The following is a 106896-nucleotide window of genomic DNA, read 5'->3' on the forward strand; positions in this document are numbered from 1 at the left end:
GGCACTTTTTTATTGCCTTCTTCCAAATAGGACATTGGCATTTAAAAATGAGACGTGCACCGGCGGGAAACACGCCAAAAATCGCATATCGGTCGCTTTTGGCGTAAATATGACCGGTAGTGAGAAGCTGCCACTGATGGTCATTGGCAAGTATGGAAACCCGCGGTGCTTCAAAGGCGCTCGGCTGCCATCCGGTGTTGTTTACAAGCACAACAAAAAAGCCTGGATGACAGCCCAGCTGTTCGAGGAGTACGTGCGCCAGCTGGACCGCCGTTTTGCTGCCAAGAAAAGGAGCATTTTGATAGTGCTTGACAATGCGTCGGCGCATGTCGATGTGGGTAACCTGTCGGCTATTAAGCTGTTGTTTTTGCCGCCCAACACGACAGCGCTCGCCCAGCCCCTCGATCAGGGCATCATCCGCTCTGTCAAACAGATTTACCGCAAAAATCTTTTGCGGCGGATGTTGATCGCCATGGAGAGTGCCAAAACGTACAGTATAGACCTCCTGGGTGCTATACACCTGCTTGCACACTCATGGATGCAGGTGCAGCCTGCAACGATACGGAACTGTTTCGCGCGAGCACAATTCAAGATGCCAGAAGAAGGCAACGACGAGAACATGGAGGATAACGAGGATGGTGAGGACACCGAAGACTGCGAGAGCCTCCTTGTTGAGGTGCTCGAGCGGCAAGGAGAGGGAGTCGACAAGTTCAACTTCGGCACTTTCCGAGATGTGGACGGAGACGTCCTTACATCCCCGGACTTTTCCGACAGCGACATTGTTGCCGCCATCGCACCTCGTCCCGATTCAAGCGAAAGTGAGGAGGAGGGCGATGTCGAAGTGGACGACGGCCCCTCGTTATCCGAAGCTGCGCGTGCTGTGACTGTGATGCGAGCCTTCGCCGAGAAGCGTGGCCTAATGGACCGGCTGGCTCGCGGCCTCACCGACTTCGAAGATGCCGTCGTCGAGGCAAGGCCACCACGGCGGCAAGTGAAGATCACAGATTTTTTTGCTGCCTGTCCATAAATAAAGCTGGCGTGCCGGCGTGTGTGCGCGCGCGTGTTTGTGAGGATTGTGGCCTTCTTTTCTGACCGGTAAGTAGCCGCTAAACTGGCACTGACGGTTAATTCGTACATCGCTTAATGCGTACCAAAACGTCATTCCCGGCCAACTACGGTCTAACGAGGTTTCACTGTACAGGGCGAAGGCTTCTCCCATGATCCACCACTTAATCTGGTCTTGTGCTCTCCGTTGCCGCGTTATACCCACAAAATTTTTAATCTCACCGGCTCACCTAACTTTCTGTCTACCCTTCGTGCATTTGCCTTCTCTGGGTGTCCAGTCAGTTACTCCAAATGACCAGCAGTTATCCTGCCTCCATGCTACGTGTCCAAACCATGTCCATTTTTTTTTCTTGATTTCAACTATGATATCCTCTACCCCGGTTTGTTCGCTGACCCACTCTGCTCTCTTCTTGTCTCCCGAGGTTACACTTATAATTTTCCTTTCCATCGCTCGCTGTGTCGTCCTCAATTTAAGCTGAACCCTCTTTGTAAGCCTCCAGGTTTCTGCTCCGTAGGCAAGTACTGGCAGGATGCAGCTGTTGTATACCTTCCTCTTGAGGGTTTGTGGCAGATTACCATTCATGATTTGAGAATGCTTACTGAATGTGATCCACCCCATCCTTATTCTTCCAGTACATAAAATAAGTGCATTATTTTCATAGCAAGTTACACTTACTAGGTGATTACCGCAGCAAGACGCACTAAAGCAGCAAGAACATGTTATAGAAAAAATGAAGGTAACTTTAACTTATGAAAAGAAATAGCTACCTTATTTACACGATTGTAGGTCAATTAGTTTTCTCTTGGTATTGAAATTGGAAGTTAGGGGGTCGACCTAGAATCAAAAACTGTTTCGGTAGTCAAGTCTTTCTGAAAATAATGGCCGCATATTTTTGTGAAGCTAGCCTTTCTGTACAGCTTTCAAGCAATGCCGTGAAGCCACCTTTCCACTGTAGAATTCAATTTTGTTTTTTTGGAAGAACTTGTAAACAATTTTTTTAATAAAATGTACTCATGCTCTTTATTTTGTCATGCGATTTTAGGGGTGTCAACCTGAATTTGAGTCGATTTACAATCGTGTAAATACGGTATAATAAAACACATACATTTGCACTTTTCCGCCGGGTCAAAAACAGAAATTTGATTCAAGCAATACATAGTCCTTAATTCACTGCATGTAGCAACTATACTTGAATAAAAAAATTGTCTAAAAAATTTTACCATTTTGTAACACAAGTAAGATGCTCACAGAAAGTAACTTGTTCTAGCGCAGCGATTGGCATAGTTCTAAACCATGCACTACGTGCAGCTTCATTACTGTAAAACATGAGGAAGTCTGTAGCACGGACATGCAGCGATTCCTGTTCAGAGTTTCACGCTGCTCCATTTACCATACCGTTGACAACGTCAATGTTTGAGGCACTCACGTAAGGTTTCTCCGACACATGTAGAATCTTGTTAGATAGATTCGCAAACTCGGTGTGCGATATGCGCATTATTTTTTGCTGAGTTTTATTGATGCTGTGTATGCAGTTGTGAGGTGCTTGGGTAGATAGTACTGCCGCCTTGGGAGAATGTTGTGCGCATTCCAGCTGATGGGGGAGGACTGTCGTGTCTTGAACACTCGGAGCTGGAGGCGAAGCTATGCATGGTCTCTCCCGTCACTCCTCACGATGTAACTGAGCAGTAATAAAAGAAATCAAGGTTCAAGAAAGAAGACAAGGTCGAAATTTCGGCGGAGGTCCCAAGTGGTGGTTGGGCAAGTTGAAGAAACAAATGGATCTTTTATGGTAATTGTTTCAACTCCTCAAGGGAAGGTTCATCACCGCAACAACCAAGTGAAAATGCACTTGGACCCTCCAGCACCAAGTTCTGCAGATACAACACCCACCGAGAAAAATTGTGTAGCCAGCACGTCGGGCAACGTAGAGGCTGCAACAGTGCCATCAGCAAAGACATTCAACCCGAACTATCCGCAAGCCCCTATGATACCAATAAACTTTAGGGAGGAGGAGTGCTGTGTATGCAGTTGTGAGGTGCTCGGGTAGATGGCACTGCCGCTTTGGGAGAATGTTGTGCGTGTTCCGGCAGATGGGGGGACTGTCCGTGTCTCGAACACACTGAGCCGGAGATGAAGCTACGCACGGTTTCTCCGTCACTTCTCACAATGTAACTAAGCAGTAATAAGCCTTGTTGATATGCAACAATTGGCTTCCTGCTTGTTACAGCAGTAGAGATACATGTTTTCTGCGGAGAGTTTCATCTAGTTGTTTTCCCATCAGATGTAGTAATGAAATGCTAGAGTAGCACTGGTGGTAGAGTGCCTTGATATGTTAGCCTGCTGAGGCAAACGAGCACATCGAGGTGCCTCAGCTAGGGGAAGAAGCAATTATGTGCTCGATGAGGTTGAGATGCCCTCTCTTGTGCAGTGCAGGTGTCCGCTGCATGTTTCCAAAGAGCTTTAGCGATTTTAAGTCAGATATTTTTTTATTACTTCTTGCTTGCTTCTGCTAGTTATATTATTTTAACCTTGTTAATTTGCTTTAACCTGGTGTTGAGCACTGCTAGCCTTGTTTTAGGCCTGTACTGAGCATTTAATTGTGAGTACGATCATGAAACTTCTGGATGCCAACAGGTTATAGTCTGGTAGCATTGCCCACATTCACAGCTATGATAAATTAAGCAATTGGAAGAACAGATACTGTGATTTTAGTATAATGGTTGGTCATATATTGCATTTTTTAGATCTAGCTTTATCTTCAGGCTTGTTTTATGTGAGCTAATTCAGTTCATGTAAATTATATAGATTCTCTCATCACAAGAGTTAATTATTCATCACAGTTAATTTTTCTTCATCTCTAAATTTCAGTGCTTCGATTTCAGCTCAATTACTGTGAATGTTATGAACACTGTTAATTTTCGACAAGTTTTGACTTCCTCCAAAGAACCTTGACCATTACATATAAATATTGAGAGACCATAGCGTCACTGGATGAAATCTTAAAAACTGCTGAATATGCAGTGAGGTTCCCTTACAGCCCTAAGATGCATATATTTCGTTCGCATACAGCAGGAACACTATCAATTATCAAGCAGGCCATGCAAGGTGCATCCAACCAGCATGTCTTCGGCGAGCAGTATTTACAGCACCCACCTTTATTCATGGCACATTTTTTATGTCTCAATTTCTTTTCTTTGTTTCAAAAACATTTTTATCACAAACAAAAAAATCTTACAGGCAATGCATTCAGTGCAATGTGAACATTGACCTTAGGCAGCGATCACCATATCCTCCAACTTGACGTAGCGCACACTCGTCGCCAGACCAAGACAGGAATAACATGCTTAACGGCATGGAATTTCTACAGGGATGACCTCGCTGTTGAAACCACTCTAACTGACATTGAAGAGTGGTTAAAGAATGTTCTAGATACATCCGAACGACGCACTAAATACATACAGCTCAACAGTGATATGCCCGCAGTCGACGCCCATCTTCTCCACCTCTGGGAGGCTAGGAGAGTACTTCTCAAGGAGGTGGAAGCGGCAAAAGCTTAACAGGAAGCTTCAGCAACGCATCGCTCTGCTCACCAAGCAAAGTCAAGATTATGCCAACCAACTGGCCAGGCAGAACTGGCACGCTTTTGGCAACAAGCTACAGGGAACTCTCAGCACCAAAAAAACCTGGCACCTGCTATGCTCTCTTATGGGCACGCAACCCTCCAAAACGGCACAGAAGCAGCATCTTCACAAGCTTATTCACAACTACGCTGGATCGGAAGAACATCTCCTTCAAGAATTGGTGAAATGGCTTACGTTGTCATTTAACACCAAGGAATATGCGGGAACACCAAACCCTGACGTCGACCGGCCCTTCACGCAAGCGGAACGTTACGCTGCCCTATCGAAGTTGACAAGAAATACCAGCCCTGGAAAAGACCAAATCGTCAACAAACACTTGCGCAACTTACCGCACCAGGCCACCACAGCTTTTCTCCAATATTACAACGGTTGCAGGGAGAAAGGAGAGCTGCCTGCGGTTTGGAAACACTCGGAGATCACCATGATTCCCAAGCCTAACAAACCTATCAGCATTAAGAACTTGCGCCCGATTTCCCTCACCTCGTGTGTGGGAAAGCTATTTGAGCATATGGTACATGACCGCTTGACCCTATACCTAGAAAATAATGGGCACCTACCAGATATGATGTTCGGCTTCAGACAGCCCCTCTCGACGCAGGACGTGCTTCTACTACTTGAAGAAGACCTTCTTGATCACCTCAGTCACCGAACCAAGTACTCAATACTTGGAGTCAATGTCAAGGGGGCCTTTGACAACGTAAGCCATGACGCGATCCTCACGAACCTTGAAAGAACCGGCTGCGGCGTTAGGACCTACACGTATGTCCGAAACTTTCTGAAGGACCGTACAGCAACTGTGGACATCTTGAACATCCGCAGCGAAAGCTTCCAACTACCTAAAAGAGGTACGCCACAGGGTTCGGTCATGTCACCGCTACTGTTCAACGTGGCCTTGATCAATCTGCCTAAGGTTCTCGATAAAATACCAGATGTACGGCACGCGATCTATGCTGACGGCATCACGCTCTGGACCAAAATTTCGAGCATCGGGAGACAAGGGAGCTGCTTACGAGATGCCGTAAACACCATCGAAAGGTATCTCCGACACTGCGGCCTCAACTGTGCCCCCGAAAACACCCATGGCTTCTACTTCACAACTTCTTGTGTCCACAACACGTGGCAAGAGCTCGCGGAGGCTCACAAGAACAGCCAGCTGGAACGACTCAAGCTCAGGCCCACTGGGAGGTCGGTACTCCGGTATCTCAACTACAGCGAATCATACATTGCGGATGCAGACTGGAAAATGCGCATCCTGTTGGACGTTCAAGAGTCCCTGTCCATTGCACCTATCCCACGCAACATGCACGCCACATTCCACAAAGGTAGATGAAAGGCTAGAGCAGAAGCTTTTCGACGAAAGTTCAGGCAAGACCCAAATGCCCGCTATACCGACGTAGCCAAGTACCCCCGTAGAAACGCGTATGCTATCAGCGTCGTCGACTCTCAAGGCCGAGAGTCAAGACATGCAACTCAGACGCAGCAGAAGAAGTGGCAATCGCTCTTGCCACTACCACATGTAAAGACGCCGGGGTGATTTTCACTGACTCGCAAGCCGCTTGCCGGAATTATGTGAAGGGCCGCGTCTCAGCCGGCACAATTAACATCCTGCAGCAGCGAAGCTCTCCACTTCCATATGCCTGCGTAATCTGGGTTCCTGGACACGAGGGTTTACAGGGAAATGAAGCGGCTCACACCGCTGACCGCGAGCACGTCAGCCAGGCTGCTTTGAGACCAAAGGATATTCGATCTGTGGCTGCAGAGATGGAGGTGGTAGAAAACACCTAGTACTCGTCGCTACTTCAACACTACAAACTGGAGAGACGGGTGTACCCTCCACTCCATCCAAGACTAACCAAAAAATAGAGCGTGATTTTCAGACGCCTACAAAGCAATACTTACATACATGGCATATTAATGCACTGCCTCTACCCAACGACACATGGCTACATGTGCCCGCTCTGCAGCGTACCAGACACCCTGGCACACTTGCTCCTGGAATGCCAGTGTCATGTTAACCACGACGTGCAACTGGAACGGGACCAAGCCCCAAGAATAAACGACGACCACCTAATGGAAACGTGGGAGGCCAAGCTCGTCTTTGAGGACCTGGAAGACCAGCAACAACTCGTCGCCAGGGCCAAGAGGGCCGTCAAAGCCACAGGGTTCCTGGACTAGGGAACCCTCCCACCTTAGGGTGACACCGGGCCTCGCTCGGAACACTATTTTTTAAATAAACGCTTATTTCTCTCTCTTCATTTTCCAGCTGTAAACAGCAACCTTTCGTTGATTATGCAGTTCAATTATCTAATATACAACTTTAATGCATAATTCTCTGTATGTCGCAAATTTTCCATATGTCACAGAAGTGAGGACCTTGCAATAAAAAACATGCTTCAAAACTACGTAACATGTCGTGTGGCACATCTTGGGTGTGTACACACAATGTAAACAAAATTATCGAAGATAGAACTTGTGTTACTCAAGTGAGAAAAAACGATAAAGTGAGAGTTGTTGGACATGCTTCACGCTCTCCGCCATCAGCTACAAAACAACTGGTTCTAGCATAGAATATGTTACAGGAAACGGTGCTAAATTTTTCATAATGAAAGCTATGTTCCCCGTGAGTACCTGACAGCCAGCATCAAAGGCAGCACGCATTTTGTGACTTGCTTGCTTGAAGTTTTTCAGTATCGGCACATTCGACACTCGGCAGTAAAGGGTTAAAAAGACGGAAGAACTTGCCACATTATGTATGCCCTAACATTGTAGCATAACACACCGCAAGTATGTTCACAAGATGAGCCCCATGAGGAATTATTTACATGCTTCGGCTTATTAAGAAAGCATTATTTACTATGTGCTTTAGCAAAGCAACCATGATGTCACAGTGGAAACCATTGGGACAATTATAATGAAACATTCAGAGCAAGTGAATGCTTACTCAAATGCTGCATTACTTTTGGTCTATGCCAGGCATACCTGCTATGATAATTTTTAGTTATGACCAAGCTGTAACTGAACTGAAGCATGATAAATCACAAATAGGGCTGGTTCATGACTTAGTTAATGATTACTGTATGCAGTTCCTTTTCAAGCTCAAAATGTTGAATATATGGTCATTCACAATAAAGCGATTCACTGGTAAACTTGTAGTATTGCCAATCTCGCCAAAAGCAGCAACTGTAAACGAGTAAACGAGCAGGAAAGTGGTGTCAGGCTCACAAAATATTTCAAAAAAAAAAAAAAAACTGTTTCACATTGCTGTATGAGAATGTTACCATGGAAAACTCTGTTCTTGCATGCAGAAATAAAGCTAGTTGTAGCCTTGTAGGCAATGTCATAAGAGAACATGCAAGCGCTAATGCAGACATGTATGTGTGAGCCGCTCAGCAATCATCATTGTGAACTTCGTTCTTCAAAGAATAAGGGTTACTCATCATGGCAGCTATGTAAAGGTAACTTGAGGATGCTGTCTATTTTTTTTTTTTGCACATGCAGACATTAATTCCTATTTGCAGTCCTTTTTGTTTCAGCACAATTAATTCTTCAAAGCCTCTTTGCAAGAAGCTTGGGAAATCATAATAAAAGATTCAGAGCAAGTAAATGCTTGCTCAAATGCAAAGTGAGAATGTGTCCTGTGATTTGATTTAATTTGAACTAATTTGAAATGTCTTGCTGAGGTGAAATTAGATGAGATTACCTGTAACAGTACAATTTTACCAACAATTGCAATAGCCTATCACTTAAAGGAAACCAAGCTTTTCCTCCAATTGGGAAGTGAAGGTTTTATTCAGAAATGAATTGCAGTGAAATACCACGTCTCTGAGCACATATGATACCATACACTATATTTGCACAACAGTCAAAACAAATACATTTTATATAGCAGTAAGGTATGCACATATTAGTGTTGGCTATACAGTAGGCATGTGTTCTAGAGGTACAAGAAAAACATGAGCAGTATTCTTTGCAAAAAAATATTCATTTTCATTCTGTGCATAAGATCATACAATAGAGTCACTCTGGTGGGTGTATAATATCTACAGGGCCACAATTTATGATTACAAGCCCAAAACTAAACAATCCAGAAGTCACTTTGGATCAACAACATTCAAAGAAGTAATGGTAGTCCTAGTATATTCACTAAGATGCTACTTGTCTTTGAGAAAGCATCTGTATAGCTTTTCATCCTCAGGCGTACTGAACTTGGGAACAAAGTTGATTTTCAAGATGGCTGAGAATCCTTCAGATAGGCTTGGCTCCTTAAACTTGGACCTGAAAAATGATTTAACGAAGCACCGATTATATTTCACTTAAGGGTGATATTAATTGAAGGAACAAGCATGTATGGAGATGTTATAGCAAATAAGATCTTTTATAAAAACATTTTGTGTGCAAAAACAACTGGGACACTGGTTGTTCTAAATTACACAAAGAAAGTTAAAAGAATGAGAAAACCAAGCTCCTCTAGACATGAAACCAGCTGTACACTGTTATTTATTTATTTATTCAGAAATACCCTGCTTTGCCCAAAGGCATGTAAGCGTGGGGGGGGGTTACAGCTTTCAAAAAAACAAGTCTTCATTATGACAGCACACTTGGTCACAAGACAATTGATTCCACTCTTGTACAGTATGAACAAAAAAAGAATTAGCATAAAGGTTCGTTCCAGTCCGGTATTCTTGAATCTTAAGGTCATGATCAGACCTTCTAGACAGATAATGCGGTGGTTTAAGGTAAGTGTCTTTATTGACGCCAGTCTTCTTGTGGTATATCTGAAATAACAATTTCAAACACAATTTTCTTTTGCGAGAGGAGAGCGCTTCCCATCCCAGCTCGTTTTTCATTTCAGTACAGCTGTCACCTCGCTTATACCGACTGAGAACGAACCTTGCCGCTCTGTTCTGTATTTTCTCGATCAGATCAATCAAGGACTTTTGGCGCGGATCCCACACACAACATGCATATTCTAAAATTGGGCGGACAAATGAAATTTACGCAGTACTATTTAGGACAGCAGGGGAGGATCTCGGATTTCGTTGAATGAAATTTAGGGCTCTGGCAGCTTTTGCAACTACAGCATGCACATGCGCATTCCATGAACAGTCGCTCGTAAGTGTTACACCCAAGTATTTATACATTGATTGATGATCAATGACGTCACCGTTCAAAAAGTAACGCGCTTCATCCTTTTTCTTTTTTTTAGTAAAAGACACGTGCACACATTTTTTCACATTAAGTTGCATTTTCCACTTGTCACACCATTGCACAATTCGGGTAAGGTCAGCCTGCAATTCAATGCTATCCTGTTCATTTTTTATTTTTCTGTACACAACTGAGTCGTCAGCGAATAAACGTATTCGAGAAGTAATGCCATCAAGAATATCATTAATGTAAACTAAAAACAGTAGTGGCCCTAAAACGGATCCTTGAGGGACACCCGATGTTACTTCCACCGTAGAAGTAGTAGTACCATTGAGAATGACACATTGTCGACGCTGTGATAGATAACAGGCTATCCAATTCAGTACTTTCTTATCAATATTTGCCCTTTCGAGTTTGCGAAGAAGCAAGGGATGGCACACGGTGTCAAACGCCTTTCTGAAATCTAAGAAAACACAGTCTGTTTGAACGTTGTCATCAACCTCGGACACTAAATCATGGTAGAACTCGATCAGCTGTGTTGTGCAAGACAGGTACCTGCGGAAACCATGTTGATCATCAACTAATAATTTATGTTGAATTAAGTGTTTCATTATGTCTACAGAAAATGTGCTCTAGTATTTTGCAGGGAATAGATGTTAATGAAATAGGTCTATAATTGTTGGCCTCTTTTTTAGAACCACCCTTGTGAATGGGAACCACGAAAGCCGTTTTCCAGTCCTTAGGCAGAACCCCAGTAGAGAGAGACTTTTTGTATATTAGGTAAAGATAAGATGCTATTGGCCAGGCACAACGCTTCAACACGCGTGGGGAAATACCATCTGGACCAGGGGCCTTGGTTTCGTCTATATTTTTTAAAAAGGATTTGATACCACTCACACAGAGTTCAACCGGTGGCATTAATGGCTGAGTTCCCAGAGGTGGCTCTGCCAGCGTAGATAATTTCGCAAAATCCATTTGAGGTAAAAATATGGAGTGAAACAAATCATTAACACACGACGCTTTATCAATGTCGCTGGACAAGATTTGACCATCATGGAAAATTTCGTTTACTACGGTTGAATCAGCTCCACAGTTTCTTACGTATCTCCAAAAATGCTTTGGGTTCGTTTTTATACTTTCGTTTAGTCGATTGAAGTATTTATCCTTTGCGCTATGAACTTCAGATTTATATTCATTAGTTATCTTGACCAACTTGGTGTACTGATAACTACTATGCGTTCTTTTAAATGCCTTGTGTACTCGTCGTCTTTTCCTTAATAATCTATATATCGCTGGCGTCACCCATACCTTCTTGCACTTTTTGAGTTTAACCACGTTTGTACTTGGCACATACTTTTCCGTTAGCTCTATGACTTTTGCTTTAAATAGAGACCACAGTTGTAAAACATCGGCGCTCTCGCAATGACAATCAAAAACAGGCAAATGAGCAAATAATTCCTGAGAAATAGCAGAGTAATCACCCTTATCATAAAAATATACCTTCCTCGATTGGCGGGGCTTGGGTCTCTTGATCTTATGTTTAATAGTTGCTACAACCGCGAGATGGTCACTGATACCGGGTATACACATCACAGAGTCGACAATATTTGGCGAATTACAAAAAAGCAAATCTAAAATGTTATTATTCCTTGTGGCCACAGTAACGTATTGAGTAAGACCGAACGTATCAATGATGTTTTTCATGCTGATGTTTTCGCGACAACCAGTCAAGGCGATACATGTTTCATTATACCACGTCAAATCCGGTAGATTGAAATCACCGGCAAGTATAAACTGATCTTGGAACTTTCTAAAGAACAACTCCAGTATGTTGGCCACAACCATAAGAAATGCTCTATAGTACTCGACGATATCTTGAGCGCCAACAGACAGGAATGTGAGAGAGACAATACAATGCGCTAACTTCAACAGTTTTTATTTCCAGGAAACGCCAAGCTATATATCCATGCAGTGGCGCCACCAGTCTATCCAACAGCCAAGGAGAAAAGCCCTTTCCCGATCTAAAAAGTCAACTGATGGTGCACTCACACACATGTCACTATTCCGAGAGATAGCTTGGGTTTCAATTATCTCTTAGACGTATTGTCTTTGTTTGGCCAGTACAATGCAAGACTCATACAAAGGTGCCCAACTGCACTGCAAGCAATGTACAGACAAATGGCCGTAATTATTCTTGTTTTTAACATTTAACTTGTGTTAGCAAAGACAATCCTTTAGGCATCTACCTGTTTGACCTATGTATTTATTACCACAGGTCAGCGGAAGCTCATTATTCACCCCTTGTACACAATCCACAAAAGGGTCCCAATGGTTCTTAGAGCACCCGACAGCTGGCCTGTACTGTGGGTCCTTCAAGCGACTTGACCTGTCAAGATTTTGCGGTGCTGAGAACACTACTTTAATGTTCACTCGACTAGCTACTTTCTTCAGATTATGAGCTGTTTTGTGCAGATAAGGCACTACTGCCACTCTGCTCCTACTTTCCGTCTGTTGGATGGCCGCTTCCCGAATGCTGCTTTCCGAACGGCACCTTTTAAGCAGATTCTCGACAACCGACACCTATGCAGACTCTGGGAAACCTGCTGTGGATAACCTTTTGGACTGATTCATAAGACTTTTATAGATTTTATGGAGGTAGGACTTTTGTAATGCATTTCCAAAACACAAATTGGCAATGCTTCTTTTAAGGAGAAATCTGAGTCAAAAAACAACTTCTTTCCCCCAACATTACAAATTTTTCATTTCTATTTGCTTTGACAAGTATAGTTTCTCTACTTTCACGGCAAAAAAATAAAAAACGGAGAATTGCAGTAAAACTTAAAGTAGGTTAAAATTGTATATAAAGAGCACACGGTGACGACTAAAAACTAAAAGAAGTTCATTGACTGGAGTCCCCAGGAAATTGTCATCATGCTGTTTGCCTTTGCATTACGTATTGCTACATGCTTAAAATGACAATGATTTCCAAGCTCTCATAATGGAAGAAATCATTGGCATAGATGAGCTTTCATTTATAACTTATACATTTAAAATGTGCTTTTCTCAAAATCCTTTTTTGGGCAACTTCTTAAGAGTAGACATTATGTTCTTGGTATTTCTGATAACCTGATCAGGATGAAATATTGCCCACATATTCCTTAACATGTGAAGGGTGCATGTATATCCTTTAAAACTTGACATTTCCTGTATAATTATTGCGAACTTAAAGTGAACAATTAGTATGAACTGAGGATATTGAGCATTCTCATATTAAAATTTTTCTTCTTTTTTGAAAAGCTAGTCAACAGGCTCTGTATTTTTTTTGCACCCCCCAGAGAAGCTCAGCGATTCGTAGAGTAGAACGAGGCTTCCGAATAGATCTTCCGAATAGAAAGAACGAGGCTTCCGAATTAGACCTTCAGAATACTACAGCGCTGTGCGCGGCGCAGAGCCTATCTTTTGAAAAACAATTACCGCGCTTCTTTCCTGCATCTGACTAACGCTCATTTCACACGAAGTGACGTAAAGTTTCCAATCGGCGACTTGATATAGCACGTAGCTCATCGATTCGTCTAAAGAAGTCACGACAATGGGCAATGCTTTCTCCTCCCTGTGAGGGATAAGGGTGGCGAGGCCATGCGAAAATTTGAAAGCAGCTGAAATCGATGTTCTAACCCTAGTAATTTTGTTATTATAGCATGTATTTGCAAACTTTTTGTGGCAGCATGTTCACAAAGTAAAAGTACACATATTCCTTTTTATAAAAATTCTTTGACCTTAGGGTTCTTTAATTGCCCTTCAAAATGTCTTATACACACTTTCTTGGTAGTTATTTGCATTGTATCGTTACTATAGAGTAATATAAGCCATAAATGGCTGAGAACCATAAATTATTAGTGGCATGAAAGTTTGTCCAAAACCAACTATATGTTACACATTGTCATGGCATAAAACTAAAACTGTGCGACTTGCTATAAAACTAATTAGATATTTTAAATCAGTAAAAAGCCTTATAGAACAAACATTTCAATGCCCTAGACTGCAGCTAGCTTCGAGTGAGCAGATTGATATGGCAACAATGTCTTATTAGCTCTGGGTCTATATTCCCAACACGTGTGCTGTTCCATGAATTCAAGTTCAATGCCTAAAAACCACAGCACGTTGTCAGACTGCTCTTTCACTGTTATAATGAGTGGGCTAAAGCAAGCAGAAAACAGAAAAAACAATTTTGAGTTGATCTACTGATACATGTGCTTCTCGCTTGAACAGGACAAAGTAATCGTCCATGTATCTTACAACTTCAGCCACCCTGTTCTCCATTCCATTCCAGTTTCAATTCTATTTACCCTAAAGGCCCAAAGGCATTCCGTAGGGGGGGGGGGGGGGAGGCAAGATAGGTTTTTACAGAACATTTCACATAAAAACAAGACAAATAGCAGTGTTCAATCAGTAGTGCATATAGACATGCACGTGCAGTTGGTCAAAAATATGCAAGAGAACAAAAAATACGAAAAAAAAATGAACTGCTAAACAACATACCTACAATTTATTCATAAATACGCAAAAAATCAATCAAAGAAAAAAAAATACAAAGAGCACTTGCGGGAGAAAGATCATACACAATTTACATACAAATGTGGACAAGGCAGGCAGAAAGTAGAAGTATTTACAAAAAAGCAATACAGTGATTTGGACATATATGCACTAATACGTTAGATGATTTCTGTTATGGACTGGAATACCCTTTGACGAAGTTAATATGTCTCAGAATTTGTAAGAGTGTGGTTGATCTTCTCAATGAATTGTGTGTGGCACTAAGAACTGTTTAAGAAGCATTTGTGAATATTTGTCAGCTTTTATTTCTTCAGCAATAGATCTCGGAAATTGGTTCCACTCCTGGATAGCCAAATGAAGATAGGAAAAATGAAGTAGATCAGTACGGGTGAATGGTTGACGAATTTTAAAGGACATGTGCCAGATTTATGTTACGGTGGGCCAGAAAAATGTCACTTAGTTTTCCCTTGTTGTGCACTGTCAGTGCATGTTAACTCTTTTGTTACCATGCCTATTCAAATCGGCAATCCAAAGCGTCGATCACTGGTGAACACTTTGGATTGGCGATTTTGGCATGTTAAGTTTATTTGTCGTGCTTGGAGCACTTTCTAGTAGTTAGTTCAGCCACTCAACTTTCAGAATCGATTTGAATTTGCTCGTTTTGACAACATGGTAATTTTTGACAGACCTTTGAATGAACTAATGTGCGTGTATTAGAATAATGCACTAGGCTGGATAACTTGACAAAAGTGCGTGCCCCTCCTGATTATGCTACAGTAACATTGAGGTTCTGTAATGAAAAGAATCTTTGCAAGTAAAATATCGAATTACAGTGTCAGCTTTGCAATTTCACAGTGTTGAGCAGTAGTAATTGCCAGAAATTTATACCAGCTGTTAAATAGAGAGCTGCTGCTAGGAAGTAGGGAGTGAAGATGAGCTTAGAGTTTGAGGACGACAGCACATCAGCTTCAAGTTTTATGGCGATTATGTTTTGCATGAGACATCCGCCATCGCTCATGCATTTGTTTTGTTTACGTTCTCAAGTTGTCTTCTCGGCCCCAAGTGCCTACCTGTTGGCCTTTGTGCACAATCTTACAACTATTCTGCTTACATACGAGGACCACACTTCGCTAGGGAGCGGTGTTCTGGCACCGGCTGCAGAGCTTCTCCTAACGACAAGAAGGCTACTGGAGCACACCTTGGCCCTGACTAGGGAGCAATGCGAAATGTTTTAGAACTGCACGCGATGTCTATCGGCCTGTTTACAACAATAACGACATCCTAGCACTTCAATCTGATCTAAACCACGGAAAAACTGGTGCTCAAACTGGCTTATGTCCCTAGACGTCAATAAAACATCTCTCCTCTCTTTCTACCACAGGAAAGACTATCACGCGATATCTATCAACCAATTCACAACAATAACGACATCCTAGCGCTTCAATCTGACCTAAACCACGTAAATAACTGGTGCTCAAACTGGCTTATGTCCGAAAAACGTCAATAAAACATCTCTCTTTTCACCCCAGGAAATACTATCATGCACTTCAATACCTTTTTTGTAACTCCCCTGTTCAATCTGTTGGTTCCTATACATACTTCGGCATTGAACTCACCGCTGATCTCTCTTGGATGCTCCACGTCACCAATATAACTAACAAAGCTAATTGTGCACTTGGCTACCTAGGCCGGAAGTTACACCTAGCCCCATCTTCCGTAAAACTATTAGCATATGACACTCTACTGCGACCAAAGTTAGATTACGCATGAGCCATATGGGATCCCCGTCAATGTATCCTCAATAAAAAACTCTAATCTTTTCAGAATCGAGCGACCAGATTTATCCTTTCCAATTACTCATACAACAGCAGCATTACAGAGCTAAAATCTCGTATTAACCTTCTCAATCTTGCTGTTCGTCATAAAATCACCCGCCTTTGTCTTTTTCATAAATTCTATCATGCTACCCCTCTTACACCTGTGATCATTCGAGCTCATCGCCGTTATAGCAGACTCAACCACATCAAAGCCATTCACCCGCCTCATGCTCGGACCGTAGCTCACTCATTGTCTTTTTTCGTGCTGATGCCCAAAGACTGGAACATTCTCCCTGCCGATACCATGCACCACCCCAGCTCGGTACTTTTCAAAGAAGTTATCAAACATTTGTTAATTTTTTTTGACCACCCCTCATGTAAAACCCCTAAACTGGGGCCTTTGAGGCAAGAGAAATAAAAATAAATAAAAATATACTTCGATGCATATATAAGAACGCAAACCTATGTTGAGTGAGCTCGCTCACGGAAAGAACTTGGAGGCTTTTATTGCAAAAAAAAAAAAACAAACAAACCAAAAATTCACTGATAAAAGTGTTCGAGTTCACTTATGTCTCAAGAAAAAAAATCCAGGCGATGCTTCACTGCATGGCACGAGCAGCGAAACAGCACTTCGGTTCTGATTTTTCTTTGTCTAATTGAATAAAAAAATATTGTACTATATTTATTATTTTTAATATTGTTCCTGGGTCACTTATCTTCAAAATGTATATTCTGAATTTCCTTTGTTTTGAATATTTTTGTATATATAATGTTTTTATTGCACTGTTCACCAGCTGGTAACCAAAAATAACACACTTTTGCACATTTTTATTCACTATAAAACATATCTCTTGCTCTACAACATATATTTTTTGGAAACAGCATTTTATTGTGCAAAATTTGGTATGCTGCAATGCATGCTGGAGTACTTTTCTATCTTGCAAAAACTATCTTCCCGAGACCTATGAAAAATAACCATTTTCATGCGGTAACGAGAGTTAAAGAATACCAGACGGTCAAAGTTTCTGGAGCCTTCTACTAAGGCATGCTTTATAATCATGTTGTGGGTTTGGCACGTAAAACACACACAATGAGATGTCAACAACGAAGAGAAAAACCGAAATAATTGTGCTATCAAAATTTCGTATTGACACTGGAGCCATAAATTCAACCAAAAAAGGTTTTTATGATCAAACTTGATAAAGCAAATGATTGCATAAAAGATTAGCAATAATTATTCAACAACTGTTGGGGTTTAATACTTAAATAACTTATCTTTACCAGTAAAAAAATCCCATAGGTTTTGGAAGGCACTGCCAAGATCTATAAAGTCATGGTGAGTTGGTGTGGAATGGGATTGTAAGGCACATGCTCCACACTGGTCCTGAGGCAATGGCCCTGCCAAGCATGCAAGGTTCCGATGATGGGAAGATGTGCAAGTTGTGTTTGCTTCAAGTTGGGGCCGACCCCAATTTGGCTGTGTCTGCTCACCTGGCTGTGGGTTCTTGCATTGCTGGCATATCTGAAGAACTCCACTGCATGGTGTGGAGTTCTCCACACCATGCAGTGGTGTCAGACAACACCACTGCATGGTGTGGAAGAAAAGACCGTGGGCGTGGGCTCAGACAACACCACCAAGACTTTCTGTATTGGTTCAACTGGACTTTCTGCTTTACATTCATAAAAAGTTCTAAGCAACCTTTATGATTTTTTTTCCTCCATTGGAAAACATGTGTGCTTGCTAAAATTTACTAATACTATCATAGCACAGAGAAAAGAAAATGATCTGGCCTCATCTCAGTGACAGAACTCTGCGATTAAGGCTTATTAAGGAATGAAAGACCATGTCTACATCGTAGTTGCCTTAAGCTTAGCATGAAAGCCAATTAGCTTGGCATGCCACAAATGATTTAGTTTTACCATGTTAAACCACCACATGGGCAATGAGAGCTACTGTAATGAAGGTTTCTGGATTACCGTTAACCACTAGGGTACAAGAACTCTAAGCATTGCACACAGCATTTTTGCATTTCAGCCCCAACAAGATGTGATAACCACAGAGGTGTGCTTAAAGGGCTGACCGCTGAATTACTATACTGGGTAGCAAGCCAGAAAAAGAAATTTGAAGTATTTCATGACAATACTTGCCGATGGTTGTACAGCACCATGTCTGTGACGGAAACATGGGGTTGTCCCTTCAGCTTTATCTCACGAAACTGCAATTATGAATATCACAGTGAAACATAGATAAAAAAAAAGATGATGAAAACATCGAACCTGGTTATTATGCTTTGCTCTTTCCAGGGTGCAATCCATAACAAAACACCTGCACTCACAGCCATGTTTCCTTGCTATGTCAACAAACCTGCAAAAGATTACTACGTGAGAGCCATCATACTAAATTGTAATACTGATGCACCTGCATGCATAAGATTTTTTTTTAAGACACAGCAGATAAAAGATCTTTACTGTCTAGGCATGCAATGTAGAATGAAAAGGTACACTACAATGTTTGCAGACATAAGTGCACATGCACAATTTCTTGTGGAATGTTTCAGCTTTTAGGAAGTTCAATTCAGCCAGCCCCACTGCTATGGCTAGAAGTTATGGCGCTCTACTGCCAACCCAAACGTCACAGGATCGAATCCCGGCTGCGGCGGCTGCATTTTCAATGAAGGCCAAAATGTTTGAGGCCTGTGTACTTAGGTTGAAGTGTGTATTAAATAACCCCGCGTGGTACAAATTTCTGAAGCCCTCCCCTACAGTGTCCCTCATAATCATATCGTGATTTCCTACCATTAGCGTCCATTAAATGGCTAAGAGCTGTAATTTGGTGGCGCCCAATGTGACAGTTGGATGAGTTCAGCTGGAGGCCAGCACAATGAAAGATATCTAAGATCACTGACAGGGGCTTTATATAAGTTTCAAATGTAGGTGAAAAAACAGACATTGTCCAAATAGCACAAACAGGTAGAAAATTTAATGCCTCTGAGCAGAGAGTCCATCATTCGTTCAAACGTGGCTGGAGCGTTAGAGGCTGAAGGGCATGACCTTGAATTGATATAGGCTGTCAAGTATAATAAATGCCGTCTTTTCCTGATCCATGGCATCCACCTCAATCTGCCAGTACCCAAAACGTAGGTCTATGGAGGGAAAATAGCAGGCACCGTAGAGGCAATCAAGAGCTTCATCTATTTGTAGCAAAAGGTACACATCTTTTTTAAAAAAATTTCTTTAAATGGCGATAACTGGCACAAAAACGCCATGTGCAGTTTTTCTTGCGGACTAGCACGACAGGGGATTCTCAAGGACCGCACAATAGCTCGTTGATGTGCTTTGAAAGCATTTTGTCGACCTCATTCTGGATAATCTGACGCTCCGTCAACGACACACGATACAAACGCCTATGAATAGGAGGATCATTACCAGTGTTTACGCGGTGGTTCACCCAAGTAGCTTTCCCCAATGAATGGCTGCTGAGATCGAAAATGTCGATGTAAGACAGCAGAACGAGGTGGAACTTTTCAGTCTGCTGCACTCTAAGATTAGGAGCAATCATTGACCTAATTGCACTCTTGTGGCAATGAGTGGAGTGGGGCTGGGCAGAGGGGTCGGAAGGAGTGGCCACGGTGACATCTACCGTGTCGTCTTCTAAGGTGGAAAGCAGTGTTGAAGCAATGCATTGAGGCAGCACCTGAGGCGCCTAACTGAAACTGACAACTGGGAGGCACGTGAAGTTCCCTGTGACAAACAGGATGGTATATAGTAAACCGCGGCTGATGAGGACATCGTCGACTGGAGTCAGTACATAGTCGCCGTCGGGAACTGGTAGGTTTGATACGAACTCAACGTAGGTCAGTGTTTGAGACGGAAGACGTGCATATTTGGCAGTGCAGAGGTGACACGGTCGTTGTTCAGCGGGATCTGTGATGGGCAATTGGAAATGGAGCATACTGGCCGAGCAGTCAATGAGGGTAGAATGAATCGATAGGAAATTGAGGTTTAGGATAACGTCATGCGGGCTCTTGTCAAGGACGGTGCACAGAACAACTGGGTGGCAATCAGTGACACTTACATGAGCGGCGCACATTCCAATGACAGATGAAGCTCCGCTGTCGGCAACACGGACGAACTTAGTCGTCACAAGCGTTCGGACTTTTTCGAGCTTGCGGTAAAAATAAGTGGTCATTACAGAAAGTTGAGCCCCAGTGTCCACGAGAGCAGTCACAGGCACACCGTCAATTAACACAACGATATGGTTCCGTTTTGTCTGTATGGCCAGTAGAGAATTTTCGGTCAGTCCAATCAATGCAGCACCACCTCCAGGGACTGCAACATTTAGTTTTCCATCGGGGAACGTCAAGGGTAGGCAGGGGAAGGTGGTCGGCGGGGCAGGGGAGAATGAGAATGGACATGTTGGGGAGATGGAGAACCAGAATAGCAGCGATCAGTTTTATGATGAGCAAAATTGTCGGGGCTGGTCTTCTGACGATAAACAGGTCAGGCATTGAAGGAGCACTGGATTGGTTGTGCAGTAGGACCCCAACGACTTCTGGAATGACGAGAAATGTCCCAATACGGTGACAAGAGAAGCATACGGGCTTGCCATCAGGTGTTCGCTATTTGCAAGGATTGCGGAACATCGACAGAGAGTGGTAATGAACGTGCATATGTGAATGGTTGCTGGCAGTCAGTGCAGGAAGGCGTTAAAATAGAACATAGACCCATGCTGGCGATTTCCTGTCGTACAAAAGCTTGAATAAAGGGAAACAGAATTGAAGGAGCGGAGTGAGGTGACGTTGGTGGCACTATAGCAGAGGCGACTGCTTCAAGTTCACGCCAGATGGGTCAAGTTAAGTTGTGACAGGTGTCGGATGTACGATACGAGTTGAGACACAATGACATCGCTGCTGTATTTGGAACGCACTAGAATTGATGAGAGATGCGCTTGCTTTTAGCATGTTTCAGCCGACGTCATTTTTGAATAATAGCATTAACAGATGACATGTCATTGAATACCGACAAGTTAAATGCATCATCGGCGATACCCTTTAGAATATGCACAACTTTGTCAGGCTAGGACATGTTTTCGTCAGCTTCGCAGTATAGTGCAAGGACATGCTGAATGCAACTAATGTAGGACTCCATGTCAGTTTGTGCGCGAGTTGACAACTCATTCTTCGCAGCTTGACGACGACCGAAGAGGTTCCCAAAAAAAGCTCACGGACCTTTTCCTTGAAGCTGTCCCAGCTCGTAATGTCATGCTCGTGGTTGCCAAACCAGACACGAGGGGTTCTGTCAAGAAAAAAGATGACATTTGCGAGCATATGTGTGGGGTCCCACCATCAAATGGCGCTGATACGTTCGTAAAGGCGTAGCCATTTGTGGACATCGAAACCCTCGCGGCTCGAAAATATGGCAGGACCTTTTACGACGGGAAGCATCACAAACATTGTTGCAGCCGGTAGGTTGGCAGGCAGGGCACAAGGTGTGACGACCAGAGAAGAAGTATAGTCCTGAGAGGCCATATTGAAAGCGGCGAGTGAGCGCCCGCAGAGGAGTTCCACGGCAAGGATGGGGATCGCACAGCTCCACTAAATATGTTACGAGGAAGACAGACCCAGCAGGCACGGACTTGAGGGAATACACTCAAACCTTGTTATAACGAAGTTGAAGGGGAGCCACAATTATTTTGTTATATCCATTATTTTGTTATATGGATATAGCAGTTTGTGGCAATGTATGCTCAGATGGGCGCACACGTATAAGCATGCAAAGGATGAAACCGCCTTGCGGCCCGATGTTCCGCTACGCGAGCACGCGTGCCACGGAAAATAAACTCAGTCGAATCTCATTAATTCGAACTTTCGGATAATTCGAACTCACGCTGAGGTCCCGTAAAAACTATGTGTATTCCAATGGGCGAAAACGCCCTGTAATTTGAACGTGCAAGCACTTGTGGCGGTTAATTTGAACATACCGCGCTCCAAAAATACTCTTAGAACCACGCCCAAAACCGCGGCGACACCTCTCAACGCTGAACGCGAAGAAGGACTGTGGCTGTGGTGGGTTGTTTTCTCTCTTTCAAATGTCGATCAGCAACGCGCCTGTTCCATGGTTCTCCCTTTTTCGTCTCTGCACGCAGAGACCCTTCTCCTTTCAAGGCCGTGCGCGCAGAGAGAGGAAAAAAAGAAAAAGAAAAGCTGTAACGAAGAGTCCTCCTCTCTCGGTGCAGAGTAAGCAGCCATGGTAGCAGCAGAGACGCAGTCGTTGCTGTCATGAAAGCGAAATCGCTTTGCACTGCGGCGCTGCTTCTTGGTCAGGTGACCCGCTGAGCGCTTCCTCAATCCTCTCCGTTGGCTGCGTAAGGAGGATGGTTCTCTCGCCCGCGCGGGGCGCGGCTGTACGTCGGCGCGGGAGTTTTGAATGAGCTGCACCGAACGAGCGTCAAACTCTGCAGAAAAGGCTATACTTAACACACTACGGTCATTTTTTTATAGACTATTTAATAGACTACTTTAGTTCGTTATATCCATTTACAAGTCAATTTTAGTTCGTTTGTGGTTTAAAATACATGGTTCCCAATGGAGTTTTCAAGGGGAACTTAATTTACTTTGTCATATCCATTATTTTGTTATATCCCATTACATTATAACAAGGTTTGAGTGTATATGTATTTACAACTGGTTAGTTGAGCTTAGCTGCCAAACGAAGAGTTCGCACCAGTCTATCTGCTACCGTCCTCTTCGTCGTGTTCATCGCTATGCCACAGGTACGTAGCATTATTATTGTCATTATTATTATTATTATTATTATTATTATTATTATTATTATTATTATTAGAAAATTCAGTCATTTCTCAAATACTGTAGATTATTTGTTTCCTTTAAGCAAAAATTTTCAATACAGCAGAGGTCTTTTTGTGAAACTGTGGAGATGTTCAGACGAACTTTGAATTAAAAAACAGGCAGTGCTTGCAAAGGTATGCAATTTTAATAAAAAATATTTTCTTAGCTGTGCAATGCTGTTTCAAATGTGTGGTTAATTGACTTTGCAGGATTCATGAAAAAAAGTAGAGTCAGCTAATCCACAACACCGACATGTCCACTTTTTAAAAACTTCATAATGCACAAGTTTATATTGAAAATTGATCATATCTAATGACAATTATATTTTCTGTAGTTTTTCTAAAGCACCTGTGTTTCAAGATATTCATTAAATACAACACTCCATTTCAGATTGAGGTGTCACGAAATTACTGGAGTGTCAAAGTTGACGACAAAGATCTCAGAACACAAATGTGTTTTTTTTTTTTTTCTCCAACCGAAACAAGGCTGAATTGCACGAGGGCGTAAAGCACGCCTAAGTATCTTGATCTTCGGGAACAGTCGGAATTAAAAAGGGGAAATTCCTGATTGTAGCATCAACTCAAGAAGGCAGTTTCTAATAAAGAATGAAATCACATGTTGCATATGTTGCAATCAAACTGACCCACATACATTTAACCTGTGCTGCGTCAACAATCGTGACCAAAACAACCAACGTGATCTTACTCAATGTGTTTCATTTATGTCCTAGTTGCTTTGCTATCGTGGTGTGTTCCACAATTAGTTTTTAGGGCAAGTTGGTACTGACAAAAGTAGATAATATTGTTGGGCGAAACTCGAACATAAAAAGTAAAAGGCAGATTTGGCTCCTCCTTCTAGTCTCTTAAGTGCTTTTTTTTTTTTTTCGAGTTTAGCGGTACAGTACCATGTTCTTCTTTTGCTCCAAGATGGTACATTTGAAATAAAAGACATGTAAAATGAAAATACTGACCACCAATCTACTCCTTGAAAAAGAAATGATCCGAAATGGCCCAACATAAAACGAGTTCAGGCGAAGAATAAAAGCTGGCACCCTTTTAAAGGCCCTCAATACATGCCAAGAACAAGAAAAGCCTGGCCACAGTCTAGTGTACCTTTTGCCCAAAATGACCACTCACTCTTAAAGTCTACTCATTGTCATTACGCCCGACAGAAGCACATGAATGTTAACTTCATCACAAAATAATGCTATACTGTATATTCAAGTAGATATTTTTCAGTTAATTCAAACCCAAATGAAATGTTCCAATTTATAAGAGCCAAATAAAAACTTTACTCCTGAATACCAATGTAAAATAGATTTTAATGAAAACTAATAGACAATGATGCCAAGGAAAGTATAGGGGATATTATTGGAAGTATTGTAATGTAATTCTGGTGAAAGAAAAAGTGGACGAAAAGATAGCTTGCCATGGGCAGGGACCGAACATGCGATCTTCGAATAACGCATCCCAAATAAACTTTTTACACATACTTACAGATTATATTTATTTTCAGATTATATTACAGATTATATTTATTTTCAGATCACACAAAAGGAACACTTCTGACGCTTCCCTTTATCATTATGGTACTCACTGTGTACTTAAATTTAAATGTACAGCCATGGTTCTAGGCCGCGCTCCCATAGAAATACATGGGATAGTGGCCTGGCAACTTCCTGTTGTTATCTGGGTTTAGATGACACAAGGGCCATGTTTGGCCAAATAGCATTAAGACAAATGTTGGGGTATCAAAAGTGAACAATGATTTAATATGACGGAATGTAGAGACGTTGGAAAATGGCCCAAGAACATGCACTATATAGTACAGTAGAATCTCGCTGATACGATTACGGTTAATGCGAATTTCGCGATGATACGAATTTTAAGGTTGCCTCAGATGGACTACATTATATAAAATACACGGTGATTGAATGTTGTCTAAACGGTTTCCTCAGCAACCACAGATGATATGAACGCACGATTGACCGCTGCGCGCGAGCAGCACATCATGCAGCTTGTCTGTGGGTGGAAGGCTCGTTCACACTTGGCTTCGAAAGGAGCGAATGTGGCAAAACACACCAGAATTTCTCTCGCTTCGTTGCCGAAAAAGTGGCCGAAAAACCATGCCGCAAGGCCTATGCAAAAAGCCACTCGCATCTTCTCATAGGGGGAACTCAAATAAATGCTCCGCAGAGTAGTGGGGGTATTGCGTGAATGTTGTGTAATTGTTATTTTGTCTTTATTATTCTTATTTATTGAACAAAGGAGAAGCGTTGCCTTCAATGAGTGGTGGGACGCTGATGTTGGGTAGTGCCCCATTACTAGTTGAAGGTACTGTTGCTTCCATCGCATCTACTCGAGTCAAGCAAAGCGTGAAGTCAAGCAAAAGCCAAGTAAGGACGCCCTTGACTGAATTCCGAACGCACGATCCAGTGTCTACGTATACTGGGTGGCCAGTGAACGGTTTTTCAGTGCGAGTGGTCGGTTTTTTGCTAGCAGACGCTGCTTGCGTCGGCCTTGCGAGCCGAGAGAGGGCGAGGGGAGCGCCAGTTGGCACAAGATGCGAGCCCGAGACGCGAGCATGCGCAGTGGGTGTGGAACCGCCAACACCGGATCCACGACATTGTGAGACTAAGAAATTCTCTGCATTAAACAAAAATCACCTCGAGACCAATTTTGCCGCCACGCGATAGCGGATCGCCTTTCCGTTACAGCTTTGGCTACACCGGCTGCACTACCTCTCAAACCAGATGATGTAAACAACCAGCCGTACATTCAATATAGCGCCAAAGGCGTCGGCGGTGGCTCGCGTCAGAGCAATAGCAAACTACCCACACAGCATGACAAAGCTCACGGCCTGGAAAAAGACGCGTGAAGGTGCAATAGAAGCAAGTTGGCAGGTGTGAGTCGGCATGGCTTATATCTTGCTTTTGCACTGCCGGCTGAAGCCGTCACCACCGCTGCCGGTGCATCTGCTCATGTCGTTTCTTCTGACATATGTCCCGAAACAACCTTTGCAAAGGTGTAAACATTTTTTTTTTCAATGTTTTGCATGGATAACTAGAACTCGGTACTGATTTTAATGCTTAGGTACAAATTCTCAGGCGGTGACTGCGGCAGAGGCCTGTATACGAGGGGCAAAATGAATGTGAACATTTTTGATGGGCGGGAACGTGGTTTTGTGGCCGCTCTGGCGTTTTCGCATGAATTCCCCTGTGGGAATTCTCCAGGACTGATTTTTTTCATGTAGACTTCGTGGCGCGTTTTTTCAGTTTCAGCCGCTTAAGTGGCAAAGCAAGTGAATTTTCAATAAGTTTTGCCACTTTCGCTCCCTTTGATGCCAAGCGTGAACGTGCCTTACAGCGCTAGCAGCATGAGTGGGGAAACAATGGCACTTTATTGAGAGGCAGTGAAAACAGGAAAGTTCAAAAGAACAATATGGACTTTTTTTTCAGCAAGAAGTAATTGAGCCCAATAAAGTTCTTGTTCTTCTTCATGATAAGCTTTAACTTGTTTTTGGTTCATACGAATTCAAGAAGGTACGAATATTTTGTGTGCTCCCTTCGAATTCGTATCATTGAGATTCTACTGCAGAGCAAAATATACATATATCATTGCGAGAAGAAACGACGAACAGAAACTCAAAGCGAACGACTATTTACTCGGCCACAGCAGCCACTAACTTCTTTGCTCTCTACTTCTACCACCAACATGGCGTGGCATTACCCTCTCCCCAAATAAAAAAAAAATCACAGCATCCCCACTGAGTGAATGATGACGAGTGGAGCGAAGCGCTTGTCTGTTCGTGTTTCTATTCGTTTGTCTGTCTATACGTGCATGCGTCCGTCCATTTGTGCATGCGTCCGATCGCATTCGTGAATGCAGATGGCATGCGGGTAACACCGGCAAGACGCGAGCCAAGGAAGCCGAGCGCAAGTGTCTTTAACGCGCCCACCGCTCTGCTTCATCCATGCCCCACCAACGATCCGCCACATACAGCGACTATCCAGGAGACTGAGGGAGGCACTCCTTCCTTGCGCACACAGGCACAACCCGCGCAGTGACCAACTGGAGAGTAGCAGTACAGCACCATCTAGATTATCCTCACTCAACTGCAGCTTTTATGTACTTCTATGAGACAGCGCCGTCTATTATACTGTTCGAGAGATACTGCCTTCTTTTTTAACTCTTCTATTCTTGTCTCGGTTACGCCACACGCAAGACAAGGTTAGACTAAGAGGAGCTTTGCCCCTAAAAGAAAAAGAAGCATCGTATGAATGCTGCAGCTCTAGAAAACAGTGAGAGCAAGCCAAAAATGTTTGTGTCCATTGAGAAGCGCAAGGGATTGATGAAAAAAAAACAAGAAAGAAATGTACAATAGTCCTAACAATTCCACATCACAAAGTTCGTGACCTGCAGTCAACATGAAGCATACGGCTTCATCCTGGAGACATGAACCACATTCGAGGAGCGTAGTCTATGAGAACGGTGTGATGTGTCTGCTGGGACAAAATCCGAGTTGACATCCCCAAAGCGATGAACTCAGAAGGGTCCAAAGTACCGACATAACAATTTCTCTGAGTGCCCTCATTGACTAATGGGAGTCCAAACCCGAACTTGGTCACTCGGTTCGTATGCTACAGCTCTGTGACGGGTGTTGTACCGGCGGGCATCCTGATTTTACCACAATAAAATGCGAAAGCTGCTGGGCTTCTTCGGCATGCTTAACAAATACACCTTCATCCGGGGTAGACATGTCCGGCAGAGTTGGTTCCAGCATGGTGTGAAGCACTGCGGTGACGTCATGGCCATAAACCAGACTAAAAGGAGCAAAGTCGGTGGTTTTCTAAAGAGCTGTGTTGCAGGAAAATGTCATATACGGGAGGATTTCGTCCCAATTCTTGTGATCCTTGGTGGCATACATCGAAAGCATATCTGCAATCGTTTTGTTAAGCCGTTTGATTAACCCATTGGCCTGTGGGTAGTACACAGTTTCCATTCGGTGTGTTCGCCGCAAGATATTTCGGAGCAACTGTGCCATAAATGCAGAACCACGATCTGTGATGACAACAGCGGGGGCACCGCAGCGGAAAACAATGTTATTCATAAAAAAAGTCAGCTACATCGGAAGCAGTTCCTCACTGGGTGGCTTGGGTTTCGCAGTATCTAGTCAAGTAGTTGGTGGCAACAATTCAGCGGTTACCAGCAGTAGACTTTGGAAATAGGCCGAGTAAATCCATCCATACCTTTTCAAAAGGTGCGTGAGGGGGTCGTAACGGCCGAAGCAGACTGGCTGGTTTCATCAGTGGATTTTTGTGGCGTTGGCAAGCTGTGCAAGTCTTGATGTACTGCCTGATAGTTTTTGTAAGTTTCAGCCAGTAGTATTCTTTCTTAATCCTGGCCAGAGTGTGTGCGAAGTCAAGATGCCCTGACTGTGGCTCGTCGTGGCAAGCACGCAAAATTGTCATCCCAGTGAGCAGCAGGAACAACTAGGAGGTAAACAGTTTTCGTAAGATGAAAGTTGCGCTTGTAGTTGATGTCTTGGCGTAGACAGAAAGATGACAAGTCATGCGCAAACTGACATGAGGGTTGCGGGCAACGTCCCTCAAAGCATTCAATCAGTGGTTGCAGTTCTTTGCAGTCTTTTCATTGCTGAGCAGCTATGCTTAATGATTCTAGAACAGCAAGGCAGTTCAAGTCTTCATCCTTGTCCTCTGTAGAGGTCTTGACAGGTTTGTGGAAAAAACAGTCGGCATTGGCGTGTTTCTGGACATACTTGTAAACTATCGTTATATCGAATACCTGTAGCCGAAGGCTTCACCTAGCAAAATGGCCCAAAGGATCTTTCCGATTTGCCAGCCAGCAGGTGGTCACTGATGATTCGGAAGGTGTGTCCATAGAGGTATGGCCTGAATTTCGTAATATCCCATACAACCACCAACATTCTTTTTCAGTCATTGAGTAGTTTTTCTCCGCAGATGACAGCGTGCGGCTAGCGTAGGCAATGACGTGTTCCACGTTTTCTTGGTATTGCACATGAATGGCTCCGAGGCCAAGATTACTCGCATCAATGCGGACTACTGTGTCTGCTTCGGTGTCCAAGTGGCCAAGGATCAGCGGCATTTGCAGGTGTTGTTGAAAGTCGCGGAAAGCATCGGATTGTTCTGGACCACAGATGAAGGCAACGTTGTTCTTGACAGGTTGTTGTATAGGGTTGGCAATTTTAGAAAAATTTAGCACAAAGCGGTGGTAATAAGCACAAAGGCCCAGAAAGTGGTGTACATCATGCTTTGTCTTCGGTATCGGGAACAAAGCAACTGCCATAACCTTCTGAGGGTCGGGGTGAACACCGCTGCTGCTGACAATATGGCCAAGAAATTTGAGTTCCTCAATCCAAAATAACACTCTTTCGGCTCCAGAGTCAGGACGACAGTACAAATAGCCAGAAGAACCACCTCAAGCTGCTCAATGTGCTGTTCAAAGGTCATAGAAAAAATGGTTAAGTCATCTGAATACACTTAACACGAGTGACACTTGAGATCACACAAAACTCTGCCCATCATTCGTTGGAATGTGGCTGGAGCGTAGCACAGGCTAAAAGGGCTAACTTTAATTTCATAGAGACCGTCGGGTGTAATAAACGCTGTTTTTTCTCGATCCCGTTCATTTACTTCAATCTGCCAATATCCGCACGGAGATCCATGGGAGAGAAATAACGGGTGTGGCGCAGGCGATCCAAGGAGTCATCGATGCAAGGAAGAGGATACTATATGTATTTTTCGTTATCTTGTTCAGTTTGTGGTAGTCTACACAGAATTGTAGTGAACCATTTTTTTTAACCAACACAACTGGTGATGCCCAAGGACTTGTCGATGGTTTAATTACATCGTCATCGAGCATTTGTTTCCCTCGATGACAAATAGCATCCTGTTCTTTCTGCGGCACGCGGTAAGCATGTTGGCGCATGGGTGGAACATTGGGCTCAGTGATGGTTCTGTGCTTTGTTAGAGGGATCTGCCAGTCTGTCAACGTTGTGGCAAAACAGTCACTAAAGGAAGACTGGAGACTGTGGAGCCCTGCCTGTTAAGGTAGTTCTAACTTGCGATTGACGTGGAGGCGACTAGTAACGTCGATATCGCGGCTGTTTTCTCTCGAGATTGTCACAATTAAAGGGAAGACGTCCAACTCATACAGTGCCTCCAAGTCAGCTACGGTGGTGCCTTTCACAAAATGCTGGTATTCGGCACTTGAAGTTCATAACTAAAAGCGTAGTATGGCCATTTCGGAGCTGAACGAGACTTGAGCAATGGCAACATTACGAACAAGGTGTGCAAAGAAGGGGCATGTTTTGAGACATCAACAAAAGATGTATCGCAATCTATAACCTGCCATTCCCACAGCAGGGCTTGTAGGGTAGGTGCCATTAAGCGGAGTTGGAGCAAGGGGACACCCATTTCCTCAGCCAGTGCTCGTACACGCAGCGAAAGGGGTTCTTTGCCTGAGGGTCGGTTGTGACAAAGCCGATAACTGGACGGTAGGATATGCAGGGCGATCCAAGTTTGCGTTAACTTTTAGAAAATACTTGAAAGCTAAGTGTAACCTCTGTAAATCAAGCGAACACTTGTCTGATTCTCCGTAGAGGCTTTCTACAAGGCTAGTTCTAAAGCCCCCTCCCCCTTCCCCAGTGGATAGGTGGATCCCTAGATGACGAATCGGATCAAGCATTTACAGCTCACTTGGTGCAGCAGAGTAATACACCACACTGCCGTAGTCCAAACGGGTCCTAACAAGACTCTTGTATAGGTTCATCGAGCACTTCCTATCACTACCATATGCTATGTGTGAAAGTATTTTTAGAATGTTCATTGTTTCTAGGCACTTAGCCTTTAGATGCTTGATGCGGGGGATGAAGGAGAGTTTCGAATCAAGGATGATGCCTAAAACTTGTGCTCTTTGTTTACCTGTATGCGTTGTCCATCCAGCTTAAGCTCAGGATCTAATGCAATGTCCCTTTTTCTGTTAAAATGCACACAGGAGCTTTTAAAGGGGTTAATCTTAAAGCCGTTTTCATTTGCCCCACTTTGATACTTTATTGAGGCCAAGTTGATTTTCTCGTTCACATATTGAGAGGTGGCTTGACTTAAAGCCTATATGAACGTCATCAACATATACTGAGTAAAACATTGCAGGAGGAATCACCATATGTAACGAGCTCATTTTCACAATAAAGAGGGTGCAACTAAGCGTGCCCCCTTGTGGCACACCGATTTCTTGAGTAAACGGTTTTGAAAGTGCATTCCCCACCCTCACACTAAATGTGCGATGAGACAGATAACTTTCTGTAGATCTGAACATGCTGCCATGTACCCCCATTGCTGCCAAGTCTCTCAGGATTCCAAATCGTTATGAAGTGTCGCAAGCTTTTTTGAGGTCGGGCAACACATAAAAAAAAACTGTTTATAGAAAAAAGCATCTCAATCTCAATGCAAACAAAGTGGTCCAGTGTTGACCAACACTTCCTGAAACCACATTGAAGTGGGTCCAGTAGCTTGTTGCTTTCGAGAGAACAGATTCATCGCCGATTTATCATTTTTTCATAGAGCTTACACAAGCAGCTTGTGAGTGCTACTGGCCTGTAGCTACTGGCCAAGAAGAGATCGTTGCTTTGTTTAGGTATTGGAATGATGATGGCTTGGAAAAGATGTTGGAATGTATCCAGATGCCCACATGGTGTTATAAAAGGATAGAAGCACCGTGTTTCAGAGTGTAGGTTCTTGATCATTTTGTACATGATACAATCGCTGCCTGGAGCTGAAAGGCTGAAAGAATTCAGAGTGGCCGTCAGTTCAGCTACATTGAACGGGCGGTTGTAGGGCTCGCTTTTTGAGCACTTTTGTTCAAGGCGTTCCTGCTCAGCCTGTTTTTTTTAACTTAAGGAACGTTGGGCTATAATGAGATGCACTTGAGATATGTTGAAAGTGTTAAGCCAGAAAGTTTTCCCGGTCTTCTAAGGTATTGCATCGGCAGTTACTAAGGATAGTGATTGTGTTTCTTGGCCATTTAGCCTGTTTACGCAACTCAACACCTTGCTTTCATTCGTGTAAGAGTTCATGTCAGATACACACTTTTGTCACCTTTCTCTCCTCACCTGTCGATGCACTTGTCTGCCTTGAGACATGGTTTTCTTCAAGTTAACAAGGTTCTCTATTGTTGGGGGTTCTTGAAGGAATCTCCAGGATTTATTCAGTTTTTTTTTACTTGCTTCCCTGGATTCTTCATTCCACAATAATATACGACTTCTGTCCTTGTCCAATGTTTGTTTGACACATTTTTCAGCAGCCTCAATGATAAAATGTGTCACATATGCCACAGCATTGTCTACACAAAGGGAAGAAATGTCATTCCACTGTGAATATGTATGCTGTTGGAACAGCTCCCAGTTTGCTGACTTGATTTTCACATGGGGAATCTGTGAAGAACAACTGTCCTGTTTTGTTAAACTTATTACAAATAAGGAAGTAATCACTTCCATATGGGTTTACAATAACCTGCCATTTAAGGTACATAACTAGAGTACTTGCTTAAATCAACAGATGGGTAAGTTTGGTGCATGGAATCGAAGTATGTATGTTTGTGTTCGGCAGACATGCATCAGTAGAGAACAGAAAATTTTCTATCAGTCGCCCTCTAGCGTGACAACCAGAGTCTCCCCACAGTGTTTTATGTGAAATCAGGTCACCAACTACTAAATATGATTCAGGAAGCCCATCAATTAAGTTTTGAAATTCAGTTTTCGCAAGTCTGTATCCGGGGGGTATGTATAATGAGACAACAGTGATTAGCTTGTTAAAAAGCACTGGTTGAATGGTGACATCTTTCAGAGGTGTTCCCACATAAAAATGCCTGCAGGAAACACTACGATTAATAATGATTGCCACACCACCAGACTAAGTGCCTACGTCGTCACGGTCCCTGCGAAATATGGCATATTGTCTGAAAAAGCTAGTGCGCGTGGGTTTAAGATGCATTTGTTGGACACACAGCACTTTTGGGCTAAATATACACAGGAGCTCTGTTACATCGTCTAGATGATGCAAAAGACCTCCCACATTTCATTGCAATACCTGCGTTGCGACTTTGAGTCGAAAGTGAGTGCTGTGTGTTACAGAAACTTACAAGTTACGGAGCTCTTTCTAGGCCCCATAATAGGAGTTTTTTTCTTTTTTGGATTGGTTGACAGAGTCACGCCAATCCTTTGGCACAGAGTGCGCTGTCTGGACAGGAGTTGTCTCTATCACTTTAACAGAGGTGCTGGGCACCCACCCTAGGGAGCGGTGTGCTTGGTGGACGAGCCTTGCCTCTTGAGATAAGGCCCTCTGTCCCGCCTGTCCGGAGGCTGGGAGGTCATTCTTCTGGGATGGCGGTGCAGCACTTGTTGTTGCTGCCGTCGTGGGGACGAGTGGCATTGCCATTGGCTCAATGCGTGCAAGCATGGTGAATAACGCAGGTCGTTGTGACGGTGCCCTCTGACGTGTCACATCAGCAAAGGAGTTGTTTGGCATGTAGGTCACTCGCCTCCGTGCCTTTTTGAAGGATATAGTTTTTTTTTACTTTGACGGTAACAATTTTCTTTTTTGCCATGAAGGGCAGGACTGCGAGTATGCAGCACACAGTTCACACAATGAGGCGTATTTGAGCTAGTTTCGGAGGAATGTTCCATGGCGCTACATTTGGCACAAGTCATTCGACCTCGACAGTTCTGTGTGTGACCGAACCTCTGACATTTATAGCATCAAAGAGGGTTGGGGATGTACGGTCGCACTCGAATCTTTACATACCCTGTCTCAATGGTCTCTGGCAGAACACTGGAACTAAAGGTGAGAATTCGGTGCTTTGATTCAATCTGTTAACTGTCACGCCTCATCCTGATTCGCTTTACGTTGATAACATTCTGATCACTTAAGTCGTCTAGCAACTCCTTTCTCAGTGAGTTCACAGTCAGGTCATCATCGGTTACAACAATACAACAAGTGTTCATGGTGCATTGCGGAGTGACCATTACAGGCAAACCACCAAACGAAAAAAGAGTCTGCAGTTTGTCATGTTGGTCTGTCTCGAAGTTCTAAAAGATTGATTGATATGTGGGGTTTAACGTCCCAAAACCACCATATGATTATGAGAGGCGCCGCAGTGGAGGGCTCCGGAAATTTCGACCACCTGGGGTTCTTTAACGTGCACCCAAATCTGAGCACATGGGCCTACAACATTTTCGCCTCCATCGGAAATGCAGCCGCCGCAGCTGGGATTCGATCCCGCGACCTGCGGGTCAGCAGCCGAGTACCTGAGCCACTAGACCACCGCGGCGGGGCTCGGAGTTCTAAAAGGAGGTCTCCGCAGGCCAGCTCTGTAGCTTTGTATCCAGGTTCTATGGTCCGTTCGAGGCATTTTGCTACGAGGAAGGGTGACAATCTGCAACCTGTCTTTTCCGGTTTTACAGAGTGGATGATGTGATTGCGTGGAAAGTTCTCGGACAATGAAAAAGAAAGATTTAATCGGTGTGCCCCATTTTCTTCTGTAAGCGATCATGCAGTGAAGGAAATAAACTATCCATAAAAGTATGTTTATTTTCAGCAGCAATGCCGACCACCCACCATGGAGCCCCAAGAGGGGACGCAGTGGAAGATGTAAGACAAGTACAACTATCGCCAGCTGTACGTTACTACTATATCCCAATATGAAATAACCTAGGTTGGTTACACAACACAAAGTTAACCCTAGCTGCCAGGAAATTTGAAAGTAAATGGAAAAGAAAAGATGATAGGACAGATAAAAAGTGAGAGATAAAGAGGAAGATGTAGGGAGAGAGGGAGAGATAGAACAAGATGACTGCCGATATCCGTCTATGTGAAGCCAGGGCCAAAAGAATGTGTTGCCACCGCTGGGGGGCTTTAAAGGTCCAATCACTTGGTGTCGGCTCAACCCCCAGAATTCCCTTTTCCCCGGACATGGCTAAGCCATGCATGGTTAGGCGTTAGAGGGGACCGAAATCCCCCGTTAGCTAGTACCTGTGGTGTCGCCACACACCAACCGCCTGCTCATGCAGACGTCCCTGCGGGTCCTGGGAACTTCTTGAACCCCCTTGTACATTCAAGATAATGATAGGCCTAATCACAGGCTACTCTGCTATGATTGGGCACACCATTTTATAACTATCACACTGTGATGGCTTTAAAAAAATGCAGAGCAGGTACACATGCACATTATTCATGTTTCAGATATTTTTTATCTCTACCCTCATGAAAATGCACTAAGAGCATGTGCCCCTTTCAAAGCAGCTGCAAATTAGATGAAAATACACGAAATATTCTTAATGCACTTGGTTAATGCTTCAAGTCCGTGTTATGAGTGGGGCTACCGTAGAGGGTTCCACGTTAGTTCTGACAACCTGACTGTTATCATGTGCACTAAAATATCAGTATACAGGAAAATTTGCCATCAGCAAACAAGGGATCACTATAACCAGGGATCAAAAAGCCACATATTCATGTTCAGCACAAGGATGCCAGAGCCACTGAGCCATGGCTGGCATATACTTAAGAGTGCCTAATAGGCATACTTGTGTGCCCTGAATTCCTCTCTCGTTTCAATGATGCTCTTAAAGTACTAGTTCATGAAACCTGAGGGACATGGCTAAATAAGTGTAATGTGTTCAAGGAATATATTTCGAAAGGAGTCGTTAAGAGGCTTTAATATCAATAGAGACGTGAATAGTACTATGTTTGCTTTTTCCATTCACCTTTAAATGGTTCCTTGCAGCTGGGGTAGCGATGCCTTGCATATCTTCCTTTCTTTTGATTTGTTCTGTGGTGTGCAAATGGTAACTTCTTGAGGTTGCTCATTAAAAAAAATGCCTGAGAGTGCAAAGGAGCTGTTGCCTTATAAATGTGGTTTGCAAGCTGCTGTTACCTGACATTCGTGGGCAGTTTAGGTAACGCTGACAAGGTGCCCTCTTCAATAAGAATCATAACTATTTTAACGCCCTTATTACGTCTGAGCACAACTATGAACAACCGCAAAGCTGTCTCGAATAAAGAATGAATGAATAAATACAGCTGAACTGAGACATTCAGAGCTTTATGCTAATCTATCTGCAATATGTGTACACCCTTCAAGCTCAAGGACGATTGACATCCCCTTTCTGTGCCATATAGTTATCCCGAATTATGACCAAAACTGAACAAATGATTTTTACCTGCCATATTTGCTAACATGTTTTACTTTCTTCCCAAGAATAGACTCACTCCTGCTTACTCTACCGCAAGGACTGTGTGCTGCCATCCGGCAAAAATATGACAAACCACTAGACAAAACCAGCATGTCTATCAAATCGGAAATACTATGGACAGCCTGGGGTCATCCTTGGTCATTTTTTGCTATAGACACATTGAAAAACCGAGGTCATCCATGACATAGCAGGGCTTATTAATGAAAATTATCATTTAAGCCCTTCATGCCTAAAAAAGGAAAGATTAGTTTAAAAAAATAGTATAAAGCTTTAATCCTTTAACTGCAAATTATTATTTTTTTTTTGATAATTTCCGGTCAGAAGTGCCTATTTTTTATTGCTGATTTCGATTTTTATTGAACTAAAAAGCAGCTAGGCAAAGTTGCAAAAATATTTGCACTACATACCTAGTCAAGTTAATGGATTAAAGTAATTTTATGAATAATGCATAGGAAAACAGCCTCCTGCTACTAATAAAATTAAACACCTTATAAACAAAACAGTTACAGACGCCACATCGTTCTTCACTTGTGTAGGCTAAGCACCCTTGGGGTATTTCACTCGGGAAGCTTCGGGGCTGTGTCGAAAATGACAAAACGCGAAAAAACGCAAAGCGGCTTCACTGGCGGGCACTCGCAATGTTCCTGTCCGAGCTGTCTTCATCATCATCACAGGAGCTACTCATTTACATCATCGCTGTCTTCACTTTTGGACGCAAGATAAATATATGTACTTGAATCATCATCATTTGAAGAAGATGACGAAACCGAATAGCTTCTTTTTGCGTTCACGGGCCATTTATGCATTAATCACTGCCACCACATGCAGTCTTTCCATACAAAAACCACGCTGCTGCCGCAAGAGAAAACTAAATCCTTGAGCAAATGTTGCCATCTAGTGGATAACACACAATGTAATCTTTAAGGGAGGACACGGGTCTTAGAAAACCAAAAATCACAAAAAAAAAAACAACTTTTTGAAGCTGACATTTTTGAAATCTGCGCCTATTTTTGCACTTATCTGAGAAGTTTCTAGCTTCTCGCGTCATTATTTCTGGTGCAAAATCAATTTATAACATCCCTGTGAGATGAATGTGAGCGTAAATTGACGCTAAAATCGCGCTTTTTCCGCGCCAAACTGTTGCCGTAACACACGAGCTATCGTGTTTATCTTGGTCTCGTTTGGAAGGGTCATTCTTCATCTTCAATTTCCCGCCCTCGCTGGCTCACCTTGGTCATTGGTTTTTTTAGCAAAAATGCGTCATCGAGAAGCACTAGCGCGCGATTCAATTGGCTGCTTGGGGCACGTGACCAAATTTAGGCATCTGATTGGCCAAGGGGCGCTTTCGGCGTTTGCTTCACCATCGTGACGCGCACTAACATGCGCCATTTTGTCATGGTGCTACTGACTGCTTGGGGCAGTAAAGAAGTTCCGTGCTACAGTAATTTGTGAAGCGGGTTCGGCGGTGGTTCATTCGCTGCGAACTTCAGAAAGATCCCCGCTATGGCTCAGGACAATGAGGATAACGAACTCAAAGCGGTCAACGGCGGTCGCTGAGTCACCGGTGTAGGCCTAACTCACGTACGAGCCCGTTGATTGCCGACAACGTTACTGAGAACGGCTGTGTTTTGCAGCCTCCTCAGTTAGAGAACGGCAAGTAAAAAGCAGAAGTGAGGCTACCAGAGATATCAATCTTTGTAGTGACAGAACGGAAGTGCAGTCTTATCGCTAAACCCGCCGATGTTGTGGTTCCCCCCGCCTGACGAAAGGACCTTGAACTGCGCGACGGGTTGACAGAGCGGAGTAGGCCGTGCATCGACCAACAACAGAAAGTCAATCCGTTTACAGTGAACATACTCGCGGCCCTCGCAACGGAGGCTACTGGCAACAGGTAGACTGCTTTCAACGACGTGTTCGCAACGTCGTCGCGATCTCCGCTTGAAAATGCGGCAGTCTTACGTGAAAAGGAAACTTCGGCACTCGTGTAGCCTCCAAATTAATGAGCGAGGGAGCAACTTTGGTTCGCGACACTTACGGGTAACTTATTCTGGACAAGCCGGAAAACATCGCCGGGTTATTCGACGGATCGTGGATGACGCACACACATTTGTCGCACATCGCCGTCAGTACAGTCACCGAACTGATAAGCGGCCTCGCGGCAGACGAGCACACGGTGACAACTTGCTACAGGACTAGAAGAAACGACATGCTCGTACAAACAATCAGTCCTATTACATTCCCGGTGCATATTAACCGACTAAAAGTATGTGTGCCATGATATTTTTCCGTTGGAACGACGAAATTAAGTTTTAACAGCATTATTCTTGAAGCACAGATTTTGACCACTTTCTTTTGCTTGTTCGGTAAAAGTGGACCTAGGACAGCTAGAGCTGTAATTGTTGCACAATGCACAATGTACAATGTACATTGCACAATGTAGCTAAATGTGCACAAAAAACAATGCTGAGAGCCTATTTTTAATGGGCAGCTTCATTTTTTTATTTTAATATAAAAATTTCTGTATTAGATTACATGCAATGAACTTTACTGTGCTGTAATTCGAGAAGTACTTGTTCAATTTTTGATCAGCTTGCAGCATTGCACTCCTTAGGCTTTCTAGCATTCATTTATATGTCAATGGCTATGTAATTATAAGTGCATACATTTTTACAGTTAAAAATGCTAGAATTCTTTGTTTTCTTCATTTTCTCAAAATGGCAATTTTGTACACCCTGCATGAAAATTACTGCAATATATCTGAAACTGTTACAGATAGCAGAACATTTTATTTTGCAGCATGAAGCTATATGTTTGGAGCACACATCATAGGAAGCAGATTTTGATTTCTCTTGATGCAAGTTTTTCAAACTAGTCTTTTGTGTGACCACACAATGGCCACATTCAGGGCTGTGAAGTTTAGTGTATTGTAAAGTAAGAAATAATGACCCATTTAAAAAAGTGCTTCTTATGTTGCATGTCTTATGCTTTCTACTGTCAATCCCTATGTTATTTATAAATTTCTGACAGGTGGTTATTTTTCTATTATGGTAAGAACAATAGAAATCGTTATCTTGATTATTTATTTAACTAATGAAGATACAGAAAAAATAACATTTTTAGAATCTGGAGAACAAACTAAGTAAGCATGCCAACTTCTGTCACACTTGGTTCAAAAATAAATGAGAGAGCCCTAAGAACCATGTCCCCCCTTAAATGTGCGCTTTTTCACCTGAATGCTAGAGGAAAGTACCTATTTCACTAGGATGAGTTCTTCTCGTCCAAGGCAGTTAAGGGGTTAATCATACCTAAGTACACTTTATAAATACCTATGTCTCATATATATTTCAAATACCACTTTTAAGATATGTAGCAATATGTATTGCAAGAAACCTAATATAGCAAATCAATTTTGCTGAATCCTACAACATAAAGGATAGGTTACAAAACAATAAGAAAATCCACAAGTATTTTTCAGAACCGAGAGCTTCCTAGTTGATGAAAAAGTTGTGCTGCAAATGGGTGCATACCACTTTTTTAACGATGTGCGAAGAGTAAATTTTAGAAGTAAAATCAATAGTGGTAACAATGAATCGAATATGAATACAAATGGAATGCTATTCAAACAGCTTTCGAATAGTAAGGCAAGAATTTTCCATACAGTTTTATAATTTAACAATATTTTACTTGGAAAAAATAGTCACAATTGTTAACAAAGAAGCATTACGATTAACTTTGACTAACAAAAAAAAAATGCTGTAGTTACGTAAACAAAGGTAAACACTTTTAAGCAGTGATGGCCTGCTAAATAGTTTGTAACTACGTTGAAATACAGTGTTTTTTTCAGAATTGAAGGCAGCACTTTGTCACCATCTTCAAACTGAGACACAAAAGTTGAACAATATTCGATGAATGAATATCATGAATCTCTATTGAGAACAGCAAATTGAGGACACTTTCGCCTGGTGACACTAGTGTTTTAAATAGAAGTTCCTTCAATCTGCGATTAATACGGCATCAATAGTCCTATAAAAGGTTGGGCTGCATGTATCTTGGTAATCCAATAATTAAAACAAGATAGTGCTTTCTCGATGTTCCAATGTGTTGTTCCTAAGCAGTTTTTCTGGCACTGCCCCTTATTCGAAGAAAAGTATATGAAAAAATATTTCGTATTTCGAATATGTGCCTTTTAATTAGAGAAGCAAATCGAATAGAACACAGTTTGATTTGTTATTTGAGATTTTCTAATATTTGCACCCTCCTACATTTTCCCTTTCATAATACATCTAACGTCAGGAAAGCAGGCAGAATACTACACTTATATACGACCGATGTAACAATTTCTCTACCTTTTCCGACTCTCAGGATCTGGGTTAGTATTGTCTATCACAGCACTCTGACCCCGCCTTAGTGCCTTCTCGCATTCCTCAACACACTTCTGGGCCGACTTCAACATATCCTGGAAACACAAATAATAAAAATAAATTAATGAGTGAACATGAATGCTTGTATAACAGGTACGAAACTTACCAGCGGCAAGACTTACACGGTTAATATGAGCGTACTGCTTTGATACAAGGTACTCCTTTGCAAAGTGACTCTTACCAGCTGTGGAAGCAATGCAGTGATCAACACATGTTCAAAAGCAACAAACGGTGATTTATGCTGAACATAAGATATTTTACTAAAACCTGTGTGGTATAATAGTTGATAGAAAAAATAAAAACAATTATAAGTAATCTTTGAGTTGTTTTATTATTCAGCTTCAACAATAACTGTATGTGCTCTATTACATGAAGAAGTGCGGTGTGTTTCAGTCGCTGCAGTGTTTATTCTACACTGGTGGTCATCTTGAATACAGTGCTTATTTAACATTGTTGGATGCCCTTGTTCCTGTTTATAGCAAATTGTCAGTTTTTTTAGTTTTTTTCTTTTTCTCGTCTTCTCAAAGCCTGTACATACTTTGTATTATTTTTATTGTGTTGCCAATTTGTAAAATTAACAAATGTATACCCACTCTGCTAAAACCCTCTTTGAGGGTTACAGTATTGATAAATAAATAAATAAATGAAGTACATCACTAGTAAATGTCAAATAAACAAGACTGTTAATCTTATTTGTCTGACAAAATGGACATTTATAAAAATAAACCCCACTAAGAATTCAATAAAAAATTACAATAATTAAACCTTGTTACAATGAACTCCATGAAATTAACAGAATAGTTCATTATGGCTCAACCTTGCTACACAAAACTGCACTAAAAAATCTTTGGATGCTAGTGCGAATAGATTGGCAGCTAGTTTGGAATTGATGAGACAATTACTTGAGGGGGGGGGGTGAGAAAAACTATCTGCTGATGTGAATAGAACATATGCAACATTGCTTCAATTGTACTCATTGATGGTTTGCTGTTTTTTTTTCTTCATGCAGCAACTTGTAACTTGCAAGTATGCAACATTGTTTGTTCTTCCACGTTGATATCAAATGAAAAATATAGCCACATCCTTTGAGAGTTCAACACTGCATATATTCAAGGTCATCTCAAATTATAAAAGATGAAAAATATTTTTGTCTCAATTGACAATCTACTACAACCTGAGGCGTTTTAGGCATATAAGATGTAAAAACAAACCATTATGAACAATCGCTGTGATGCAGAGAAGTTAAACTTCACATAACCGACAATTCGCTGTAGCCACAGTCGTTATATTAATGTTACTGGGACAAAAGCACATACACTGCAAGTTATTTGCTTACATCTTTTTTAATATCAACATAAGCAAAAACCATTTTTTCTATGCTCACCCAATATAGGCCACATTTTTGAAACTATTTGCAAAACAAGAGTCTTAATGTTCAAATGAGAGTACACTATCTATGAAATACTATTTAACTTAAAATCTAAAGCAGATTAATAAATTTGTATGATGTATAATTACTCCGAAAAAATAACACCCTTTACTGAACTTATGGTACAATGCTGAAGTCACAAATATTTCATAAGACCAATACAGCACCAATGCAGTCTTCAGTAAAAAAAGAAGTTAGGGTTCATCAAATTAGATGTTGAACAGGCTTGATTATAGAGAAATAGCAGTATTTATATTCTTTACAACAAAACAGGTACTAAAAATGAACACACTTGAAAGTTACGTATATCAGTGGCATTCAAAGTACACCATACTACATATTTTTTTATAGATTTTATACAAAAGCAACCTACACAAGTGGCATGGTGAAGTACTTTACATGAAATAATCAGATGCTAAGCATCGGCTAACCATGACCAGTGTTGGAAACTGCAGTGAAAAGTTGGTTTGCTAAATATTACGTCTCATGAGAGATGTGCTAGGAGACCCACCTTAGTGGAAGGTTTCAAATAATGTCCACCACTTTGCATTTAATGTGCACTTAAATCACACAAGCCACAAGCCTCTAGCATTTTGTCTCAATCAAAATACAACCGTTATGGCCAGGGAAAATAACACCATTTACTGACTCTGGGAATATAACACCGGAAAATAACACAACAAAGGCACTGCGTCAACTTTGTGTCATTCTGGTCAGCAGCCAAGCACCGTAACCACTGTTCCACAATGACAGTACATTGGATATTGTGTCATAAGCACCCTATTTCCAACCTCTGCACTGCTTTCTAGCATACAGGGCATCTATTCTTGGTAAATACTAGATACTTGTCACTGAAGGGACAAAATATAGCAAACTCTACATGCTTTATTGTAGGCTATATACCATGTGTTTTGGGAAATAGCATGTCTGTAAACCTTATAAAACACACGATTAGATATTTGCACACTTTTTGTGGGATTGTTTTGGTAACGAGGGCCTGCACTTTAAAATAAGTCGGGGTGAAAATTTTAACTGTACTTAACCGATAGACTAATTATCCTTTAAACCTAAATAGGAATGTACTTGAACCTAATTGGAAGACTGGAAATTCTTTGTACAGGGAATCCAAATCTGTGTTGAGCTGCGCAAAAGGGTGATGATTCTGATCACTGCAGAATAACAATGTCATGCAAGAAACTCCATTCCGATTTTCAAAAAAAAAGGGGGGTCACAATCTTCATTAATATCCAGGATGACATCATTCTTTTCTACGTGTTGCTGGGCAAGAATGAGCAACCTTTCTCTTTCCAGTGCTGTACCTGATCGCGCTTGCAGGTATAGCCACAAAATATGCTGCAAAAAATTGCAGCGCTATCAATCCATAAACAATATCAGCATCAAACACAAGGCCATTGCATTCTGAGGAATTTTTTAGAGTAGTCATTAGAGCAACAAACTTTATTTTAGGCAAAAATTTTTAAAGCTTGACTTTGCTTTTCACATATTCATTAAGTTAGTCTTACTGTCCATATCTCTAAATGCCTAGCAGCCTTGGCAAAGATAAAAAGTATATACTTACATGCAGGATACCCAACAAGCACCACAATCTTTGAAGGAAAAAAAAATAAGCATAAGCAATTTATATTTTTCTTCCACAAGAACACTGCAATCTTGAAACACACACCTCGGTGTGATCCGCTGGAAGATTATCACCATTCAAGAGCTTGTCTTCACTTGGCTTTGTGGATGCTATTACTTCAGCAAGAGGAAGACCTGGCATTGCACGCTATAAGCATAAAAAAAGTTAATATAGTAAAATACTGCAGTACTGTGGTGCCATATGGTAGCTAAATAAAGGCACCAAATGATGGTGCCATATGATAGCTAAATAAAGGGCACAGAAAAGCACAAAGCAACAGATGAAAAAAACACCTAGCTGAGACACATGTACATATCACAGAGTTTTCGCTTTAAATCGGTAAAAAACAAATATAAAGAGAAGAAAAAGGAAGCTACAAATGTGTGCCTATAGACGTAGCAACTAGAAATTAAACAAGACGCATGAATTTCGGCACATACTCACAGGGTCAAATTGCGGGAGATCAAATTTAGCTGCAGGTTGCTTCAGAAAAAACTCTTCTGGAGTGTAGAATGCAATCCCGATGTTGAGGGCGAACTGAAATGAAGTTCAAAGGCACTGCGTCACCTTGCTGCAAACACGAAGCAAATGTTACCCGATGCAGAAATAGAAAAAACACCATGCATGCTACTCTGCAACTTTCCTTGCAGAATAGCAAAAATATTTTTGTTTTTTCTAGAAGACAATATAACAAGAAGAGATGGGAGCATGCTAGTGCTCTGGAGCAATGATGGTAAATAAACACTTCTTGTGTTTGTATTCTTGTGTTCCTCACACACAAAAAAAGCTCTAAATAATTTGTATCTCCCCAATTTTGTGTAGGTTCTTGTACAATGAAAATGAAGTTGGCTTTATTTAACATGAATAAATCACTACAGAAGTTTTTCAGCAACATTTGCAGTGCCAATGCCACTACCAATGTGACCAATCACAGTGACCAATTATGTCACAATGGCTTGACTAAGTGCAAATGCAAAAAAGGCAGCAACGACCCGCAAAGCAGCTACTACAATGAACGGTATGGAATGTGAGGCATTCAAACATGAACACTGAGGTGAAAAGTGTTATAGTTGAAGCACAAAGTTTTTATGAGGTGAAGCTAATAGTATCAAGTTAAACGAGGGTGCATTACTAGAAAAAAACCGAACAAGGTGTACAAATGAAGAACTATCAGATGCAGTTCTGAGCAGATTGCTTGCATGCCAGTCCAGGATACTTCCTACAACCTATACTGCTCAAAATAAAGCCAGGTTTACTTCAACACGTACGTTGGCAAACTCGCTCATGGGTCGACTCACTAAGACTCAGATGGGGTCATGAGTCTGTGTCTGATTGAGTCCGGTTGAGTGGTACGTTGCTGGGTCTGACTGTGAGCAAGTTCAGTTTAGGAAAAGTTTGGCGAGTCTGAGTGAGTTCTATTTTTTTTTTTCTGAACTATGCCTCAGTATAAAAACGTGCTATTGTAACCATTGCTTTTCACTTACGTTACCAAGTACACATTTATTTAAAATGACCAGTATTTAAATTACCAGTATCGATAAATTTCAAAGTCGCGATGTAAAAATCAAAATTAGGTGGTAAACTTTGCTGCGTTATTCACATCACACACAAGTAATGTAAAAGAAAGGCTTACTTAAATGCAAATAAAGAATAGGGCACATAAAAGCATTGCAAGGTCTGTTGATTATTCAGATGACAGACTGGACAGCCTGATTACTATTTGTTATTTTCAATGAAATTTTGATACAAGGTAGTTAAATGACTGATGAAATGAATTCTTCTTGACTTTGTAAAATATCTCAAAGCTTTCCTGGAAATGAAAAAAAAAAAATGAGGAGGGTCTGTCATTGGAAGTGAAAAGCTGCTTTCTTGAGATTAGTAAGTTTTGCAATAAAGGCTTAGGTATATTACAAAACTAAGACAGTGTACTGAGTAATAGCACTTAATTTGTAACTGAAAATAACTTTTTATAATTTCAGACATAATCTTGGCTCTTTCTGACACAAAATACAATAGGAACAATGCACCCGTTAACTTCAAAAGAAAACCTTACTTAATCAAGTGACAAGTGGCTCACTAGGATCACTTATAGCTAAACATGCAATTCAAAATTTTGATCATGTGTCTTCAATTGCTTATTGCAAAAAAAGTTCATAACTATCGGCTAGTTGTATATCAAAGCCCTAAGGAGTCAAAATTTGAAGCAGCAATATTCAATGTTTTTACCATAACTTGAACAAATAACGAACCTTCATAGAAAGTTACATCAGTGCCCACATAGCAATGGCAATTCAAAAGCTAAAAAACATGTAGCATCATTTTGTTGTTTTTTCAATGACCACTAACTGTATACTTGAGCCTATGCATTCTCCTTTAGGCTATTCAAATAGCATCAAGCTCACATGTGCATTAGGAAAACTGATCTTTTGTAACCATAATAAACCTTACTCAGATAACACTTTAGTTCTAGTGACATGCTTTCGAGGTCCAAAAGCATCTCAATAGTAACATAATGTACAAGATGCCACTGAAAAAATAGGTGTATGCCTTCAAATTAGCTAACCTCAAGAAAACAAGTTTTTACTTTGAGTGATGCATCCTTTCTTTTGTTTGCAGAAAAGCTAGGCAAATATTTTCACAGCACTTCTTTTGTCAAATAAAAATTTTTTATATATAACAAATTGCCATCAGATACTCAGTTCATTCCTATATGAATAAAGACAGATAAATATTAAGGAACCTAGGTATAAATATGCAGCACAGTGATATACATAGGTTCATTAGAAGTTTAAATATAACATTTACCTCGTGTAAATAAGCAGAGGGAAATAAATCACAGATGAACAAATCCTCAGAAATGAAGCCAAGAAAAACAAATGCTGACACAACATTCAAGACTATTAATGTTTTTCGAATTCGCATACATGTTATCCACATCAATAGTCAACTTTTGCTACTAACCAGTCTGTCTGAACACGAAAAATCTTTTTTGCGTTTTGGTTCCCAGTTTGCCGGTCTTCCAGCAGCATCTGAACAATGAATAAATTATTATGGTAAAATTAAAAAAAAAAACAATAAGCATACACATTTTGCACAACTAAGCTTGACTCGGAATCACTACTTGTGTAAGGGTACCTACTTCTGTAAAAAATTCCTGCATAAATATATTTTTTACAAATGATGGCCCTCTAATAAAGCATTTTCACTGGCACCAAACAAACATCATGGAAATTTTGTGGCTTGCTTCTATACTGCCTTACAATAACCTTACACTTGTGCGGATGTTGAGATCTGTTCTGATGCTTGAGACCGCAATCGTAGAAAATGATCAACCCTTGGGACATACTCTTCCCTCTCAGCAGCAGTCATAAACGTGAGTACATTCTCTTTCTTACGTACTTTTTAACTAGCATTTTCCCCTTAAGTATGTCATTAGACAGTTATAGATTACCATTAGCGTGATAGAGGAGGTAAAGAGAATGACATTACCATGCAGCGAATGTTTGTTGCGAACAGCGTCTTACAGTTTAGCAGGATAGCCTTTACGTGGTTTACGTTCCCCAGCTGGGATGGTGGTGCCACCTATCGGAGGACTGATAAGTTAAAGAACAGTGAAAAGGGAAAGAAAACAAGAATGTTTGCCCGTGTCACCGCGCTAATTGATTGATTTGTGGGGTTTAACGTCCCAAAACCACCATTTTGATTATGAGAGACGCCGTAGTGGAGGGCTCCGGAAATTTTGACCACCTGGGGTTCTTTAACGTGCACCCAAATCTGAGTACACGGGCCTACAACATTTCCGCCTCCATCGGAAATGCAGCCGCCGCAGCCGGGAATCGAACCCGCGACCTGCGGGTCAGCAGCCGAGTACCTTAGCCACTAGACCACCGCGGCGGGGCTGTGTCACCGCGCTAAGCATTGCTACAACTTTATTTTAGTAATAATAAAAGTAAATAAATGTGAACTCCGCACCAAACGTGAAAACATTTATGTTGCCAATTTGTTTACATCGATCTTCTAGTTAGGCCTAGAGACGTTCGAAATGGGAAGGTATTTCAAAAATTACACTAGTTTATCTGTAATACTCGGTCATCAAAGCTAACCGAAGGCAAGCGAAGCCATTTAAAACAGTCGTTTGCTGCGAACGAAGTGAATCTTTTAACAACTACGCTAAAAGCACTTCGAAGCGGGCGTTAGAAAATGCAACCATGTTTACATACACTACGTACACTTACGCTACTACGGTAACCTTAAATCTGAAAAATACCGTGCCTACGGTAAGTGGTACCGGTAACGTACGTATCTGCGCAGGCGCACTTTGATCCCGCTATCATAGTAAGCCCGCTACCTCGCTGAGCCCGGTATACTATAACTGTCTATTGACATGTTGGCATGCCATAGCACTCCTAACAAGTACCAAGGATGTTCAGAGTGTTAAAAGCTCTGACTTTTGTTCTTGCATATCATAATACCTAAAGTCCATTAGAGAACATCTCCACATATCTGATGCCACTGCGCTACAGTAAACTTCAGTAACATTTTCGCTCACCTCTACCTTCCAACATGCTGCCTCGTACATTAATGCAGGTTTCATCATTATGAATGAAACTCTCCATGCTATTTATTCTCTTACAGGGGTGCAAAACATTATATACAGCAGAAAACAGCTGCAGCGGATGATCCAGATTCTGAGGCTGAAGGACATCCACGAGTTATTTGAGGGAATGTCAGTGTTTCAAGCATTAGTGTTTTCAATTTTACTGATTTATAGCTTACTTTGCATACACACCAAAGGAACCTAGACTTGAGCTATTTTTAATGACAGCATATGTGAAGCTAATGAGGTTGCTTGCTTAAGTAACACCACTCACTCACTTCATGCAGGGTGGTCAAAAGGGGTAAAAATGTGGTAAGAGATGGCACTCTGATTAGTGGGAATCTGAGATCTTAAAATATATATATATTTTTTATAAATTAGAGGTTTCAATAAGAAAATTTAAAAGTAGGCCCTTCAAGGACCTTACATGTGCTGTTGTATTTGTATACAACTGCCAAGATTATTTCAAAAGCCTTAAGAAAAAACTTAGCGAAATGCTCATTACATTGGTAATTAATGATATTGAACATATCTGAACTCTAAAAGGCACACAAACTTTATACAGTAAAAATTCAGGAGCGTTCAACGGTGATCATCCAGCAATCGATGCAAGAATAAAAAAAGAAAAGTGAACGTGGCACAAGATTATGTGAAATTATAGAAATGTGTGCTTGATTATATCCCACTGCTCACAGCTTTTTATCCTCTGCCACATTATTGCGAAATGCAGTTTAAGAGTGGATGTCCAATGTTGCCAATTTGCCACAAATTCAAGGTAAGAAGATGTCACTTGATGGGATGCCCTTCTCAAGCGCTCATCTAAAGCTTTTTCCCCATTCTCCAGCCCTTTTTGTTGCAGGGCATTACCTGAGTGAAGTGTAATCCACTTGAAGTTTAAAATATTGTTTTCTTGCACAAAGGAAGACACACAGAAACATATACATACAAAGCACCACTACCAAGCAATTTAATTATAGCAGAGACAAGTACACCAGAGAGTGAAGTTCTCTGCATTCATGCAGAGAATTCATGCAGAAATTATTTGCATTCAACAGAAAGCACTTGTTGTAATATTACACATTTTCTAAATGCGAAGCATTTCTCAGCGAACTTCGGCGAGTTTGGCGGTATCTGTTTGTCTGCCTATCTAGCCGCCTACGACTTTTACCTCTTCTGGCCGTTTGGATAATGGGATCTGTACCGAAATTGGTATGACATTACATGACTGTACGACGAACATAAGTGACTAGTAATAACATGAAAATGATGACGTGTATGTCATTAATGTCATGATTTACATGTCAGGGTCTTACTGCTCCTGCGGTGGTTTCGTTCACATGACATATCACAAAACTGGTATGGAATGACATGACTGCATGGTGAACATAAGTGACAGGCTCTCACATGAAAATCATGACATATGTGTCATGTAAGAACATGACTACATGCCACGCTCATGATGCGCTCACGGTCATTTCGTTAGCTTCACATACAGCAAATTTGGTATTACGTGACGTGAATGTATGGTGAAGGTATATGACTGGTACAAACATGATAATCATGACATGCGTGTCATGTAAGAACATGACTACATGCCATGCTCATAATGCACTCGCATTCGTTTCGTTAGCTTCACATATACCAAATGTGGTATTACGTGACATGAAAAGATGATTAAGGTAATTAAACGATCATGGCTGGTGGAACCATGATAATCACGACAAGCGTGTCATGTAAGAACATGACTACATGCCACGCCGATGATGCGCTCGCTTCATATATACCAAATTTTGTATTACGTGACCTGAATGAATGACAAAAGTAAATGACAAGTCCAAACATGATAATAATGGCATGCGTGTCACGTAAAACATGACTACATGCTATGCTCATAACGCGCTCGCGGCCATTTCGCTAGCTTCACATATACCAAATTTGGTATTACGTGACGTGAATGGATGACTGAGTATAAACGCTAGGCGCAAACGTGATAATCATGACATGGAAGTGATGTACGGTATAATTTTTGTCCCCCTCGTAACGTTGAGCTGATTTTAATGTGACAATTCAACCTTCGTAATTCGTGCTTCGCATATCATCAATTCCCACTGTACGTGGGATCTACCAATTTTTTCTTGCTTAAGCCACACTGAAATGGCATTATGGAACAACTCTTATCTTGCAAGTGTAGACACAGAAAGCATGACTCACACATGAATACCTCACAGTATACATTAAGAAGCACGTACGCTATGCATTTCATGTAAACTGCTTGAATGCTCCATCAATCAGTCATTTATAGATCTGTCTGCTTCGTACACTGTCATCTCCCAGTATACATAGTGAAAGAACATATAACTGTGGAAAGTTGTTGGAGGCAGACAAGACACCAGACCTGCCATTTCTAGTGACCATTTAAGGTTACGACTAATCCTGCAAAAATATGGTACCACCTTAAATCATGTGGCATCTATATTATGTCCTTACACCTAACTATAGCTTTTGTTGAGCTGTACTTCATCTTTTTGAAAGCAATTTAGCAATAGGACACATGATGAACTCAAAGAAGGCTGTTTTTAAAAACCCATTTACTTTATTCAAAATGCAGCCTACATTATGTAAAGGTGAGTTCCCCAGGTAGGTTCCACATCACCTCTCTATACAAAGAAAAGTGATGTTATGTCTCACAACCTTTGTGTGTGCAGTCGTATTCGAGTTTCTCGGCAGGCAGAGAACAGTGCAGAAAGCACAAATGATGAAATAAAAATTTAAAAAAAGGTATAAACTGAAATGAATTGTTGACTCAAAAGCCAAGGGGTACCATATGATCTCGTTAATTGAGAGTTTGTTATGTTTTCCCAGTTATTATACTCAGAAAAATTGGCCGAGCTTAGTTCCAATAAGCTCATATGTATATTAGCTTTTCGTCCATTGTTTTGCTCCAAGGTTATGTTGAAAAACTGCAGGAGTGCACTACTGACTGCTGCTATTGTGGCATTTTATGCACTGCGCTATTACTTGCAACATTTCAAAAACACAAATGCATGAAAATTGAAAAGACCCTAGTTAAAGCTTTGTATCTGTAGGTAGCTTTTTGCCACATTTGTATTGCTGCCACAAACAGTATAAGATGCTGTTTTCTTGAATCATGCATTACATTCTACATAGTCCACTAAGAAATTGGGTTAGCTGGCATGCTTTGACCATATACTAACTTGAAGTTTGTTAAAACCAAATAGTGAATGCCTTAAGATGGCAAAGCAGTGATACTTCAAATTAATATAAGAATCATCAACATATCTCAACACTTCAAAATGTATATAGGCTTTTAAAAGTACCTATGCTGCTGTGGGAGCTTAATAAAGATTCTTCACACAAGGTCCTTAAGACAATGTATCTATCCCTCAAATTATTAGGTCAGTTGGCGTCGATGTTCTGTGCACATGATACATCCTTATAATAGACTGAAAAAATGAACACAAGTTGATGGTTACCGTCTCTGTAATTGCTCTTTTTCCCAGATGAATTCATCCCACCTTAAATGGGTTGCAGTAGCTTGGTGATGATGTTTATTTAGTACATTGAACGTATTGGCTAAAAACAAGTCAACGTGAAATTGATCATCATCATTAGCTTCACTATGCCCACTGCAGGACAAAGGCTTCTCCCATGATCCGCCAATCAACCCGGTCTTGCGCTTTCTGCAGCCATATTATACCTGCGATCTTTTTAATCTCATGAGCCCACCTAACTTTCTGTGTCCCCTTCGTGCGTTTGCCTTCTCTGAAAATTCCAGTCAGTTACCCTTAATGACCAGCGGTTGTCCTGCCTACGTGCTACGTGCCCGGCCCATGTTCATTTCTTTTTCTTAATTTCAACTATGATATCCTCCACCCAGATTTTTCCCCTGACCCACTCTGCTCTCTTCTTGTCTCTTACAGTTACACCTATTATTTTTCTTTCCATCTCTCGCTGCCTCATTCACATTTTAAGCTGAACACTATTTGTAAGCCCCCTCTTGCCGATACTGACCTATGGAGCAGAAACCTGCTCCGTAGCTAAGTACCGGCAAGATGCAGCTGTTATATACCTTCCTTTTGAGGGTTAGTGGCAGGTTACCATTCATGATTTGAGAATGCTTGCCGAATGTGATCCACCCCATCCTTATTCTTCTAGTTATTTACCTCTCATAGTTTGGCTCCGCGGTTACTACCTGTTTCCTAATAAGACATATTTATTTACAACTTCCAGCGTCTCTCCATCTATCGTAAAGTGCTGTTTTCTGCCGAGACTGTTGCATATTACTTCAGTTTTGTGCATATTAATTTTCAGACTGACTTTTCTGATTTCCGTGTCTAGTTCAGTAATCATGAGGTCCAATTTGTCGCCTGAATTACTCATCAAGGCAATGTCATCAGCAAATCACAGGTTATTAAAATACTCACCATTAACTCTTATCCCTAATTGTTCCCAATCTATAGGGTCCTGAAAACCCCCTGTAAACACGCCGTGAATAGCATTGGAGAGATTGCGTCTCTCTGTTTTACACCCTTCTTTACTGGGATTTTGTTGCTTTCTTTATGGAGAACTATGGTGGCTGTGGATTCCCTGTAGATTTCTTCCAGTATGTTTATTTAGGGCTTTTCGATGCCCTGCCTCTGTAGTGCCTGAACTACTGCTGGTGTCATGACTGAGTCAAACGTCTTCTTGTAATCTATAAAAGCTATGTATGGTGGTTGGTTGTATTCTGCGCATTACTCTATTACCTGATTGATAGTATAAATATGGTCTATTGTGGAGTAGCCTGTACGAAATCCTGCTTAGTCCTTTAGTTGATCGAACTCTAATGTCACCTTAATTCTATTACAGTAGACTCTCAGTAAATAGAAATCTGTTAAACAGAACTACTGCTTAAACGGAAATATTGCCTCTAGAATACTTGGTTCCGGGCTTGTATTATGCGCCCATGTTCACCTCTCAGTGAACGAAACTCCTGTTAAATGGAACATATTTTCCTGGTCCCTTCAGGTTCCATTTACTGAGAGTCTACTGTACCTATTATTTTTGTAAATAGTTTGCAGAGCTGATCGGCCTGCAATTTTTCAAGTCCTTGATGTCTCCTTTCTTATGGATTAATATGATGTCGCTATTTCTCCAAGATTATGGTACCCTTCCCATCAAGAGACACTTCGAATATAAGGTGGCCTGTTTTTCCAACACAAAATTCTCCACCATCTTTCAGCAGGTTCGTCGTTACCTTATCCTCACCAGCGCTTTGCCTCTTTGCATTCCTCCTAAAGCTTTCCTTACTTCCCTATCGTTACTGATAGAATGTCAAATTCCTCTGGGCTATTATTGCTTCTAACTATATCATCCTGGTTGTTTTGACTTCTGTACTCTATAGAACTTCTCTGCCACTTCAACTATGGAGGAGGAGGAGGAGGAATAAATGAGGAAGGACAGGGAGGTTAGCCAGCACTTCAACTATGCTATCCATATTGGCTATGACATTGCCTTACTTGTCTCTTAATGCACACATCCGATTTTTGTCTATGCAAAAGTTTGCCTTCCCAGCTTTTAAGTTTCTGGCACTTTTTACAGCCTGCTCAATTTTCTCCATGTTATACCTTTTGACGTTGGCTACCTTACGCCTATTCATTAACTTTGAAAGCTCCACTAGCTCAATTTTGTCGGCTGCATTTCTGGCTCTCATGGTCTGTCGTCTCTTAATAAGATTTTTTGTGTCCCGAGATAGTTTAGTAGTGTCCTGTGTTCAGTGCTCGTACAGGGTTCCAAAGTGAAAAGTCAAGGATATTTAAGGACTTTCCAGGACCTGTTGCAAGTTTTTCAAGAACTCAAAGCGGCATGCCAAGTTGGAATTTTTCACTCTAAAATTTTCAAAAATGACCAATTTTGCTACACTTACAATATATATATGGATATCATAATTATAAAAAAAGAGCGTAGTCCTAATAACTTCTTGCACCCTCTCCCACACTCTCCATAGAGTGAGGGCACGATGCCATGTCGAGAAGTTACGCGCTGATAGGCTTCCACGCGCATGTGTAGTCAGGCCTTAAAGGAGCCGTGCCATAATATTTGTGTCTTGCATGCTCCTTTTGCAAGCTTTAATTATAGCTCCAATAAGCATGATACATGCACCAAGATTAATTTATTCTCGCTATATAATTTGTCACCTTTCTGATATGAACAATTTTCAGTTCCTGTTTGTGGGGATCAAGTTGGGCAGGTACTTAGCCGTGTAGCTGACTTAGTCACATGATAACAAAGCCTTGCATGCGTCATGCTGAGTATTGTTAGCTCTCGCACACATGTGCCACACAAGCACCTGCAAAACAAACTCGCCGCTACCTGCAGCAGCCGCGATGCTTTGCCGGTATGTACGGGATGGAAGTTAGGAGGTCACTCACCTGACTACAGATCTGGTGTGATGTCACTAGAACTTTTGTTGCCCTTCCTGTAGAGTTACGTCAGTGTTAGACGCGCTCGCGATGGGTCTCGATTAGGAGAATGAGCCTTTAGGTACACTTGGGAAGTGACTTGAAATATATTCTTAAACCCAGAAGGTGCTTGCTATAGCCTTGAAATTTGACGGCACCACCCCATCAAGAGTGCCGGCTTGTGCACAGTTGACACTCGCAGCACGTCGCTCAACAACCAAGAAGTAACAACTGTGACAGTGGCTAATTTACACTCAACCTTTGGATACATGTGTTTTCTTTTCTAGCCCCGTTCTTGGCTTGTTTAAGCAGCACGCTTCTAATGTCGAGCTATGACAGTCGTTCATCGGCACTCGTTCTGTGCGTTTCCTTTTCGTGCGTCCCTTGTGCTTGAGCGGCGCGTTGCATGTGTGGCAGTGGCATTGCTTGGCCTTCTTCGTGTGACATTCTAACTTTTGCTATGACATTCACTGCTTCACCCTCGCCACAAACTGACTTTTTTTTTCGCATGCACTTTTGCAAAATGGGATCATGTGCACCCACGCCGCATTACTGCTTCAGAAATGGGGAGTTTGACACGTTCACACACCGATGTACCACATTTAGGAGGTCGCAATGTCGATATGAGAGCGCACTGCTCAGGAAATTCAAGGATTTTCAAGGATGGCAAAAAATTCCACGACTTTCAAGGGCCTTGAAAATGCACTTTTTAAAATTCAAGGGCTTTCAAGGATTTCAAGGACCTGTACGAACCCTGATAGCACAATCTTTGATGATACTAGTAAGATTATGTACATAGTGTCAATGCTAATGTTGGTTACCTCATTTAGAGCCTCGAATCTATTCTGAGGAGAAACTCTGAATTCCTGTACTTTGCCTCTCAGCGCTAGCTCATTAACTGGGAGTATCAGTTTATGCCTTTGCTGTTTAAATCTAAATTAATACAAGCTCTTACCATTCTATGATCACTGCATTGTATCTTGACAACTATTTCTACATCCTACACAATGCCTAGATGTAACTCCCCTTTGGCATTTCTAGAGCCAATGTCATACTGCATGATCTCCGGCCTGCTTCTTGCCTACTTTGGCATTAAAGTCTCCCATCAGAATAGTATACTGTGACTTTATTAATCGCTGACTGTACCTCTTCATAGAAGCGTTCACACAAATGATCATCAAGGCTTAATGTAGGTGCGTGGGCCTGTACCACCTTCATCTTGTACCTTTTGTTAAAGTTAATTATGATACTTGCCACCCTCTCACTGCTGCTATAGTGTTCCTCTATGTTGCCAGCGATATCCTTGTGTATAAGTCCAGCAGGATACACATGCTCTTATTCCACCGTGTGTCTACTGCCTCCCCCCTCACATTACTAGGGCGGAGGAAGTTGTGCTTAGGAGGCTTCGGGCAGGGGTGGCCCTTACACCGGCCGTTATATCATCATGGAACTGGTCGAATTTACTAGTTGGTTATACGTGTCTGCATTGTACTACTTCAGCGATGCAAGCAGATGCATACCACCTTATATGGACATGTCAAGGATTACAGCCGGAACGCTTCCGTCACCTCCTTCAAGCCGGCCTTTGCTACAGCGACAAAACCAGTTACAACTGCTGGATACAACAACACATACCACAAGACACTACTTCACTTCATACACAACACAGGCCTAACGGCACACATTTAATACACATATACAAAAATATTATGCCTTAAAGACAAGCAATAAAAAAAATAACCCCACTTTTACTTATTTTCTGTCAACTAATCCACGGTAGCATAGGTCATGTCCGTTCTTCAGCACTGTATACGTTTCATGTGTACTCCTAACTTCGCCGAGTCCTATTGCATCCCATTTACAACCCTCTAATTACTCGAATAGCACAGCTGGACTAGCCTCACTAGATAGCATTCAAGCGTTGAAGGTAGCCAAGTTCAAATTCCAATGATGGGCTATTGAGACCTAGAGATTCTTAGCACCCTCCACTGCGACGCAGGTCTGACCCCTGCCTTGGACAGTTGCTTCATAGCTGCTGGGAATTGAGAGCGAAGAGTTGATTGGTACTTTCATAAGGGAGGTAGTGGCCAAGTACTGCACTAGGGTAGCCAATCCTGATCTGGTGAGGAAGTGCATTACCAGCAGGTGGTCGCCAGTGAAGCTGCATCCTAGACCTCTTCTTTTTACATCGTAACACTACTAAAAACATGTTCAAGTACACTCACCTCCAACATAAAATGACTCCTTCAAATCAACCGGGATACCTCCATTTCCCTGAGACTCCAGGTGATGCCATATCCCTGGTGCTGGTTTGCGATAGAAGCCGTGGCCAACAGACACGTACACTTGGGCTGGTACAGCCAATGCCTTTAAGATATGCTCCACCTTGTTCTTGAAGTCAGCTTCATGGCTCTGGCTTTTAGCCAGACCTCTTTGATTAGTAATGATAACAATCTTGTAGCCTTCTTCTACAAGATTACACAGGCGTGGCTCAGTTTCTGACAGCAGTATCCTGAAAAATTATTTTCTGAAGTTAACCTTGGTATGTAGGCACTGTAGTCCCTCTATGTGAAAAAGATTAGCCGAAAGAAGCTCCACATGAGAGAATGCATCTCCTTGTATCAAATGAAATATTCAGTTCATATGATATCTAGATCACCATATAACTAGGTCAACCAGCATAACCTGCTAGTCTTAAACAAAAGAGCATTTCTACAATCTCAAAACTCATTCCACATTCACACGATTGAGATTCTGCTGTTGTAAATATTTTGCGGAAACGCATGCCCTTTCAGCAATTGAAATGTCACACTACTCAGCAACATGCTGTGGAAGCTTCCAGAGTAGCCATATACGTGAAGGAGATGTGTCAAGTAAACACTGTTTACCTCCTAGAAACTTTTTTTAAGTGAGCGTCCAACTTTTGTTACGGAAACTAGTATCTTCCCTTCCTTAAACTAGTATCTTTAGCAAGAACCTCAAATATAAAAGTGACAAAATAGTTGATGTTCCCAGACATATACAGGCCACTTGCAAAAGTAAAATGCCTTAGTAAGAATATGTACTGATTCAGGCCGAAAACAGGTCGTTGGCTGTTTGTTCTGCATGAAATTTTTAAGGTGTCACCAGTGTTTGCAAACCGTCCATCTGAGAAGCTAGAAAGCATGCATGCACCCCTTAAACACATCGCTCCGAAATTTTACTCCTGGATGTGGTACGTCATGTGAAGGTGCATATGGTATTGGAAGTTTACTTTGGGCTTGTTGGGTGAATCCTCTTTGAGCTCTTTTACACAAATAAAGCAGTCTGTGCAATACAAGTCAGTGTTGCCCAGAATACCAATGTAACCCAATGAAAGAGCACAGCACTGTGTGCAATTAAAAACCAACAAATAAACTTGCAGCACCACTTTTATTAGTAATATTTCTTTTTTTTTATAGAGCTCACACATGCAGCTCAAGGTAACAGAAAAAAAAGACGATAAACAAAGCTTATGCGTGGTTCTACAAAACACGGAGAGTGAGCAAGACAACAACCTTACCGCCAATCAGCTGAGCTTACAGGAAAGACCTTGCCAGACCTGGTAGTGATTAGAGTTCCATCAAGGTCAAATGCAGCGATCTATACACAACAAAGGATCACAACCTTACCAATTCATTCATAAGATCACATACTATGTGAAGAAATAACAAAAACACATGCACAACACATTTTTGGGCTTACACATGATGCAAATGACCTTTGTCAGACTAGAGGATATTTCTTTTTTTTTTTATCTGTGTTCTTTTATTTTTATAGCATGATACAATAGTGGATGATTACTTTGTCAAGGCCTTCAGCAGTAAAACTCCTTAACTAAACATGAAGAAAAAAAACTTTCTTTGTTGAATAAAACACCAAATATTAAAGTAAAGCCAGTATTGTGTACAAGCACTAATAGACATCTACATACAGCAAAACAGGGCCATAACTAGAAGGAAGCTGAGGTGGCTCTTACAGACCCAAAATTTTTTGATGCCTTAACTTTTCAGCAAAATCAGCAAGAAGTCAGATTTCCAGCTGGGGAAAAAAAAAGGGGGGGGGGGGGGTCCTGAATTGGGTATTTGGCCCAGGCCAAACACCTGACTAGAACAGAACAGCAACTCTGAGCTAGTCAGATGGCTAGCACCCTGCAGTATGAACAAACTAATCGAAGCATAGGGAGAGGTCAGTTCTGCATAAATGGACAAAAGTTTCGTGGAAGAAAAAAAAAAGGTATCTTCCAGTTTTGTAAAAATCTTGGGAGGTCAACTGGTGCTTTTCAGCCGAGGCTTATGCTACATTATTGGATACATGCATGTAATGCTGTTAAAAAGTGAGGAGGTCAGAAATTATAACATCTTTCACCTCTCTGGTATGTCCTTTTACCAACTAATAAAACAAGAAAACAAAACTAAGTTGGATTTGTCAAAAAAGCCAAGTGTAATTTCGTATTACAAGCCATGCTAAAAGTGTTTACATAAGTGCATTCAAAGAACTCCCAGAAGAATTCCTATATAAGTATCACTTGGCAGGCAGTATACAACCAGCAAATCCTTTCTGGTTATTTCTGACAGTAAATAATTTACGATATGATCAGTAATAACATAATACTGAGAGAGTTGCTCATATTGCTTGGAGATGCCAAAAAAAAAAAAAAACAAAGAGAACTAACCCACCCAGAATCCAAATTCTATGAGTAGTTTAGGTAATCTTATAACCTACAAGACTCAACATATCACCGGCATAGCACCACCATGCAATAGTCATATATATATATATATATATATATATATATATATATATATGACATAGTGTTGTGTCCTATCTATATGCAGAGCAGACACTGATTTGCCAGACCGAGCTGAAGTTCAGACAGCGAAGGTGAACAGGCTCAAGTAAAACTACCTCTTGGGAGTTTACGCCAATGACTGCAGTAGCATTAAAGGCTTGTTGCTGTTATCTTTACCAGGCTTTCTTAGAGGCTCTCTCGATGGCAATGGATGAAGCATACAGTTTTGCCATGGAATGTACACTACGACTTCAAGTATTCCTGTCTTATTACTTGTAGAGCCATAAAACGTAGGCTCTTCAAAACTGGAAAGAAGTGCTGAAAAAATACTTCTGGGGTTTCAAGCACTAAGAACACCATCTGATTACACCATTGTACCACAGTACGGCAGTCTGGATTCCTTTTCGATTAGTAGTATTCTTTAATGTGCATCCACTCTATAGTCCACAGGCTTTTTTTTGTTTGTTTTACCCCCTAGAAGCACATCTGTTGCAGCCAGGGTTTGACCATGCAACTTCGTGCTTAGCGGCTTAATGCCTAAGCACCATAATAAAGAAACCAGTTCATGTATAATGGCGCGAAAGTGTTGCCATTGGTAACGAAGTCAGTTTTAAATGCTTTAGAATCAAATGATGCTTATCAGAGGACATGAGACGCAGAATTGTATTGCTTTTCTGAGGGCTACAAGTCAGTACACAATGAAAGCATTAAACATGCCTTTGACAGGTTAGCTCATTGACTATATTTAAATTTGAGCAAGAATAATGTCAATGTTCTTATACTTTTCATATACAACACACCGTCTGAAAGTCTGCATTTTTTAATACTGGTCGATGTGAATGAATAAGGCACTTCACAAAGGTTTTACAGAAAACCATTGCCTTGCACTAATAATTCATGAACAAAAGGATGTCCCTAAAAAGTGTGCAACAAATAAGCCTTCAGAAAACAAATTACAGTGCTAGTTGGCGATTCCTACTTAAAATGTTGCAACGCTATTTTTGACGAGGACAAAGAAGTGCACAACAGGACATGCACAGGAATGCACTTCTATTTCAAGAACTAATATGGAGTGGGCTTGGCAGCACCGTGTTCGGGCGGTTGCTCATGAATTTCTACTTTTTCGTCCAGATCGCCCTGATAAGGGTGGATTCTGTCGTTGGCCCGGCGAAAGTCTCTCCACCGCAAGAAAACATTGTCGCGACTGCGCCGGACAGCTCCGTCGACGGAGAACCATCATGGAAAGCAGCGCCTCGAGTGCCCCTCCCCTACCATGCGGTCAACAGAGTGACATTAGCGGACACGCTTGGAGCTTCAGCATAAAACTCGGAGCCATCTTCAGCAGCCTTTCAGTGGGCTTGGCAGCACCGTGTTTTGGCGGTTGCTCATGAATTTCTACTTTTTCGTCCAGGTGGGTGACAAACATTCTGTCTGCTCTATTAGAGACGATTCGCTCACTTTAGAAGTGCAGCCAGGCCCACAGAGTCTGCTTTCTTCATTGTGCGATTGTTTGCTTGTTACTAGGCTACTGCTGTTAACATCAGGTAATGTGGAGTTAAACCCTGGACCCAGCTCAGACTCTGGTTCCGAAATCACCTTAAACAGCCAGCTCCTCAAGAAAATTCTAAAGGAACAAACAAAGACAATAAAACGCTCACTGCTCTTTCTGAAAACTTAAAACATGTAGAAACTACGGTAGGCAACGTACAGGAAAGATTAACAGCCATAAAAAAAGAGTTGGCTCGCCTACAGCAATGCGAGGATAAACTCGCCGAGCATGAGGTGATGACCGTAGAAACAAATAAACTGGCGCGAGAACTATCGGTTAAGGTAGAAGATTTGGAAAACAGGAGCCGCCGGAATAACGTAATCTATGGCGTGGAAAAGGGTGATAATGAACAAAATGCAGATTTACAACAGCGGATTGTTAAGGGCATTTTTAAAGACATACTCAAGGTGAATGTTACATCTGTAGAACGCATGCACCGAAATGGCAGGAAAACACAAAATCGCGAGTGGCCAGTAATTCTTAAGCTGTACAATTTCTCTGGAAAAATGTTAGTCCTTTGTAATTGCGGCAAACTGAAGGGAACATTAATATCGATATCCGAAGACTTTCCGCATGAGTTCGGGACCTGCGCAAAAAACTATGGCAATCAGCAAAGGAAGATCGGGACAATGGTGCTAAGGTTACTCTTGTATTCGATAAACTGAAGATAGATGACGACTTGTACGTATGGGATGAAGCAAAAAATCCAAGAGTGTACCTGAGAAGGGCACGTCACGATGGTCGTGCAAAAAACAACGCGTGACACCTGAAAGCCGCCACACTGTTTTCTTTGGTATGTTTGAATGCCCGTAGCATTGTTAATAAAACTGACAAGCTAGAAGAATTGTTATTTTCGTACACTCATGATATTGTCGTAATAGCTGAAACGTGGCTGCACCCAGACATTCTTGATTTTGAAATTGTTCCTTCGTCATACTGCCTACTTCGGTCAGATTGTGACGGTCGCGGGGGCGGGGTCCCCATTGCAATAAAATGTGGCTTGCAATATCATAGAGATAAGGGTATTGCGAATCACGAAAGTGTTTGGTGCACAATATTTGCTCGCGATGCTCCTGTAGTGATCGGTAGCATCTACAGAAAGCCAAATGCTTCTGATGATTACCTTTTATAAGTACATGACTATCTGGTTGATAAGGTTACCCCCCCGTACCAAATTAATACTTACTGGAGATTTCAATCTCGCTATTGACTGGGAAAACTTAACACATACTGGAACTACCACCAACAGTGAGCTATTATGCAATTTAATGTTCAATTTTTCATTGTCCCAGTTGGTCCAGGAACCAACCCGAATTCAAGGAAACACTCGCTCCATACTAGACCTAGCTTTTCTATCCGATAACCTATCCGGTAAAGCCACTGTAGAAGATAGAATATCTGACCACAAAATGTTAATCATAACTTTTAACTTTAAATGCTTAAACCCCAAACCCGATGACACAAATTCACGGATAGCAGTGAAAGACTACACCAGAGCTAATGATGTTTGTGTTATTGATTACCTTGACACAGTACTAGAGACTTGTTCTCTAGAGGAATGTGAGGGTGTTAATGGTATGTGGATTAAACAGAAAAAAATAATTACGTACTGTGAATAAAATTTTATCCCAACTAAACTTAAACGCACACGAAGACAAACACCCTGGATCAATCGCCGTATTATTCAACTTAAAAGAAGGGTACAGAGAATGCGTAAGAACAAGAGGAATCCAGTCATTTTAAAGGAACTTGCATCTCAGCTTACGGGCGGAAATTAGAAATGCAAGACAAACTTTTTTTCACATACGTTATCTCACTTCATGACGCATCAGCCACACAAATTTTGGCGTTTCTTGGCACGGCCTCAAAACCCAACAATTGAAGTAGAAATTGAGGGTACTATTGTTAATGACGCGCAGGCCGTTTCCAATGCTTTCAGTAGGTATTTTCAGTCGGTATTTACACACGGATATGCACCAAGCAGCCCTGTTGCTACGGTGCATCCTTTGCAAATGCCCGATGGCGTCACTACGGAAGGTATCCTAAACCTGCTGTTGCAGATCGATGTTAAGAAATCAGTGGGTCCTGACAATATTTCAAATGTATTCCTTCGACGCTATGCAGAGCAGCTATGTCCCTTTCTTGAAGCAATTTTTAAAGCATCCCTGCTAACAGCTTCTTTACCTGCAGACTGGTTGTGTGCAAAAGTAATTCCAATTCATAAAGGCGGGAGCAAGCTGTCCATAGAAACATTCAGGCCTATCTCAATAACTAGCTGCTGCTGTAAATTATTGGAACATGTAATCAACAAGGCAATAATTACTTATTTAGAAGATAACAACTTATTGCACGCAAAAACAACAAGGATTCCGTAAAAACCTGTCTACCGTTACTCAACTCTTGGAAATAACGCATGACTTCGTAACTACTATTAACTCACAATTGCAAACCGACGCCATATTTATAGACTTTGCCAAAGCTTTTGATAGGGTGCCTCACAGTAAATTGATTGACAAACTAGTGTCTATTGGTTTTAATAGTAACATAATAGCATGGATAAAAATGTATCTATCAAATCGAAGCCAGTATGTAACCATAAACAACACAGCCTCTGATTCATTGGAAGTTTTTTCCGGAGTACCACAAGGTTCCGTTTTAGGACCCATCTTGTTCTTAATATATGTTAATGATATCTATATGTGCCTTGAGTCTAACGTTAAAATGAGATTATTCACTGACGACTGCGTGACTTACACCACTATCTGCGCAACTGATGACCAGCTTAGACTTAACACCACACTAGCTAATATTGCATGTTGGTGCCTTGAGTGGGGAATGGAAATTAACGTGTCGAAAACAGCTTGCCTTAGCTTAACTCGCAGAAAAACAATCCAGCATTTTAGTTACAATTTGGTCGGCACAAACATTGCAAAAAAACGACGCTGTTAAATACCTGGACGTCACATTTACAAGTAAACTGAAGTGAGATGCACATATAAGCAGCACATACACAAAAGCCTATCAACAGCTAGGGTTCCTGCGTAGAAAACTTGCATTAGCGCCTTCTAATGTAAAACTGACAGCATATAAATCTCTCGTAAGGCTGATCCTCGAATACGCCAGCATTGTTTGGAACCCCCACCAAAAATATCTTTCCAACAAATTAGAAATTGTCCAACGCAAGGCCCTTTGCTTTATCTATTCTAAGTATTCGAGGCATGACAGTGTCACTGAGCTGCGAGGCGGGCGTGCTTACCGACCCTTGCTGCCTGTCGCCGTGTCTCTTCCTTAAAGTTTCTTTTTCTTTTGTATCACAACGATTTAAACATAGATAAAGACAACTATATAAAGCCACCAAACCATCACTCCCTTTGTACCAACCATAATAAGTGCATCAGACCATTCATGTCACACTGTGACACTTTTAAATATTCATTCTTCCCATCAGCCATGGAAGAGTGGAACAAACTGCCACGTGAATGCGTTAATCTTTCCTCCGCAGATGCATTTGTTCGGAATGTAGAAAGCCTGTTTTATGAAGAGTAAAAGCAACCTTTGTTTTTTTATGTTTGTGAGCGCTTCCAAACACACTGATCACTGTACCACATGCTGATACCTCGATGATGTTTTGTGACGTGCCCATGATTTTGTGCTTTCATTGTTCAAGTTTTCTTTTCACCAGCATCTTGTGATTCTGTTTTCTTCCGCTATGTGCGATATTGCCTGGTTTGTACGCGACTGCGTATATTTGCCCGCCCACCCTGTATGAGCTTGAGAAAGGCTTACAGTATTAAATAAATAAAAAAAAATGATAAATAAAGTATTTGCGTCATCTCGTAGCAATAAGTACAGATAGTCATTAACAATTATACTAAAGCTAATTTTGCAGATTCACAGACAGTTTGAGATATGACATTTAGAAATAAAGTGATTGACGTATTGGATAAACTATCACACCTTGGGTTGGTTACTAATCAGACATCATACACAATCAACTTTTACACATCGCAGAGCAAAGACAAGCTACGAAAATGGGCATTTTCAAAGTAGCTGTTTACAGTAAGTCGAGCCTGCACTCGATTGCCCAAATGAAGCTAGATCATATCCTTCTAGCTTACCTTGGGTTTGTGTTCAAGTTTTTCTGAATTAAATATCAAGACTTGATGCTGTGTCAATTCTGTCCATCCACTCTTGTTTGGGTGAGCTGCAGGACTGGCATGTTGACGCGCAACGTCAGTTTCACTTCGTTGCGTCAACTTCTCGGAGCTGCGATGCTTTTTATAACTATTCTGCATGTGTTTCAACTTGCGAGCTACTTCTTTCACGTGGTCGTCATGTTCATCATGAGCGTCGGATGAGACATCTGCAAAATATTAAAGATAATTACGCACGACGACGTTATGTAGCGAAGTTTTCCACGTACGCTTTTTCGGTAGCGGCATGTCCTCTTCATCAAATTTACGCTTCAAGGAGTGGCTTCCGTCACAACTAGGGAAATCGACAGCACCAGCAGCCGACGATGGCCTCCCGAACACAACTACATAAGGCAGCTCCTCCGCAAGCAATTCCAGTTGATCACCGTCAGACACCGTCACAGTCTCCCCTACTGCAAGGCGCCTGCCCAACACTCGGCACGGGTTTTCACCAAGTTGCGTTAGCTGAACCGTGCCTTCGCTGAAATCCGCTCGCAGTCTGACTGAAATTTAGAAGAAACGCCATGCCGTACTTCCTCGTTCACAAGAATGTCAAAAACGTTCTTTTCCTGTTGCACTTTTTCTGTGCGTGGCTGACATCCTCCACACGCTCACCTTGAGATCTGGAGCAGCGCTTGTTCCGAATTTGAGTACTGCGATTTCTGCCAACAACAGTGTCTTCGTTGTGCGGCAGGTCAATGTCAGGCAAGAATGATGACTGGTGCCGGAGTTTACAGTTAGAGTAACGCATAGTTAATGGTTGAGACGCTAAAACAATAAAATGAAAGCGGCAAGATTCTGTTTGGCAATGCATAAATCAGTTGCCAGATTTAGGGGTCAGCGTTGCCAGGCTCCCGCCAAATTTGGCAAATCAATGTGCCACTCTAGTTGTGCCTTCCCCGTGAGGGCTTTGTGCGTGCATTCTGTGAGTGCGTGTCCGTCGTTGGCCGTTTTAATTAACGGAATGAACGGCGTGTTGCACAAGTCGGGGCGCGTTGTTTTGCTGTGTGCACAGCTATAAGAGGTCGTGCTCGATCGTGTTTCAGAATGGGGGAAATCCACGACGCACCCGCCGTGCATTTCGCAGATACTATCGGCATCAAATGAAACGCGAACAGCGGAGCGCGTGACACAAGCCTTATCAATGGCATAGTGCGTGCCGTCCGCAAGTCATTGACACAGACAGGCCCGCACATCCGGTGTGGCAGCACGCAGTATTTCTGCTTGTGTTCGAGGTATGGTGATGGTATTTGAAAGGATTGATTGATATGCGGGGTTTAAAGTCCCAAAACCACTATATGATTATGAGAGACGCCGTAGTGGAGGGCTCCGGAAATTTATACCACCTGGGGTTCTTTAACGTGCACCCAAATGTGAGCACACGGGCCTACAACATTTCCGCCTCCATCGGAAATGCAGCCGCCGCAGCCGGGATTCGAACCCGCGCCCTGCGGGTCAGCAGCCGAGTACCTTAGCCACTAGACCACCGCGGCGGGGCGATGGTATTTGAAAGGAGCAAAATAACAAAAATACAGGGGTTAAACTACTGGAGCAGAAGGCGAGTATTGTAGAACGGTTTCCCATTACGGAATCCATAATCACGGAATGCCTGGCAAATTCTAATTATAGTAGACAAAACTCGGTTCACAATGCTGACAATTTCACGCTGTTTCACTTTGCACCGGTAAAGCGAAACAATTTGGGCTCTCTCTTCCGAAGAAACGCTTGGCATTTCCAGTTAAAGTGAAGCCTTTTCGGGTCTTTTTCTGAAAGAAGGGTGTAGGAGAAGCAGCGCTGGCGACGAGATATGACGATCGTTTTAAAATCAACCGTAAACCGATTAAATTTCTCTTTTTGTTTTATCTTGCCAAGACACTGATTGCACTGCGACGCTGAAGTAAAAGTGAGGAATTGAGAGTTAGACAATCAAAAGCTCTTGGTATCACAATACGAAAACTAAGGCAAAAACGGAGATGACGCACTCCAGGGGGATCGCGCAGTGCAACCAAACCGGATCTGCACGCCAGTAAATGGTGATGTCTGGACGGCCAACACTATACTAATGCTTGCTTGAAACACGTGCTCCTCTGTTGGTGTTTCATGTGACGCCGATAGTACATATGCGTGCGACGTTATTCGCGAGTGCAGGCCGTTTTAATTAACCTGCTGCCACTCCATTCAGTTTCCCCAGAAAACGCGTCTTTTTGCCTAGTCGACAAGGTACGCACAGCTATGGAGACGACACGAGTCCGACGTACATTGAACGTACAAATTCAGTTCTCCTTGAGCGTGTGCTCATACGCGTCGTTGCGCGCTGATTCCCCAAATTCCGAGGCACGATCGAGACCGACCTCTTAATTGCACGGCTGCGCACACAGCAAAAGAATGCGCCCCGACTTCTGCAACGCGCCGTTCCTTCCGTTAATTAAAGCGGCCAACGTCGTACACGCACTCGCAAAATGCACCGCGGACAACACAGAGCCCTCATGGAGAAGGCACAACTACAGTGGCACATTTCTTCGCCAAATTTATCGACAGCCTGACAACACTGTCCCTCCCCCCCCAAGCCTGGCAATGATTCAGACATACGATAATCACGCGCGTCCATGACTGACCGGTCTAAGAGCGAAAAATCACCATCTTAAGCATAACCTAAAATCGACAGCAATGCAAGAAAAAAAAAAAAAACCCTAGGCCAGACTGGGGATCGAACCTGAGTCGTTTTGGTCTGAATGGGGATCGAGCCCTGGTCGTTTACGTGGCAAGCAGATGTTCTCCACACAGCCACGCGTCTGCTTACGAATACAGTGAAAGTAACTTCGCGCACTTGGAAATGCAGTGAAAATAAATTGCATGCCGTACAAACAAACGCGTTCTGTACTCCTATATACATGCTTCACAATACACCATGAAATATTGCAGTAATGATGCGTGGTGCAAGTATACATTGCTATCGACGTCAGAATGTGTGATTATCATAATAGGGAGTTTTCAAATAGGGGCCCTAAAGAAACAGCATCGAGGCCACTGCGCATGCGTGAGACCAAAACGCGTTTGGGTTTTGGGTTGGGGACGCTATTTCTCGAATTTAGCGGGAGCCCCAAAGCCTGCCCCAAAAGATTTGGGCCAGACAAACGTGACGGCTCTTGGCCAAGACTGTGCGACACAGAATAAGGGGAGTGTACAAAGCGCCGCAGACCCTATTCGAGAATTATTTGCTCCTGCTTGACCCAAAGCGTCTACACGAAAAGGGCTTTGGGGCCCCTATTTGAAAACTCCCTAATGACTTCATGGTTTGAAGCCCGTCACCCACTACAAAAAGCACACACATTACAGCGTACTTGAAGGCCACATAGTGGGTGCATAGCAAGTTCGAAAAGATTTCATGAACTAAGTGTTTAAAGTACGCACTAGGAACAGGATATCGCTATTGCGTTAAACTCTTAAAGGCAAAGGTTGAGAGTCCTGCAATTTTTTTTATTCACCTGCTATTCGTGAATTCAGAAACTTCTGCACTTTGGCATTTGCTTAAACATGTGAAGTGAAGATACAGGCAAACTTCCTGGCTGTTGGGATGTAATGTCCTACACCAACGAAGCAGTAGGCGATTATTGTGAGCCATGGCTACTGAGGCAGCCACGTCCATGAAAGAAGCTCGTATCCTTACATACGTAGCCCTTGAGCAAGATCCGAATTCAGTTTCCTGAAAACTCTTTGCAATGGCGAGGTATCCAAATATTTTCATTCTCACCAGCTTGAGTACCAACATCAAAAACTTGATTTCACAGTGCTGGCGAAATCCAACATCAATTTTGCCGTGGCAAATATGAATCTGAAAAAAAAAAAAAATGCGCATCTCCAATAATTTACGTTAACTCAGGAATGGTCCATAGATAATCACCTGGGGTTGAATATTGCATAAATGAAAGCCTTGATGTTTCACCCTCTTCGTAAGGAGTGTCTGACGTATCTGCTTCTTACTAATGGTACATCAGTTGAATACGTTGATTCTTTTAAAACCCTAGGCATATATTTCTCCACAACACTGTCATGGGATGCTAACAATGACTTCCTAGTTGAAACACCTTCATAGTATGGGACTTTTGTAGCGAAACAGAGCAACGTTTTCGGTTACAGTAAATATACTCCTCTACAGCTCGCTTTTCTCTTCTACTCTCAACTATGGTGCCCTTGTTTGGGGCACAACCACAAATGCAAATATCATAAAATTATTTCTATTACAAAAGCGAATTATTAGAGTAACTTGCAAGGTGCCCTATTTGTCACATAAAGCTGAATCAGTTGCCTAATTGCATAATGTCAAGAGTTCCATCACTATATGAATATTGCCTATATCGTTATTACAAACAATGCACAAAAAACCAAGACAATGCCTTGCAAAATGTAGCCAACTTCAAACAATTACAGTAGCATACAGCACCCGCAACCCAAAAAAGTGGGATGCGGCATGATGTTGCACAAACTATGGGAAGCAAATGGTTCCTTACCAGCTACCATCATTGTTAAACCAGTTGCAGAAAATAAGTGGCATCGACAGTGAAAAGTTATTACTGAAAGAGCTCTGCAACACACACACACACACACACACACACACACACACACACACACACACACACACACACACACACACACACACACACAAAAAGTCAAAATGTTAATATTATTAGACCCCTTATTTGTATACATACTTTCAAGGTTCGCAATAGGTTACCCGATTGTTTTTTTTTCTTTTTCACCTAGTCAAAACTATTTCACACTTGGGTTTTATTTTCTTTGTTATATCCTGCTACACAAATGTTCTACAGTTTCTGCTAATACGTATTAATAAATCTTGTGTACCTTTGAAATCTCTTCCATGTTGTTATTATTTGTCATATTCACTGCCTACTGCTGTTCTACCCAAAAGGGGCCATTGCCTCAGCAAGCATTGTAGTAGCTTTTTGTGACAGCACCTATTGTTTTGTTTCTTTGAATAATGAAAGATGACTAAACTTGATTTGGTATGAAAACATCAGCACATGCTGGAAATCAGTAACAAATGGCTTTAGATGCTAACAAGGAAGACCTGCATCACAATAGAACTTATGCATTCGTTCCCTGAAGGCCTTGCTTAATAGGACTCTGGTGTTACATGTTGGCTGCTCTTCCAAATTGCATTGCACATGGTTTAAACTGCGCAGTGAATTAGTGAAAAAAAAAGTGCAGGTAAATTTATTTAAACAACCCATTTGTGTCTGCCATTGCCAACATAATTCAACATACCACAACAAGCTACGAAGAGGGATCAACAAGACAAGCAAGCTGAATATATGCTGAATTGAATAATGCCGCATATTTTTATGGATGGCATTATACATCAAATACAAAATGTATTTGGTGCTGCATATCAAGGGCAGTATTCTTGAATATGCACAAAAACAGCAGCAGAAATGGACTTGTGCATCTTGGTGTAGGGTAAATCAACATGCAGAAAGTACAAGCACACAAAATATTGAAATGAAGTAGACTGAGTGAGCCTTCATCATGTGAAGAGCTTGTGAAATTTACTAAAACAATTTTATTGTCTGGACAACAAAATGTGATATATAAGCTCCAATGAACTAGTGCAAGCACCACTAGTTCCAGTCTATGACACAATTTACCACAGTGTAATGTCACAATATAATCTCAGTGAAGATAGACTTTGTGCAAAATTTTCTTGATTGTGCCATTTCATTAAAATGTTTTGACAACAATATTGCTGAGCACTGGATCCAGCCAGTGGACAGCTAAAGAGAGCAACTTATACATGTGAAAAATGATGCTATAGCACCATATTCCTTACACAACCATACTTCAAAAAAAAAAAAAAAACAAAAAAAAAACGGTCACATGCCTCTTCTCAAAATTAGGAGTTTCTGACATAAAAAATTACAAAAATTTACTCGAAGTACTTTAACATGCAGGCATCACTACATGTAACGGTAACAGTTTAACATAGGAAAAATGGCATTTATGGTATATATATATATATATATAATTAAGGCAGGCACGTAAGAATATTCACTTGAACAGCAATACCATGGCTTCTTGTTCAAGCACTGCATTTTATGTAAGAGCAGCATTACAATCCTGAGTTTTAACAGTGCCTCACAAGACACCAGTGAAAGTGCCGCACTTTGAGATCAGCACCTCGAAATAACTAGTCTCTGCTATGTTTTTTCCAAGATAAGTCATACCTTGGGTATTTAGTACCATGCGCCCTTAAAAGAAAGAACACATGTAATGCCTTAAGTAGCAAAACACCGATTGCCAAAGTAATCTCAAGTACATTGACACTCAGCCTGTTGTGCCACAGATACAATGTTGGTATTGGCTATCCGCTCTGTGTCACACAGATACAGAGACCTCCCAGAGCATATATTACGAGCCACTGCCTCGTCTCGATGCCATCACAGAGTGTCACAGGCCGAGCGTACAACCTACGTAAGCACCAACAAGCATTGTGGGGGCATAATAAGGCTAGCAGGAGCTGAGGTGTAGACCACAGGCGCATCTTCTCTAAGCCATAGTCCTTGTGTCATTCGGTCCAGCACACTGTAATCACTTGTACTCATATGGTGGAGGTGGCTCCTGGGGCATGCTACCATATGGGTAGCCAAGGAAGCCTGGTGGGGGCGGCTGGGTCTGGGAGGGTGCTGGTGGCTGGCTGTAAGGTGGACTGTAAGGTGGATGCACAGGCTGAGCCATAGGTGCTGGCCGTGCACCTGCTACAGCGGGCCCATAAGGAACAGGGCCTGAAGTGCGAAAGGGGTCAACTGGGACGGCTGTCGTGGATGCCAGCATGGCTTCCCGGCGCCGACACTCTCGGCAAAAGCAAGCACAGATGGCTATAAATACGGCAAAGCACACCAGGGGTCCGAGAAGTGAAATTTGCCCTCCCAAGTTATCTGAAAAAAAAACAAAAAATTATTGCAACTTCATAAGGCACATTTCAGGTCGTAACATTCCACATAAAGTGCTATGTGGCCATTACTGTGATTAGACAGGTTTGAGACAAAAACAATAGAATTCAGGAAACAAGGCCAAATGGAGTTACAATAAAAGTTCTTTCTACATCTGCCAACACAGTCTGTATTACAAGGCTTCTCTGATTATGCAACCTTTTCAAACAGTTAACCGAGGTTAAGCTTGAATGCTGTGACGTCATGAATTTCAAAATATTTTTTGTTTATTATTTAGGTCACAATGGCTCATATAAATGTTCCTGCAATGTGCAATGTCAGTTCTAATACAAGCGAAAATTTTATCTTTAGTGGCTCTTTCAAAGACAAAATACTGTAGAACATACCTCATAGTTTGAAAGACATTATGTGGCACATGAGAATGCTATGAGGGCACTTCCCAATCAAGTGGTGCTCAAGTGGTGAACGCGGTGGAGGATCTATAGCGGCGACGGTGCATACGTTCACCACTTGAGCAACCTAAAGGAAACACTAGTTGAAAGAAATTACCTGCAAGATGCCCTAAACAAGGTCTACAACGAAGCATGTAAACTAGATAGCAAAACAACTCTAGCAAAAGGAACGAACCAGCCGCCAGCATTTATAACCAAATACTCAAATGCGCTCCCAAACAAATATCCTTCATAAGTATTATCCAATGCTGGCAAGCAACGAGAGCCTTAGAAAACTGTTTCCCGAAGTACAAAAGGTCGTGTAGTGCATGCAAAAGTAAACCTGCATTATACTGCCCAAGTAACACCTTGCTCCTGTCCAAGATTCAAGACTTGCAAACACCTTCAAGATGACGTAATAGTTAAATGCATCGCAAGCGATTATGTCTACCATTTAAAATCTAGTTTTACCTGCACTAGTGCAAACGTTATCTACATAATCGAATGTTCATATTGTCATAAATGGTACATTGGTGACACAGGACAGCATGTTAATGTTAGATTGAACGGTCATTGTGCGGACACGGCAAAGATTACCGAAAGCAGTGGCACAGCATTTTAATGTAGCAGAACACAACTTCAACAATCTCAAACTTTATATACTTCAGTAAAAGTTCTGGTGCTCAAGAGACAGAAAATATATAGTAATAAATATTCAGAAGTTCAATATACTCCAACCAGCCGGTATTAATGCTTCTAAAGGGGCCTGATAATATATGGTAGTGCAGACAAAGGACACAGACAAAAAAAGACATTCAAGACAACACAGCGCTGTGCCTTCTTTTGTCAGTGTCCTTTGTCTACGCTACCATATATTATCATGCTACCATACCAACAAGCCCAAATCGCCATCCTCATTGACTTTTAAAGGGGGCTCTTGAATTCACTCAGTATGGTACATACATAAAGAAAACCACTGAGAGTTAAGCCCGCCGTCTTAGAATTTCACCTATTATTGTTATCTTCTGACAACCGTGACTCAGTGAAACGTGTACATCCTCACCTCCACACCACTTCCTTCTTTCCTTTTCATTTGCGACCCCTCCCCTTCTCTTCCACAACCACATATCCACTGTTCCCCTCTACTACTCGTTTGTTAGGATAGGATGAAGGAAGGTACAAAACGTAGACACGCTACTGCTAAAGAAATCAGTTCTGTTCTAAACTTGAGCAAGACAAGTCCACTTATCGAAACATCAGCTCGACACAACCTCTGTTTACAGATTTTTTTGTTTTTTTTTTTTCCGTCGCAAGCTTCCATCTTCCTGCCATTTTTGGTTTGCCAGTAGCGTAAGGCACATATCTCTGGATGGAGAGTGTCAGAAGCAAGGGAAAGGGAACAAATGTGTCCTCAATCATGTCCACAGATATGTGCCTTGACCAACAGGCATGGTTTATGCCATTTCACTGTCTTACGACTGAGAACATGTAGGCCAAACGAGGCGTTTCTTAAATATACGCTTACGAAAGCATGAGCGGACGCTTTTCGGTGCTGCAGTCACATCTCATTTGGTAACTCATTGCATATCTTGAGGATGTGTTCTCAACTTGCAGAAAACCACTACGAAATATAGACATGTTGATCAGCACATGTGTGAAATAGTCTTTTTTTATTAGATCCAATAACAAGTGCATAAGTCTTCTATCAATCAATCTTCTAGATGAAAAATATAATTACCTGTTAGACAAGACATAAATCATGTTGTGTTGTAACACGTGTGAACAAACACACAGGTTTGGCGACTCATTGATTTGTATATATTTTCTTTTATCTTCCAAAATAAATTTATTTGCGAGTTTGGTGCAGTGTCCTTTTCTTCTGTCAATATCTAACCCGTTGTGCAGTCAATTATTCTTTGAATAAACATTCACCAACTTGCCCAACTCGTAACTCCGCTTCAATGAAAACAGTTGCATTCTTTGTGCGGCAGGCCTATAGCCAGAAATTTCCTTCGGGAGAGGGGCGGGGGACTTGTTGAGGGCCTTCAAAAACCCATATTATCATAATTCCCCCCTAGTTTTTCCTACCATATTTTAATTTCTTACCTATACGAGAAGTATTGATTAGGTTCTTTTTGTTTTGTGTTTTATATTTCATTGAACGCATGGTGGATACATTGAAGACACTGCTATCTAGGGTTTCAGGTTGGGTGTGCTTCCCATGTTGTTATTGTTTCACCCAAACGTAGGAGAAAAACTCAGAATAACTAATGTACTTCTTTTAAATGTTTGTAAAAGGAGAAAGTTGCCTGGTGGGGTTTGATATAATCTGGCGCTCGCCGGGTGAGTGGTCCTGTTTTCATATGCATATGTGATGTCTGTTGAGCCAAAAATGAAGCAGGTGGTGTACACTACATCAGGGACAGTCTTCACCAGACCGTATGTCAGCACTGATCTCTCCAGACTGTGGCTGCAAACCTCAGCCGATCGAGATCTCTCTCTCTCTCTGCTGGACCCGCTGGACCCGGAGTCGCAACATGACTCAGCATCACAGTACATCTGCATGTCGCACAGTGTATGTAGCCTGTACACTATTATTGTCGCATGGCTCTATTTTTAGGCAAATGGTAAAACGTATAGTAATGAAAAAAAATGCGTAAGGTAGAGTAAGGTAATACTGACCTTGGCATAGGGTACTTTAGAGAAATTTTGTTGGCAACACTGGCACAAAGTGGTGAAAGCCATAGGGTTTTCTATAACTACACTAGAGGGAACTCTGGTGCTAGTGTCTATGGGAGCTGCAATGCACGGCGCTTCAGCCAGCATTGGAATGATGGGTAGTACACCAATTTGTCTAGCCTTTGTTCTTTTAAGGCTCCATTTGGCTTCAAGCTGACCAGGAGCCGCTTAGTACTACAATCAGCAATTGTTCAGAAGTCGCACTTCACCACCTAAACCGTTATGGCTCACCAATTGAAATCACGTCACAAAGTTCACAACGGTCCATCCTTTTATTTGAAACAAAACCAAAATACAGCAATAAACAAAGCGGCAAGCACAAAGACTAGGCAACTGTGTACTACCCATCATTCTCATGGTGGCTGTACCATCGCAGTGCCATAGTCCCCTCTAGTTAATTCCTGCAGCAATTCTCAGTGGTTCACAAGGTGGCTGAGACAGGCAGATAATATTATGAAGTCAAGCTCTTAAGAAGGGCAGACACTGAAAGTTTAAATTTTATCCAAAAAAGCAAGCAACTTGGACATGCAGAAAACAGGAGCAAGAAACTTTGTCTGCTGAAATATATTACATTTACATGCAGTAGAGGGGAGCTACTCTCGTGGTGTCCAATTCATAGACATAACAGAATAGAAAGTTGGGCGAGTTGGTGTATATTCATATTAAAAGAAATAGACATGTCCATAGACATGTCCCATTTGGCCTCCCCTGATTGGCTGGAGCTCGTGAGCAGCGCGTCGCCTGTTTCCGCTTTTTCTTCCGCAACGTCATTTTGACGCAATGCAGCTTTCACAACTCTCCACGCAAATGAAAAAGACTGAATGCGTTTTACCACAATGAATGCTGCCCCAAGAGATCCGCTTTTACACGCACATCGCTAAGGCCGTGCATGGACTCTAATTACATTAGCCCTTGAATTAGGTTTAACGTGGCCATTCACCTGACGCCCCTGAAAGGCCTGTATGCACTCTCTGTATCGCTCTTCAAACATCTCAACACGTTCATACGCACGTTCAGACTTTTTAAGTTTGTGAGTCCTGTTACTCTACATTTCATCCAATTAGTTTCTTTTTACGCTAGGAATGTGCTGGCGGGTTTGGTGGTCTGATGTGGTCAAGCGGCCATTATGTCACTGTTACGACATCCCCCCCCCTCCCCTTTTTTTGCTTAACTTGACCCGCTCCGGTGAATTGGACATGTCCACGTATTGTACACCGCGAGAATAGCTTCCCAGTTCAGTCCAAAAGAAAAGGGCTGCCAAAATGTGTAACAAAAGCAAAGTTTGCAAAAGGCAGTGCAATCAATTTTCAATTAAAAGATTATGTAAAAGTACCAAAGTGAATTTTTTAAAGGCCAGTTTTGATGCTCATGTCTCACAATGAATGACACTGTTTTACGAAACCAATAAGAAAAAGAGGGACGGTGCAATTATCAAGAAACTTCAAGCTGATCTCTGCTATAATGCAGCCAAGAAAGGCGTAGAACGAAATTTACGATAATGAATAAGTGTTATCATATTGCAACCACTTTCAAAACAGAGTGAAGTGGTACCAAAAGGTGGCCATAGACCTCATTACAGGTAACACCATGGTCAATATATGAAATATTTGTTGCACAGTCGAAAAAAACAAGTAGCCTATTCTAAAATTCTGAGAACAAGTGGCTCATTTACTATTTGGCATTTGTTCCAAGAGCAGCTAGGGCAAATGCAGGAAGAAGTGAATCCACGTGCTGGGAAAGGCTGATAGAAAGGCATGCAAAAGTTGATGCTGGCTCGTATGCACCCATAAGAACCAGCTGTAGCCCAAATACACCACTGAGAAGTGAAGGAAGTGATGACCTTTCACAGAGGCTGCCTCGGCAAAACGTTTATGTGCTTGTCATGTTTAAATTCTGCACCTAAGAGGAAGGTGAGAAGTGACCGAACATGAGCAATAATCTGAGTATGATTTTTAGGTTGGACCTTTACACACAGTGTAAATCAGCTGATCGAGCATCACTTCCATTTTATCTTTAGAAATATTGTGTCTCTAAGGCTGTCAAAAGTAGAAATTTATTTTCCTCCATTTGTTTTCTGACAGTCTAGCATACTTTAGTTACCGCTGAAAGGATGAGATAAATGCCAAAGGTAGTTTAACATCTTCCAGGAGAGAGCACCAAATATCACCAAGAAAGGTGGCTGCACCATAATTTTGAAGCATGAAAAAGTGGGAGAACGGCGTGATCCACCAGTCAGTAATGACACACGTAGAGGATATAATGTATTGCTGACCAGTGGGCCACAATGCAGTCCACAATGCAGGCCACAATGCATGTAAATGGGGGAACTAAGAGGGAACAAGCGAGTCAATAGAGTGTGACAGAATAACAAATTAGTTAATGAAGATCTGAAACAATCTGTTTGCAGCCCACACAATCCATCTTTTGGAATTGACAGCAACGCTATTCAAGAAAAAATAAATTGTGCAAGACTATGCAATTTAATTATTCCATTTGGCCCTGTAAAGAAAATAATACAGTTGCTGAAAAAGATCCTAGAAAAAAAGGAAGAAAAAAATACTGGCCGTGCACAGGAGAAGGGTTTCTCAGAGTACACAAAGTTGGGTATTCGAGCTAGCCAATCAGCAACAACTAAATGGCAAAGAAAATACTGCGGGTGTTTTGTTCAATCAAAGCCTGGAGAACTGTACTACTTCGTTACAGCCGATGAGCGCAGTTGGTAGCGCTATTAACAGTACAGTGAACATATACACCTGCATATTGGACAAGGGCAGCAAATTCCAGTAAAGCCTGGCAGTGGAGTAGAAAAAGCAAGTCAATAGAGGAGCACGGCTAGGCAAGTTATGCAGAACTGTAGCACCACGGTGAAAAGTAAACGTTCCTGCATTAATTGAGCGCTGATTGACCCAGAGTGAAATCATTCAAAATAAATGACTCACTATTTACCTTCATATATGTGAGCATGGACGGGTGCCCATACAAACAAAAGGTTCGCCACAGCAGGAAACCAAGCCCCGAAGTTCATGGCGTCCCTTCGCACAGCAGCCTGCGAGCACGTCAGAACATCGTCACCTGTAGCGCTGTGTGTAGTTCGCACCGATTCCTCTCGTGAAGTGCAGGCCTGCCAAGACACTGCATGGGTACGCGGTTGACCTTGATGCGAAGGCTAGCGTAAACAATTTGATCAGCGCCGACTTTTTTTCCTGCCCGAAAGCTATACTAAGGACGCCTCTAGAGAAGCGTGCGTCGCCGAAGGCAAGTAGACGTGAATGGCATGACGCTACCAGCAAGCACTAGAAAAACATGCTACGCGATCACACAAGTTAAGACAGTTTCCCAACGTTGAATTTTGTTGACTTCAGTTTATGGGCTGGTGCTATCAAGTACCGGGCGGGAAATTGGTGAACTTCTGGTGCTAGTATTAATGCGTGTGAGCCAAAGAAACAAAACGGAGCTTACCTGCGCAAATGGCCCACAGTAGTACCCGCTGTTAGTCTTGTCTACTTTCAATCAGGGCCCTGTGCGGGCGTTCTGGTTACAAAGTACGTCCAGTGGCCACGTTTCTCCAAAGCACGCCAAATAGTACAAAATACTACAACAGGTGGCAAGTAACCACAAGGCGAATGAACGGGCAAACAATGCAGACAGCGCATACGCGCAACGGGTCCCTCAGCCTCACAGTCACCCTCGAGATTTCTCTTGCAGCTGGTTGCCAGAGCGTTCATATGTCGTCGCCGTCCCGTACTGAATCTATATGGTAAATGCCTTATCCTTGCACCAAACGTGTAGCCAAACCAGATAACATCTAAAACCTTGACTTACAATACATTGCCTAAACACCATTATTGTCTAAGTGTATTTGTGGCCTTCACAAACCGTAATATACTGTAGCGGAGCTCACTTCTGCCAGCTTCTGCTTTCAGCTCGTTCAAGCCAATTGTAGACGAGTCAAAATTGTTGATTTGTGCGATGGTATCACGGAGAAAGGAAACTTCCTCCGTGGATGGTATTCTAGTCACCTTAGCGATGGTTCCGAGTGTAGAACTGGTCGAACTCTAGAACTTCTAGTACACTCTAGCGATGGTTTGTTTGTTTCCTGTTGACTGTGTTATAATTTGCAAAGCCGGAGAAACTACTGACAGTTTGGCATGCGATGAACATGCTGGCCATTTTGTTCTTGGGCGTAGCGTCTGAGCTTAGTCGCGAAAAATGAAGGGAATGACACTCTCGCTTCTCTCTGGTTTCCTCGCGGCGCTCGCTTCCCTATGCGGGAAGTTTTCAATGGCTGGTGGAGAAACTTCAAGCGTTTGTCAAGTTGTCTTCTCGCATTGGTTGTCTGGTCCGTCAGCTCACTACATCTGCGAAAATGTGAGATTTGTTTCTTCCGTGAGCAATAAAGTGAACGCACCTAAACATACTTTTTATATTCTGCTTTGCAGCTTATCACGGTGATACGAGTTGTATTTTTCTTCCTAATGATCGCCTGCAATGCTGTCATGTGGACAGTATTTACAAAGGCATTGCGACTTTGCACAACCACCTTGGAGGCTGCAGTGACCAACACGGCGTCGAACTTTTTCTTCACCGTAAGTTTCGTTCTTTATGTAATACGTACCTGGGCAGGTAGGTGTTCCGGTCCTTGTATGAGATACGCCAGCCTCACGATACATTCATATCGGCTATAACCGCGATATACAGTGCAACACGTTTTTTTTTTTTTTTTTTGATTGAGAAACATTAAGCGAGAAATATAGGCCACCAGGCAAATTTTGCGTGCAGCCGTTTGGTGAATAAAAAACAAACAAAAAAGCACTAGGTCTGCGCGGAACGCGCAGCACAGTCCCAGCGAAAACCTGAAGAGTGGCTTTTCAGAGCCTTTTCTAAACACTCTTCGGGTAACTGCTACAAGCATTCTGCTGGGTACCCAATACGCCATAAATAATTGTGGTTGGCCAGCATTCACTATGCTATCCTTCGTCATTCTTAGGAGAAGTGTGGTATCTGCTACACACTTGTTCGGAATTTTTGTGCATTTTTTTATGCAGTGGCTGACGGCGATGAAGAATTATGCCTGAAGTAGGTATGAGCTAAAGCTAATAGGTGATCAACAACGAGATTTCTATTGGGTCGGAGCATTGGACGACCCACTCATTACACAATTTGGGTTGTGGTATGACTGGCTGATCCTTTGATGCTGTAGAATGCTTTATTACTCATATTAACACAATTCCTTTACAGACATCAAGCCTGTCTAAGGTCAGTTTTAAAATGAGTTCTGAGCACAGGCGTGGCCACGGTGTAAGAATAGTGTGGGCGTGGCTCAGTGGTAGAATACTGGCCTAGCACGCAGCGAATTAGGGTTCGAATCCCATTGTATCATTCGTGTTTTTTATTTACCGAGTTTTTTTTCTTTTGATACTGGTTATGGACACATGCGGCAGCAGCGACAACTACGGCGCCGTGCGTGACCTGTGTTCTGATCTCATAACAGCTTTCTCTGTAAAACTTGCATGTCATGCAAACATAGAAAATGCATACAATTAGTGGAGGCAATAATGCTGCTGTGGAGTGGTGAGTTGTTATACCTACGTATATTGATCTAATATGTAGCCAATTTGACTTGAAGATTCTTGCTTGGAAGTGGTTGAGTGCATAGGAGTTTCGGTGTGCTGTTTGCTCGTCAAATATATTGATTGTAAAAGTATACCTTATGGTGGTCATAGGAGCAGCTACTACAGCTACTAGACACCATCATTGCTGCTTTTGCTCTTTACCCTTACCTTATTTTGGCTCGCAATCCATGCACCTGTTGCAGTGGCCTAGTGGTTATGGCACTCGCTTGCTGACTCAGAAGATGTGGGTTTGTTTCAGGCTGCGGTGGTCGCACTTTGATAGAAGTTGAAGTGCTAAAGGTCGACACATTGTACAATGTCAGTGCACTTTAAAGAATGCAAGGTGGTCAAAGTTATCCAGAGCCCAGCCACTATGGTATCACCCAGAGCTTCATACAATTTAGAACATCAAACCCTATAAGCTGAACAACCACCAGCACATTATTCACATTCTTCATATTGCTACGCATCGGTGACACTGAGATGAAGACGACAAAGCAGATGCACTGGTGCGAGCTGCTCTGTATCATTGGCGCTGCATGCTTAACCAGCTGTACAGATATTTTTGTGTCTCTTCTTCTCGGAAAATGTTTGGTCGAGCGTGTGATCCCCTTCCTCGCCACAGAACTCCGAAGCAGACGCTTGCGAATTCCAAAGCCGGCGGCGACTATGTTTTGACACGTATCACTGATGTCCTCATGAGCCGTGGCATTACATTACCGCACACCATTCTGTCTGTTGAAGGGAGCTCCACGTGCCTTCCAGTTGTCAATGTCAGTTTAAGACCTCAAGTGCTGCCGCAAGGGATCTTTTTGGCATTGATCTGCACCTTGGAAGACAACGCGCTGGATGTTTTCACGATGGCCGCTCCTTTCGGCCCCTATGCCAATCATCAATCCGACACTTGTTCCGACAGCGCTATTAGGTCATGATTTATTCTACCTTAATGTCACAGCAGACTGCAAGCTCTGCCTGGTTCTGCGGTCCTACATCGATGTTTTCGACATCAGCGGCCATTCATTGGGCAAAGCTACTGGTGTGACCCACCGCGTTAACACTGGTAATAAGCCTCCTATTCATAGGCGTTCATATCGGTGCGGCAACCAAGCGTCACATTATCGAAAATGAGGTCAACAAAATGCTTGCCAAGCACATTATTGAGCCTCCCTACAGTCCTTGGGCATCCCCTGTCATGCTAGTTCACAAGAAAGATGGCACATCGTGTTTCAGTTTCAATTATCAACACCTAAACAAAATTACCAAAAAAAAGCCATGTATCTTCTGCCACCAATAGATGGCGCTCTTGACTGCCTCTATGGGTCGCGCTATATTTTCCCCATAGACCTTCGTTCCAGCTATTGGCTGATTGAGGTAGATGAAATGGACCATGAAAAGGTGGCATTCATCACCCCCGATGGCCTATATCGGTTCAAAATCATGCTCTTTGGCCTTTGTAATGCTCCTGCCACCTTTGAACGAATGATGGACTTCCTGCTCAGAGGCTTTAAATGGTCCCCCTGTTTGTACTACTTGGATGACGTTGTTGCTTTTCACCAACATTTCAAACTCATATAGAGCATCTCTCAGCCATCTTAGGCATCTTCTGTTGCGCTGACCTGTAGTTCAACTCGTCCAAATGTCACTTTGGCAATCACCAGATCACACTACTTGGCAATATAGTAGACTTGAGCGGTGTACAAGCACACCCGGCAAAAATGAGTGCAATCAAAAACTTTCCAGTCCTACGATCTGCAAAGGATGTACACAGCTTTATCGGACTCTTTTTCTACTTCTGACGCTTCGTGAAAAACTTTGCGTGCATCGCGAGGCCTCTTATGCAGCTCAAGCAAGACCTCCCGTTTTCATGGGACTCAGAAGAGGCTTCCGCCTTCTCGACTCTCATCACGCTTATCACTACTCCTCCGATTTTGGCACACTTCAACGCTGCTGTCTCTACGGAAATCCATACAGGTGTAAGGGCTTGCTCAACAATAACATGGCCATGATTACGTTATTGCATACGCCAGCCGCTTCTTATTTGCCTCTGAATGTAGTTATATCATTACAGAGCGTGAGTGCTTGGCTCTCGTTTGGGCGGTGGCAAAATTCTAGCCTTACCTATATGAATGCCCATTTTCGTTAGTTACCGACAGCCACGCATTCTGCTGGCCAAACTCTCAGAAGGATCCCTCACGGCGCCTTGGTCACTGGGCTTTGAGCCTGCTGAAGTTTTCTTATTCGGTCATCTACAAATCTGGCCGCTTGCATCATGATGTCGATTGCCTCTCCCAGTACGCTGTTGACGATCCAGATGACACCGATGCGTCCATGGAGCACTCCGTCTTGTAGCTGTCTGACTTTCTTTGCATTGGGGAAGAACAGAAATGGGATCCACTTCTGCTTGACATCATCAGCCGTACGGCATCTTCCCTAAATGACGCCTCTGTCCATCACTTTGTCCTTCAAAAGGGTGTCTTATAACACTGCAATTTCCGACCTGATAGGCCTGACCTTCTTATTGTGCCTAAGCATTTGTGGTGCTGTGTCCTCTCTGAACTTCATGATGTGCCTACAGCTGGACACCTTGGTGTGTCTTGCATGTACGAGCGCGTATGGTGCTGTTCATTCTGGCAAGGTCTTGCTCGCTGCTGCGACTGGGGAACTTCGTCAGGACTCAGAGTCATGCAAGGGTCAGGGCGAAGACTAACCGAGGAGACGAAGCTGAAAACTGAAACGTTTATTTACAGTATTTACATCGTTAGGTAGTAGGATACATGACAGAAGGGAAAAGCACACCTGAGTGTCTCTGCGCTCGCATTTTATACCCTTAGTCTTCCCAAGATTTTCTGCGAAGGAAGACAATGGAGTCCAGGATTCTCCAATAGGATTGTCAGCTTTCACTGCGCTCGAGAATCGCCGTCTTTTACTGGGCTCTCGAAGAGCCAGTCACAACCCCTCTTAGGAAAGGGGGAAGGGCATGCACCGATCGTCTAACAGGGAGGGAGCAGTACAAACAAAAAGCACGGGGCTGGCACGGTGCATTGACCTTGAATTCACGCGCAGAGTTGATCCCTCCGGTTTGGCAAGGTTCAAGGATGACTCATCGAGGAGGCCTTGACACCGGGCAGTCCGCGGTGCGCAGGAAAGAATACTCGAAAGGCACTCCGGTTTCTCCGGCACGTGGTTCATTGTCAGGTGCATTGCGATGACTCCAATAGCGCACAGAAGACTGGTCTTTCTAGGCAGCCTAGACAGCAGAACAGCCCTTTCCAGGTAATTCGATGGCCGTGCGAGCCCAAAGGGCTTGAGGTGAGCCGACAATCTAACGAATCCTCTGTGCTGTTGCTTTGTGGATACCTCCGAAAGTGCGGCAAAATCAATATCCTTCCAGGCATTCAAGCAGGGCCAAGGCACGTGGGCCGATCACAACATCGCTTGGTACGCTGATACGTCGCCACATGTGAGTTGTGTCAACGTTGTAAAACACTGTTGATACTACCCACTGGCCATCTTCAACCAATCGACATACCTGCGGAACCATTTTACCATGTTGGATTAGAACTGCTTGGTCCTTTTCCCCTCATCAACCTTGGGAAACAAATGGATAGCTGCGACTACAGATTATGCTACACGCTACGTTATTACGCGAGCTCTACCAGCAAGTTGGGCAACGGACATCGCTTACGGGATGTTATATTGATTCACAACACCCTGAGACAACTCCTCACCGACCGTGGCCATACATTTTCATCACAAGTCATCGCCGACATCCTGCGTTTTTGTTCCGCGCAACACACACCGGCCATTGAGTTCCCCCCTCATACCAGTGGCCCCACGGAACGTTTTAACCGTACCCTCTCGAATTTGCTCGCTATGTACGTCTCGCCCGACCATCGAAACTGGGACCTTGCCTTACCCTATGCTACTTTCGCTTACAATTCACCATGTCATGACACAGTGGGCTCTCACAATTCTACCTATTGTACGGAAGAGAGCCTATCACTTGACACAGTTATCTCAGCTCATACCTCGCCCACAAGCGAGTATGCCTGTGACGCGATCGCGTGAGCCGATCATGCTCGTGAGCTCACTTGGCTGACGGCGTCGCAGACAAATCAACATCGTCGGTACAATTTGGAACATCAAGACGTACATTTGACTCCCTGTACCCTTGTACAAGTTACTCTGGTCTCCTCATTGTCGGGTGGGCCTATCAGAAAAACGTTTTTCTTGTTACACTGGACCTTACCGTGTATTGTGTCAAGTAATCCCCGTCACTTGTGAGATCAGCCCCATCTGCCCATCATCATCTGCTGTACGGTCCAATGATGTTGTTCACATATCGCAGCTCAAGCCTTATAAGAGGGCATTTGATAATGACCTTAAATGCTCCGGCACGGTGCCTACGCTGCCGGTGACATTGAGATGTGAGCTAATCTGTATCGCTGGTGCTGTTTGCTTAACCAACTGTACAGATATATCTGAGTCTACTCTTCCGAGCCTCTCCTTCTCGTAACATATTGCACAGATGTTCACCTTACCCTGTATGTGACAAGCAGTATTGCCAATTTTCAACTTGCTTAAGAAACAGAAAGTTGAGGAATCTTGCCAAATGTAGCAAATTATATACTTAATAGAACGCTTGCATTTGCAAAGTTTGCTCAATAGGTTTCCTTTATTTTTGCTGCTGAAAGCATACCCGGCAAAGAGTTTAATTGAACATTTTAGAATTCTTGCACAGTGATGTCGATAATTCATTATTTGATTTGTAACTGTGGATAAGGGCTTTATCGACTGACACCATGATTAGGCTATACAGAGCAACGGAAGCTATGTTATCCTATGCACTAAAAAAAAAGCTTGAGGTCTTCTTTTTATTCATATTATTTATGTCATATTATCCATAGTATTTATTGCTTTGCAATCTCTTATGCTGCCTGGTTATTCTGAAAGGTCTCGTGCCACCAAAAAAATGCATAATTTATCCTTGGAATGATCTCATAGGCAAGTTCTGGGTGGAGAGGACATAAATGCTCATTAAGAAAAGCCTACTAAGAGGGTAATGTTGTAGCCCTTACCTCAGCATTGCCATGACAACTAGTATATATCATAATATAATAGTGTATTCTAGCCTTGTCTTGTGTACTTCACTTGTTGACGAAATTTTGAAACAAAGGGCTGTCATGATAGCTGTCAATATTTTAATACCATGCAGTTGACAGTGCGGTAACAAAAAGTGGCATCATCAACATTGTCGATATGTCTTAGTTTGTTGAACTTGAGGATATTTTGTCTATCAGTATAAGTGCATTTAAAGGAGCACTGACATCAAACTTATGCATGTCAAAATTTTTGCATCCACAAGTAGTTATCGACCCCCTAGTAGTGATTCGCGACCCAAAATGCAACTGAGGGATGAATAACTATGTGTTTCATTGATTTATATCACTGTTATTTTGCACCATTCAAAACGGCCGGCAAGGCTGCCGTATGCTAAGCTGGCAGTGCTTCTTTGCGGTCACCTACAGATCGCGCCCCAGCAGACTGCTTCTCCACAGAAAGAATTGATGTGGGGCTCAGACGCTCCGCTAACGTTTCATCTTCTAGGCGCGCACATTCAGGCATGTGTTGTCACCAGCATTGCCATCATCACCATCAAAAGTGTTCAGTTGTGTTGAATACGACAGTATGGAACTTTGAATCATCGTGATTCACGACGTCGTGTATCATTCTTGCCATGATCAGCTCTTTGCAAAACATTGATTTGAAAATCGATGCCATTCCAAGCAGCTACAGGGAAGTGCCCGAGGATGCAGACTTAGTCCATGCTCGCTTGTTTGTCTCACTTAGATTTATTGGGAAGTTTGGTCGTGTACAACATTTCGGCACACTCAAACAAGTCCATGGAATATCGGTATAGCGAATGCACACCAGTGGAGAAATAGAATACATTATGTGTATCATAACAATTCTGTGCTTGCCAGGTTCTTTTGGCCCCATGTATACGGCCTCTTATACTTATGGCTGCAGTAACCAGGTATTGCCATAGGTTGGCGAACTCACTCATGAGTCGACTCACTCAGACTTACTCCTGATCGAGCCAAGAGTCTGAAACTGAGTGAGTTCGCCTCAGTAATATTTTGAGTCTGAGTCCGAGTGAGTCCGGTGGAAGAAAATTATCGTGAGTGTGAGTCCAAGTGAGTTCCACTCAGGAAAAATTTGGTGAGTCTGAGTTTGAGTGATTCCAAGGAGCGAAATATATTTCATGATTGAGTATGAGTTAGCTCTAAAAGTTTTGTCGACCTATGGGTATTACATAGAAGTCTATGGACGAACTAAAACTTGCTATTAACGATATATGTGTGTAACTTTTTAGCAATGATATTAATCTATATGCTACTCCACTTTGATAGCTTGTGGTCGTGTTCACGTGTACTGTATGTGTTATAAAATGAGACATTTATTACACTTTTTCTGCACTTCCAACAACATGACTGCCGATCACAATGGTTCCCCGGCATGCTGACTGATGAGCACAGATCTAATCATCCTCATTTGTTTTGCCTGTCTTTCATGGTGGTTTTTGTCTTGTAATATCGTGAAATCATTCAAAGTGGTCAGACAAAAAGCAGACATGAGGAGTTAGAACATTTCAATAGAAAAAAACCAGGGCTTAAGAGACGAGGACAAGAAAGAACAACAGACCGCGTTCTACCAGTAGCACATCTGTCGTTATTTCTTGTCTTTGTTGCTTAAGCACAGATTTTTTTCTTTCATTATGCAGTACCAACAGGCCCTACATTGTTCACTTTTGGGTGCATTTCCAAGTGTCAGTGCCAGTCAGCGTCACAATAACAATACTGGGATCGTCAACGTCATTGCTACGAGCACATTGTCATTCAGGATGGTATGTGCCGCACTGAACATGTCACAGTAGTGTCATTGTTGCAGGGTGCTCAAAGTATCTTTGAGCTTTTGTATGCTCCTTGCCCTGAAAATAAAATAACTTTCAGGCGAGGGACACCAATCAAACTTGGTCAAAAATACCTAGTACGCATACCGAGCTACCAAATGAAGGACACATCTAGAGCTTAAAATTTTATGTTAGTGCACTTTTAAGCATTGTATGAGCAAGTACTATTATCCTTGAAGGGAAACTAAGCAGGTTTGGAGTATATGTGCTTTTTTTGGCATCACTAAAGCTTGGAATGAAAATTGTATTCCCTCCTTGCCAGCACACTCTCTGATGGATATCTTCACTTTCTTGGAGCCAGGTGCTGTAACTAAATGAAAAGTGTGTAATGACTCAATAAAACTTTTTGTTGGGCTAGTTGGTACGTGCTTACTGAAGTAACTATTTTTCCTTGATAGTATGCATATTTTTGTATTTCAGCATGTGATGACTGTTTTGCTTATTTTAAAAATTGTAATGCTATATTGAAATCATGTGCTCTTGTACCACTGAAAAGATGGTTTATGTGATTTTTTTTTATGTTGCTGAATACCTTTGCATCTGTGGCTGATTTCTTGGCACTAAAAAAATAACTGCTCATGGCACCAAAAAATTATTGAGAAATTTGTTGCAGGCTGTTTTCGGCCAGACGTTGTTTGGTGAGCAGCTCACACTTCTCTGGTGGCTCGGAACTGGGATGATTCTTTTTGGCCTGCTGATGATGCACCAAGCAAATGTGGAGACCGAAGCTAAGCACCCAGTGCAAGGGCTTGTTCGCCAGAAAATCAGCTGAATGGGGGATATGTGGCACCACTTGTGATGCATGGACAGCTGTGTCGATAACTGATTTTGCACTGCTTACCGTTTTTTCATCTTCAACATTTTTTCTATAAAAAATAATGATGCCAATGTGTTCTGCTGACGCATGCAATGTTTTAGCTAACCTATAATTTGAAATACAGACTGGTGACGTGAAAAGATGATAGTCAACTTTGTATCTGTTATTATAATCTGGAAACTGTAGTAGCCTTTTGTTCTTTTTTTTTTCATACTGTGGTACACGTAGAGTTGTATGGTTCCTCTGGGTCTAGCATGGGGATGAAAACTGCTCTGAAACAGTTGTGTTAGAATTGTTTTGGGCGATGGTGTATTTTGATGTGGCTAATTTTTTTTTGGGGTGTCGTATGTACTAAAGAGGTACAAGGAGTGCCAACACAATAATTTAAAGTGAAGGTTGAAAACCATGAAACCCTTACTGACAACACTCTCAGTGTTTTTGGTGATTTAATAGAGTAGCTTTATCATGGCCAATTTCAGTCTTGCTTTCCAGGAGTTCACTGTGCCACAATGTCATGATACACAAGCTGGCCTATAGAAGTAGGACACCTCAATATGTTGGCTCTTCCTGTAGCTCACACAGTTGTCTCCTGGTGCTATTTGTAGTGAGGACTGATGTAGCAGCATAGCAGATGACTGAGCACCACAATACAGAATCCTTCAGTGCACCTTTAAGGTAGGTGCTGTAGGATTTTTATCATTTGCCATCATATTTTCGGCCCACTCTACTTTACACTGGCATCTAGTTAACGATTATGTCCACATTTAGTTGTTACTAGTGCCTAGCATCATGTCCTGATGCCGAAAACAATTGCTAAGGTTACTTTCAGTATGTTAACTAATACGTACTTAATTCAGCCTATTAGAAGCTCCTTGTAGTTGAAATCGGTGTCACAGTGGGGTAATACACAGTGCAGTGTGCTCACGTTTGTAATGTCCTCGGTTCAAATCATGCATATTGTCAGTTTTTTTTTGTTCCTTTGTTGTTCAATAAAAGGAAATTTATATTATTCATCGTTAACATTACTGCTTCACTAGAACGTAGAAAATTAAAGCTTCAGAGGACTCATGATTAAAAAGAAAATGTTGTCAGTGCCTGTGGTGGGCACGTTAGTGCTAACCAGTGATGACCCTTGCTATGGCAGTAGTGACACTGGAAAAGCAGTTTGAGCACTGAAAGTGCACTGAAAGTGGTTTGAGCACTGAAAAATGCAAAATGTCAAAACGAACAATTAAAATTCATTTGCTTGTCCAGTGGTTTACTTTCATTCCTCGTTTCCTTGTCAGCATTTTTTTCTGTAAAATTTTGAAGAAGAATTGCTTAAAAGCCAGTACTGCTGCACAACAGTGAAAAGAACATGCTAGTCGGTATTTGAAAACTTGATACCACATCAGTTGACACCAGTTTAGTGTGTCATTTGAGTTATGAAGTTTTTAAGTACATAAGGTCATGGGCATGTGACTTATGTTAAGCACTCCTTTACTGATGGAAAAAGCTTCCATTGTTTCTCAAGTGAATGTCTACATTTCAGCCAACCTCAGAGTTATCTTGGACATTCTTTTGAAACTATGACTTACTCTTATATGCTTGCAATGTTGTGGTCTCATGCTGCCTTTAAGTATGTGTGCTTGAGCCAATGTTGTAGATATGTTAACTAGAAATCAGTGGCACTCTTGGATGCTACCATGTATTAAAAAAAAAGTGTCCTGGCTTTACTTTTCAGTAAAGAAAACATATGTTTGATCCAAATGTTCCAGGTCGGTAAACACAATTGACTCGTTATTTATTTAAAATGTCTTGTTTAGTTGGCAATTATGTGTTGAAATTTTGTTTTAGCAGGTGAAACAGTAAGACCAGTAGAGTTTGTGGTTGTATGAATTCAGAGTATTTTCTGTCTAGTCTGTACTCACTTTCAAAGTAAATTAACTGAGGAAATAACTGGAACTAACTTTTGTGAGATAATGAGTCAATGTGGTTGTCCCTTGTTTTCTAGCACTAACCGAAAAAGCTTGACAGGAATACCACTGCTTAAACTGTTGCTTGGGCGAGTTGGTTCATGATCATTTAGACTGATTTATCAGCCCAAAAAAGATGGGACAATAAGAAACACACACACTGCAAGTGTCTTTCTAAATGTCCTGTCTTTTTTGCACTGATAAATCAGTTTAAATGAAGGAATACCATCAAGTTAATGTCAGTTCTGGGGAATTTTTATATCGTGGTTTTTTTATTTATTTCTTTTAAAGTTTAAAGGTTTGATTTGTTTTAGCTATTGCTTGATTGATGAGGTTTAGTGTCCTCAAACAATTTAGAGCTGCTGTGAATTAGCTTTGAATACCTGTGTTTTTCAAGTATGTCCAAGTCCTTATGCATGAGTGTATACTATTGTTACCCCCCCCAACCCCCCACACCATAATTTAACTTCCATTAGTCCAACCTTTTATCTACTGAGTAGCTTAGTTTCACCTCTGTATAAATGAGCATAACACTTGTCCTGATCTGTTCCTCAACAGCTTTCTTGCATTGTGCTGCAGTGTTGATAAAAGAACACATGCCATGTGTCTTATGTGCTTTGCTTATTTGTGGCGTACATAGCAAGAATATTGTTTACTAAAGTCTGTGAGATATTTAGAACAGTCTCATTAAATGGAACCTGATCGGAGAAGTAAAATATTGTCACGTGCTTGTCAAAAAGAAAGACAATGGCAATTGTGCATGTGCCATGAAGGATAATGAAATGGATGAAAAAGAACTCTTTTGCGCATTCTATTAAAAAGACCAACCTGATTCTGGTGTCTCAATCTCTGCGGCAAGACCTCTGTTTCGACGTCGCGCCACTGGTGGAGGTGCTGGAGCCTACAACCTGATGCAGGACAATCTTGCTTGGACCCGTTCACCTAGTCCAGAGACTCAGCCCATCGTCACGACTCCAGTGCACCGATTCAGTCGGCGCCTACTAGGCCTAAGTCCGGAGTCCGCACTTGTTCCGCCTCTTTCCAGCATGGCAGCTCCTACGACATCCACGGTTATTCTACCATCGCAGACCACTCTTCCCTCGCAGGTGACTCTTAAACATCCTCGGGTTACTGAAGTTTTCCGTGGGGAAGAGTACGAGGATGTCGAGGACTGGCTCGAACAGTTCGAACGGGTCGCTGTATCCAACCACTGGAGCGAACAGCACAAACTTGGCCGTGCATATTTCGCACTGGAAGATAGCACTCACTCGTGGTACGAGAACCGCGAGGCTACATCCCAATTTTGGGAAGATTTCCGTCGAAAGCTCCTCGCTGCATTTTTGAACTCGGACCGACGGGATCGCGCACAGCAACTGATTGAGGCCCTCGTGCAAAAACCCAATGAAACAGCCGCCATGTACGCAGAGGGTATGATCCGTCTGTTTCGACGAGCTGACCCTGACATGCTCGAGGGGAAGAAGGTGTGTAGGTGTGTCATCTAATGCAGGGTGTTAAGGAATCAGTGTTTGCGGGCCTCGTACGAAATTCACCTACAACAGTAGATGAATCCATAAGAGAGGTCATTGAGCGCGTACTGTAACAACGATGCTGACACTTTGACCGCCTGCCGAACCACATGGCAGTAAGCGCTGCAGCTCAGAACACTGCCGTATGCGAAAGTTCCCTGCGACAAATGATTAGTGAAATACTGCGTGAGGAACTTCGGGCCCTCTGCATTTCCCCTACCCAACCGCCAGTCGCATCTGTTGCCGAAATCATCCGCCAGGAGTTGAGGCAAGCCATTACACCACCCGCGCCAAGTCCTGAGCCACATCCAGCGAGCTACGCTGATGTGGTCCGTCGCCCTCCACCGACATTTGTGGCGACGCCCTTCCAGCCACGACCCGCTGCCGTACCTTGGTGGCAACGGGATTATACAAGACGACCACCAGTTCGCCGAATTGACCTATGGCACATGGCCGACCGTCGACCTATTTGCTTCCGCTGCGGAGAACCCGGTCACATTGCCCACTATTGCCGTCATGGCGATTCCGGGTTCCGGAACTTTTCTCGTCCCGCTTCTTTCCGCTCTGAAGACCGTCGTGCTCACGATGCCGATTAACTGTCGCCTGGCCAAGCAACCTCACCGCGTCGCTGGCGATCTCCATCACCTGCGTGTCACCGTGACTTTCCTCAGAGCTACGCGGACGTCACCAGAGGCCATTCGTCATGCCCGAGCCAGGGAAACTAACTGCTGCAACCTAGGGGGTAAGGTTGCCAACCGTCGAGATACTGAAAAGTTCCCCCTATCATCGCAAGAAGGTATGACGACAACGACGATGAATACGACGACGAATACTAATGCCGATGAAGTTGTACGTGCCGATCTTAGTGTTCTTATCGACGGACATCATGTTAAAGCACTGGTCGACACTGGCGCCGACTTCTCAATCATACGACAAGAGCTCGCCGACCGCCTTAGAAAGGTAAAGACACCGTGGACAGGGCCGCTCATAAGGAGTTCTGGTGGTCAGCTGATGACTCCCACGTGTAAATGGACTTCACATCCGGGATTCTAGCTTCGTGGCCACTTTCGTCCTGTTGCCAGACTGCTGTAAAGAGTTAATTTTGGGCATGGAATTTCTTCAAGATCGTGGTGCTGTTATCAACATCCCTCAACATATGGTGACATTTTGCGCTCATCCGTATGCCGACAACAGCAGCGACGAACTATGCGACCGTTTGCGAATAGCTGGCGATGTGACACTCCCACCGAGATACTGCTGCCTTGTGTCGGTGTCCAGTGGGTGGTCTTGCTATAAAGATGTGATAGCGGAGCACATAGTCGCTCTTTTGTTCACGCAAGGCATTTCCATCGTGAGGGGCGTCCTGGCGCTTACTGGTGGACAGGCAGAAGTGATCCTCACAAACTTCAGCAGCGAGCGCCGTCAAATCCAGAAGGGTACCGCAATCGCCTACCACGACGATGTAGACCAAGCCGGGGTTTGTTTTGCTTTGCAACCAGATGACGCGACTGTCCCCGCCTCGACAACTTTGTCGGTGGACATCTGCTTCACGCTACCGCCCTCTGATAGGAAGTGCCTGCTTGAACTTATACATCACTTCGAAGACTGCTTTTCGTGTACGTCAAAGGTCCAGCAAACACCATTCACCAAGCACCGCATCATTACTGAAGACAACACGCGACCGATTTGGCAGAATCCCTACCGTGTGGCTTCGAAAGAGTGCGAGGAGATTCAGAAGACACAAGATGCTCGCGGATGACGTCATACAATCTTCGAAAAGTTTCTTGGGCGTCCCCCGTGGTTTTGGTCAGAAAAAAAAGACGGCAGCTTGCGCTTCTGTATTGATTATCGCAAGTTGAACCAAGTGACGAAGAAAGACGTCTATCCGCTGCTCTGCATAGACGATTCACTCGATCGGCTGCGTCATGCGCGCTATTTCTCTTCAATGGACCTCCGAAGTGGCTACTGGCAGATGGGAGTCGACGAGAGAGATCGTGAAAAAACTGCCTTTGTGACGCCCGATGGCCTTTACGAATTTAAGGTGCTTCATTTTGAGTTGTGCTCGGCGCCAGCCACTTTTCAGCGTCTCGTGGACACCGTACTATCAGGCCTGAAGTGGCCAACATGCTTGGTCTATCTGGACGATGTTATTGTATTCTCAGCAACATTCGAGGAACATCTCAACCCTTTATTCACCGTCCTCCAAGCCATACGTTAGGCCGGCCTTACTTTAAAACCGGAAAAATGTAATTTTGGTTTCAACGAACTCGGCTTCCTAAGCCACGTCGTCAGTCACGAGTGTGTTCGACCTGATCCGGCCAAAATAGACGCCGTAGTGCGATTTCCTGCACCCCGCGACAAAAAGGCTGTGAGACGCTTCTGAGGGTTGTGCGCCTATTACCGGCGATTTATCGAGAACTTTTAATCTATAGCGGCGCCATTGACACAACTCACACGTGAGGACGTCCCCTTCTTTTGGGGTGAACAAGAGCAAATGACATTCAATGAACTACGACAATGCCTGCAAACACCTCCAGTCCTTGCGCACTTCGACCAGGAAGCCCCTAAAGCACTTCACACTGACGCCAGAAATGTAGCTCTGGGTGCCGTTATGGTGCAGTGGCAAGACGACTGTGAAAGAGTGATAGCCTACGCTAGCAAAACTCTCTCTCGTACGGAGAACTACTCAACTACCGAGAAGGAGTGTCTTGCCGGGGTGTGGGCGGTCATGAAATTTTGTCCATATTTGTACGGCCGCTCCTTCAAGGTTGTTAGCGACCATCACTCTTTGTGCTGGCTCACCAACCTTAAGGATCCATCTGGCCGTTTGGCGCACTGGAGCCTAAGGCTTCAAGAGTTCGACATGACCATCATCTATAAATCTGGGAAGAGGCACACCGACGCCGACTGTCTCTCACGGTCGCCAGTGGAAACTGTCGCTCGTGATGACAAAAACATCGACGCGGCATTCTTTGGGAGTTGTCAACACGGCCACTATTGCATGGGAGCAGCGCAGTGACCCCGAGCTGTTACCACTCATTGAATATTTAGAAGGACGTCGTAAAGACGTGCCACGGTTATTTTCCAGAGGACTGCCATCTTGTTGCTTGCGAAACGATGTTCTCTATAAGAAAAACTTCTTACCACCGGCAACCCGCACTTGCTTGTCGTGCCTGCCTCTCTTCGAAAAGAAATTATGAAAGCGTGCCATGATGAAGCAACTTCTGGTCATCTAGGCTACACCCGAACATTGTGGCGACTACGATGCAAGCACTACTGGCCAAAGTTACCTGCTGCTGTTAACCATCACGTGCGATCTTGCACCGACTGCCAAAGACGCAAAGCACCCCCCAGCAACCAGCCGTTGAAGCCATTCACCCAGATTGGAATGGATTTCCTGGGTCTTTTTCCAGCTTCCAAAACAGGGAACAAATGGATTATTGTGTCCACCGATTATCCGTCCCGTTATGCAGAGACTAAAGCTATGCAGCGCGGCACAGCAGCAGAAGCCGCTCAGTTCTTCATCGAAAACATCGTCCTTCGGCATGGCGCTCCGACAACAGTGATCACAGACAGAGGACCTGCCTTCACCGCAGAGCTTTTGGAGTCGGTTCTCAGACTCGGCGGTACCGCTCACCGGAGAACAACTGCATACCATCCGCAGACAAACAGGCTGACTGAGCACTTCAATAGGACCATCACAGACATGATCAACATGTACGTTGACACGGAACATAAAAACTGGGATCAGATATTGCCGTACGTGACCTTTGCCTACAATACCGCTCGATAAGAAACCACTGGAATGACACCGTTCAGTCGCGACACCGTTCAGTCACTATGGTCGCTAAGTCACGACAACGTTGGACGCCATGTGGCCGCATGAGTGTGACGACATCCATGTAGACGCCGAAGAATTCACTCAGCGCGCCGAGGAAGCCAGAGAGCTCGCGCGTGTGCGCATCTGTCATCAACAGCATCAAGATGCACAACGGTACGACCCCCGACACAAGTTCATTAGCTACATACCAGGCGACAAGGTCTGGGTGTGGATTCCGATACGTCAACGTGGACTGTCTGAAAAACTGCCAAGACGGTACTTTTGCCCACACAGCGTCACGCGACGCTTGAACGACGTGAACTACGAAGTTGTTCCGGACACTGACTGTAGTTCTCAGCGCCAAAAGCATTTACCCAAAGTTGTGCATGTCGTGCGTATGAAACCATACTCATCGAGTTAATTAGCTCCCGGTTACTGTGTTGACGCGACCACATCATACGCCTGGTAGAGCGCCTAAGTTGCGCATCGAGATGATGCCTCTCTCGGAGGGAGGCAAATGTCACGTGCTTGTCGAAAAGAAAGACAATGGCAGTTGTGCATGTGCCATGAAGGACAATGAAATGGATGAAAAAGAAGAACTCTCTTGCGCGTTCTATTAAAAAAACCAACCTGCTTCTGGTGTCTCAATATCTGCAGCAAGACCTCTGTTTTGACGTCGTGACAATATGTTCCATTTAACAGGAGTTCCATTTACATAGTGAGAGATGACCAGAGGTGCAGAAGGTAAGAACGAAACCAACTTTGCCACAAGCACTTGTTTCATTCAAGCAGCAGTTTTGCTTAACAGATTTCCGTTTGCTGTGAGTCTACTATAGTTTTCAGCTGTTCTGCTGAATAACCAGTTGACCAAGAATAGGAGCTTCTTTTGTATATAAAGGGACTGAAATGTTCACTTCTGGCTAAGGAGCTTTGATGGTTTACCTATGATAAGCTGATTATTTTTTAATTTTTGTTACAATAATTTTGTTTATTTTTATTACACGATGATGAAAGCCCGTGATTGGTTTATTGCCTGTACCTTGTGATCTCGTATTCACTGTTGGGTAAGTTTTGTGCTAGTCAATTGGACATGGTCTGTTCGATACTAATTTGTAGTGCACTATTGTTTTTAGGCTGATTTTTTTCTGTATGCCAGTTTATCCAGTGGGGGACTTTTTAATGTGTTTACATTGTTGTAAGTATTTGATTTTCAATAAAGCATACTACAAAAAGTGCCTGTTTAAGAATGTGCTGTTACTGAAATCATTGCGAGTGAAGCCTAGCTAAGCCTCAAGTGCTGCTCGTCGTTCACGTCGCGCGAGGCCGTGGTTTCAGTCTGCTCTATTATAACAGTGTATTCTGGCGGCTGTTGAACTTTCTATTTGTTCACAACAAAGAAACAGGGGGTGATAATTGGCATAGCTTAGTAGATGGAGCACTGTGCATATTATGTAATCTTGCACAAATTGTTGGTTGCGCTTCCAGCCTCGAATGAAGTTATTCTTTTCTTTATTCCCAATCCTAATTTATCGCTTAATAATGTGAGAATTATCATGAATATGTAATGAAACTTTAATGAAAAATATGAGTGCATCTTGCACAAAGAGGCTCTGGGTTGAATCACAGCAGAGCTGCTGATTGCTTAGGTAGTCCCTACTTTTGCCTAATTTAACACGCCATTCAGAAAAGCAAAAAGTAATGTAGATCATGGTTCGGCTCTTTTCTGAGATTCTCTGGCACATTGAATGCTCATAAAACAGTATTGATTGGCCATTAGTATTGTATTTAATTATTGCAAAAGCTTAATTACATGAGTCTGTGTGTATCCTATTATTTGCGATTTATCTGAGGGCTTGCAAAGGCTTGAATCGATACTGATTGATTATCAACCAGCATCAATTGACTATCAATTGGCGTAGTGTATTTATTATTTGGAAACGATCGGAATAGACTGAGTCTTGATCATTCTTTTATGAACTAATGTTTGGCACAATTTTATTTAATTAGCCTATTTAACATAATTGGTCGCATGTAATCGGGTATGTCAGTTGGGTTTGGGTCAGTCATGCACAGCTCAATTAGTCTCTATTGGTCATTACTTAAGGCTAATCATGCTTAATTAAGATTATGTAGACTTGTGTGCTAGTAATTAGTCTCACCGGAACCTGGCTTCACTAGCTTTATTGTGATCCTACTTGGATTAATTAGGCTTGATTGGGCATGCTTTTTAGTCTTAATGGTACTCGAGGTATTTCGAATACTATGCTTAATTAATTTCGCATAAGCTTTCTTTAACACATCAGGGCTCATCTAGGAATAACCTTGCGCAAAGTGCCCTTAACCACCCTGAGGTGGAAATTGAGGTATGATGGTGTAGTTTTGCAGGGGTAAAAACGATCACGTGGCTATGAAATCATTTCAAAGCTGTGCCGTAAAAACGGAGTTACATGAGTTCGATGGTCGAAACGCGGTGATCGCTCGTATCGCTCTATTGTTCTCTACCTCCGCTTGTCGTCTGGTCTCCTCTCCCTAAGCAGTTTTTCCCTCCTCGGCGAGTGCCCTTCCCGTTCTCACGTGACATAATACATCATCGATGAAGCGCTCTTCGAAACAGCGTCCACTTATGGTTATTAACTGCGTCAGATGCGCGCTTCTCGGCTTCCCGCTGTTGTTGATTTCAGTTCGCGCGTGTTGATATGCTAGCGATTTGGCACTTGGTTTACGGGCTGTCGTTGTCTATTCTCGAGAACGCATGCGCGGGCTACACGACGAACAACAACAAGGACCGCGGGCCAGACTCGCAGACTAACCGGGAGCCGTATGTCCTTGTCGACCAATCGCAGCATCGATTGCACATAAGATCGCGCACGTCACCGGGGAAGCCAGATAGGCCCGGAGAGGAGAAGGGATTGTTTCAGGCCCGTAGCCGGGGATGGGGTAGAGCGAGTACCCGCCCCCCTCCTCCCAAATTTTTTATGGTGGGGGTGTTTACGAATGACAAATAATAAAAATGGGCGTTTTTCAATGCCCCCTCCCCCCAACCCCTCTCGAAAAGAAATTCCTGGCTACGGGTCTACGTAATTGCTTCTTTAAATTTGTAGCGCGCCCGCGTAGCGCTGCCACGTAGAGCATCGGTGATCGTGACGCCATTCTGAACACTATGCCCGTGTTTGCTTGAAATGTTTGAAAAATGATGGGAAAGGGGTTGTTTATGGGCCCTTCAACAAGCCGAAGGCAAGCTGAACAACGATTAATGAGATCGCGTTAATAATATAGCTTTAATTAACATATCTTAAGCTTACCTAGGTATAATTAAATTTGGGTACACTCACCTTGGCCTGTGTGGGCCTATCTAAGTTTCAGCTATCTCAAACTGGCTGAGGCAAGTTGGCCCGAGTGTCTCTGAACGAAAAGCTTGAAACAGCTCCTTTTTACGTTGCTAAAAAAAGTTTATCGTACATATCACTGTGATATTTAAGTTTATAGCATTGCGAAGTATCGTAATTATGGCAGAAGCTCGGGCTTGCTGGTTATTTGTTATTAAAAGTACGTACATTCAGTGCGATGTACGAGCTGTAAGACTATGTGCGTTGAACTCGCATTCTCGTAATTAGTCGTCGTCCTTCGCACTGTATGGGCCTTTAATTATTGTAGTAAAGGCTTCCAGCTGAGCTAGCTAATATGCATAACCATCAGTTTCTCCATCTGCATTTTATGTGGGATGTCTAAAGTCGCTTTGGAGACAGAAAAGAAGTGGCTGCTCAATGTTAAGTGACAGTGTGAATTCAGCTAAACGGCCCGCGTGAACGTGACCAAGCCTGTTTCGGGTGTGCTGGTGGAAGCTTGTTGATAGTGAACATCGTTATTTGGTCCTTGCGATTTGTAGCAGGTGATTAAACAGTAAGTCGGGTGTGTATATATAGTACATGAATTGAAATATTGCTTCACCAGTATTGCCACCAAGCTACCACCAGTGGCTGGTGGTAGCTTGGTAGTTAGGCTTTTAAGCAGCTAATTAGTTTTAGGACGCGGATTCGATTCCTGGGAACGGCGGCCGTATTTCGATTGGGGGCGGGGCGGGGGAGAACGCAATAACACCTGTGTGGTTTGGTCTATAGGTTAAAGAACTCTGGGGTCGGAAATATGTTCGGAAATCTTCAAAAACAAGGTAGATGGACTGTTTGCTCGCTGCCTTCATAATCACTTTTTCTGTTATGGGAGACATATTCACATGGCTGGTTACAATAATTGCGGCACTAATCAAATAAATTATATTGATTAACTTTGTGATTAAGTTGGACTACGGGAGAATTGAGGCCCTTCCTTCGAAGAGCCGATTGCTGCTTTGACATTATCGAATCCCGGCTGCGGCGGCTGCATTTTTGATGGAGGCAAAAATGCTGTAGGCCTGTGTGCTTAGATTTAGGTGCCCGTTAAGAAACCCCAGGTTGTCTAAATTTCCGGAGACCTCCACCACGGCGTCTCTCGTGATCATAGGGTGGTTTTGGGACGTTAAACCCCATATACCTATGAATAAATCAAATCAATCTGCTTTGGCATTGCGGAAAAAGCAGCCTGGGGTGATTATCGGTAACAAAATTCGACCAAATTCGCAGCCGACACCTAAACGGAAGGACATGTGGGCGTAACTATATCAGACGACCGGAATGGCAACGCTGTTCACGACAACGATTGCAGTGTTGTTTGGTTTCTGCACTATTGGAACCAATTCTGAGAAGAGTCCATTGTCACTTTAGTATTTCCAAGATGCCACTGCTGGTAACTTTAGCTGAGTTATGAAGTTTCAACAATTTCGCCTGTGAAACCGAAACACGGAAAAGCTCAAATTTTTATTTATTTGATTTGCATACGCAGATACACAAGGACACAGATGAAATAGAGGGAGAGAGGGCAAGCTGGCAACTGCCACCTGGAGGGGCACAACGCCTGCTCACTCTTTCGGGAGGAGGAAAGAAAGCTCAAATGAGCGAGCGTGCTCATATCAACCATCCCTTCAATCTGCTGCGCCATGCTCGCTACAATCACTGACACAACCCGCGCATCCACGAAGCGGATTGACGGGGTGGTTGATATGAGCACGCTCGCTCATTTTGGGCCTCCTGGAAGACTATAGCAGTTATGGTCTTCCCTGTTTCGCAGGTGAAATTGTTGTACCTACATCACTTTGCTTGTTACTGCAGTGAGTGTTAGTTACTGCAGTGAGTGCGTGAAAGCATTCATCAATAGGAAGCGAGGCCGCAGCTAGGGGTGAGTCTAATTAGTGCAGGTCACCGTAAAACGCGGCCGCCCTGCGCCCTCTCGCGGCCAGAGAGCTGCTTCCCGGGAACGAGGCTTCCCTCTGTTGTGTGCTTGGATGTCGGATTGGAGGTTAGGTGCTCACCAGCAACAAGAATGACTGCACAAATTTTCGAAAGGAGCTCTTGATTACAATAAAAAAAAAACGACAGCTTGTCATTCTCTATTATTTCTATGAAGACAAAGGACTATAGTGCTCACTTGATACTGCAGCAAGTTATGCAATCGAGGACTTGTAAGATATCGAATTTTGCGAAATGTAGGACGAGCCATAGTGAGCATGTAATACGCATAAAATTACCTCGATGTTCTCAGTAGATTGTGTTGTCGTTAGCGGACGTCTAATAGCCTGTTTCGACAGTTTCAGCTAAACGAAGGCTATTTTACTCGTATGTTTAAAAATTATTGTAGTAATAAAAAGTGTTACAATAGTTTTTATTTGTGTTATTCGTCGCCCCGCCGCGGTAGTATAGTGGCTAAGGTACTCGGCTGCTCACCCGCAGGTCGCGGGTTCGAATCCCAGCTGCGGCGGCTGCACTTGCGGTGGAGGCGGAAATGTTGTAGGCCCGTGTGCTCAGATTTGGGTGTACTTTAAAGATCCCCAGGTGGTCGAAATTTCCGGAGCCCTCCACTACGGCGTCTCTCATAATCATATGGTGGTTTCGGGACGTTAAACCCCACCTGCCATGTTATTCGTTATCGCATTCGACAAGTGCGAAAACTCGTTCCCTTCGAAAGTTGTGACATTTGATGGCAGCCGAGTGTTTGACGAGCCAGTCTTTCAGCGTCGCGTAAAGATCGATTTACGTTAATACTTACGTTTCTCGCTGATGTTGTGACCAAAAACGCTGGCAAAGCGCGTTGAGTGTCGTTGATGAGCTCCTGGCGCTCTTTTTATATGTGCACGGAATGGATTACGGTGCGATTAACGATCTTGCGCCCATACAGGCGAAATTGTGCGACTGTGAATGACATGGACTTATTATGTGGCTGAAGACTATAGTTGCCCTCACTCCTCCTCACAGTCATTTAGGCGGGCATATATACCCACGAAGGTGTGAAACACAGTGTGTAGAAGACAAGTGTTCGAGACAAGTGAAACCTTGGAAGCTTTTTTTATTGGGGATGGGCATCGAAAACACATGTTTTGTAGTGCAAATGGACGCAATAAACACTGACACTGTGCGAGTCATGATCATAAAGAACTACATCGACACTCTGAGGAGCAGCGCGAAACCGCTATAAGACAGTTTAACGACACTCAGCTTCACCTTTGTTTCTTCTTTACTGGAATAAAACCAAATGTGAGGAGAGGAGTTGCAACCGTTTGCTGGCGACGGCTATCCCCTTTTCGCTTGAGTGATGAATATAGCTCCTGCGCACGCTTTCTTTCGCTTTCGTGCACACTGTATAATGTTCAATAGCTTTTTTGTGAAGTGAGAGGAATTCGCTCGTTCGCATTTGATTTAGTCGTGCCACTTGCCGTAGAGTTTAAAATGACGCGCGGCCTTCTGAGCAGTGCTGCCGTCCGCATTTATGTATACATATGTATGCATTCTTTGTCCTCTTATTTCTAGCACAAGAATGCGCCACAGAACGTGTACCAGGCCGCAACGTTCGATAAGCGCGGTGGTGGATGCACCGTTGCGTGCTCGGCGCAAGCTCCAAATCATATAGTGCTTAATTCGCATTAATCTTCTGTTGAAGAAAAAAGTACCATTGCTTATTGATTGCTCGCTCGAGCGCGCTGTGGTGCATCCACGGACGCCCGTAAGCGAGCAGCCTGTTAGCGTATAGTCCAGAATACATCGTATCTTCTCGCATGGACTCTGCGCGAAATAAGCCGTGGCAGGAAGTGCTTTCACATACCCTGTTCACGTACATGCTTATGGACGCAGCGAAAAACTTCGTCTGCTGTGTTTTAGGTAGGCGCCAAACGCTGAAAGCGCCGTCAGTCTTGTACGTGAAGGATGGCTGGATATGCGCTGTTTATCGTCTGAATATATGTACCCATATTTCATCGTTGTTAAATATCATCTGTTGCCTCACTGAAAAACAGAGCCGATTTGATTTTCACTTGCAATGGCCTGCCAGAGAACGTTTACTAGTGTCGTCATACGCTTGACCAGGTCGCACTTATAGCGCAATGTGGAGAGCCTGCCACTGCATGTGTTATCCCAAGCGCGTGACGAGAGAGGGAAGGCAATATGAGCTTCAGACACAAGGATACTGCAGCGTCGATGAAATGCGTTGCAGGGCCTTTATTATATCGTAGCGGAACCGCTAGGCTGACGGGCCTTAGCTTAGCGTGTTCGGCTTTTACAGCGGAGTCTTGTCGAACCGAGTAAATATTATCGAAGGGCGTCTCTCGATGTGTCGAATAAGACTGTCACCACAGTCGACGAAGTAGGAGCAGGAATAATAATAATAATAATAATAATAATAATAATAATAATAATAATAATAATAATAATAATAATAATAATAATAATAATAATAATAATAATAATAATAATAATAATAATAATAATAATAATAATAATAATAATAATAATAAATTGAAACCACGCCAGTGGCAGCGAGACAATGATGAAACCATGCCGTGCGCGTTTATATGTCAACCCGTTCAACCCGTGCTCTTGATAGTAGAGTTGTCTTAGCGTTCGTGATGAAGCGACAAGCCGCATCGGCTCCATGGCGCCCATTGTGTTGGAGGAAGACAGCCTGCAGCCAGCATTTTACTTTACGCGCGTCGGAGGGATGGCATTATCGACGAATTGGCTTTTGAAAAAGACAACGTGCAAAAACAAAAAGTGCCGTGCTGCCTGTAACCGAGGTTTCCAAACCGGAACTATACCGCCACGTTCTGCACGCGTAAAAGTCATGTTGCTTGAACCTCCGGGTGCTTCGAAGACAGCAACATACAGCGACAAGCAGCTCACCAGACCGCGAAAAGCGTTGAACTTTGTGGGTGGGGTCCTCTCGACAGAATATCGCCTTTACCTTTCGCACAACGGCATCGAAACTTTAAAACAGGAGCTGTTTTAAGGTAACACATCCACGCGTATCTGTCGTTGTTAGCTTCCTCATTCAGTAATTCCTCCACGGTTCATGCACGTTTGCAAGTGAGCAATGCGTGTGAACAGGTTTGTGTTCGATCTGCCGCTGGTGTCAAACGATCCGTACTTGTTTCCGAGCAGGAAACTTGATCACAATTGAGTGTGATTGGCCGTTTCAGTGATTTGTAGTCAACAGACAAGGATGCAAGGTTTTATTAAGCTCACGTCGTAAGTGTGGAAAAAAAATAGCAATAATCATGCAATAGAAAGTCGATACACTTTGCAGCAGTAATTCAATGAAACTTAAACCTCGAGGTGGCACATCTGGTCTTTTATTTCAGGAGTAGAATGCCAAATAATGAATGCTTTCGTTTATTATTAGCCACGAGTGACCGTACAGAACACAAAAAATAATAAAATAAACTATTTTAAGGCGACGTGTGTAATGAACGTACGCTGTTGGATGCCGGCGTATATTTTTATAGACAGTTCACTCACGCAAAAAAAAAAAAAAAGAGAGAGTGAGAAGAAAGTGACAATGGCAACAGATAAAAAAGCGGCATGCGTAAACATTCCCAGAGAATTGTGCCACTCTACTTTCGTTGTGTCGGCTCCTGTCTTCTTTTGTCACTGGGCTAGATATAAAGCGGCCATTCCCCCCCCCCCCCCCACTTTCGTCTGTTCTGAGTGAAATGAAATAAGCTGGGTCTACAGTTACTGGCGTGAACAAATAAAGCGCAAAAAATATTGCGGCCGAGGACGACTTCTGAGAGCGCGGTTTATTTACCAACCGTCCTCCCCTGCTATGTCAACCACTGACTTTCTTGGATTTTTTGTTTGTTTGTGGTGGTCCGAAATTCAGCGGACAGTTGCTTTTGCGTGTGTGCGCGCGCTCAGCTTTCATGGTCACGTGGTCGTCATATCCGGTACTAGAATCTAGACATCTTCTATAATGTTAGTAGAACCGAGCTAACGCTTTGTCTCTTATGTTTGAGAAGATATAAACGCTACAATGGGGCAGTCCCCCCCCCCCCTTTTTTTTTTGTTGGCATTGGAAGATAAATGTCTACCGTTCTTATTTGGAATCCCGATCTCAACCACGCTCATCATTATTATTATTATTATTATTATTATTATTATTAGTATTATTATTATTATTATTATTATTATTATTATTATTATTATTATTTACTGCGCGTATAGTCACCTTGGTCGCACTTTATATGTCCATGATAGTACACCTTAGCATTAACGATCGTTGTAATCTTTTTGAAGGTTAACGTTCTTTAAATCGAAAACTTGCCGGCATTTAGCATGGTTGTCTCCAATCTTTCGTTCGTAGAGTAAGACGTACTGTTCTTGGACAATTATACTTCTCAGTCATTGTTTGCAGGGGTGCGCAAAAGGTGATTTTCGAGACCGAATTGAAAACGAATCGAATAGAGTTCTATTCAACTGAATATTTTTTTTTCGTACAGTTTCAAACGTTCGCACACCCTCAATCATTTGAAATGAAAAACGGCACGCCGGTATAGGGTATTGTACGATATACACAACGTTAATAAAATTTCAGGGAAGCGTGTTATAATTAACAATCTTTGACACAACGCCTGCCAACATTTTACACATAAGCCAGTGCTCCGCAATGTTTCAGGAAATGTTCCGTGTGACGCTGTTAATTTCGATGAAAAAAAAAAAAAGAGCAAGAACGTGTAGGGACTGTTGGTTTGGGCGCTGCAGGAATTATATTCACCATTTTATCTCCGCTCTCGTCGTTAGCTAAAAAAAAAAAACAGCACCGTCGTCATACAGTCGGGATCAACCATTCAGTGTGGCGAATGACAATGGAATATAATCGAAAGAATAGAGTCATGTTGTTGCACTGGGGCCTCGGTAATCAGTTCTTGAGGGCAATGGGCTCTGTTCATTTCGAGGTCGGTAGTTCACAGTGTGTTCTTAAGCTGGTGGCTTTTGAGAGTGAATGTTAGCAGGACGGTCCACAGGCTACGAAACGGAAACTTTCCAACCTGTGCCGTTACCACGTGACCGAAGTTGCGCGTATCGAAGAGCAACGGATGAATGGAAACGATGTTGCGAGCGGAATACGTGTTTAAATTGTTCGTTTATATTTTGTATGTATAGGCTGTAGCCCAGAGATGACGCATGTCAGTGCCTCTTCGTTTGGTTGTGCGACTATACCACGGTTCTACGCGAGGGGCGCAAACT

At 42.7% G+C, this 106896-nt stretch overlaps 3 protein-coding genes across 7 annotated transcripts; 1 reads left to right on the top strand and 2 right to left on the bottom strand.

The window, feature by feature from the left end:
- Window positions 1-8670: 8670 nt before the first annotated feature.
- PNKP (Polynucleotide kinase 3'-phosphatase) lies at window positions 8671-66371 on the bottom strand. Of its 4 annotated transcripts, XR_005110535.2 has the most exons (15): window positions 66073-66371; window positions 65688-65960; window positions 65383-65627; window positions 58447-58526; window positions 57131-57417; window positions 46809-46876; window positions 44292-44384; window positions 43893-43994; window positions 43788-43815; window positions 40902-40963; window positions 40705-40814; window positions 35870-35934; window positions 18501-18588; window positions 18372-18439; window positions 8916-8982 (listed from the first exon to the last, which is right to left on the bottom strand). XR_005110535.2 is itself a non-coding variant. In XM_037428475.2 (14 exons), exons 1-14 carry the CDS (start codon window positions 66269-66271, stop codon window positions 8859-8861), a joined length of 1827 nt encoding a protein of 608 aa, XP_037284372.2. In that variant the 5' UTR covers window positions 66272-66369; the 3' UTR covers window positions 8671-8858. The 4 variants fall into 4 exon arrangements, 2 of the variants coding, with proteins under 2 accessions (XP_037284372.2, XP_075734209.1); XM_037428475.2 differs by lacking the exon at window positions 35870-35934 and having other exon boundaries at window positions 8671-8982; window positions 66073-66369; XR_005110536.2 differs by lacking the exons at window positions 18501-18588; window positions 35870-35934 and having other exon boundaries at window positions 8671-8982; window positions 66073-66369.
- A 5113-nt stretch (window positions 66372-71484) lies between these two features.
- Window positions 71485-79270, bottom strand: LOC119177093 (uncharacterized). Its single transcript, XM_037428478.2, has 3 exons — window positions 79052-79270; window positions 78539-78638; window positions 71485-72407 (listed from the first exon to the last, which is right to left on the bottom strand). Exons 2-3 carry the CDS (start codon window positions 78615-78617, stop codon window positions 72061-72063), a joined length of 426 nt encoding a protein of 141 aa, XP_037284375.1. The 5' UTR covers window positions 78618-78638; window positions 79052-79270; the 3' UTR covers window positions 71485-72060.
- Window positions 79271-79566: 296 nt separating this feature from the next.
- On the top strand, window positions 79567-89179 carry LOC119177092 (uncharacterized). Of its 2 annotated transcripts, XM_037428476.2 has the most exons (4): window positions 79589-79960; window positions 80032-80178; window positions 88020-88111; window positions 88791-88927. In XM_037428476.2, the coding sequence occupies exons 1-4, from the start codon at window positions 79802-79804 to the stop codon at window positions 88855-88857; spliced, it is 465 nt and encodes a 154-aa protein (XP_037284373.1). In that variant the 5' UTR covers window positions 79589-79801; the 3' UTR covers window positions 88858-88927. The 2 variants fall into 2 exon arrangements, with proteins under 2 accessions (XP_037284374.1, XP_037284373.1); XM_037428477.2 differs by lacking the exon at window positions 88020-88111 and having other exon boundaries at window positions 79567-79960; window positions 88791-89179.
- Window positions 89180-106896: the final 17717 nt, after the last annotated feature.

This window comes from Rhipicephalus microplus, chromosome X (genome assembly GCF_043290135.1).
Source record: "Rhipicephalus microplus isolate Deutch F79 chromosome X, USDA_Rmic, whole genome shotgun sequence".
Classification (NCBI taxonomy): Eukaryota; Metazoa; Arthropoda; class Arachnida; order Ixodida; family Ixodidae; genus Rhipicephalus; species Rhipicephalus microplus.

Coding starts and splice junctions, on each gene's coding strand:
- LOC119177092 (XM_037428477.2), top strand. CDS start 79,802: ATGAAGGGAATGACACTCTCGCTTCTCTCTGGTTTCCTCGCGGCGCTC. Junction 79,961..80,031: donor CTCACTACATCTGCGAAAAT/GTGAGATTTGTT, acceptor TCTGCTTTGCAG/CTTATCACGGTGATACGAGT. Junction 80,179..88,790: donor CGTCGAACTTTTTCTTCACC/GTAAGTTTCGTT, acceptor AATTTGTTGCAG/GCTGTTTTCGGCCAGACGTT.
- LOC119177093 (XM_037428478.2), bottom strand. CDS start 78,617: ATGAACTTCGGGGCTTGGTTTCCTGCTGTGGCGAACCTTTTGTTTGTA. Junction 72,408..78,538: donor CCATGCTCACATATATGAAG/GTAAATAGTGAG, acceptor TTTTTTTTTCAG/ATAACTTGGGAGGGCAAATT.
- PNKP (XM_037428475.2), bottom strand. CDS start 66,271: ATGCATTGCCAAACAGAATCTTGCCGCTTTCATTTTATTGTTTTAGCG. Junction 43,995..44,291: donor ATCTCCCGCAATTTGACCCT/GTGAGTATGTGC, acceptor TTATGCTTATAG/CGTGCAATGCCAGGTCTTCC. Junction 8,983..18,371: donor ATGGTGCTGTACAACCATCG/GCAAGTATTGTC, acceptor ATCATTTTTCAG/GTCCAAGTTTAAGGAGCCAA.